The following is a 141,187-nucleotide window of genomic DNA, read 5'->3' as shown; positions in this document are numbered from 1 at the left end:
TGCAGAGTGCTCAAAATGGACACCTCCAAATTGCAACAGAGGGGAATAGTGTAATGCTGCAAGGCATGGAAGGCAAACCTTACATCCTCAATCATGCAAGTGAAACTAATTTTGCTAGTTTACCTGTAAAATATGCATAATTTAGTTATTTGGTTTGTCTTCCCAGTAGAAAATAATATTATGGCTTCCGTGTCTTAGCAGATAGTCTTTTTACTTCTTCGCTCTTCAGTTGTTCTACTGGAAATAGGAAAGAATAGTTGTGTTACCCTAGGCTACAAAACCAGAAAATTGAATCCTTTCCCCAGATCTCCATCACTAAATGTCCTGATTTGATCTCTTAGAGAGCCACAGGTGTGACCTTTATTTAGTCTTCTATTGCACAACACGTAAAGAGACAGGTCTTTGCCACCAGAAATTAATGAAAAGGCATACAAGTTTAGCTGCTACAGACTTCATTTTCTGCAGTCTATTCATCCAGGTTTAGTCTTTGCTTTCAGTAATTCTGTGACCAGCACATTTTAGGAGAAGGAAAATAGATGGAGAAGGAAAATTTTCTACCTGAAGGTCTTTTGAGTAAAAATTCTACTCCAGTGACATCTCTGAAAAAGAAATCTACTTCTCAGAAGAGGCTTCTTTTGGAGCTGATCATCTGAAATTTCCAAACACAACTTGCTAGTTGAAGTTCTGTAAGTGACAGAAGTTGAAGTATTAGTAAATAAAGTGTTTGTTTCCATCACTGACAGCAGTCTATCTTGAGCAGGTTGACTTAGGCCAATGTGGCATTATTTAAAATTCTTATGAGTACATGGAAATTCCTATTTGGTGTACATCTGTCACTGTGGAATGCTGTGTCACCTGTGAACCAAGGGTCCTAAAGAGTAGAAATTTTAACAGAAAGTCTTGGTGTCTGATGTTTCTGTAATCAAAGCAAGAGCAGGTCTGCTTTGCTTTAGTGCAAAAGAATTTCTCTGCTACAGAGCTACCATTTTCACTTTCTGGGTTTTTTTCCTCCTCCCGCTCACTTTTATTGGAAAAATAAAAAACAAAACACCCTCCCAAAGGAACCGGGAATACTGATGACATTGTGCACTTACATTCCAGACAATAGTTTTTAGTCATATTGTTAGAGCCTACAGGTGCCCAATAGGTTTATGAATATGACCATTGGCTGTTGACTGTGGGCCTTTAATTACGTCAAGCCTGTGACATCAAGGGGGATTTGATATGTAGATGCTATGTTCTTTAGGAAGATACCTTCCTAAAACACCTTTTACACTGCATAAGTTGCTTCCAAATTTAAGATTTCTCTAGTGGTGAGAAAAGAAATAGGTGATGATAGGATGGCCATTAGCCATATACTGAAGTCTACAGTGAGAACAAGCAGGACACTGGACTGTGAAACACACACTGAAGTTACTGTTGCTGGAGGAGGAGACTTTGTAGAAAACTATTTGACTTAGGCCAAAAGTACACTGGGAAAACAACAATGGGGAATACATCACACCACTTACTAAAAATTCCTTTGATAATAAAAAAGGTGAAGTCTGAGGCATTTTGCCAAGACTTCAAGGTTGTCATTAATGAGAACACAATTTGAGAATGTATCTGTGCATATACTACCTAGATATGAATTCAGGAGCTGTGACACTTAGAAAATGGTATATATAGATAGTGACATAATGAATTTAACACAAAGCAAGTGCCAGGCCACACAATTTTACATCTTTCATCAGAGACAGGTGCAAACACTTTTAAGTATATTTTTCTATAGGTACATGCACATTTCTATTGGCGTAGCAAGCATATCAGGCATTTTGTGATATCTGAGGGGGCCATAGTCTTACAGATAATGCTTACCTATTTAAAGAATTTTCAGAAAGATATTGTAAAACAATTGTAATTTCATAGATGTTAATGAAAACTACAAGTTGTATATTGATCTTTTTGTGTGTGTGTGTGCAATTTCAATTAAACAAGTTTATTTTAAAGGTGTTTTCTACAAGAGCCTGACTTTTTTGATACCTTACAGCTGAGTACAGCTATAGCTTTCTACTGTCTGAAGGGTATTAGGTTTCACAGGCTACAAGGATTATGAGAAAATCGTAAATCCTGTGGTTAAGAGACCAGAAGCAACTTGGGAATGGTGTGGGAACGGGAGACAAGAGAAAGTGGGCCCAAAGCCTCTCGGCTCGGGCTCCTGACAGGCTGATGGGGAAAGCCAGAGCTGCCCGTGGGGGCGAGGCATTGACCAGAGACACAGGCAGGTGGGCGAGGTACCCAGGTGACAGTGGGGATCGAACCCGGGCTTTTCGGGCCAGCTCAACCTCCCACGCCTCGCCGGACCCGACTCCTGCCTTACGCTGGCTCCGCTCTGCCGCCACACACTCGCCAGCCCACCCTCGTTGCGCAGCAGCCTCACCAGCAGCAGCCTCACCAGCAGCAGCCCCACCAGCAAGCCCCCACCAGCAGCAGCCCCACCAGCCCCCCGCCTCAGCTGCAGCCACGCGCGACCTCCACAGCCCCTCGCCTGCCTCCGCGCTTCTCTCCCCGCTCCTTCCCCTCCGGCAAACTCTTTCTCCTCCTGCTGCTGCCAGGTACCTGCTCCGCGTCTCACAGTGTCATCAACATTTCACACTCGGCTGGTGGCCGCACAGGAGAGAGGCTGAGATGTGTATGAGAGCGTGGCAAGAGTAAGTCTCTTCTCGTGGGCATTGAGTGGCCCATTCCAGTTGGGGGACCCCAGACGCATTGCTACTCTTGGTTCCAATACCCTTCGACTGCTCAAGTAGAACAGGACGTCTCCCCTCACTGCGAAGCCCCCACACGGGCAGCTGTGTGCCGACACACACACACACAGACACACACACAGACACACACAGACACACACACACACACACACAGACACACACACACAGACACACACATACAGATACACACACAAACACACACACACACATACACGCACAGTGACACACAGACATACAGACACACAAAAACACACACATACACAGACACACATACGCACACATACAGACACACACACGAACACACAGAGAGACAGAGACACACACAGACACACACAGACACACACAGACACACGTACACAGACATATACACAGACACATACACAGACACACACACACTGCTGCTCTGCAAAATACCTTCTGCATCTATGGTGCTGTTAGTGTCCATCAGCTGCTGTCTTGAGCGAAACATCCCCAGCGTCTGTCCGGCTGCAGGTACTGCACTGTGTCACAAGGTAACAGCAGGGTTTGGGAGAATTGTTTTAAGGGCTGGGGTGCCGGCCTTCTCTAATCAGTTCAGGGGTGTCCTTTGTTTTTCCTGCTGGGATCTGTCCTTGCAATGAGCTGGGTCCTTTAGTCATGCTTACTTGACCATGACTACACAGTAAACATCAGCTATCAACTAGGCACATATGCACTTATGTATGCATCTCTTCAGAAAGTTCATACCATTTAGAATCATAATCATTCAGATTGGAAAAGACCCTCATCAAAAGATCATCAAACCCAACCATCGAGTCCAACTGCCAGGTCCACCACTAATCTGCATCCGTCAGTGCCACATCTACACAGCTTTTAAATTTCTCTGGGGATGGTGACTCAACCACCCCACTGAGCACTCTGTTCCAGTGAAGAAATTTTCCCTAATATCCACTCGTAACCTCCCTTGGCACAACTTGAAGTCATTTCCTCTTGTCCTAATGCCTGTTACCTTGGAGAAGAGACTCACACCCAAAGCGTTACAACCTCCTTTCAATTAGTTGTAAAGAGTGGTAAGGTTTCCCCTGAGCCTCCTTTTCTCTATATTGAACAATCCCAGTACCTGGTATTCATTACTGGTAAGAGAGGAGAGTTCCTGGAACTAATCTGTGTACTTGGTACTTTGAAAGTGCCAATTTATGAAAGCTTGAGAAAATTTTAAGTGAGATGTGGAAAAAAGGAAGCATAAAGTTCTGCAAAGAAAGACCACAACTTTTAAGACATTTATTAGATCAATAATGAAGATTCAGTAACAAGACAGGTATTGCTGTAAGTTCATCTTTAACAGTAGCAAAGAGAAGAGAAAGGAAATACAATATATGGGAAAAAAATCTAGTCATAAATCATCAGAATTCAAAGGTAGGGAGTAAAAAAATTGTTAAAAGGAAGTTTAAATACCAACAGCTCTTAAGGATAATGTAGCACTAAAAAGACAGATATTTTCAAGTACATTAACAGTGTTATAGGTCCTACATGGTTTTACCCAAATGGTAAAAGGTAAGTATGAAAAAATTAGGAAGCAGGCATAGCAGATAGCATACCACATCTGGTATATATCTGAAGGGAACATAGCAAGGTTCTGTCAAATGAGTGTGATTAAATACTTGCTAATCCGCTAGTCATTAGGGATAATGGTGAATAATATTAAGTAGAAATTAAAACAAACACAGATAACCTGCAGCCAAAAATTCCAAAGAGATCTTGTCTGTTTGATGTGAAATTTTAATAAACCATAAACTCTGAGAGAAACACCAGAAGACTGGAACAGTGCTGCTGTTGTGCTACTATCAGCTTTAGTTTAATTAATTAAACACTGCCATCAGTCAGCACAAGTAAACACCCAGATAAATTTTCAAAAACATTTGCCTGAATGTTACTGAGTGCTTTATGATAAGCTGAAGAACAGTGATTATACTCAGGCTTCCTGTTCCAGTTCTGCCATACTTGTGATGTGATCCTGTAGAATCAGTCTCCTACCTTCTAAAGAATCAGTGGAGCTCAGGGAGTAAAAACAGTCCATCCAAATGGGCTTTTGTGGGAGGTAATGCATTATTTTTAGTGAAGTTTAGACTACCCAATAAAGGATAAATGTGTAAAACTTCATTGTATTTGCCAGCAGAAATGTGTGTTTTTCCCCAAGCAACATTTAATTCAATATGTTTCTAAATCCCTCTTTGAACCTGCCATTATTTAATGTGTCTTTACCAGCACCACAAAATATGCAAAAAATCTGACAGAAAACTGCTTAAAGAGGAGAGGGCGGTTTTAATTTATCTGTAGATACTGAAATATTTGTGTAGCATTAATCCTAATTAGGGAGTTTAAAAGTAAAAAGATGGGAATTCTTTCCCATCAGGATTGTGGATTTGTCATTAACGTGCATTTGCTCCTTTATTCAAGCACCAGAGCATTAGTACATCTTAACAGCAGCATGCACATGGGGAGCTGCTTGGAAAAATTTTCCTATGTGGTCAAACCTTTAGGATTTAAGAGAGAAGTCCCTGTCTTATCTTTCCACTTACACGAATGATAATATGAAAATTCACTTGCTTCCTCATTTGGTCATCCGTGATGTATTTTCTATTTCCCTCATGAGATAAGGTATACCAGCAGTTTTATTTCACTCTCATAATTTCTTTTTTTGTTTGCAGTGTTAGGATAGGGAGTAACTTCACACTGCCAGATGAGATTAGCTGCCACGCAACTAAATTTGCAAAATTTGGCCATGGTAAGTCTCAGACATCTGTTAGAAAGAAACCTGGGCTGCTGCTGGTTGTTTTCAAAACATTCTTACTACAAGAACCAGTTTTGCCTTTTGAGAATTAGACTGGTTTGTGATTTTCATACAATTAATTGTTCACATTCTGAGTGTTACTTTTAATTCATATCCTTTAACCCAAGCCTTTCTGTTGAAGGATATGTTACATAAAATGTACTTGGACAGTGGTTGAATCTGAGATATTTTTCACTGCACCAGTATTTGGGGTCATTGAACTTGTCAGACTAGTTTGGGCCAGTAAGAAAATTTGTCTGAGTCTATTCCTTTTAAGGAGTGCAGCTACAGTGAGTTACTGAGCAATGATGTGCACAAAGTACACAAAGTAGGAAAGAAAATTAAAAAGTCAGCTGAAGTAAAACTTTATCACAGTGTAAAATAGCAAAACAATAGAATAACAAAACAAATAGAAACTAACCAACCACCCTAAAGAGAAAGCCACACATGTCTGTTAGTGCAAAATTAAGTTTATTTTAATCTCCTAATTTTGCAATATGCATAACATTTGGAGTCTGTTTCTCTTTGAATGTCTGTATCTTACATAGCTGTTTGCTCCTAAGAAAAGTGGATATAAACTACTGCCAAATAAAAATCCCGTGTCCATTTTTCACAGGTTAAAATGACCACACTCTGTAATAGCCCAGAAAAAAAAATAAGAGATTTCTCATCTCTTAGTACTTCTTGAGTGAATGACAGCAGGATTTCTTATGCTCTTCTACCACCATTCTCACTCATAGTAGTTAAGAACATATTCTTAGCTAGAAATAGTTAAGAAACTGTCTGTATAATTTGGGAGCGAAACTGCAATATTATTGTTATCAGGTATTCCATCTTGAAGTTATCTTCATCAGCCCCAAAACCACTCTAAGCCATCAAAACCCCCCCAAACATTTAAAAATATAAAAACTGAAGTTACTTCCCCATTGAACCTATGCTGATACATTTTTGCTCATGTTCTTTTCTAAAGCATCATCTACCCCACTCCTGTACTCGTCATGTTTTTTATTCAACCAACTACTTCCATGTAAAGCACATCATAAAGTACAAGGCTATGAAACATCTGAAAGTTTGCTTCCACTTCCTTCCTCTACTCAAACACAAAATATACACTTTCTTCCTGGTTTCTGTAGAGCACAATTTCTTGGTCCTTTTAATTGGTACCCTCCTGATTTGAAGATTATGTTCATCTTTAGGGAGTCACAACAACAGTGAAAACCTGATCAGAGGAAGAGAGGAGTATATGATTCTGTGTGCCTCTGCTCTTGAAGAATAACAAGGTGCAAACAGAAGAAAGAGGGAACTACCTGTAGTTATTTTATGATTTTTTTACAAGATATTAACTGGAAATTACTTTGCTAGGTCAAACATAACTATCACCCAGCTTAACAAAAAGGAGGGATTTAAAACATTTCCCAATTGCATGTAAGCATAGCTTTCTGAGTTAGTTTTCAGCAACATGGGCACATCAGACAATCAGAAGTTTGAGAAGTTGAAGAATTTTCTGTTCCAAGAGGCTGAGATACATTCTGGTAGATCTGCAGAAATAAATGAGAGGAAATTAATCTTGCAATATCAGTGTCTACTCTTTCAGAAATTTGATCTATTAGTGGGTGGAAAGATGTGTGTTTTTGACAGAAAGGAGGAAATCTAGTGAACTTGTACCATATTGTAGAGGTTAGACATACACATTCTTGTCCTTTTTTCCTACTTTTTTTTATTTTTCTTTTCTTTCCCTCTTTTCCCCCCCTTTTTTATTTTATTATAAGTGGTTGAATTAAACTACAGGTTTTGGTGTCACAGACAAGTAAACAAATTTTCCTGAATAGAACCTCCTCAAATAGCTGACATCTTCTTGACATAATCTCTACTCAAAAACACTGGAAAAAGAGGTAATTGGAATCAGAGAACAGACAGACTAGGGGTGTCAGAGAAGTTTGTGAGGATAAAGACTATGCAGAAAATTTCTCAAATATTCATGTCCAATATGAACCAACAGTATTAATGCATTACCTATATGTGAAAATACAACAGCATTGTATGGTTTATTGTGATCTTTCAATAAAATTTACACTTTTTCTCTTTTCCTCTCCTTGTAAAAGCTGAATCCTCTTGAGAAAGAGTATGGTATTATCAAATGAATGACATCTCTCAAGTTTTGCACGTAGGATGAGGAAACTCTGGATGTATGGACCAAGGCAAAAGAGGTGCTGGAGAGCAACCGTACAGAAGAGGACCTGGGGGTCCTGGTCGACAGCAAGTTGAATATGAGTCAGCAGTGCCCTGGCAGCCAGGAGGGACAACCATGTCCGGGGGGCATCAGGCAAAGCATCACCAGCCGGTCAAGGCAGGGGATTGTCCCGCTCTGCTCTGCACTGGGGTGGCCTCACCTTGAATATTGTGTGCAGTTTAGGGCACAACAATGTGGGAAAGATATTAAGCTCTAAGAAAGCATCCAAAGTAGTACAATGAAGATGGTGAAGGGCCTTGAGGAGAAGCCGTATGAGGAGCGACTGAGGTCACTTGGTCTGTTCAGCCTGGAGGAGTCTGCAGTTACAACTTGCTCATGAGGGGAAGAAGAGGGACAGACATTGATCTCTTCTCTGTGGTGACCAGTAACAGGACCCAAGGGAATGGCCTGAAGTTGTGTTGGTGGAGATTTAGGTTGGATTTTAGAAAAATGTTCTTCGCCCAGAGGGTGGTTGGGCACTGGAACAGGTGCCCCAAGGGAGTGGTCACAGCACCAAGCCTGACAGAGTTCAAGGAGCATTTGGATAATACTCTCATGCACACGGTGTGACTCTCAGGCATGGTTCTGTGCAGGGCCAGGATTTGGACAAGATGATCTTCATGGGTCCTTTCCAACTTGTTACATTCTTTCATTCTATGATTCTATCTTTTGTCCATTGCACTTTCAGATAATCTGTTGACTTCTTTACTTCTGATCAGTTCCGTATCAAAGAGGGAATAATTTATAAAAAATATGATAATTTAGCAATGTTGAAATGTAATTAACTGATGTGTAGTCAGATTTACACTTGATATCTCCACATTTTCACTATTGCAGCAACACAGCTGCAGGGTAAAACTAACCTGACTCAAGCAGAATGTCTTGTGAGAATGTTGGTGTTTGTCATTGGTGAATGACAGGAAACAACCTTTTTGTGCTGTTTCAGTACTATTGGAAGTAGTGCTGATTAGACCAGAAAATTATAGAAACCCAGCAGAACTGAGATTTATTAAAGGCAGGCTGAGGAATTGCAGAGTCAAGTGTTATTTCTGAAGCAATAAAACCCTCCAGATTCTCCATAAAGAAGCACAATGAGCAGCCCCATGAGTCCACATAATGAATTAGAGAGACTAGCTGACTAAAAGAAAGGAAAAATGGGCTGGTTTGCCATATAGGTCATATCAAAGACTGAACGAATGGTTCAGAAATCTATTTGATATGTCAGTGCTCAGATTTCTGGGGTTATAAATAATGACATATTGAATGACATGAAATATTTTATAAAATAGGCTCATTTAAACAATTTTGGTGTTACTTCAATAAATATTATAGGCTGTATGTAGCAAAAAAAAAATGTTTTGACAATACTTCAAAAAAAAAGGATTAGTAGTAAGAGTAGATAACTGGTTGACTATGATTAAACAGATGAATATGATTTTACTGTAACAGAGACACCTCATATTTGTATCTACAACGAGGGGAAACACAAATAACAGAGAAGATATTACCTAATTAAATGGTCATCTGAACTGTCATGCTGCCACAGAAAATTTTCTTGAGATTCTGCTACTAATACAGGAATTAAAAAAAGTTCTGAAGGATTGATCTAATTATATAATGCATATCTTATATGTATGCTGGTTGTTATATACTGATTGAGGAAATTTTCCTACTGGAAGAACAAAGCTGAACTGCTTTGACCTCATTGATGTATTCTCCATCACTTTAGGTATTCACTAAAAGATACAGTAACTCATATATAGAAGTAACATATCAAGCTGAAATTATGTGCATCAGCAGTAAAATAATGGCTGTTTTTACCTGTGACAAGAAGTCAGGCCTAGGTAAGTATGTATGCTTTCAGTGGAAATAACTGACACATAAGCAAAGAATTCTACTAGGAAAAAAGCTAACCAAAACAAACAAACAAAACTCCTCCTCAGTATATTTTCATTTTTGTGATTTATTGTACTAATTTCTATGTTAGTTACAATGTGATGACCTCGTTATTCAGAACATAAACATCCCCCATTAGTCCTTATTTATTGTTTCTGAGACATTTTCTCCATGCACACCTACATCCCTGAAAACATGGGAATAGAATTTGCCAAATGCATTTCTTACACAATACAGAATCACTTAGGTTGGAAAAGACCTTTAAGATCCTGAAGTCCAAACTTTAACCCAATACTGTCAAGTCCACCACTAAACAATGTGGGAACAAGCTGAGTTACTTTTCACCTGCATTTAGTAAATCAGAATTAAAAGGGAGGATTAGCCTTGGCTAAGTGCTTTGAGAGAGAGAATGTTATTTCTCAAAGCGGAAAACCACTTTAAACAGCCTGCATGATACGCGTGTGTTTTTCTCTCATGGCTGAACACAGCCACCACATGATGTGAGATCAGGGCATTGGTTTGGGACGATCCTGGGAATTCTGGTTGATTGAAAGAAAAACACTGAGTGCTGTTCACAGGAGAACATGAATAAAAGGGGAATGCCAAAAACTGTCAGTGGACAAGTCCCAAAATCGAACTCTTTGTGTGCAGCCTCATTTTTTGCTTTAGCACCCATAAACAAAGTCCCTAAGTGCTGTGTCTACACACCTTTTAAATACCTCCAGGGATAGTGACTCAACCACTTTCCTGGGCAGCCTGCTCCCTGACCACCCTTTCTGGGAAGAAATTTTTCCCTAATAGCCAATCTAAACCTCCCCTGGTACAACTTAAGGCCATTTTGTCTTATCCTGTCATTTGTTACTTAGGAGAAGAGACCAACCCCTGTCTTGTCACAACCTTCTTTCAAGTCATTGTACAGAGCAATAAGGTCTCCTCTAAGCCTCCTTTTCTCCAGGCTAAACAACCCAGCTCCCTCAGCCACTTCTCATAGGACTTGTGCTCCAGAGGCATCATCAGCTCCATTGTCCTGCTCTGGACAAGCTCCAGAACTTCAATGTCTTTCTTGTTGTGAGGGGCCCAAAACTGATCACAGGATTTGAGGTGTGGCCTCACCAATCAAATCACATACAATTTTTTTTCCAAGCATGGAAATTCAGACCCTCCAAAAGAAGCTTTACCAAAATAATAGCATTATAGGTAACAGCTGGAGATAAAATTTATTCATATATCTAAAAAAAAGGTGTTTTTTTACTTGTGTTATCCATTTGTTGCCTGGCAAAGACTTGTTCTTACTACAAGTAGTATTTGATACTACACTCATTCACCTGGAATTTCTGCATGTTTCTTGGCACTTCACAAAAGATGAGAAAGCTGCTTTTACCTAGGGGGTTTATTGTGTGAAGTGAAAAAAAAATACTCAAGATGGATTTGCTTCTTTTTCATATAATTTTTGATGAAAATAGATTAACAATTGAACCTTTAAGTGTTGCCCTCTAATTGCAGAATTAAATTTGAATTCCAGAGGAGAATAATGTAACAGGTTTTTAAGAGAATAATAGATTTTTATTATTCTATAGAAGATAGAGGTTTCGAATTTATTTGCCAAATGATTTTTCCACTGTCTTTGTTATGCATGGTCAGCTCTTTCTCCCGACTGTAAGTTTTAGTTTTTTGGGTTTGTTTTTTGATGGTTCTTTTATTTTTAATGGAACAAGTATATTCTCCTACTTCTGTGGTATTCAAAACTACTCACCCTTATTATATCATCTGTAATCTTTTCTCTACCTGCACCACGTCATGGAGGAGTAGAAGTCAACTTACAAAAAAAAATTAGCCTGAAGTAAGTCAATTTTGACATAGAGATTTTGAATATAAAAATTTTTTATATATATATATATATATATATATACACATTTTAAATGTAACTTTTTCTGTTCCTACTTATATTGTGTTTAGAGAGATCATGATGTGCTATACTTACCTTAACTGAGAATGATTTCTGAAAACTTGTTTGTTACTTGTATTTCATTAACAAAAGTTTCTGCCAATAAATAACATTAATATGCTTGTGCTGTTTTGCATTTTCCCCTCTTTGTTCCTTTGTTGGGTCTCTAATGATTATAGGTTGTTTAGAACTCTTTCTGTTCTTTCTGTAGAGCAGCAACTGCTCATGTATTTACAATTCTACATATTTCCAAAATGTCGCTTGGGCCAACATCTTGGTGGTGAGACTTACATAAAACTCCAATCTTGCTACAAATTTTCATGATATTTAAACTCCTTTCATGACAAGCCATTGGAAATGCCAAAAGATGTTTGTTGAAATGCAAACTTATTACCAAGTGTTGACAGGATTTAATAACCCTTTTCTAGACTTCTTAGTGCTGGGATACCACAGCAAAATACAAGCCTTCTGAGCCTTGTAGGGCATCTTATGTCATTCAGTTATCCTTTAAAGTGTTTAACCAGAGGGGGAAAAAAAAGGACATTTAAGCATTTTATCAGATGTCAAACTAACTGAAAGAACTAAAGCTATAGACAGAGCAATAGCTAGTGCTATAGATTCAAAGTCCGCTTATTTGCAATAATCCTCAAAAATCCTTCAAGTCAGATTCAACAATTTAAAAAAAAAAAAGAAGTCCTAGTTAGTAGAACTGTTTCTTAAGTACTGGAGGAGCTGTGAATAGAGCTTGGGCACTTACTTAGTTTTCCCATAGCTTGCAGATTTTCAGTTCAGTTGCAATAAATATTTATGTTGACCATGAATGCAACACAGCTTTAGCTTATATCAAAGCCTGACAATCAGTATTCTTTTAAAACTAGATGTAAAACAAACAATCCACTTCCAGTTATAATTCTGTTTTACGATGATATTTTCTAGCATGCTAACCCAAACTTCTAGAAAAGTCATTTACTCAATCATTACAGTAGTCAGGATGAAATAGCTGGCGTTGTTCTGGTCTTACTAATAAATTGTCGCACCCAGTCACAGGAACATACACACATGCACGTGCACTTGAACAAAACACCATGACACTTTTGGTTAAAATGCTGATATTCCTCTGTATAAAAATATACAGGACTTACCTGCAGCCCAGGTTGAAGGACTTTCTGCTGCTTTTAAGGACATTAAACCTTTCAAGTTTAATCCCCTCTTTCACCAAATCCAGGATGAATTATTATATGATATCTCCTAAGATTATCATTACTCATACATCATCATCATGGCTAGGCTTCGCGAACGAAGATTTGGGAAGGCTCTATCCACATTTGTTGCAGGCACGCTGGTGGCTTATGGGGCCAATACGTGACAGATATATCCGATTGCAAACTCCTTAGGTGGTGTATTCTGCAATACACGGTTCTTTCTGCGTTGCCTTTTCTCCTCAAGGGTGATCCTGCATGTGTTCTCAAAGGACGTTCTCCTGTGTTATAGATGGTGTGTCTCCAGACCTCCCGATTGGAGGCCAGAGTAGACCAGTTATGATGATCAATATGGCCAAGGCTGAGATGTTGTTTCAGGGAGTCCTTGTATCTTTTCTTCGGGGCTCCTCTGTTGCGGCAGTCGGCGGTAAGTTCACCATAGAGCAAGATCTTAGGGAGGCGGTGGTCCTTCATCCTGGAGACGTGTCCTGCCCAATGCAGCTGTGTTCTCAGCAACATGGCCTCAATGCTTGTGACTGCTGCTTGTTCTAGAACAGATGTATTGGTCACATAACCTGACCAGTGGATGTTTAGGATTGTACGGAGACAGCGTTGATGGAAGCGTTCTAGGAGACGCAGGTGGTGGCAGTAGATGACCCATGATTCGGAACCATACAAGAGAGTAGACAGCACTATGGCTCTGTAAACAGTGATTTTTGTACTTTTCTTCAAGTGTTTATTATGCCATACTCTTTTGTGGAGTTTTCCAAAAGCACTATATGCTTTTGCTAACCTGTTGTCTATCTCTCCGTCAATCTTACCATACAAGGAAAGTGAAATTTACTGTATCTTGTTTTCACAGAATCACAGAATCAAAGAATATGCCAAGTTGGAAAGGACCCACAAAGATCACCAAGTCCAACTCTTAACCCTGCACAGGACCATCGCTGAGAGTCACACCGTGTGCCTGAGAGTATTATCCAAATACTTCCTGAACTCTGTCAGGCTTGGTGCTGTGACCACTCCCTTGGGGCACCTGTTCCAGTGCCCAACCACCCTCTGGGTGAAAAACATTCTTCTAACATCTAACCTAAATCTCCACCAACACAACTTCAGGCCATTCCCTTGGGTCCTGTCACTGGTCACCACAGAGAAGAGATCAGTGTCTGACCCTCCTCTTCCCCTCACGAGGAAGTTGTAACTGCAATGAGGTCTCCCCCAGACTCCTCTTCTCCAGGCTGAACAGACCAAGTGACCTCAGTCGCTCCTCATACGGCTTCTCCTCAAGGCCCTTCACCATCTTCATTGTACTACTTTGGATGCTTTCTTAGAGCTTAATATCTTTCCCACATTGTTGTGCCCTAAACTGCACACAGTATTCAAGGTGAGGCCACCCCAGTGCAGAGCAGAGTGGGACAATCCCCTGCCTTGACCGGCTGGTGATGCTTTGCCTGATGCCCCCCCGGACATGGTTGGCCCTCCTGGCTGCCAGGGCACTGCTGACTCATATTCAACTTGCTGTCAACCACAACCGCCAGGTCCTCTTCTGTCAGCACTGCTTATGTCATATTATACATCTATAATCTACACCAAAGGCATTTTTTATTAGTAATTCTGTGTTTACAGAGAATGAGAAAGATGTACCCATGGCATTATACTATTATCACTTCATGCTTTAGGTAATTTTTCATTTCATTTTAGGACTTTTCTTTGAATTATGAGTGTCAGACTAGCTGCCAGTGTCAAACTCAATTTGTTATATACTATGAAACTGAATATTAATCGTGATGTCTCATGGCACTTGGCCACATAAGGGGACTAAGGTCTGCAGATGCAGGCACTTATGATATAATTCTTTTCACAAGACCCTGATTACAAAGATGATTTTGCAGCTACAATTACGTTAAATACCCTTGGATACACACAAAGTTTTAGCATGGACTGAAGCCAGAGTCAATCCCAGTCATAATCCTGTGTTGTGCATTTGCATGTCAGTGCCCTTTAGTTTCTCCAGAAGAAGATATCTGTCCTGTGACTTTAGTAAATTCAAAGAAAATGCCAGTACAGAGGTCCTCTATCCTTGCTTCATATACAGTCCCCAAATAAAGTGTAAATCATAGGTGAAGCGCTTCCTACAGTGTTTTAAATCAGCATGAATATTTGCAATAACAGTTACAGAACAGAAAAATTTATTTAATAGACAACACTGCCTGTCTTGTTAACATAGTTTTGCTGTGTAAAATGAAGGTAAAAATGCAATATGGATTACATTATATCTGTAAAGAATCTACAAGAAATACTAATAGGAATGCTTATATCATGATGCATTTTAAAATATTTTACATTGATTAACAATTGCAGGTGCAGCAGTAATTATAATAGTTACATATAAAGCCTTCAGCTACTATTAAAAAGCACAGTTTTAATAAAATCACAATACTTCTAATTTGGTTTTGTGCAACAGAATACCTGTAAAATCAAAAATAATTCCAACAATGGAGAATTTTCCCAGGCATTATGTCTGTACATTAGTCTTCAATATGACAACTCAGAAGAGTAGTATATTCACAATATTTTAGAGACTTACAATATTTTAAGTAAATACGAACTTAGCAAGAAGAAACTACTTTTGAGGTATTAGTCTCTATATTCCATAGTTTTGCAGCTGCCCATAATAACTTGAAGACCCCATAACTATAAAAGGTCTGTTTTCTGACTGATCTTTCTGAGTGTCTAGATTAACAGATCTATCAGTATTAACATTTTTCAGTTCAGACCTTGTCACGACCCATCAATACGGGGTGTGATGTTCATTGTAAATTCTCATCAATCTGAACCAAGGCACCAGACCAGGTGTCAGAGAACTCTTGTGCTTTTATTGTACACTTGCCTTAACTCCAGCAACCAGTCCAGTATTTAGACTCAAAAGTGTTAGCTAGCAAGCCCTTAAATTTTACAACAGACTTCCACAAGTAGTAACTAACAAGCCCTTAATTTTTCACAGTGGTTGGTATGGGGCTGTGCTATGGATTCATGATGAACACAGTGATGATAATAGAGATGGGGTTTTTTATTGTTGAGCAGAGCTTGCACAAAGCCAAGGTCTTTTCTGCTTTTTGTACTCCCACACTGGTGAGGAAATTGAGGGTACATGGGAAAATGGGAGGAGACACAGCTGGGATAGGTGACCCAAACTGACCAAAGGGATATTCCAGACCATATGACGTCGTCCTCAGTATACACAGTGGGGGGAAAGGGCGGACGTTTGGAGTGATGGCATTTGTCTTTGAAAGTAATTGTTATGTGTGATGAGGCCCTGCTCTCCTGGAGATGGTTGAACAGAGTTCACAGAGTTCACAGAACATTCTGTGAACTCAAGTCCAACACTTGCCTGCCCATTGGAAGTGGTGAATGAATTCCTCATTTTGCTTTGCTTGTGCGCACAGCTTTTGCTTTCCCTATTAAACTGGCTTTATCTCAACCCAGAAGTTTTCTGGCTTTTACCCTTCTGATTCTTTCCCTGGTCCTACTGGTGAGGGAGTGAGCGACTGGCTGTGTGGTGCATGCCTCTTATGTAAACTAGCTTTTTTTGCACCATTTTATTCACACATGGACAGCCAGCCCTTCAGAGCCTTCCTCCGAGAAGTGAATTGGTGACAGGGGGATGGACTGAGCAGGAGTCTCAAGGCAGAAAAGGAAGCTGGCTCAGAACAGCGCTGCCCCACCTCCACAGGACCCTCTCTTTTAATCACAGCTTTCCTGTCACAACAGTCAGATTATTTGATACAAAACATGCCTACAGCTGGCACTCAACAGATCCAAGAATTCACTGCTCCAGATTCAAAACAGATCTGTATGCAGCATTACCATTTGTGACTCTCCTAGGTTTCATTAAGAGGTTGGGAAGAAACCTAACTTCATTTTTAAATAGGACCTAAGTTAAAAAGCCTAGATGATATCTACCAATATATTGGAAAAAATGTTGGCAAACTAAATTTACAGTAAACAATTTGTTATATTCCAAACACTAAATAATTTACTACAATATTAAATGAATTTTAGAACAATACTTCTGCAGACCACTAAAGGTATAGCAAACATTAATATATACCCAGTTCAACAGCTACAGAAGAGAACACTTCCAATCATATAATGGTTTGGGTTGGAAGTGACCTTTAAAGATCCTGATGCCTTAAGCCCTTAATGGTTTTTTTATTTTTCTAATATTTGTAAGCCTTATAAGTTTTATAAGTAGATTTTAAAAGCAGCAACCCTCACTCCCTTGTCCCTTTCCCTGTAGCACCCTTAGTTTACACATTCCTTAACCCTCTTACCCCATTCTGTGCACCCCATATCAAACCTACCCCTGAATTCAGTGGCCATGTTTAGTCTCTTGTCAAGGCAAGGCCTATACTGTTTAGAGGACAGTATATCAGGGCCTGAATAACAAAATGGAGTCAAGAATTAGGTAAATATGTATCCTTTGTGCTCTGAAGATGGTGAAGATGATGAAGTAAAAGCCCCCAGACCCATTTCTCAGGGGGTGGACCCGGGGCGGTCCAGAGCAAAGGCCACAGGGTGGACATGTTTGGGATTGGACAGATACTGTTATAAAATGTAACATCTCGGGCACAGGGGCACGCCGTGTAACATCTTTTGCCTTGGCATAATTAAACCCTTTCCTTATCTCACCCCTAATTAACTGCTCTGGAGTATTTTTTTAGCACCAACATTCCATGGCATCAATCCTCTAGTCCACCATGGTAGGTTACCCAGAGCCCCATCCAGCCTGGCCTTGGACACTTCCAGTGACAGGGCATCCACAGCTTCTCCAGGTACCTGTCAGAGACTGAGATAGTTGATGATTTATGCATTCTCAGACTTTTGACACACCTGCTGGGCGATTAGTTACCTCCGATAGCCCATGAAGAGTCGACCTTGCAGGCCTTTGCCTATTGACACCTCTGAGTTACCTCTGATAGCCCATGAAGAGTCGACCTTGCAGGCCTTTGCCTATTGACACCTCTGGGCAATTAGTTACCTCTGATAGCCCATGAAGAGTCGACCTTGCAGGCCTTTGCCTATTGACACCTCTGCTGGGCGATTAGTCACACTGTCCTGAAAACAACAACTGAAAAGACAATGTGCCTCTGGAGGACTAAGCCCAAAAAAAGGGAAGAACAACCCCTTATGCCAGGGAGGCGCCAGAGCATATAAACTGACTGGTGATTTTTGGAATTTGGGAGTTTCTCCTTCTCCCCCACCGCCTGCAAATCAGGACCATCGCTCTCAAGCATCGCTGGATCCAGTGGGCGGTGGCGGTGACTGTATACTCTCAGCCTCTCTTTTCCCCTTACTCCCATCTTGGTTCTTTTCTTTTCTCTTACTCTCCCTGGCTCTTATCCTGCCTTTCTCTCCCCTATGCATTCTTCTCCTCCCCAGAAAGCTTATGACAGCACCCAAAAGTGTTAGTTTACCTATTGATTATGACAGCACCCAAAAATGTTAACCTATCTGTTGATACAAAACTGTTAAAATAAATCTTATTAACTTACCTGTTGATACAAAACTGTTGAAATAAATCTTATATATTTTCATACACCGATTATTTAGCGTCGCTTCGCTTTAATCCACCCCAAAGGAATTTTTGATAAAACCTGAGTTACCCCCCCCCCTCTCTTTTCCTGGGGCGGGTCGTAACATTTTTGGCGTCACGGACAGGATACTTTGGATGTGGTGGAGTAATCGGTGTAGTCTAAAACTGGTACCGAGGGCGAGTCAAAGGGTGACTGTCCCCTCGCAGTAAAATTATAGTAAGAATTTTTCTCCTCTCGGTGTGACCCGGGCACATCAGACCTGTTGAAAGGTTTCCTGGTGTGGCCTGGACCTGTTGAAAGGTTCTCTGGTACCTGGACCTGTTGGAAGGTTTTCCGGGAGAGAGTCAAACCAGCCCTCAGAGGGTTAAGGGGGAGAAAGACATTAACCTAAGCTGGGTTAATGACTAAGGCGAAGGGGATGATGACACCCCGGGTTGAGTTATATGGGGATTATTCCCTCCTGATAGCTATCCTTGGTTTGGAACTGGTTTTTTTGGGTGCTGTCTTAGGCGTATTCCTTAGAGCAGTGCAAAGGCAAAAATTAGCTACTCAAAAATCTGTAAGTGAAGTGACAAAATCTTTCCAAGAGTCAATGAGAACTTTGCAGGACCAACTAGGAAAAGAGGCTATTCAAAAATCTACCGGTGAGGTGATAAGGTCTCTTCAAGAGACAATGAAGGCATTACAGGAGCAATTAGAAAAAGAACGCCTGCAGTTAACTGCTGAACGTCAGGCACTGGAGAAAGAGAGAGAGATTAACTCATTGCTTAGGTCAGCCCTTGAAGATGAGGAGGAGCAAAATGAAAGGCTTAAAAGGATACTGGAAATGAAAAATTGTGAATTGCGAGACATTCATTCAAAATACCCTAAACCGGCAGATGTTAACAAATCCCTGTACCCCTCTGGGGAATTAGAAGAGTTGAAGCAAAGTTACCCGGAGGAGGGGGTAATACATATGCGTCCCCTCATTAAAACTGAAACCACTGGCCTGGGGGCAGATCGGCAAACTACCACACGAACTACCCCGTACACGGGGGAAGCACTGGCCAGAATTCAGGAGAAATACAGCCGTAAGGCCAGCGAATCAGAGACTGAATATGTGTGGAGGGTGTCCCTTACTGGGGGAGACCGAATTTTATTAAGTGAAGATGAGGCCAGAGGATTTTGGGGCCCAGGGGTTTTCCTGACCACAAATGATAACCGAGCCCCGTGGTCCCTGACCCAGAGAGCTGCCTACTGGGCAGGTGGGTTAGACCCTATAGAAAGGGGAGGTCCTTACACGATTAAAACACCCACAATTGGCCACATTGTAAAAAGTGTACAAAAAACCGCATGCCTCCAGTTAATGCATACAAAATTATTAGACCCACAACGAAATTCCCCAATGGAACTCGAGGCAGATCCACAGAGATTTCCAGTTTTAATTCGAGGCCTGCCTGATGCACTAAAAGTTTATGCTAAACAATTACAGGAGCGCACAAAGGCAACCCCCAGACCTAGAGGAAGGGGTGCTCCATCAGGAATAACCTGGTTGGAAATAGCCCAAGAATTAATAGCTACTGGTCAGCAGCTGGGGCTCCCTGGTACCAATGGCCAGAGAACACACTGCAGGAGGGCAGGGAAAGTCCAAAAACCTGCCTCGCCAGGTATTTGTCAACAAAATGTGTCATCTAGCGGGAGAAAGAGATACAGTCTGTGGAGAGAAGGTGTTGCAAAAGGAATTCCTCGAGAAGTGATGGATAAATTACCCACTGCTAATTTAGAATACTTGATAAAGCAGTGGGATAAGATCAAAGAGCACAAGGCACCCCCTAAGGGCAGCCCCTCTAAGGAGTCCAACACTGTGATCCCCTCAACCTCTCCAGAAACCGGACTAACCAGTTTGACCAGTTCTGAGTCAAGGAACTGGACTTACTGCCCTCAAGTAAATAAGCCAAAAAATAGCCAGTGGGTTTATGAGAGAAAGCTTACAGAAAACAACCCGGGAGATTTGGTAATCACTTTTCCTCTTGGCCCTTTTAAATCTTTAGTTACATTCGTGGTAGACACGGGTACACAGGTCTCAGCACTCCAAACTGAAGCTGCTACCCAGTGTGGTATTAAGCCAGACAAAAAGGAAATATGGGTAACTGATGCCTTTGGCAAATCCCAACCCCAATACACTGCTCGAGTGAAATGCTGGTTACCTGGAGATGAGACAGCCCCAGAAACTACCATGATTGTGGGGCCACTACCAGCTAACATCCTGGGGTTAGATTTATTAAAGGGTCGAGCCTGGAAAGATGCCAGAGGGAGAGAATGGGTGTTTGGTCTCCCATCCCTCTCTGTCCGTTTGAGTTTATTTGTTTTTTGGAGAAAACATGTTCCAAACTTCTCTATTATTATTGCCCTAGTAACATTATGCCAGGTAAGAAAAGGAGTTGGATAAATAGATAGTTCCTTCTTTTTGATAATGGGCCTCCAGAGTTTCTGATGCAGTAACCAAAATCAATAGCCGATGGGGAATAAATGGTTGCCCTCGAATTACAGCATTCTGCCCTGAACCTCCCACTATTCTACCGAGGGAGAATAAAAGTAAAGATCCTGTAAAACTACTCCATTATCCAGGCCAACCTGTATTAGTAAATCTACCCTCTGTGGGACAGGTGCCACTCACTTTAAAAACCCCGGTTAACCCTCATACATGGGTAGCCACAGATGCTCACGGGAAGGACCATCGAATAAACACTCGATGGATTCTTCCTTCTTTTTAACAATCGGTCCGTAGTGGGCCAGATTTGTTCTTTTGCAGAAACCTGCCAGCAGATGAGATCAAACTGCATAGAACCAATGGAACCTCAATTACAGCAAGAGGCAGAAGAGATAACTACCCCCACAACTGCTTCTATTATCAACTTACAAGTACTCCATCAGAAAACGAAATAGCAACAAGACTGAAGACTTATACTGTTCTTAATGTTTTTATCTTAATAACTTTGTAATATGCATGCCTATATGTATTTTTGTCTCAAGTCTGCAATATGTAAAAGTTTGCCACAAACATTGTGTTTGTGCTCCCTCTACTCCCAGAATTACTTGTGTTATCAGCTTATTAATAATTGTTAACTTATCTAGGTTTTGTTTTTTTTTTATTATGAACAATTCACTGATAAGATTGTGTAGGACGGGCCATTTTATGTACTGCTAATTTCGTTTTGCCAAGTTTGTTTTATTATTTTGTTGGGGGGCAGGTTAGTTTGGGAGAAGCTTTTGAATGTGAGCAACTTACCGGTAAAATTGTATAAGATGTACTGTTAATTTGATTTTTGTCAAGTTCATTTTGTCCTTTTAAATATCTCTCTCGATTGAGAAACTCAACCAAATATAACCTGGGAGTTAGTACAAGTATTTGTGCATATTTAGAGTTATATGAATATGCATTATATATATTAGCCTTCTGCCTTGAAAGGCATTGAATTTTATATTTGGTTAAATTTAACAAAAACGGAACTAAATTTAGGCCTAAAAGAAAACATAAGAAAGCCTTTTACCAGCTCCCAAGTAACTCAGTGCTTTTTGATGTATAATTTCAAATATTTGTGTGTATGTTTGTAACCTCATTAATGTTAAGAAATTTGATTGTAACCATTGAGATCCTATTACATCCCCTATGACGACCCACAGGGTGGAGAGAGTAACTAATGCAAATTAGCTTACTATGTTATTATAAAATTAGTTTGTTTTTTTGAAGGGGGGGAGAATTGTAATGCATTAGGGCAATCTCTTCCTTTCCTTACGAAAAGCACCGCCCACAAAGAAGATTCACAGAGAACGACAAAAGAAGAAAAACTATTGAATGCATAAATCACTGGGTGGTGTCAGAGACTGAGATAGTTGATGATTTATGCATTCTCAGGTTTTTGACACACCTGGGCGATTAGTTACACTGTACCTCTGATAGCCCATGAAGAGTCGACCTTGCAGGCTTTTGCCTATTGACACCTCTGCTGGGCGATTAGTCACACTGTCCTGAAAACAACAACTGACCTTGGGCTATTGACACCTCTGCTGGGCGATTAGTTAAACAACAACTGAAAAGACAATGTGCCTCTGGAGGACTAAGCCCAAAAAAAGGGAAGAACAACCCCTTATGCCAGGGAGGCGCCAGAGCATATAAACTGACTGGTGACTTTTGGAATTTGGGAGTTTCTCCTTCTCCCCCACCGCCTGCAAATCAGGACCATCGCTCTCAAGCATCGCTGGATCCAGTGGGCGGTGACTGTATACTCTCAGCCTCTCTTTTCCCCTTACTCCCATCTTGGTTCTTTTCTTTTCTCTTACTCTCCCTGGCTCTTATCCTGCCTTTCTCTCCCCTATGCATTTTTCTCCTCCCCAGAAAGCTTATGACAGCACCCAAAAGTGTTAGTTTACCTATTGATTATGACAGCACCCAAAAATGTTAACCTATCTGTTGATACAAAACTGTTAAAATAAATCTTATTAACTTACCTGTTGATACAAAACTGTTGAAATAAATCTTATATATTTTCATACACCGATTATTTAGTGTCGCTTCGCTTTAATCCACCCCAAAGGAATTTTTGATAAAACCTGAGTTACTCCCCCCCCCCTCTCTTTTCCTGGGGCGGGTCGTAACAGTACCCTATCCCAGTGTCTCACCACCTTCATCACAAAAAATTTCTCCCTTATGCCCAAACTAAATCTACCCACTTTCAATGTAAAATGATTGCCCTTTGTCCTTTCTCTACACGCTCAGGTAAGGAGCCTTTCTCTGTCTTCTGGACTCACTCCAACAGGTCCAGGTCTTTCTTGTTCTGGGGATTTCGGAGTTGTATGGAGTACTCTTGAGGTGGATCTCAAGAGAAGAGAGTAAAGGGGGAGAATCACCTCCCTCCACGTGCTGGTCACACTGGTCAGTTGGATGTGGTGGGCTTTCTGGACTGCATGCACATATTTGACAACTCATGTCTAACTTTTCATCCATCAGTATCCCCAAGTCCTTCTCCTCAGGGCTGCTCTCACTCCATCTGTCCCCCAGTCCTTATTGATGTTGGGGTTTGCCCCAGCCCAGGTGCAGGACCTTGCACTTGGTCTTGTTGAACTTCATGAGTTTAAAACATTCAGTTGCAGTCATTTGACTTGAAAATTAAATGTGTTCAAGGATTAAAACTTCTTAGCCAGGAATTCAGGATAGGACAGGAAGGAATGGCTTTAAACTGAAAGAGAGTAGGCTTAGATTAGATAGTAGCAAGAAATTACTGTGTAATTTGTACAACCCCCATCTTCATGAGTGTTCAAGGGCAGGCTGGACGGAGCTCTGAGAAACCAGTTCTAGTGGAATGTTCCCTGCCCAAAGCAGGGAACCCTGCCAATCCAAACTTTTCTATGATTCTATGAATTCAAGAATGCTATGACAGATGGAGGGAATACCATCTCTTAGACTCCTCTAAGCAGCAATTACCCAGCCTAACTACAACAACAAGCAAGATAATGAAGTTAATCACAGAACCATTTAGGTTTGAAAAAAACCTTAAGATCACCAAGTCCAAAGTTAACCAAGTCCTGTGACTAAACCATATCTCATGGTGTCACTTCTTTAAACACTTGGCTTTTAAACACCTCCAAGGATGGTTACTCAACCACTTTCCTGGGCAGCCTCTGCTTTGAGCACCCCTTTTGTGAAGAATTTTTTTCTAATAGCCAATCTAAACCTCCCCTGGTGCAACTTAAGGCCATTTTATCTCATCATTTGTTACAAAAAGAGACCAACCACCTACTCACTACACCCTCATTTCAGGTAGTCATAGAGAGTGATGAGGTCTCTCCTAAGCCTCCTTTTCTCCAGGCTAAACAACCCCAGCTCCCTCAGCCATTCCTGATAGGACTTATGCTCCAGTCCCTTCACCAGCCTTGTTGCTCTTCTCTGGACTCGTTCCAGCCCCTCAATGTCTTTCTTGTCATGAGAGGCCCAAAACTGAATACAGGATTCAAGGTGTGGCCTTATCAGTGCTGAGCAGAGGGGATGATCCCTTCCCTGGTCCTGCTGGCCACACTGTTCTGATACAAGTCAGGATGTCATTGGCCTTCTTGGTCACTTGCACACATTGCTGGCTCATAACGAAGAGATGGTTTCACTCTGATTTTATTATTTACACCCGTGTCTATGATGGCCTGTGCACATCAAATCTTAAGCTGGAGTGATGAAATAAACTAATTTTAGGCTTTCTGAATGTATTGGAACCATAATTTCTCCCAGTTCTGAGGTCAACAGAGCTGGCATATAACTGAGTTTCCCTTGGGGAAAATCATGAAAAACAGCTCTACAAAATATATTGACAACAAGCAGGCAGGTCAAACAGGTCAGTTACATGAAAAGTTTCAGATATAAATAAGAATGCAGATAAGTCTCTCCCCCAGTTTTCAAATAATTTTTAAAAAGCTTGTTTCATGATAGCAGTAAATTTACATTTCTGTTTCTGCGAAGGCTCAGGATTAAATTTCAGCATAAAATATTTAGATTAGGCATTTATGGTAAAATTTGATTTAGAATGGTTACACGCAGGCAATCTGCTCCTCCGTGTCAAACATTATCATTCTTGTTATATGTTTGTCTGCATTTTTCTTAAATAATCATACATTGAAGAAGAAGGATGTCATTTAATAGTCTACTGTCATCTCATTTTCTAAGAGATCAGGCACAATCAAAAATTAGTTTTATTTTTAATTTTGTTAAATCTTCCTTTTACTGTTACTTACAATTGAGAGCTCGACAATGATTTGATACATTACTGGAGAGGAGGAATTTTCTTATTTTTCAGAGAAAACTTTTCTGAGTAAGTGACAACATTTTAAGAATTTTTGATTCTGGAGTCCAAATGTGAGGGATGCTCAGGCAGCAAGGCAAGAGTACATTGATACACTCCCACCAAAGGAAAAGGGAGCAGGAAAGTGCAGTTTAAATAAAGGAAGGCTTGTGCTACAACCATGGTGTAGCATCTCGAATACGCCTTCCACTTTTTGTGTGCTTTGTTAGGATTTTGGATGATTGAATGTTGCCTTCTTGTGGTGGGAAGATAGACTGCAGAGAGGAACACCAGACATTGGATCTTGTGCGTCCTGCTCTCACGGCTCATTTATAGAGACACAGTAATGTCACCCTGGAATTTAAACCCAGTCATGAAAACCACAAGAGTCTTGTGCAACTAAGGAGGGTAAAGTTAAGAATAACTGCATAGTCAGATGAGAAGCTAAATGCATCATCTTTTATATTAAAAATATCTAAATCTGAAGCATTCCTGTCTGCAGCCTTTCACTTTAGTGTGCAGTATTAGCATTGCGGATGAAGAGACAGGGAATAGAGGACTGTGGGTAAACCTTATAGCTAGGACTGATATTTTTGTGTTCAGCTCTTAATCCCTATGTTTATTTTGGCATAACTGCAAAGATTATTCAAATAAAAGTTAAAGGGTTTTATTGTTTTATGCCAGCAACTATTGGGCTAAAGTCATGCACAACTGAATTTCTGTTTAGGTGCTTTTGTGGGAACACTTTGATTGCTGTTTAGTAATTTGTGTTTAAGTCTGAGTGATTAATTTATGATAGCACATTCATCTTGTTTCTGTTAACTTTTTAGTTATTTCACTGACTTTGATATATTGCTGTGTCCTCAGTTGTGCCAACTTGGCAAGATATTCTTGGAGTATGAGTGCCAACTACAGAAATTACTGAGTACCCTTTTGATTTAGGAAATATTCTATTTAGGAAAAATGGCCTACCAAATGATTCAGTATTAAGATTATTATGATTATTAAGAAAGTAGTTGCTGCAGCCTTACTTCTATGGTCCTTTAAGCTTTTGCATTCAATGAGTGCTGTATGTATGTGTTTCCATCCCTTTAAGTCTCCAAAGTTAACACTAACTGAAATTTCTTAATTAACACTTCTCTTGAAATTTCCAGTTCAAGCAGCCCAATTACTGTGTATGCTGAACTATTAGTTTAATTAAAAGTCTTGGATAGCGGGTGATGCTGCATCCTCTTTATTATTTGTAGTAACACAAGTGCTTGTATTGAAATGAAGTTGAATTTCATTTAAAGCTAACTGTAACTCTTTGGAAGAGAGGGCCCTCGTAGATCCACTGAAGTCCTGAAGTATGTTTACAACTTTCAGTTAGCTAAAGCTATTGAAGGGTGCTGGAGACACTGAGGGAAAGAGGACATAGAAAAAAAATAAGTGAAGGGTCACAACAGTAGATAATTCTCCCTGCCATATAATAGAAATAATTAAAAGAAAAATTACGTTCAGTGCAATTGAGAGAAACAAATGTAATTGAAAAAGTCTGCTCTTAGACAAGCTATTGCAATAAGTGGGGTTACTGATTTTCCAAGGGAAAGCATTTTTTTAATTTCAAAATTACAGAATTCACACTAGCATGATCATAGATGTTTTCACATCAAACCACCCCTTTCATCACTAACAAACACCTGACTGCACAGAACCAGAATCCACTCTGGTAACACATGGTCCAATCAGTCCAACTGTGATTGTGTTATTTGTTTGTTTGTTTCCCTGGAAAATGGAATTTTCTAGGCAACACTTCATCCTGGGTGAAATTTGGAGGACTTAACTGTGCAAAATCATAGGAATTTAATACAGAACTAAGATATTTGTAAGAATTTTGATTGGTTTTCATAGCAAGATATGACTACAATGGGTTTTGGATATCCAGATGTTGTAGAGGAGGTTGCAAAAAAATAAAACAGTAGGCAACTAGGGAAAAACATACTAGAAGAACTGCATTACTTGTTTCTTGTTTCTTAACATCCTGCAGTACAAGAATTCCTTCAAATGTCCTTCAAAAATGCTTAAAGTTTGAACTCTAAAGTCCTAAAGCCCTTACAAATCCATTTCTCAAGACATGTTTAAACCATGAAAAGCATACTTTACTTCACTTGCTGAAATATCACAATATCCATGGTAGCTAAAGTAGAGTTTTCAAAGTTTTCAATGCATGAACAACTTCAATAATTTTTCTTTCACTATCTTGAACATTTTCTCGCTTTGGACATTAGGAAATAAATAATAAACTGACTTCCATCACAATGCCCAGGAATTTCAAACAACAACGTCTGAATGTGATGTACTTCAGATCCTTCTTGACATGGACAGACTTTATTATTAGTATTGATGAGTATGCATGCTCTTATCCTTTAGCCGTGTTACTGTAGATTAATATCAGATATTTCAACTGATACATCCTGCTTCGCCTCTCACTGTGAGGTCAGAAGAGCCTTTCATAGAGCAGCAGTCCATGGGTACTCACTACCTCATACAAGAACTAAATAAATTTCTATTATTAAGCCTTACATTGATTCCACATGCCATCATGCCACTCAGAACGGTGTTCCAAAACCCAGCAAATAAAAGGGTATAGAACATGAAGAGTAATGATCAGTCAGTGCATTATTTTAAAATATTATTTTTAAATCTTTCAAAAAAACCTTTCTGATCTCTGGCTGATGTGATTTGTGTATGCTTCTGTCTAGAGAGTGTAGCTGCATATTAATTTTTGTTGTAGAATTGAAGGAAGAAAGAAAGGTCTTATTTGAAACTATCATTAGATACCCCTGGTTTCTGAGTACTTCAGTCTGTTTGTTCTTAAATTTAAAAAATCTAGAAGAGAAAATCATGTATTTTCATCTAATTAGTTAATTTTCAGTTATACAGGTAAGCATTTATCTCACACTATCTTCACAAAGCCTAAAAGTTCTATTTAAACCAGTTGAGTTTTGCTCATTGAAAATGAAAGCAGAATTATGCAATATATTTGGTATGTGGGTTTTCTACAATATCCTTTAAAAAACAAACTTAAGTTACTCAGTTTTACTGAAACTTTGGGTTTTTACTGGAGCATTGTGGACATTCTTAAGTGATTTCTTGCAGTCATTGCATTACCATTAGTCTCAAAATCACAATTTATTAACAAGAAGGAGCACCTTTTTCATCTTTGATCTTAAGAGAAAGATACAGGGGGAACTCGGGGAATATGGCTATTAATCCAACTCTTTATATAGTAAAACCCATAGTATAGTTTTGCATTCATTTTTATAACTTGTTACCTACATAAAAGCTCAAAGTTATAAAAGCAGCCTGAATAACTTTCCTTAACAAATGTTACTGATGCTTAATGTCACCAAAAAGACTATGAAAATTATCATAGATGTATTCTATTACTTAATACAGTATTGTATTCTGCAAGACATATATCAAGCCTCAAGTCATGCCAGGAACAGTTCAGGAACCAGCTGCCCAGAGAGTTGGTGGACTCACCATCCCTGGAAGTGTTCCAAGAAACGACTGGATGTGGCACTTAGTGCTATGGTCTAATTGAAAAGGTGGTGACCAGTCAAAGGTTGCATTCATTTACCTGGGACTTCTTTTCTAACCTAAATGATTCTATGATTCTACGTTGACTCCTACAATCAATAATTGAAAGCATTACAATAATTTAATAGCTATAGAGAAGCTTTGCCCCCTTCTTGGCCAAAGAGAATCCTGCTTACTCTCTGTGTTTTGGAAAACTTAATCTCTCATGGTATTTGACACTATACTACAACAGCGTAGCAACTTATTAATATATGCTGGATAATTTCAATACGTTTTTGTAAAAATTTACTTTGACCTGTAAGGTTTACAATTGAAAAAAGTATACTCCACAAATTTTAGAAAGCAGTGTTGTAATAGCTTTTGTTCCACTAACAGATGAATGAGAAAATGCCAACAAGAGACTATACCTTTATGGTAATTTGATATTTACATATAAAATCAGCTTGTTTAGTTACTGTCCTCATTTTTCTTCCTTAACCCACAGTTTTTAACAAATTACAAAAAATTAAATATTCATGACTCACATATCACTGCCTTTTTGTTCAAGTGCCTTACAATAATATTTCTCAAACAAAAGACATTTAACAAATTTCTCAGCATTCACTGAGAGATCAGCCACAGGTGCCTGCAATAAACTAGGCCTTAAATTCCTCTACACCACTAACATAACTTGCTTTTTGCACTTTGCATTTTGCTGTCATTAAGCTTCATGCGTAGTTTCCCATGGATTAGAGAGCAGTAAAGGCTCTCCTTTAGATGATTTCCAGACCTTTTCCCATCTCCACCCCTCCCTGCCCAAGTACAAATCACTAAAATGTCAGCACCACTAATAGCACAGTCAGTTCTCCTTCACTGGGTCAAACATTCTCAGACAAAATTAATAAAGACATGAGGGCAATCTTACCCATGTAAAATTTGTGGTAGTCACTGGCACTTGATCAGCTAACTTGGCAGCATTGGTAAGGAGACCATTGTAGCAGAACAGCCTGTTAACACAGGCAATTAAGCTCAAAAGATGTGCTGAGGTTCTGTATTCAAATAAATGAAAATGCTATTTTTCTAAGAGAAAACATTATATCAATAGCTTTTACTATTAGCATAAAATAGTAATTTCTGTTCAGCACAGAAAAAACTTAAGTTCTACTGATTTTTCAGCTTGAGTAGTGCTTTTGTGTATTCAGCCAGGTGATAGTTCTCACAGCTCAATTCTGTGAAAAGCACACCCTGACCTTTCACTGCCCATAAAAAATGCTTGCCATTTCACACATTAAACAATACAGATGCCCTTTTTTCCAGCAGCACAGAAAAAGTTGTGTGTCCAGGAGGAAACAGCCTAACATTTGAGTTACCTGCCCTTTCTTTATTGTTGGAACAAGCAATAGAAGCCTGTTCTTACAACGCTTTAATGTTTTCTATGAGGGAAAAGACATTGACCTATAACATTGTGTCCATACTAGAGTGGATGGCAGTACTCCACACTGAGGGAACAGTGTGATACGTCCTGGGATGAGGTACAGGGTACAGTGCCTCAGGTACTTGCTGAAAGAGAAGCAGCCAAGGGAGGGTGACAGAAGGCACAGAATAAAACGGCACATCTTGTGAGAATATTGTTCATGTTCCAAACATGTCATCTCTACACTCCTCTGTAAGATCTGATGTCACGATATGTCCCTCAAACCTGCTGTCCTAAACTAACCATTGCTTCTCAAAAAATAATTCAAAGTCATTTCTTCTCATAAAATCTGTAGATATTGGAGTTTTACTTAAGAACTTCAGCCGCATGAAAAAGACATCAACAGAAATACTCCTTCTAGGGCAGCAGATTTAACAGAAGAAAGCATATGAAATGCCCAAACACTTGAACTGCTTGATAGAGTTTGAGCTCCTTGGGAACTTCTGGAAAAATGGATTTAAACTCTTAGAGGTTTCATATCCTGAGTCAAAATTTGCTGTCTACGTGAATAATGGAAGCCTAGCTTTGCTGGAACACAAGCTTTGCAGGTGGTGAGACAGTTACGGTTTTGCAGGACCCATCAGCACAAGAATGCTTTTCTTTCACACTTCCCAATCAACAATGAAAAACATTCATGAGGGCAGGTACCAAGATGAACTTCTGCACATAGTTTTCAATCTGTTTGATGCACCAAGGAGTGAAAATGCACAAAGATAAAAAAACTTGGAGACATCCAGCAAAAAAAAAAGGGAGGTTTCCCTTTTTGCCTATTAGTGTCCTATCTCATCACGCCTGTTCCAGCAATCACATTTTTTTCAGCCTTTGATGTATCGATCAAGAGGTGATGAGTTAATAAATTCCATGGACATTCTTTCATTCCTCGTAGGAGGAGACTTAAAACAAATTTACTCCTCCCCTGAAGTATTAAAAGAATATTTAGAATTCTTGTTCCAGATTTGCCCTGAAGACAATCAAAACCTCTTTATAAAAAACTTGTGTGTGAAGTTAGTGAGCTTTAGATTCTTGAAGTCACAAAAGCAAAAATTGTGACCAAGATCATATTTGCACAGATCAAATAAAATTTGGCTCCTAGGTGATGGATAGATGTACTTGTGCATACTGGCCAGAAAAAATCCTAAATCCATTTGTAAGAATAATTTTGTGAAATGCTCAAGATAATAAATAGCTAATGGCATATATACAGAATTGTATGTGTAGGGAAAAGAAAAAAAAAAAAAGAATTACGTAAGAATTTGGTTATCCCAAGCACAGACACAGGCTGGGAGGAGAATGTAGTGAGAGCAACTTTGAGAAGGACTTGAAGACGCTGGTGGATGAGAGGTTGGACATGAGCAAGCAATGTGCACTTGCAGTCCAGAAAGCCAATTGTATCCCGGGCTGCACCAAAAGCAGCGTGGCCAGTAAGGTGAGGGAGGTGACTCTGCCCCTCTACTCCACTCTGGTGAGACCCCACCTGGAGCACTGCATCCAGCTCTGGGGTCCCAAATTGAAGAGTGGTCCTACCAGAAATGGGAGATTGTCCAGAGGAAGGCCAGGAAGATGGTCTGAGGCGTGGAGCTGCTCTCCTATGAAGACAGAGTTGGAGAGGTTCAGCCTGGAGAAAAGAAGGCCCAAGGGAGACCTTCTAGCACCTTCCTGCACTTAAAGGGGTACTTCAAAGTAAGAGAGCTGGTAAGGGACTACTAAGGGCATGTAGTGACAGGACAAGGGGGAATCCCTTCAAACTGAAGGAGGGTAGGTTCAGATTAGATTCTAGAGAGAAATTCTTTCCTGTGAGTGTGGTGAGGCAATGGAACAAGTTGGCCAGAGTAGCTGTCAATGCCTCTTCCCTGGAGTTGTTTAAGGCCAGGTTGGATGGGGCTTTAGGCAACCTGGTCTAGTAGATGGTTACCCTGCACACAGCAGGGGGGTTGGAATTAGGTGATCTGTAAGGTGCCTTCCAACACAAAACCAGTCTATGCTTCTATAATTTGACATCATCATCTTTGTTTTTTCAATGCAGCAACAGAAGAAAAAAACCACAACCAACAAAACAATGTTAAAAGAAGCTTATACATGTTAATCCAGTTATTAAAACCTTGTCTTCACAATAAGCCAAAGGGAAATGCTAAAGTCTATAATTCTATTTTCACTGAGATAGCTACAACAGAAGTTTGATCATTAGTTCACAGAGACAGGATTTGACTTGACCTGCAAGATTCTGAGTAATGGTATTACTTGTTAATTAAAGCAGTATATAAAGAAAACAAATAATAATTACATTTCAGTAAAATAAAATTCAGTTTCACTTTATTCAAGATGAAGAAGAGGTTGAGGGGGGAAGGCAGTGTGGAAACCAAGAGAGCCATGCCATGAAAGCCATGCAGTTGAACAAAAAGAGATGCAACAACTAGATTGATGAAAGTTTCAGCAGTTTCTTAAAGGTAGTTCTAACCCTTAGTAAATTGAGAACCCAAGTGACATTTTTCAAATTTATTAAATTTACGTAACAGTAATCTAGAAGAGAAACTGTTCTTCAGCATTTCAGTGAAGGCCATGATAATACTTTAAACACCACAGTGGACAGAACTGAATGCCTACATTTTAATATTTATTGAGATCCCCTTTTGTAATTGCATATACACTTCCAATAAAAATTAATATACCTATTCTGCCTTCTTGAAAAAAATACGCATATTGCAATGAGGAACGAGGCACAGCAGAGTGGACATCTCAAACAACCTGCAGTAATCCAGAAAATTACACAACGGCACAAGTTTGAATACCTTTCTCTTTGCCCTGGGATGATATATCGTTAAAAGAGACAACTGGTGTTTGCTAAGAAATGGTAAAATCCACCCATGACTGTACGGAGAAAGTTTAAGGAAAAAAAACAATTTACTGACTAGAATAGGGAAATACAAAAAACACACTGACTAGAACAGGGAACTATAGAAAATCATGCTGTCATTAAGAGTGGAAACAAAGTGGGAGGAAAGGTCCCACATTGACTTCTGAACATTTCAGCTCTTGTGTTATCAGTGAGCACAGAAGATCAAAATATTTTATACTCTATAAGAAAAATGCAATTTGGGGTGAATTCTTATTTTTTCCAAAACATGAGCTGCTTAACCACAAATATGCATATTTAAAATAAATTTTTCAACATTAATGATTAAATTACTAAAATATTATTGAAGAGCCAGATGAGATTTGAGAATCAGTGTTTGTTGATAAAATAAATGTAAGAAATACTAAAACAGAGACAGAAGAAAATACATAGAATCAGGTAAACTTAAAAGCTACACAAATGGAAACGTACAAAGTACACACAAGAGGTATTGTAAGTGAAAGTTGCAGCAAATACTCTGTAAATGAGATGGAGCTCGCTTTGCCTTGTAAGGCCATCCATCTAAGAGAAGGTCACTAATTAACCCTACATCCCGAGGACCTCACTGCCACCGTCCAAGCTCGCTCGGCCCTGGCAGATGAACCTCAGGATTAAAGGGTGGGCCCAGACACTGTGTCTCACCTAAAAAATCCAATGCACAGGCTTGACTCTGTAAATGTTGGGGATAGGGAAGAGACCACAAACTAATCAAGAAAATAATGAGGCTGTTAACTGAACTATCGTATATAAGATGAAAATAACAGATTATAAACAAATGACAGATAGAGAATGGTACTCAGGGCATTTAAAAACACTACTTATCTAAGGCAAAGTACATAAGTTTGGCATGATAACCTGAGTTCATACTCTTGGTATGTGCTTGGTGTACAAACAAGTGGAGTAACACAATCATTGTAATATTTTGGAATTATCTTATTTTGTTTCAATTTACAGGGAAAATTGCAAGATTACATGTATTTTGTAACCCACTAAATGGTTACTCAACACCAATGGTAAGACTTACAGTACATTAAAGATCTGCAACTATAGGTTAGCATGCTAGTTGTTTAAGATTTTACAATAATGGAACCATTTGGATATCTCAAACTTCAGAATTCTATCCTGTAGCTATAAATATTGTAAACTATTGTTTAGAAATCATACTTTGGCAGCAGGTACTTTCTATACATATCAGATGTTTTGCAGACTTTGATATTGGAATTTATGGAAGCCTTCATGTAACACTGTACTGCTTCATGTACTTTCTATATCAACTGCAGTAAATAGCCATTCAACAACACTATGACTACTACATCTAAGAAACAAATAGAATTTCAGACATTCAAACTATCAAAATTCTGCTGTCTGGGTACAAAACAAAACAGTTTCATTGGGTAAGAAAAGTTGATATAAGCAACTGTGACATATTATATTTATTATTTAATATAAATCTGACTTCATTAGTCACTTGCTTAGCACACAATATTGCGTAATTCAAGGCATTTATTTTTGGTATGCAACAGTGCACTTATAACCCCATCAACTCCTCCTTGATTTGCAAGACTGTAAGTAACTTCTATTTAAAATAATAGGTTTTTATGATTATTTTTTAGTGCAGAGAAATATTAATTCTCCCCATTACACATTTTTGTAAACTGTTATATTTTCTGTGAGTACAGACAGAGGTGCTGCAACATTGCCTTAGCTAGAATATAAAAAAGTTTACACTAAAAGCAGTACTGTGTTGTAAATCAATCATGACCTGGTCCATTCATTTGCAAAAAGAAAATAATATTGTCAAATAAGCAGCCCCTCCTGTGATCACCTAAATTCAACTTCTTTGATCACTAGCCTCCTTCCTATATTTTGAGTTGTAACACTAATGAATAACATTTCCTTTGACAAAGAAATCTGTATTTCAAAACAGCCTCAAGACATAAATTAAGTATTGATTTTCAGAATCAAAACTGAAACATTTGCTCTGAATAGTATCATAAGAATTATTCCAGAGTTCAATTTCAATATCAAATGTTAAGACTAATTCACTTTATGCTGCTTATATAAAAAATTGAAATTTGGAATCTTATCTTAAAAAAAGCTGGAAAACCAAGCCCAAACTTGGCAGAATCTTTTCATCATTAGGTATTTTTTTAACTTAACATCATCTAGTTCTGTGATATAGCCATAGACTGTTGTGACCATAATAAACAATTCAATAAATATTCCTTCCTTCTTGTTTTTGTTTTTGTTGTTGATATTCAAATAGTTCTGCTTTTTAAAGAGGAATTAAAAGGTAGCCGTTCTTCATATCTTGGTGTTTTTCCATTCATTACAATTTTGGTTGATTCTCTCTCACTTCTTCCAGTTTAGAAAGGATCCACTGTGTGAAGAAAAAGAAACAATAAAAGTCTTTCCACGGTAAAAACCAATGAGACGGAAATCTAGAGTAGGACAAAAGGACTGCCATAAGAAGTGTTCATAATATTTTGCAGGAAGATGAGTAGATTATTACAAATCAGAATCAGATTCTACCCCCTCATATTGACAGACCAGTTAGTTGGTTTTGTTAGATTCCTGAGCCTTTCTAGGAAAATACACAAACTAGTATTTTTATGAAAAGTGTACTCAATTTTTTCAGCTTTCTTTTCCTTGCTTAAGACTTATGGCATACATAATATGATGTGCCAATTTGACTTTTAGTCTTGTTCCTGATTTAGCTGAGGCATAGACAGGATTCCCTTCCCAGAAAGACTACTGGACCTCAACACTGCCTGTCCCTGTTCCACCACAGCCAAAAAGAAAAAAAAAACAAACCAAAAAAAGAGAACCTCAGTTCCTCCAAAGATTACAGGCAAGTCAAATTCAACATGAGGCCCCTACCTTTGTGAAGTAAGAGTCAAGTGTTATCATTCAGCTGTGGTTAGAAATTACCTCCAGGAAGAAAAAGGCAACTTAAATTGATGAGAAGGTGCAAAAGTAACTTAAACTAGTGACAGGATGCAACTTCCACAACCTGTTTCTAATCATGATCCCAAGGAACCATGTCCCACTGGAATATATACAAGACTAATTTATGGTTTGTGAAAATTATTAGCTGCACTAATAAAAACAAGGCAGGACCTTCACAACTCATAATTCTGGTAGCAGACCTGAAACACTCCTACTTCTCCATTGTAGTCAAAACTAATGATGTCAAAATGAACAGAAAATATATATAATAATAGCAGCAATATCATATATCAAATAGAGAATTTGTATTTTTATTAAGGATTTTCTTAATTCTTTAACCAAAACTGCATTTTGAGGAACTGAGCAATAACACCCTACCCCTTCCCAACCCCTGGAATAAAACTAAGAGTAATTTACCAAATATTTTTGTTCTATTAAAATGTACTATTTTAATTCACATCCTAGATTGTTTAGTTTCTGTTAGTAGTACTGTTAAATCAGTCTTTAGACAGATAGTTATAATTCCAAAGATTTACGTATGGACAAGTTTGATGTTGAAATTGATTATTTTTGAAATTCAGTACTGAAAAGTTCATTGCTATTTCCATCTCTATAATGCATATGTGGAAATTACTGAATTTTAAATACATATAGCAGTTTCAGGTTAAGAATATTTGTTTCACTTTTTAAGCCAAATTTAGCACAGCATAATTTTAATAGTATTTTGACTTTACCTTAGCATCCTCTGGACTTCTAAAATTAATAATTTTTCCAAATTCTTTGGCATGGAACACTGACTTAACTCGTTCCTAAAAAAGACCCCAAAACAGCAATTCAGAATTGAAGTTAAGTTTCTTCACACTTTAAGGCTTAGAAGTCATTTACTATTAATACAGATATGATGGTTCAGACAGCCATGTGTACCCATTACGCTAACCTGAGTATGTTTGCATTGCATGCACGTACCCTGAGAAACGTAATTTTCTGCATGAAAGCACAGTGGAGTGGAACACTCCAGCAGTAACAGACTTCTCTTTTTATCATGGAGTCCCTGGAGAAGGGACTATCAAGTGCGTAGGAATGGAAGGCAGATAATGGAGTATGTGCGGTAACAAAATCCATTACTCCCTAAGGTTTTAATTTTTCATTCTTTCTAAGTCATTTCTTTAGTGGGCATTCCACCAATACTGACTTGGAAGTGGTGGTCTTAGGTAGTGAAAACAGCAACTTTGGCTGCATAAAGAAAAATATAAGGAGTTATTTGCAAAATACAGTTTTCAACCACAGATTTCAGTAAAGACATACTGCAGACATGTTAATGGATTCTGAAATGACTGCTGTGTAGGGGTAAAGATGGATATGTTATTCAGCATTGTCTGAAATGGCAGAAATGCTAAGAATTATTTCATCCTGTAAAAGTTCACTTGCAGTCAGAAATCCAGTTTGGAGGATTCCAAACCAATATGGCTCTGCCTTTCATGCTCTCTGCAATAGAAACAAATAATCTGAGTGAAAAACTGATTTACTTCGTACACTGTCAAGACTGTCCTGACAACCAATATGTGTAATTACACACGTGAAGCTTATTAAAAACAGAAACAAAACCTGTCAGGTAAATTTATTGATTGAAATTAAATTCAGTTACCATTCAACAAGAATTTAAGAAATATTTTTAAGGAACTGCCTCTGTAAGTACACTCAGTCATTGGTGGTCATCTTTCTCCTTCTGTCTTTTGCAATTCTACCAGGGAAAGAAAGTTTTAGGATTTTTTTTCAAAGGAAAAATTGAAAGTAAGAGCAACATTCTTCAACTTGTATTGAAAGGGATAGATATATGTCACCATGGTTTTTTTTAAGATATGGAAACCTTACTGTATTTTTGAAGAATTTGATTACTAGCAAATGAAAAAAAAAATCTTTGAAGTATAGCACATGCCATGTATTTCTCTGCTCTATTTGCATAGGATTGCAACAAGGTAGAAGTCCACATATTGGCATATTTCCACAGTGTCAGAGAGCATAATAAAAATATTCTGCAATCTTCTGAGCCTTTTGTCATATCACCATTTTCCAAACTATGAATACTTCATGAATTGGTGCATACCAACAAAAAATTCCCAGGGCTCAAGGAATTTCACCTGCAAACAGTAAGTCACCATTCTGCTTAGAAGAGTCAGAAGTTAGTTATCTGTTTGCCCATGCCAAATTTCAACTCCCTTCTCTGAGTGTATCTCAACTACAAAAGAGACCAAGAATTCAAAGGAGAGAGAGTAGAAATTCAATTTTATAAGCAGTTAACACACAAAAAAAATAAAACATGGCAAGGTTAATGTACCTTGGCTTCAATGCGCAATCTTCGACCATCAACAATGAATGGTTCTTTGGTAAATTCATCGTAAGTGTACTGCCATTCACATATCAGCTGTCCAAATGTGCCTTTTGTCACAAATAACACACCACTAGGCAACAGAAAATAAAAGTAATGATTTAAAAATTATTGTAAAAATACTTAAAAGTTATCATGTTACCCTTGCTCTAGTGAATTCATTTGCTGTTGCAAAACAGTTCTCATATAATGATCTATAACAACTATACAGCACACTTTCCAAAAGAGTCAATTTTGAACCTTCCTCTTACTTACTTAAAATGCTCTCTTTCAGAGCAAAACTGTAACACTACTCCAAGCTGTATTTTTACAAAAAGTTGTACATACATTTTTTGAGAAGAATGCCTGATACTCCACTATTAGATGTTGACTCTGCTTTGGTATTATCCTTTTTTCCTGCATTATGCCAATTTATAAGTGAACCCCACAGTTCAGTTGACTTCACCGTAACCAGGTTTATAACAAATCCTTCTCAGCTAAAGAAATCATAAAGCCAACATTCCCTTCTTAAATAGGAGAGAAATAACACTCAGTGCTTTTCTGCAGTACAATGCCACAGCTGAAGATAATTAAGAGTACATTAGGCATGCCTTTCCAATTATTTTATCTACATAAATGATGACAGCGCTGTTACTGATCAGCAATTATCAAGGCATGTACATTTTAATGATTGTTTTAAGTACATATTATTCAAAGTTAAAACTGTTTACCTTTTGGTTACCATTAACAGATCTGTACTGTTGACCATAGCATGTGCAATATATCTGAGTTTTGCAAATCTTCCATTTTCAATTTTCTAGAAGAGATAAAAGTTTTATAGCTTTGAATATGCTAGTAAATTAATGTACTAATTTTGTGCTTAAAATGTATTTATGCTCCAAAAGTATAAATTATAACAAAATGCAATGGACATACTTTTAAAATAAAAGGCTAGTTTCATACAGTCAGAACATAACTAACAGATCTGTGACAGCTACTATTCATAATTATGTAGAATTACATGGTTCCTGTTAATACAGCTATGCAAATAAAAATCAATCCTAACCAAAACTGGCAAAGAAAAATATAATTTCTCCAAACATTTCAGGACTCATTTTTTTACATATTTTTAATATACTCTGAACTTACGACAACTAATACAGTTGTGAGACAACAAATGATAAGGATTCTTTTACTGATTTATGCTAAGTCACTTCCAAATCATTGAGTAATTACCTCCGAGAATAAATCTATGCCTAACTGTATATAAACCTCACCATCATGTAGACAGCAGAACTTATAATAATGCACTTAAGGTAATGCTTAGCATTCCTCCATATTCATTTGTTTTCCTGTGAACTTAACATTTTCCTACAATTGCTGCAAATACTGTAGCAGAATATTTTTTAATGGGTAATAAATTTTAAATATTGATGACAGCAGATTATTTTATAAAAACAGACACTCCCTGTAACTCTAACATGACTTGGCAAACATTGGATTTCTGATTTTCTGAGCTACGAGTGATTAAATTAGTGATTTAATTAATATTGATGCATCTTAATTGGGAATAGCAACATGACTGCTTGCATACTTCCCATCTTTTACAAATTGCAAGCAAAACTAGATTAGTATAAACCAGTATGATTCATTAAAGCCTTAACTACAAGCATATTCCTTCAGATATGTATGCCAAGATTTATAAACATGTAGGTTAGTTATCAAAGCAGTTAAAATAGTAAAACCATTTAATAAGCGTTCATCAACACAGTAAAATAATAAAGACATCTAATTTGGTGTACCCTTCACATTTGGCTGCATGGACAATTCCACTTGCCCAAACACATATTTTGAAAATTATGTCTTCCCCAAACATGCTGTTTCTTTAGTGACTAAAATGCATGAATATTTGAGTAACAGGTTCCCCGGAAGAGAGCTTTCCAGAAAGCTCTTGGAAAGCTCAAATAATTTCTCCTTCCCCAGCTCTGCTGGGCTACAAAAATCATCACTATTGATTATGTGCCTACTTACATAAGTCACCACTTGTCTTTATTTCTACAAGAGTTAATGTTTAGTGCAGGGTGAATCCAGCAAGAAGAATGGCATAAGAAATGAGGAACTAAGGGCTTGGAAAAGTCGTTATTTTTTGTTATGTTTTTGGAAACTTCTTATTCAAGCTTTATCTAGGGGTTGCTATGCCTCTGAACTGAGTCTCTCTCTGCCTTTCATATTTAGGTCCAAGCTTCCACCTTATAACGTAATAATCCTCTCTAAGCAAAAAATCCTCTCTAAGGTAGCCTCTACAACATTCCTGCACACAACACATTGGATGATTAGAAGACAGAGGAGGTTGTATGGACAGACAGCATGAGAAGGATACCTGATCCAGATACCAGGCTACTGGTCTAGGTCTGTGTTCTAATGGATATCGACCACTTGCTAGTGGTCCAGCAAGTTTTTAGTGTCTAGCAATTTTCTAGTGGTCTAGCAACAGGGAAGCAGAGGAGAAAGCTGACAGGAATTTAAAGAAATAATGTGTGTGGAAAGAGCAAGGGTGCTCCAGCAAAGTTGAAAAATACACAGTTGAGTTTAACTGCAAGACACTGTGACAATGACATCAATTTCTCTTACTGACCAAACATACAAATATCGCACAGCATGACCAATATCTCTGTTCTATTAGAAGCAAGTATAGGGGAGAAGCATTTAGCAACTTAGCCTTATTAGGATGGAGGGGATATCCCCTGTTCAAGAAGGTAAATTTCTTGTGCTTTGCATAGCATTGAGGTAAGTCTCTCAATCCAAATACAATTCAAATACTTAGGAGAGGGATGTTACCTCTTTTTGTCTTTTCCGTAGCTTGCTAGGTAATTTTCATCTAATCATGTCAACCTGCTGTAACTTACTTAGCTTACTGAAAATGAACTGAGAATTGTAAAAATTATTTTGGAAGTAGAGTATTTAACTATCACACGGGTGACAATCCCAAGCAAAAGCTATTTAAATGTCCACCAAATTCCACAAAAAGAGTTTCATTCTACTAAGATTCCCAAACACGTGATTTGCGGAGCACAAAAAACATTGTTGGCATGCTAACTAGTCCTCATTATCTATGAGTCAAAGATCATAAGCTCAGTTTATCTGTGTTGTACAGTTTTGTAGACAAAAGAAGTTAATTGGGAAATAAAGCACAAGAAAATATTGCACGGGCTATTTGCAAAGGGAACACTTGTATCCATAGCAATGAAGAGCAGTAACTACTTCTAAATTTTCTGTCTTTGGATTTTTCTACCCTTCACTTACAGTCTTTATCCCTTTAAGCATTAGAGTTATACCTATGCATTGGGAAATGCATCAGAGGGATACATCAAGTTTCTGCTGATAATTCTTATAGCAAGGTCACAACTGCGCTCTGCTACCAAAGTGCCTTATACAGCTCGAACATAAAAGGATATACAATTGATCCCTCAATATAGATGCATAAATAGTTTTTAAAAATCTTATAGTACTTAGCTAATGCCTGGAGAAAGACAGCAACCTGGATCACTGTTTGGTGATGCAAAACTATAAAAGTTAACATTGATCAACTATTAGTTTCACCACTGGAAAAAACCAAACACTGTTTTTTTAAAACAATGTCTGTATTTCAAATTAAAAGCATTTTAATAATCTGATTAAGAGTATATATGAAGCTATTGGGAAAAAAAAAGAGACACTCCAGCAGCTGTTACATGTGAAGTAACACAAGAATAGATCCTCTCCTTTGCAAATTCTTACCTGCAGTACAACTGCTTAGATGTCACTGCAATAATCTAACAGCAAACATAATCATTTATGGATGGATATGCAAATATGTTCAATGTCTTAAGTGGCATCCCTGCATTTGGAGAGATTCCTAATCACACTACATACTCCTAATTTAACAAGAAATAATCACAGATGGCTATGGCAAAGTTAGAAATGAAACAGAGCAGAATGTCAAGTAGCAGAGCCAAAATTTAAAATCTATGATCCTTCTGGTAATAGTTCTAAAAAATACTAGTGTTATGTGTGATACTGAAGTCTGAATGCTTGATATCCTTCTTGAACTCATCTCAACTGAAACAGGATGTACAAAAATAGTGTAAAGGCTGTTACTACTTAAAAGTGATTATAAATCTGCTGTTCTGTATGTTCAGGTTAACCTGAAGGTTTCAACTGAATTATATATTGACAGTGTATTTCCTTATGAACTGGTTACGGTATAAATGTGTGAGTTCTGAAAGCAATTCGCTGTTGTTGCTAGAAACTCCAACCCTGAATGCAACTTTCAGCTCAAATCATAAGGTAACTTCTTCAAAAGCTGTAGAATTACTGATTTCAGCAGGCTAACCTGCCATAATTACACATCCAATCTTTCCCACAGAAACATTTAATAGTTCTAAGCAGTTCCCAGGTGACTTGTTACATGTAGCTTGAATGTATGTGAAAAAAGGGGGAAAACTGTTATAGAAATAAAGAGTAACACGTAAAACATTCTTTTTTCTGCCTTAAAAAATTATCTCCTCATCCTTTATGAATAAGAACTGACATTTACCCTTTATTACCTATTTCCTCATTCCAGTTATCCCAATGTGCAGTGTCATTCTACAAAAAGCAAAGCTTTTGTCCATGATGTGTTAGTGTCTGAATTCAAGATTCCATTCAGCCATGTTGAACAGCAACTCTGAAACCAACATGGTTTTATTAAAATCAACAGAAATTTGCAGTCAAGATTAACATTTAAATCTAAGGCCACAGTATGCAGGACAATAAAAAGTAGGACAGCAGCTTTCTTTCAGTACACAAATTTCCTTCTTCACAGTAGGAATAAAAGTTGCCTAAGCTGACTAGCAGAATCATCTTGGTCAATTTTTGATCCAAATACACAAGAGAATTTCTTTGATAAGCTGAATGGAGAAACCATACTGATCCATACTTTCATTCTGATGACAATATCTAAAGGTTCTATTTCCTACCAATACAATCAAACCTCTTTGATTTGTAGCATTTGAAGCATGATTACTGCATCAGCAGGAAAATGGAAGAATATTGCATTTATGCTTCCATCACAATCAAGCTAAAATGAAACTGAGTCATGCAAGCTTTCATATTCTTCTGAAACAACTGGTGTTAGCTGGTTTCAGGCAGCTTCCCAGAAATATATATGTCTTCTATTTGGGGTTGTGCAATGGCTATGTAATAGTATCCAAATGTTGTGCATTTAGGTGGTGAGGATCCTGCTTCTTCCTTTAAACTAGACAGAGGAGGTTTTCCAAAGGAGGATGGATGACAGCCATGACTCACTTAAGGGAGTAGCAAACTAGATGGCATACATGAATGTCTGGTAAGAGTCAGGACAACATCAAATAAAAATGAAATTACTTTGAACTTTGGAAAGAATTTCTCCCAATAATTTTATGAAGTGAAACCCCAGTTTTAGGGTACTTCATAATATGGATGTTTATGTTTGGATTTGAACCCAAGCTCAAGATGAGTGAGGGAAGGAGAGGAAGGAATAGTATGACACACTTTTCCTACTCCTCAGATGTTCTTCCTGGCAGACTGGAGTCTGAATATTGAGGGACGAATCACTTCAACATTCTACCATCTGATCTGAAGGTCCATGACCAAAAAAGGATCACTAAACCAGAAGCTGAAGACCTCCAATACAATAGGACATGGTATTGAAGCACAGCTTTGAAGGACTGTCTTCTCTACAAGCTTATACAGCAATCTCACACAACACAGTGAAAGTGTCCTCACAAACTCACACACTATAAAAGCAAATTAGAAATATTTTAAATTTATTTTGGTTTTGGGTAGACATTAAGCTGTGACACAGAGAACCACTGATTTCATGGTGCAACAGTTGATGACTTATCTTCATAAGCACAAAACTAGTCTTCCAGCTTTATTCCCTGGCAGAGCAAAGGTCTGGCAGGTCTATAGCTTCTGTAAATGACTAATAATAGCAAACGCATATTAAATGATCACAGAAACTGTCTAAAGTATCCCCTTGCACTCGCTTAAGTCTACAGAGCCTCTTGAAAAAATAAGACCACCACAGAACCCTGAACAAAAGGGATATACTGGATAACATCAGAGCTAAAGCACACAGATTATTCACCTCAGCAAGGAGGAAACATATACATTCCACCTACTGTTATACAAGTCACTAAAAGAGAAAAACTGAACTCCTGAGAAAAGCTGAATTGCTGACTTGTTCTGTTGGCAACAGCAGAGCAGCAGCCAAGAGCAGAAAATTTAGCAATATGAGACAAAAGGATGGCACAGTAATGGACTTCAAACTCAATTCAGCAGTGAAAAAGGGGTGCGTGGGGGAAATCGTGCAGCCAAAAGTTAAATTGTTAAAACACATTAAATTGAATGAAAGAACCAAAATTGAAAAAAAATGTCTCCATTTTTGGTGTTACTTCAAATCCCTAATGAAAATAATCTCTACATGGTTTTTTGGCTGGTTGGTTGGTTTGGCTTTGAGCTGATTTAGCTATTAGTTTTCATAGCTTTTCATTCCATGACCTAGAGAGAAATTAAATACTAATATCCCAGGTTATACGAGTTTTTGTTATCCCAAAGCCCCAAATCCAAATTATTTATTTTTTCAATGTATATTCAGAGAAGTCTAGACTCAAGTGAGAAACAAATAAAATACTTGTACAAAATGAATATTTTTTTTTATTAACATAAAAACTTCAAAACCACAACTATATTCCATCAAAGAGACAGAATAAAGTAAAGAATTGTATTTGCCAACTACACTAGCAATTTTTTCTACTCTTTTGTTGGGTTGTTTTTTGGTTTTTTTTTTGTTAGCATTCTACAACCTTTTGATCTACTGAGTAAAGAAAGGACTCTGCAGTTATATTGCAGTGTAACTTGAATTAGCAATACCTCACCCAGGAGTACTACCATTTGTGCTAAATTTTACTTCCTTGTTCTGCAAAAATTAGTAGAACTTTAAGATAAAAAATTTTTAAAGTTAGGTCAACTTTTAGTCAAAAAAATTATTAAAATAATTACATTTCTAAAACTGTTTTAGAACGAGGAAGAAATATGGTTTTTTATAAAATTGACATGCATTGTCTAGAAAGACTGGTTATTACAGAAGAAAAACAATTTTATAGGTTAAAAAAAAAATCACACTAAAACAGCACAAAAGAGAAGGAAATGTTAGGTAACATTATTCCAAATTCTCAAAATCCAATAAAGTTAATAAAATGTCACAGTAACCTTTCCATAAAGTTTATCTAACAATTTCCTCAACTTTTAGACATGATGTGTCTTTTTTCAGGATTGAAGATCAAAATGATTTCCTATGTTCCTCAAAGAAATATGGAAGATCCAGTTGTACCCGAAGCATTTAAAATCCTTCCCACTATGTTTCAGGCAGTAACACACTGCAATACAGTCTTTCATCTATTTCTGCAAGGCATCCTTTTGAGGTGACAATGTTACCGAACAAATAGAAACACATGGCCTGGAGTATCAGTAATTTCAGCTAAAACCAGCTCTCAAATTTAGTTGTCCCCTCTTTCATCTGTGAGATTAAAGGCAAAGGGTAATTGCCCAAGAGATCACACTGTACAGCACGTTTTGAATGCATAGAGCCAGAATAAGCAGTCTTAATGCTTTTTAATGGTTCTTCCCTCAGCATTTTGATAACTGGAAGCCAACAGACAATGAACAAAATGACATAACTTCGGTAAATATGCAAACATTTCAGAAGCTCTTATTGCTTTAGAGCAATTCTAACTGTTCAGATGTTGGCAGAATTAATTATCACTACAATACTTAATAATACAGAAATATCTGCTGCCAGTTGTCTTTAAAGAGCAACACAAATTTAAATTTAGTAATGAACCACAGAAAAGAACGAGAAATCTGTGCAAGCATTCCAGTGAATACAGAATAAATAATCTTTTAAAGAAACAAGTAACTTATAAAGGTATTTTGTAGAATTCATAATACAGAATTGTAGTGGATGAGTGTTCCCTACCACCTCCCATATCTAGGTAAATAAAAAACTAAATACTTTTGCATGTTAAATATGTTTTCCTACACAAAGTCTTGTAAAAATACTGGTATTTTTTTCCATCTGTCTGATTTTTACATGGTGTTTAGTTCTGGGGTGGATTTTTTACCTTTCTGTTGCTATGAAACCAAAACCAATTTATAGTCAGAAAAAAAAAACAACTAAATAACATTATTTCACACTTTTAAGGATACCACAACATACACAAAATATTTAAAAATTAGGGTAAAACAAATTATAAATGAAAAATTAAAGTTTTATGTTAAATGTTCCTTGCAAAATGTATTTATGTTATCTTTTAAATACCTTCACAAGCCATTTAGTGTTTTTACATTATCTAGTTCCAGGAAACATGAAAAACAATGTTGGAACAGAACAGATGAATCCATTTTAGATATACTTTAGATATGTTTATTTTTAAAAGAAAAGCAGACAATATACTTCTGAAATATTTGAATAAAACAGTCAAAGAGCATTTAAACACCAATAATTCAAACTCAGTAAAGTTTTACTAAACACATTTAAAAGCAATCCAACTACTAAATTATAAATAAACCCTCTCAAACACTTATTTAAATGCAAAACCATTAAACACAGTTGATAGAAATACATCTGGAAATAAACTCTTAAGTCACAGTATCACTTATTTCTTCATATTATTCAATACTGTTTTACCTAATGTACAGTTTTATCTGTAAGACTGTTTTTATTACATTCTTTGCTCCTTTGCCGAGCACTCATCACCATACAGTTTATTATCCCCACATTTTTATTCACAGTTTTAAAAATAAGAATTTAGTAGCACAAAATCCCAACATCTCTGTGGGAATTATAGCAGCAACATTTAAAGGTTAAAGGTCAAAGGAATGTGACAAAGGCCATATATATCTGTAACAATCCACATCCACATTATCCTAACTGTCATCATCATCACTACTACTGTGAGTCATAGTCCACTCTTTGTAGGCCTGTCTTTTCTGAAAGCATGGTAAGGGAAGAAGAAAGCAGAAGTATTAGTTTAGAAGTAATGATTTGTCTGGAAAGTTTGTTAATTAAAGCAAAATAAACCCCCAGAAAACAAAGAAATTCTGAAGTGACATCCTAGTTTAGGACGCAGTATGAGTGCACGAAATAACCTATATCCTATTTCCTTTAATCAGCATATTCAATCTCTAAATTGCTAAAAGAAGTTTTACTCCAACCTAACCCTGTAATCTGTTGAAAAGCTACAATACAGTGACTGAAGTGGGACCAGTCACCAGACCTGTATGCAAAGAAACAATGCAAAAGGGGAGAATAATTATTTTCCCCACAAGAAACTACTACTCTATTCAAACTGTTTCAAATAGGGAACATGCAATCCACTGAGTTCCATGCAAAACAAAGTAACAGCTCTGGAACCACAAACATTAAGAATCAAAAACATTAGTATGCTTGAGAGTTAAATTAAGCTTAAGACACCAAACATCCTATAGCAGAATTTAATGTGTGGGAAAAAACAATACTACTCTCTGATTTGACTGTCTACAGGGAGAATTATAACCCTGCATGGAGCTTTGAAAACATTTCTTCAAGAGCAGCTGGAACGATACTAGTGAAAACTGATATGAAACAATAATTTTTCAAGTTCAGTTATTTTCAAATGGTGGCTGCCATCACAAAATATAAAAGACAACACACAGGGCCGTGCTTTAATGTTTTTGTAAGTTAGATAATGGAAGGTGGTGGTACTGTACTCGACCATACAACACTGAAAAATTAGAATTACGTATTATATTGCAAAATTTTGTAAAGGCTTCTCAGGAAAAAAAACAAAATACAAACATGTACAAATCTAAGAAGGAAAAGCACTGTACAGTAATGAGAGAAGTCTGCACATTAGAGCTGACTCTGTTGTTTGTGAGCCTTTGTTTTAGTGGTACACTTTAAAACAGAAAAGAGGATGCTTTGAAATTTATTTTCCTACCAAAACCAAAAAGATAAGTAACAAATTTATGCTGTTCATCAGTAGTAGCTTCTAACTATCCTCTAGTTAAGGTAAAACTGCTTTATGGCACTAGCTTTAAATTGGAGAGCACAAGTTAAAGCTATCTCCTTAGAAGAAATGCAGAGGCATAATATTATCAAAGACCTTTCATAGTCTGCTGACCTAGATCACCAGTGAACGGTATAGTGAACACAGCTAAGGTGCTACAAATAGGGCAGTCCTCTTCCACCAGAAATGAGAGACAAACTGATGAAATGCAGAAGAAACAAAAACAAGAGTGGAACTTGACATGAAACAAACAGCTATGGCAATACTCAAAGTGAGTCAAAATGCTCTTCCAAACGCTACTTCATTCTTACCTACTTCTCCTAAAAGGTTATTTCTGTATGACATTTTCATGGCACACTGTGAATCCTTTTATGCGTATTTTTAAAATTCTGTTTAGATTCAGGCAATCAATAATTACTGCTTTATTTCTTATGCCTGAACATTTCTAAAAAGCAGGTTTATTTCTAACAGAGGAAAAAACAAACTCTGTAAGCTGTGTGTGTCACAATTGAAATTATTTCTCAAATTTCCTTAAGAGGCAGATGAATCATTAAAGAATAACTGCAGCTTAGCATGCTCTTCATGCAAACAGTATTCCACTTCAGAACTGTTTAGGTTCTTTCATGGCTTTAGTATGACACAAGTACAGCTATTCCCAGGTTCTTTAAAATGTTGTTTTACATAAAATTGAGATTTAAAAGTCACTGTTTAAAATATGTATTGTAAAATTACTGAAAAAGTATCTGTACTTATCATCACTGTTTATAAAAAAATGAAATTTAAAGGCATAAAACTTTTTAACTGCATATTTAAACTTTGTTCTTCTTTCAAAATGCACTATTATCTTGCACAAACTGCTATAGATATACTGATAGACATTATGGTGTCTTCCTCAAGAGTTGTATCACAGCAGCAAGTGTATCATAGTTGTATCCCTAAAGTGGTCATACACCTAAGAAATTAAATGAAACTTCTTGACTATTGAGTTACTGGGTATGGGCAGATTGGGAATTTAGGAAATGGGAAATTCTAAAATATTTATTTTAATGTAAGATGAGTTTAAATGTATGTCAATCTATCTCTCATTTTTCCTTCACCTGTAACATTTGACTTCCAGTTCCATCTCTTAATCTGTAAGGTCTAATAACTCCATCTTCACCAAAGAAGCGAGGTGGGCGCAGACTTATCACATCTTCTGATGAATCTGCAACTCTGACAATAAAACAGATTACTTCAGATATGTATCAATATCTCTACTCAACTATAATATTTAGCTAAGGCTCTAAATTATTTTGTATACAAATTAAATTCAAGTCCTAGTACAGCAACTGTTATTGTCTATATATGTACTTCTGCAAAGAAGTAGACATCCTGTGAAACAGTAACAGACTCAGAAATCTGTTTCAGAGAATCATTATTAGGAAACTAGATGGCACAGGGCAGCACATGCCTGTAATACTTAATTAGTGTCTAAGCATTGTACTTCAAATCTTCAAAATTAAAGACAACTGTAAAATACAGAACTTCCACTCTGATATGTTTCTTGCATTTCTCTTGCATTTCTCTGCTAAAGAGTTTAAAGTGGAAAACAAGAGAGACTGGTAATCTTATGATAGCAAAAGTGATCTAACTCACTAAGAACAGAGCCATTGAACTGCCGTATTCAGACGAAGTTACTAAATGCCTCCTCAAAACTGTTTCCTACTTCTTTATACATCACAGTGTGAGATAATCTTCAGCAATGAATTCATTAAAGTGAGAATACCAAGTATTCAAATGCAGTCTTAACACAGTTCTCAGTCTGAACAACCATGACAGATCCTAGCATAATCTGGTGGTCTTGGAACTCATCTCATACAATAGTAATAATATATAAAGTGACTTTAGATTCATCTGAGAAGTCTTTTTTATCTCCTTATTTTGAGTAGAAGTTAAAAATCAGCAATTGAAGGAAATCCAATCATGAAGGCTTTTAAAACTAGTTTTTTCAGTAATGCAAGAAATACCTGAGATTTGTGGCTATTTTTTAAATGCTGTCAACTGTGTATTTTGTTAAAGAGCCACCTATTTATTATGTAAATAACACAGAAGTGATAGGAAGACACAACGTACTACTGGTACTACTGTCTGTTTCATGCCTTACGTTATCCTGTAGACTTATTTTACTTACTTTTTAATACCCTGAAATGTGCTGCTTGCCATGTCTATGATTCCACCAGTAGGCCTAGCTACTGCTCCCACTAAGCCTTTTCCGACACCTTTGAAAAAACCAGCTGCTCCTTCTTCCTGAGCTCCTAGAAGCATTAAGAGCAATAAATCATTGTAAGACACTGAGTTTTTCTTACAATCGTAGCAAACTTTATTACTATTTAAATACAACTCTTATTTGATACACAACTACACAGTCTCCATCCGAAGTTCATATAAACAACAGGAATATAAAATCAGCAGGAATATAAAATCTGAGTTTTATATCTCAGACTTACAATATCTCATCAAATATGAAGAATTTACCATGATGTGAACAGTTAATGAAACAAGACCCAAACTTACCTCTTATTGGTTTTGTAACTATTCCTGTTATGCCACTGACAAAACCCTACCAAGATAAACAAAACAGACATTACCAAAAGGCTTCCAGGTAATATTTTTCATTTTTAGCATTTTTCTTTCTATTTCATTGAAGAATAGGCTCAAAGTACATGTGTTGGGAGTATTCTAAAATTCACTCCAAGCTAATAGAATTAGAGCACATGCTTCACAATTTCTACCTTCTCTCCTACCCTCTTACATTTTTCTTTAAAACTATGACTCAATTGAGGCTATGTATTTGCAAAACCACAACTAAAACTTAACAAAAACCTAACTAACTAAAAAAAATTCAAAACTAACCACCCTGGTGACTACAACAAGCCCCTTGTTACTTTTGCCTGCATAAAATTAATTGTATTTTTTTTCCTCCTTACAGAAACTAATCCTTTTCCACCACGAGTGATACCCTCTCTCAGACCAGTGGGCTGTTTATTCATAGCTTCTCTCCTTTTTTGCTGGTAATCCTCATCCATGGTTATTGCAGCTACTCCTTTTGCCATAGCACCTGTGATTCTTGAGGCAGCACCTGCTAATCCACCTATTGGAATACAAATCAAATTAAAATTCCAATGCAATTTACAAATACTCAACTCTATTGTTGACTATTAAGCAAACTACCATCACAATGCTGAAACTTACCAACAGCTCCCCCTACTAGTGCCTTAAGTCCTAGTGCCATTCCTTCTATAAATTCCTCAGGACCCTGGATGGCTCCCTATGAGAAAAAAAGTGACATATTTATGATAAGCTTCAAATTGTATGCATTATATATTTTTAAATCTTACTTTTTTATTGGGATTTATATGTAACAAAGAGAACAAGAAGATAAGACTGAGCAATAAAGTGTGAAAGTGCCCACAAAAGCCCCTGTGAGAGAATGACAGACTATTTTAGAATACTAATTAATTCCCTGAATTCTGCTTATTTTAAGGTGAATGGAAAAATGATCAGATTTATTTTAAAGTAAGAACCATAAGGAACAGTCATTTGTGAGTTAAGTTACATGGACTTCCCTCTCTTCATCTCACTTGAGTTTTCCAGGCACTTTCACTTGAAATGTGGAATTCTAAATCTAAATTTAAAACCTGAACAGGTATTAATATAGATTTTCAATACAATTCCTATCTATTTACTTCTACACTACACTTCATAAAAAGGCAGCAGAGATTTTTACCTGGTATGGTTCATAGAAGAATGCTTCTACTCCTTCAGACAAGCCTCTTATGAATCCGAAGGGATTACCCAAGACATCAAGGCCAAGAATAAGAACATACATCTGTTTAATAGCCTAAAATAAAGAGTTTTTAGTTAAATATTTCCTAAGTTACACTGAAACAAAGGCAAACAGTGTAGTTTAGAAAACTATAGATTAGAAACAGTGAAAGAAACATTTGTTTAATATAAAAACCACAAAATTACTTGGAAAAGTAGTAGTTGTACTAAAAAGGTGAGAAAATCAGTCAGTAAACCACACTAAGTCAGCCAAAGAACCAATAATACTTAAAAGCATTTCAGCAGTAACTGTTGTTAAAGTTACTGAGATTTTACAAAGCCAACATATTACATAGACTTCTCTCATACAACAGGACAAACTGTGGTCTCTTTGTATATGCTAAGAAAATTTTGTTGACAGTCGCTGCAAAATGTTGTAACTGCATCTATATGAAGTGTAATTTGTTCTAAAAAAAAAAGGTTACACGTCTCCTAAATGCCAAATTTTCCCTCTGTGAAAAGTAAGGGAAAGAGAACAAGAGATCAATCATTTCCCCAGTCAAAATCCTGTATTGATTTTTTCTCCTTTAAAGATGGACAGAGCACTAAACTAAAATGTCCCAAGAATCCCTTATTATCAATGGTGGATGGATAGAAGATGATGGCTTCTTTCATGCACAAGTGTGTGTGTTGGAGTCTCTCCACTGGATGACAGGACTTCAACAGTATATAAAAGCCAAGAAGGAAGCAAAATTCATATGCTACTAATGTCCAAGAAAAAGCATTAATATTTTCATGCTAATTATGTTCTATCAGAGTTGCATTGTGTTTGCTTCCCCTATCCATTCCAGCAAGCTGCATTGTTGTCCATGTCACTTCTCCCCAGTATAAAGGAAGTAAAATTTAAATAAGTAATTGTTTCATATGTTTTTATTTTACCTTTGTACTTAGATGTAAGTAATTTTACTCAGTTTCACAGAACAAAAACACAGAGTAGCACTTGCAAAATATAAATTTACTGAAATATTCTAACCTGTTTCGAATAATGTTTTACAACTGCTGACTGGAGCTGTTGTGTAGTACAGAAGTGATACCTGAGTTCAAAGAATGACAACCTAAAAAAACAGGAAAGAGAAAAAGTAAATCCTTATTATGCAGAGTAAAATAAAATCTAACATATGTAATATTGGTATAATCTTTGGGAGTGATCTTTACAATCACATTTTTAACCTACTTAAAAACAATATCTTGTACATCTGTGAGGGTGGCCCCTATACTCTTCAGCAGGAGATTCAAGGACTGAAGTGGTATCAGTTCATTCTTTCCTTCTTCTTTATTACTATCTTCTCCACCCGTACTGAGTGAAAAGCTTAAGTGTAACTAAAGGATAAAAATGAGATGGGGAAATAACAAGGTTCATTATTAAAAATATTATATTTCTACCTTTATAATATTTTAGATTATTTAAAAATTGAGTTAAGACATTCCTGGTCTTGACTGAAAGCAGTAACTTTGTAACAGAGTACATAAATACACCATGAGGCCAAAAAACCCCCACTGACAAAAAGTCAAACTGAGTAATTCAAACTACCTTTAAGAAAACAGGAAATGGAAACTGCTTATTCATGTTTTCAGAGAAGGTCTCCAGATTTTTTTAGCTTTAATTTAGGTTTTTAGCTTGTTTTCAAAATATTAGGTTTCTGTAAGTTATACCCAAAATCAAAGCAGACAGAAAATGATAACATAGCATGATGTCCAAGCAAGAGTGTAAAACAAAAGCCTGAAAACAAATAATTACTAACACAAGTTTTACAGGTGCTAAATAAAAACTGGAATATGCATACAAGAAAAATCCCACCTGTGCACACCTGAAATAATCAAATTATTTGTTTCACAGAAATTAAGACAGTCTCAAAAAAAAAACATTCAGGAAAATTGCTCAAATGGCTCTATAGTGCACAAATGTATTCAGCAGTGTTCAAATCAGATTAAAAGAAGTTATGTCTGTTGCTGATTCTCTGAAGACAATATTATGTGCCACTCATTAATTTATGTTATAACAGAGCTTAACTATAGCTCATTTCAATGATACACAGCTCATCTTGGAGAATTATTGTCATTTAATTTTTAATCATTAAAGACTAATCCTTTATTAGAACCTGAAGCCCATTTATTCCATCCTATTTGCTCTATGCAATTTTTCTTGTCCAATATAATTTCTAAGATCTCACCAGATACTGCAAAGAGGTGAAACTAAAATATTTCTTTTATTTATTTCCTATGAGATGGAGATGAGATTCTCTTAAGTACTGCTATAGAGCCTATAAGATACTATCACAGCTTTAACAGTGTTTGTTACCCTGGCTGTACATGTTATTCAGAAATTACTTAAATCTCCAATCCACAACACACTGTCTGCACACAAACTAGAGAATTTTGCAGGGAAATCTTACATAATAAAAAGAAAAATCATTACCCATTATAAAGGAAGTAATGGATAGGAATGAAATACTAAGGTAGTGGTAACAATGAAAGCACTTTCCTGGGACTTTTTGTTTTGATCACCTCTATATGTCTTCATTTCCAGTGCCTATTATCCTGCAGGAGACAAATCTTCAGAGAGCGAACACACATTGTAATGTGAAAAAGGACTACCTTAATTGGAGAGATATGAAAGTATTCATACAAGCTGATTTGTGATGTATCCATTGATGACACACTCATCAGTTCTTCTTGAAGACATTCAACATCCTTTTTGAAATGTTGTATCTGTAAATGCATTTCAAATGAATATTACTTCAAAAGTTGGAATATAGAAAACTAGCATGCATTTGTCACTGAGACACAATACATTGACTAATACTGCTTATACTCTCCTTTGTTCAAATTCCTCTCATTTACCCTGTATTGTAAGGTTTTGAAGCCTTCTTTCCATAGCATTGAAGATGAAGATAAAGGAAAGAGCTTACTATGTCTCAGGCAACAGTAATTAAAAAACTCACAGCTTCATATCAGTCCTAGACACATAGCGATTAACCATTGTTATGGACACAGAAAACCTTTTTTTTTTTTAATACAATTTGACTAATTACAACTTTAAAATCTATTTCTCTTCAAACAACAAAAGGTCTCTACCTCTGGGTCACTTGGCAAATCGGTCTGTGTAAACAACGCAACAAGTGCATACAGGAAGCCAAGATCTAATCTGAGATCCATCTCTTGAATCAGGACCTTAAAATACCTATAAATAAAAAAAAATATTAAGGATTCTACAAAAATGTGTAACACTTAATACAGGATATTTAGGTCACTTATGTATTAATTTCAGGTATAGGTTTTATGGTGGCTTTTTCTGGTGTGGGGCTTTTTTGTAGTATTTTGTTGTTGTTGTTCTCTTTTTTGTTTTGGTTTGGGTTTTTTTGAGGGATTCATCATTACTGGTGAAAAGAAGGCCTCCTACAGAGGTGTAAGATAAACACATTTCTGGTAAACAGAACCATCTTAATCACGTAGTGGCATTTAACACTCTACATACCACCACTAAACATATTTTTTTTCTAAATTAAAGAAGACTAAAATCTGCATTAAAAAGACACCTAAAAATCCTTGCTTTGCTCTGCAATTATGGGGATAGCAAAAGGCATTGAGCTTTCATCTTTCTTAAAGTGCTCTGATCTTTCCAAGAATGAGTTGGTGCTAAAATTACCGTTCATTATGTTTGCCTCTATAAAATTTTAATTTTAAAGCTTGATTAAACATAATCAATAGCAGAAGAGATGGAACATGTCAAAATACTTACTTAATATGAGATATTTGTGAATGTCCTGCAGTTCTCATGACAATACTGACATCAGTAAATGGTTTTGGTGCTATGAAGTTGTAAAATAAAAAGAGATCAGCACAGACTGTCATATGTTATACATAACTTTATAGTTTTAATATGAAAATGTCATATACATTCAGAGTTTTTTCAATCCTGTAAAGTAGGATTACATAATGGATATGACTGGCAAACAACTAAGTCAGGGAAAAGAGCAGGAACAAAAAGGAATGGGAAGGCAAAGATGAAATGGAACATCAAAATGCTATTTCACTGACCTCTTAAAATGCACCATTTTCATTTAAAAGCAAATTAATACTGATATAATCTTAGATTTATATCATTTCCTTCGTTATGGAATAAGATTTTCCAATTGCTGATACAAAGACACACACTAAACGACTACAAAAAAAACCAACCAAAAACCAAAACAGAAGAAAAAAAAAAACAAAACCAAAAACCCCAAACAAACAAAAAAAACCAAAACCGAACAAAAAATTCTGCAGATTTATGCACTGTAGCTTGAAACCGATCATATTGAGAATGAATACCTGACATCCTATTAGCTTCTGCAAAAAATTAAAGCATTATTTTTTGTCTCAATCCACAATCCCTTTTGATATTCCTCAGATCTTTCAAGTGAATTTGGTATGAAAAATTTAATGAAAGACTTCAGTTCATCACATAGTAGAGAGACACTGCAAGCAATGTCACTATGCTCCAAGCAATGGAGAAGTCGGAAGGCTAAATACAAAACAGACAAAATATAATTTTCCATCTACAGAGTTTATAAATAATTTTGAGTTTAGACATTTCTTTTCATATTAGTTAAGGTTATTTCAGATAGGTCACTAGGTCATGTACTGCATGATTAAGATATTGAAGCAGTAGGGAAATAATGGAAGACTAAAGATTCACTAAAGTCAATCCTCAATGCCCCACAACTCCAAATGCAAGCAAGACAGAAACAGTGCACCAGATTCGCTATTATCAACATTAACAAGAAATCTATCTTTTCTTATTTTCAGCAGACAACTCTTTTCATATATTAGTCAGCATTAAGTTTTAGCTGTGGTCTGAATGCAACTACCAAAACCTCATTTTAAGCCTGATTCGAGCATAACTTTCATGCTTATGCTCCCCAAAAGCAATGAATTAGCATGCCAAAAAATGTGCTTAAGAGCTAAGATACTGATGGATAAAGGAAATTTTCTTTTCTTCTGACTGTTAACTGTTGAAATGGTTTTCTGTGTATCTTCTTTGTAGACACAACTGCTTCCTTATCTCCAACATTAGTATTTGTACTGTTATCTGTAGTCAGAAGGCTCAGACAGACTTCATCTGATAGAAGTGACATGGTTAACTTCAGTACAAATAAGTTATTTTGTCTTTTTAAATGGAAGGATTATGTTAAACTAGAACAACAAACCTGAATCCAAGGTGATGGACTTTGGAGGTTTAATAGGATAGAACACAAAGGGAAATATGGCTCCAGGAATCTGGTTTTGTATCTATTAGAGGGGTAAGGACAGGACAAGGTGCAGCACGTTAGCTTTTCAATAGTGAAATACTTTAAAATCAGGACAAACAAAAGAATTATGAACATTACCTGCAGCCTTCCACCAAACTGAAAACAGAAAGAAAGCTACTATTGCGCTTACAAATATATCTATTTTAAAAATTTAATAATCCAATTCAAATAGTTTAGAAAAGCTTCTTTAAGTTGGCGGTCCACAAAATTAAGTACATGGTCCAAAAAATTTTTACAAAGGATTTGTTTTTAAAAACTTGAGCATAACGAGAAAAGAAATCGCACATATCTTTTTGCTGGTTACAAAGAAAAGCTCCAAGAAAAAGCACGGAAGATGAATGGCAAATGTTTTTTTCTGAACAGTCATAGTTATCTTTTTTCTTTTCCCTAGAGGCATTTAAGTAGTATTCCACAGATTGAGAATCGCTGATGTAAAAGCCAATGATTACAAATAAATTGAAAACATGAGAAATTCAAACAATTCTAAAAATGAATCCAAGTTTCTATAAAAGTTGTTTTTCCTGAATAAGTAATTCACTACTTTCTGACAAGACTCACCTGTATCCTGTAAATTTGAATTCTGAAAGACTTCTGATGTGCAGACGAACTGTATTCCACTTTTAAAGCTGGCAGATAATTCCTTCTGATAGGAATTTCATTTGGTTGTTGAATTTTCATGTCCATTCCATTAGGAGTTAAACATACCTATTGTAATATTACAGAAAATTTGGTATGCTGTTTTAAAATACTGCTTTTTATAATATACTTAGAAATTTTGTCACAAATTTCAATAGAAATAAAATTACAAAATACTGCATTATTTGGGAGTTACTAGCATTTAATACGCATCTTTCTAGAGGAAAAGCTGAGTAGTATAATGGTCTATGACTGAGATAAAAATTGGTTTTACTTATGCAATGTTTATTTTCCGATAACACATTTCTGAGGAGCATCTAAGAATTTTTCTATAGAAGAGGACTGAGCATTTGGAGTATAATGTGCTTCAACGTTCCAGAATAATTTCTGAAATTATTTTTCAATTATATGTGGTTGAATGACAGTTGAATTATCCCATAATAAGCCATCTTAAAAATAGAAGATTTTATGCTAAAACAAACAAACTAATCCCAAACTAATACATTTACTGGTATAATACATAAACCAAATGCAAAGCTTCCTTACTGTAGTTTTATGAATATTTAGTATCAAGACCTGCAAAAATGTTATACCTCAATTTCAAAGTTAGAGGCTAACAACAAAAAGGAAGCTTTCAAATGTTTGTGGATTTCCTTCCAAATTTTTTTAAAGACAGAGATGAAGAAGGATATTCAAATGAATTGCGTAAATTGATATATCTTAAATTTCACTGGAAGTCAGCCAAATTGATACATGATCTTTTTCTAGTGTATACATACAAACAAAAGAATTAGAGAACTATCAGTAATACCAAAACATTCGATTCCAACTCAACAATCTTATTTTCTGAAGGACTCAGCTCACTGTAGTCTTTGAATTCTTGTTCTAGTTTTTCAATTTGCTTAACACTCATTGGTCTCCACCTTGACTTCTTCTTTGGTTTTGTCTCCCAAACCACATCAGAACTTTGAAAACAAAACAAAGGACCAAAAGAGATGTATTAGCGATTTCAAAACAAGTTTTAGCTACTGTAGCATGACTTTTAATAGGTTGTAACTGGGGAATGAAAAACAATATCATAAAGCACTACTGTAGTAAATAAAAGGGACTCAAATCACCCACTGCCTTCTTGGTACTAAGCAGAAGCCAGTCTCTCCAATATGATACAAAAAAGAAAAGTTAATGAGTCAGTATAATTCCATACTTCGATGAAGAGAGGTATGTAATGATATTTAAGGAAGCTCAATTGCAACAGCACTGCCATCCATTATTGTACAATCTCAATGTATTTTTCTGCTTATACTCCTGCATGTATTTTGGCATTTTAAATTTACAACAAATCGAGAAGTTTAAGTCAAGACAAAACACCTCTTGAACTGTCTCTTATTTTTGATAGCTTGTTTCTTCACTCATTCCATCTAAACCAATTGATGGTGACTTTGGTTTACATGTTTCCTCTACCGATTTTATGGTGGGGGTTTGGTTTTGTTGCTTGTTTGGTTTTTTTTTTTTTAAAAAGTTATCTCTAAATCAATTTTTTTCTTTTGTCTCTGAGTTTTATTAATACAAATAATTAACCAACTTTAAAGGCCATTGGACTCTTTTCCACTGCTTCTATGAGAAACTATTGTGTCTAATTTCATCTCACAGTCACTCAATCACAGAATCAGCCGGGTTGGAAAGGACCTCCGAGATTAAGTCTGGCATAAAACAGGGGAGAAATCAACACCGTCAGGCAGGTGCAGGATGTTTCCTCTTTCCACGGATATGCAGTTTTTGAGACAGTCCACTAAACCCTTTTAGCTACATCTGTGTCTGTGTTCAGACACATCAATGGCAGAACCATCAAAATAAAAAAGTGAGCTAAAACACAAAACAACAGCTACAAAACAGAGTAATGCCTTGAAGTTGCTGGGAGTTTTCCCCCCTTTTTTTTGTTCCTTGTCTTTTTTTTTCTTTCTGTTCCTCCTAAAAAAGGAAGCTCAATTTCAGTACTGCCATCCATTTTCGCGGAGCTTGATATCCATTCAGGATTTGACAAGAAAACAATACCAACTATACGCATTGTTAGACCACTGACTATGGATGACTTCTTCCAAAAACACCAACACCAAAAAAATCTCAACACTACTATGAATCTAGACAATCAGATGTCACTTCTAATGGAGTGTTTCCACTATTTAGATATCAGAGCACAGTTTCTCAGGTGAGGGCACAGACTGGAATTTTCTTTGTAAATGACAGACGTGACTGTGTGAAGTATATGTATATAAGAAGTTTTTGCTTGTTTATTTTACAGTGCAGTGCAAAAAATTAATCAAGAAAAAACAACCCTCACTCTTGCACCCTCATGGCTGTGAATATACAGAAATGTGTAGATTATGGCAGTGATATGTAAGTGTCCCTTAACATTCTAAAGAGCCCCTGTTTGAATATATGATAGCACACATTTCTTAAACATTATATAATTTCTTTTCTGCTTCCTTCTGAAATGTTTTCATAGGAAATCTAAGTATTAGTGCTCTGGATCACCATAATTTATCAATCAAAACTAAAGAGACCTATAAGCTGCTATTGCATCAAAATTTCCAACACAGAATTCAACAACTGTTCCTGTAGTGAAGATAGAAAAATCCACTGACACAAACTAACCACAGACCTTACAGCTTGAAATTCTATTATCACTTGCCAAACTACATGAACAGGAAATACTTCTGTTCAGCGTATTGGGAAGTTTGCCACACAGAGTTACAAATATATATTCCAAAAATACAGAGATACAGAAAGTATATGCATTAACATAAAACAGTGAAAACATTTCTCTTGACCAGGAAAACAGAGTGATTTAGTTCTAAATACTCTTAACCTAAATCTCTTGTTCCTCTTCCATCACAACCCAAAATAAAACTCACAGAGTGAAAATACCCAAAGTTAAACATTTTAAACCACTGCACACAAAGTAAGTTACCTTGTAATTCCAATGTAGGACACCTCTTGTTTTAAGTAATTATCAACCAATGAAATTCCAACATCTTGCAAAGACAGAATAATTTCTTGTTCTGCTAGTTCTGCTTTTACACTTTCATATGTCAATTTAAACACATTCTCATCTTCAGTGATCAGGACAATACGCTGCAAACCTTCATAAAATGACATTAAATAGACAGCTTTTCTGCAATCCACTCTGAGTATTTCCATTTTGTCCTACAAACAAGAAAGGAAATGTTTTTAGAACTCTATTCATCATTTTACTCCACAAACGAATGCATACATCTTGGCAACATAAAAAATAATAGAAGACATTTTTAAGGTGCAGGAAAAAATTAACTATGACATTTTACAAGAGGCTAACACAAACACACACTTTTCAACTGAAGACAATGCTTACTGGCACAAGCTCTGGTAAATACAGTGTTGGTACTTGTTCTGTGTCTGAAACTCATATATGAGACTCCTAATCATACTCATTAAATATGAAGTTTCATACATACACTGATGAACAGGACAATAAATTAGACGCCACTAAAAGGAGATTTCAATAATAAGCATACCTCTTTTGGAGAAATTTCCTCGGTTCTATTTCCACATTTCCATGTCAATTTCCTAGATCCTGCTGGGTCTGCCCAAGTATACAGTACTGCCTTATTGGGCTGAAGGCAGTCTTCCAATTCACTAAGGGAGCTAGAACAAAGTAATTTTAAATTCAAATGTCAACGAATATTATGTGTTAATGACCTTCGCATTCTAGCATTTCAACAAGAACATTTTATTTATATTTTCAAATAATGAAAATGAAAACTAAAAATAGCATTACACATGAAAAAACATGAACAAAACCATGCTCAGGACAGTTATAAAAACACGCATTTATACTTCGAAATACATACATATATTTTAAAAATATACACAGTAGACTTTAAATACTCATTTTCTTTCCCACTTGTGATTAACGGGGAAAAATAAAGTAGAAAAAAATTCCAGACAGCAGAGCTTAAACACTGAAAGAAAAACTCAGGATTTGTGTCGCCCACCATTAATATTTCAAGATAAGAAATGTGGGTTCAAAATTCATTGTTTAGGAAAGGTTTCCCCCTATGATTTGCTGAAGAGAAAGAAGTGCAGTGTTTAGTATCTGGATATTTTTGTGCAAACATATTTTAAAATCCATTTCTCCTCAGATACAGTTAAAAACTGGCAGACTTGTCTTCTACTGATGTCTAAAAGGGAGCTACCCCAGGAGAGGTAGTGGAAAGGTGCTGATCTCTTCTTGCTGGGATCCAGTGATTGAACACATGGGAATGGTTCAAAGCTGTGCCACGGGAGGTTTAGACTAGACATTAGGAAGCTTTTCTTTACTGTAAGAATGGTAAAATGCATAAGAACAGGCTTCCTTTAGAGTCAATGCCCCAAGCCCATCATTCAGCAAAGCCCTTAATAACATGCTTTTACTTTTGGTCAGCCCAGAATGATCAGGCAGTTGGACCATGATCGCGGCAGGCCCCTTCCAACTGAAATATGCTACTCTATTCTCATTAAATTTATGATAAGGATGCCCAAAATTCAGCTAGAAAGATAAAAATTTCTACTCTTTACAGATAAAAGCCAAAGCAAACAATTGTATTTTTCAGACAAACACGAAACAAACAGGATTTGACCAGCAGGTCTTCCACTTTTCAAGTAAAAATCTTTAAACAACACTGCCCTGACTGACTGAAAGGGAAAAAAGCTAGAGACTGTTTGGCTTTTAAAAAGAAACAGTTGAAGAATCCTGTAGGTATGCTTACTCTTGTCAGCACTGCATTCATAGCTCACTTTTTACTTAATCTGCACAGTCAGCACCAACACAGGTCCAGAAAAGCCAAACGCAATTCTTTGCCCTCACCAGGAATGTAGAAAGCAAGGCCACAAAATTCAAGAAGACATCAGAGAGCTTCTTTAGCTCACAAAATAGGTTATTTACTCGCACAACTACCTAGCACAACATAACACTGCTAACAATACATTACCTTCAACTTACCAAGCAAGAGATTTTTGGGTGCTCTGACAAAATTAGACAGCCATTTTTTAAAAAAATAGGTTTCTTAAGAGATAAAAACAAGTTTCTTAAGTGATGGGCATGCTTACAATACATGAAGTTACAATTCACATGTCTCTATGCAGACATCTATACTAAAACTCTTCATACATACCTTTGTCCATACTCAATAATTTCGTCGTTAGTATGGTTTATCAACAGAAATGGAGCTGCGCCATCATGGTAATCAGAAAAGGTAATCACTGTAGAATGTTCAGTCAGGTTAACATCCACTGTAATTCCTCCAAGCTATCAGTTGTAAAAATTACTAGGTAAGTAACAATGGAATGGATTTCCAGGAAACCAAATGTAATTTAAATGTTTTGAAAAACTTTTACTCTCGTAAGATAAAACCATCAAATAGTAAAACAAACAAACCATTTTACCTTATCTTCAAAATATTTCCTTGATCTAACTACTAGTTAACAAGTATTTCACTTAGTAATCAAAACTGCACAAGTTCCGTACTGTGAAAATTCAGGCTAGTAGTAGAGGAACCTTCCTTATACAATCATATGCATTAGTGCCCTCAAAAACATTCTACTACTAAAATCACTCACATATTTAAAAACTACTACTAGATGAGACTACCTGCAACATAAAAGTAAATTTAGTGGAGTCAGTTACTTTTCAGAGTAACTTATACAATACTTCTAGAGTGACAATACTTGCAAAACAATCTGTGTTTCAGCTTCTATAGAACTGCTTCCCAGAGAAGCACTTAAACAGAAAACCTGTTTATATCTGTGTGTACACACACAGGAAAGAGAGCATAAGAATACATTTACATAAACATAATCTTTTTCTCAGATAAGGTTTTGCAATACTTGATTGTATGGGAAAACAAAGTTTTGAGAATGGAAATGAAACAGTGATTTATACTGTTTTACCTAATTTGCAAAGGCAACCATTTTTACCTTGTTGTCTAAATGCAGTAGGAGACAGTTTTCTTGCTGATCAAAATTTATCTTCTTTGGGGGGAGATCAGAATTTTCAACTCTAACAAGCAGTTTGTTGGCATCATTTTCAGGCCAAAAAGGAATGCACTAGAAAAAAACCCAGAAATTTTAAAGTGAGAAAACAAATTACATGTTAAATGGCATTCACTTTAGCCCGAAGTTCATCTACTAAAATTTTACCCAAAAGTGTATTGATTTGGATCAGAAACTATACTAAAACCCCTAAAAGTAATTACTTATCTGAACACAATAAATTAAAAGGAAGTCAAGAAATAATTCAAACTACAGTGAAGAAAGTGATGAGTTAAGGAGCTAAAAGTGGAAACAGTAAGACTTCATAATCACATGAAGAAGTACATTTAAAATGGACAGAGTATATAAAATCCAGAGTATAAAATAGCTACAACAGTGCAAATACCAAGCTCATCTGAAAAAAAAAAAAAGACAAAACTGTAAAACTGTTTGTCCATTAACAGACCTGTTTCCAAATAAGTATAAATTACAAATCAATCTTCCAGTGACAATGAATGACAAAAAGGGCTATAAATACTCTCCCCAGGACATCAGCTAACTAGCAGTTCTTTTAAAAAGCTTCACATATATTTAAAAGTGCATATACACACATATATATGTGGGTATACAATATGTATAAATAAAATATGAAGAATTAAGTAGCTAAATCAGAGAGCATGTTTTGCTATTCACATTCACAACTGAAATCGCTGCAATTATGGATTTAACAATCTCACAGATAATCTCTCTTCAATAGTTTACTCACTAAATGGAGATGACCATGAGACAGAGAACACAAAAGTTCTAATTATAACTAATGCAAAGTTTCCAACTAATTAACAGAGTCGTGCCAAGGGAAGAAGACATGACTAACACTAACTCTCAACTGGCAAGAGCCAAAGTCTGTTTAGATAGACCAGTTTTCCTGTATTTCAAACTGTTGACGTGCAGCATCCAAAATTTCAGAAGCATCTTTCTCCAACGTAGCTTAGGAAATGAGATGTTCATATTCAACTGCATCTGAATCCTAGACCTAAATCTTCAGTGGTGAAAGACTAGTTCACCAACTTACCATGCCACTAAGTTCCCTTTCCCATTGTTTCTCACACCACAGGAAGCAGAAAGACAAAGGAAAAAATATAGTTAAATGGTAAGATCAATGGTGTTTTATTTATATCAATATGTATCCCACAGACAAAGGAAATTTAAATTGTGTTGTAAACCTAGCATAAAACACAGCAAGTAAGTCTCAACATGAAATTAAGGAAGCTCAGAGGAAATCCAAGGAGAATCCACCAAAAGCAAATAAAAGTTTAAAATCAAAACCAAAATACATATAAAGGATTGGCTAAACAAGATGTTACAGAATCAACCACAGAGAATTGAAAAATTAATTAGCTACAGAACATGACACAATGATATTGTTTTCAAGCCTTTTACCACACACGTGATAAGTGCTCCTCTAGACATTATATTTATTCAACAATCTCAATTTTGCATCAGGATCTTTATATTTAGTAATGGTGTTATGACAGTCTTCAGCAATGTCTTCTTTCTTTCTTTAAGGATATATGCTTATCAATTGTCTTGCATTATTCCTAATTCAAAGGATGGTCCTTGGCAAGCCATTGCACACTAATCGCTGTCCAACAAATTCTACTGCAATTTTTGAAGAACAAATGGATTTTTCTGAAAATAATGACTGAAGTTTTAGATAGATTTACTGTTTTCCAGACAGGGAACATGTCCCAGAGGAGACTGGTTCTACAAAAGGATTGCTTTTTCCTCTGAGAAGACAGGTAATCTGTCACTAAGAAAGACGAGTGTACAAAAAAAGAAAAGCAGCACGAAGGACTCTGCTTAACTTAAAATGACAAAAAATAGAATAGGGGGAGCAAGAACAAGAGCAAACCAAAATATGAATTAACATTTCAACAAGTTGCTTGGTTTTTTGAAGATCAACCTAGCGTAAAAGAGTAATGTGAGAAATACTCAAACAAATCACAGGCATTAGTTAAAAGAATAATTCAGGTTAGCAAAATTGCAGTGTTTCCTATCTCAGGATCAGATGGAAACCTGTTCCTAGAAATCTGTTCTGGATGCCCAAAGATAGAGCAATAATGGCTTGATGCTACCTAGATTTAGAAGAAATAAGAGACATTGGATTGAGCAACTGAGTTACAAATGAACAACCCTGGCAGACCTATTTGTTACAACATGGACTTCTAGAGACTACCTATCAAAGGGAAAAATATCAACACAATATGAAAAGAGGATTTAGAAGGGAATACAGATTCTTCTATTGACCTCTACTGCTCCATTAGGTAAACTGCCACATCTAATCTTTCAAAAGTTATTAGGAGTGATCCTAAAATTGACAGCCTATCCTTGATACTTTATAACAGAAAAGAGATTATGATTAATTAGTACATTTACGAAACACCTGAGAAACAGTGAGATTTGTGAGACAAACTAGAAAATCCTATAGGCATATGAATAAAAGGGTCGACACGAGAAACACACAGGTTATGTAAGTAGCAATGTATTTCAACTTTCAAAACTATTACCTTTGAATAGTATTTGCAGAAATTTCAAAAGTTCCTATAAATAATTCAGCTTAATCAAATAACAACTCTATATCAACTATAAACCACAAAACACCAAGAAATAATACCATCTGACTATATTTTCTAAGAGTAAAAAATATAAGTAAGAATATAGTGGCATGTTGCCCATGCCACTACACATGAACCTACTGCAATTTCAGAGCTCTGTCAATGAACTAGATGAGGAATCATGCACGTAAAAAACACAAAAACTATGTAAGGCCAAACAAACACTTGGCTCAGAGGAACATAAGAATATTAAGAAATAGAAAAAATGGCTTATGGCAAACAGTCTATTCTTGAGTAAGAGCATTATTTTTGAAAAAAATAATGATAAATGATAAATGTTATGGGAAGTTGAATGGTCTTCAACATTTAAAGATCTAAACATCTTTATGTACATTCAACAAAAATCACAATAGAACAATGTAACAAATTCATTAACTGAAATACTGATATTTAAATGGTACATCTCTAAGGACCATGTCATCAAAGATAAGAGGCATACTTAAGGAGTGTGTGTTGAAGGTACCAAAAATGTAACAAAAAATCTGCTTAAGATTTTGATTGAAAATGCTCTTTTAACTTCTGCATTTTGGTTTGCAAACATTTTTAGTAACCACCTGGAGTATTTGCAATGGTGACATTGAGGTGCTTGAGCGTGTCCAAAGAAGGGCAATGGATCTGGTGAAGGGTCTGGAACACCAATCCTTTAAGAAACAGATGAGGGAGCTCGGATTGTTTAGTCTGGAGAAAAGGAGGCTCAGAGGGGACCTTATCACTCTCTTCAACTAGGAGGTTGTAGCAAGGCGGGGGTTGGTCTCCAAGCAACAGGACCAGAGGAATCAGTCTCAAAATTACACTAGGGGAGGTTTATATCAGATATCAGGAAAAATTTCTTCACTGAAAGGGTGGTTTGGCACTGGAACAGGTTGCTCAGGAAGTGGTGGAATCACCATCACAGGAAGTGCTGTGGGTGTGGCACTTGAGGACATAGTTTAGTGGTGAACATGGTGGTGCTGGGAAGAAGGGAGAGGTCACTCTTTTCCAGAAAGCAGTACTGATCACTTTCAGCTTTCAGAGACCTCCAACGCTACCCCAAACAGGTAGTGCCTTTCCTACACATTCTGGAGGAAGGTATGATGGCTCCAAGACTCAACACACATACAAAACATAATTGTGTGATACTGTAGTGCAAACAGCCAAGCTGCACACCCAGTCTGCTTCAGTCTATACCTCATTTTCATGACACTTGGCCTTGAGGCCAGGGATCCCTCTCTAGAGGGATCTACGTACTGAGCACTAAAAACCATCAGTGAGACTAGTTCCAGAAGAAGAATTTTGAGCTATCTGAACTAATTCACGTGAGGGAATTTCTTCCCATATAAAGTTGCTTGATGTATACCAGATCAGCTAAAATACTCTACCACATACCACTGCTAAACTGAACAGAGGTTTCAGTGCCACTGCAGAGATATAATACAGTAACAGTACTGTTTTTTTTCTGACATTGTTTATGATGCAAGGTGACAGAGAAAAAATTCCAATTACAATGCAAACCAGGTTTACAGTATGTCCCAATGCAAGACTAAGAAATGGTAATAGAACAAGGATAATTTATTGAAAAAAGCATGATATATTCAGCCATTATCACTGAACGCATAATAGCTCATGTTTTTTATCAGTGAGTGTTCAAACCAACTTTTTTTCCTTAGAGACAAAATTGGGAATAGCTTCCCTTATAAGTTTACCTGTTGCAAAACAAGGGGAATCCACTTTTCCTTGCCTTCTTCAGCTACTTCCAAAGTATATTTACTTCTATTTGAGATCATAAAAAATGGAGTGAAAGTTACAATTCTAGTAATATTAAAACTGCTGTTGTTTATGGTGACACCAACCTGTGGAAAGAAAGACACTGTTAGAAGAAGTACACTAGTCTTTTCTTACTTCATTCATATCTCCTGGAAATAATGAATTTGAAAGATAAATATAACATACTTGATATTCCTTCTTATGACTCTTGCATTTCACAGAACCATGACTTCCAACAGTGTCCAGTGAAAAATGATCAGACAGTTCACTGTCCGTTACCCTAAGCTGCACCTGTGAAGAAGCACCCTGAATTTATTTTCAATTTACAGTCACTGAAACATTTAAAATTATATATAAAGTATGGATAAACATAAATATAAGTGCATACTGGAAATACTGGTGTTTATATAGATAAGTCAAGACATAAGTGCCAGTATCATCTCACAAATGTATTTTCTACCATGCTTAGTTATAAGTCATGTGGAATAAGCATTATAAGTGTACAGCATTCCAGTGAAAGCAACCACATAAGGATCCTTTCCAAAACTTATCACAACTAAAACTTCAAAGGTAAATCAACACACTCTTGTAATCTCTCTCATATCATTCATCCATCAGTGATCTTCAGCATCAGAAAATTCACAGCAAGTGCAAATAGTGAATGAATCTTAACCTCAGCATTCTACAAACCCAGAACTAATCTACCTACCACCACTGCAAACATTGATTTTTCAAGTACCACACCGTTACACTTCCTACTCAAGGCCTATGTCTTATTTGGAATAAGGACTTTACTGATGCAGTTTAAATGGAATAAAAGAAATTCTTTTATTTAGGAAACACTTCTCAGTGAATTTTATTTCTCTCAAAGATGTAAACTTCTTAACCATATCTGACAAGACACTCATTTAAAATACTCTCTTTAGACAGAAGTATCATGTAGGTTTCATGCCCTCTACAGAGCACAGCATAGTGTAGATAAATTTCAAAGTATAAAAATACTTTCATACAACAACATGAGGTAGTACAGAGCTGCCAGGTTTTGCAAAACACAATACCTTGTTATTTTGGAGGAAGTTCTTAGGCTGGAAAGAAAAAAGGAGTGGCTTTTTGTAATCTGGAGGATGCTTGCGGTGAATACCATCAGCTTTGTATTGCAACATTCGACCAGTTTTATTAACCATCCAGTATGGACTGTGAATTGCTATAACCATCTGCCCAGTTCTGTAGGTCACATGAACAGCAATATCCAGTTCAGTCTTATCCAGCTCCGTGATGCAGTAAAATGTCGTGAAGCTGATATCAGGCAGATCGCTTTTTATATGGTACTCGCTCTTCCAATTTTGATCAAGATAGTTAAGCAACTGCAAATCTAGTTTTGTTTGATCCAAGACTGCATTATGAATCTGTGCTGAACTTCCTTCTTGTAGAGTGTCATATTTGTTCCCATTACCCTTTAAAAATAAAGAAACTGAGCAATGGAGCAATGTACACTTAAAGAAATCACATGTAAAATTCATATCAACTTCTATTTTCTAGCTAGCTTTAAAAATTCAGATACAAGTTATTTAGGCACAATTTTAAAATACTTTTTATGCTATTTAACTGTGTTACTTTCTTAAACAACTACCTTAATACAACACTTTGCAAAGGGAACCCCAGTACATCATGGTCATTATATTTAACACCATCTGTCATTAAATTCAAACACACAAATATGCCTAAATGACAGTTTCCTCAACACAGTATTTCCTTCACTAAATTTAAAGTTTTAAGAGACATTCAAATAAGAGCCTGTTACTTCCATACATTTGGAATAGGGTAAAGTCTCTAGTTCTAGTAATGGTGTATTTGTGACAAAAGTTTTATTATTAGTTTCTATTATTTGAGTCCAAATACTAAATATTAATACCATCTGAAAAAAATCTGTCTCCCAACAATATTTCTATTACCCTGATCAGTAAGGAGTGGGACATAGTCATAGCAGATCCACAAAATGAAATGTTTAGTGCTGAGGAATCAATGTCTACACTGCATGTTTTAAGTATTTTACTCGAGACTGGCTCTCATCTGGCACTGGAATGAATGCCTACTAGTCACCTAACTGTTCAATTTCATCTAGAAAGAATTTAAAGTATGGCATTAGCCAAAACCTGGCAAAAAGGCAGGGGTGTGAGACATTGTTAAAAGCACGCTACTGCTGAAAGTCAGTGACACCACATAAAATGCTACCAATAGGCTGATCCACTTATGTCACTTGAGGCAGTCAGAATTCACAGGAAGAACTACACTGTTTAATTAGGCTTAAGTTGCACTTGCGCAACAGTGTGAGTCTCTCACAGACCCAAACCTATACAGTGTTAAGTTTTACTTTGCATATATAACTGAAGTATGACTTAATACCACCACATTTCACACTCCTGTAATATTTCCTTTCTGCAGAAAGGCTTGCCCATATAAGATCTCTGAACTTGGTTCACAAATACTCTAACAGAATCCCTCTCTTTTAATCTCCATTTCACCCAGCTGGTAAACTTTCATATCATAGGTGGGAAACATCACAAAAAATTCAAGCATTAAATAATTACCTCTACAGAAAAAGTTATTAGATAAGGAAGAAGATTGTGGAGAAGAACAGAAGGCCATAAATGAACAACATATGGAAAATCCCATTGATCTTCTGCACATGAAGATGTCAATGAATCTTTTACAGGAACAATACTGATGATAAGAGAGTGGTTAGTTGACCCCACAGACTGGCATTTCCTTTGTAACAAACTGTCAACGTTTTTTATGATGTCATCAAACGTAATTCCTTCACACATATCATATTCTCCATTCACTGCATTTTCATTGGCTAGTGGTTGCAAACTCAATATGGATCTGTAAATGAAAACATTTTTAGATACTCAATATGAGATTGAATTTTTCAATTATAAAAAAGTACTATGAAACAGGAACATTTTAGTATTATTTGGACAATTTCTAGCAGTAATTCTTTCCCTGCCTTTATCTTGATTAAAGGAGGAATCAAAAGGTGGACTGGATCGCAAAAGTTCATGTTATTGTAACACTACGGGTTTTTTGTTCCATACAACCAAATTCTTCCTTTACAAAGAAAGGCATGTTGGAGATTCTTATGAAGAAGCTACTGAATATCCTTACAAGTGCTTCTCTATTCCTGTTCCAAGCAAAAGGTCTGGATAAACAACTTACTCTTATAACAGATGTGCAGAAAGTGCCTTTCTTTTCAGTCACATAAAGCATCAAGTTTATGGATTATTTACACACATGGCTTTTTTAAGGCAACAGCTTTAATCTAATACAGCTGCTCCTTGACTGAAGATTTTTTGTTAGGACACATTTTCTTACTGCCTAGTGGAATTCATCTGTGCAATGAATCAGAATGTCACTAAAACTTATTAAAAGAAATATAGTTAGAAATATTAACAAATCAATGAATCTAAGTAAAGTGTAACTTAAGTACTGAAAAATATACATGGCTTTAGTTGTGAAAAAAATAAGGAGAATATGTGCAGGAAAACAGAAGGGAAAAGTCTCTGTTATCATAAAAAAAATCTGCATCAAAGTAAACCTACCTACCTAAAACTTGGTGACAGTTCAGTTAAAATGTAAATGAAAACTCACTGTTGTTTTATGTTGTTAATGGATGTGCTAATAGTATAGCTATGCTGTAAGCCACGTTTTTCTAAGATTGACAAATATCTACATCTTTAATAGAGTTTAAGTGTATTAGTTTCAATATTTTACTTCAGAATCAAAAAATCAAAAGAAGACTTTTCAGAAAAACAAACAAAAAAAGCTGTACTACTTCATTAGACATCACCTGACTAAGAAGAAAATCTGTACTGTGTGGATAACAATCACAAAATTATTAAATCCAGAAGCACCTGAGCTCAGATTTTTAAAGTAACTTAGCTAATTTAACTTGTTCAGAAAAATGGATTTCAAAATATTTCCAATTCAACAATGAAATAATATTCTGGTTAACTCAGACTAGATGCCCTGAGAAGATCCTACCCAATAATGATAGCACAGTATTATTCCAGTATTAGGTAGCAAAGAGAAAAATTTTTTTAGCATAATTCTATGGATTCAATAATTCACAATGTATAAACATATTTGCCGATAAAGGAACAATGCAATAAGGTACCTGTAAGAGGAAAAGGGTATGTTGAATTCATTTCCTGGTGAAGCAGTCCCTAAGCATCTTCCTTCCTCAAAAACATTTAAGGGGATTGAAAAATGATTCCTTATCTGTGTGAAATAAAAATCCAGCAACATATATTAGGAAAGATGCAGTATTTTGAGAGCTCTCTCATTTTTTCATCTTACCCATCTACCATTCGAGGTCACATTTCAGAAGAACTGTCTCTGAAAACAGCAAATCTTTTTAAATTATCTAATTGTGCATTTTAATGCTATCTTTTATTTATTAAATAAATATATTAAGTGTAAAATGCTTTTCAAGGAGAAACATAAGACCCTGAAAAACCAAAGACAAGTAAATCTGGACTCTATGATAAGTTTCCAAAGAACAGTCTCCTAAAAATGTAATAGATACAAAGGTATGTGGGTTAAAAAAATCCATATGGCAGAAAACACATGGGAAGGCAAATGTTTAAGGTTAAATCATCAATGTCAATTATCATTTGAGGGCATGTAATTCTCTTCTTTGCAAACATTATTATTTATTTATTTCAGAGTTAATTTAATGACATTATTAGCTCTTGGAAAAAAAATTAGGGAAGAATCAAACAGTGAATCTGGTCATGAATTAAGCTGTAAACCACTTCAAGCAAAAAAAGCAACTGAAATATAACAGGAACACCATCGCTATAGAACACTAATATCTGAATCATCCCTGTATCTGTAAGCCATATAATGTCTATCAAAAAATACTATTCAATATGCTCAGAGATCTTGCTTTTCAGCTGACAACATACTAAATTTAAAATTAATGTATCAATGGTACAGGATGAAGAAAACAAAATAATCTGATTGAAGGATAAGCTTGTGGAACCACAATAAGGCTAAAAGAAGTTGATCACTTATACAAGACTGAAATTAGTGCCAGTATTAGGAAACGTTACTGATTAATTACCCTGATCGAAAATCTGTTCGATTTCCACCCCCATTCAACCCCTGTCTGTCACTTTGAAAAAGCTTTTCTCCTTGAAAATCTCTTCTAAACTACTTTATAATACACAAACCAAAGTTATATGAACCATCCAGGTACATTTTTAAAACAGCTTCTGCTAATTTTTATTTAAAGACTACAGGGTCATTTTCATTCATTAAAAAAATTAAAGTAAGTGTGAATTTAAAATGTATGGATATATAACAACCTGAATAGGAGAACGTATAGTTATCATCTTGCTTCCTTCAACAGTGTCAATTTGGCAGACAATGGACCTTTCAACACCTGATTCCTCGTGTCTCACTCTGTAAATACATCGACCCACTTTTGTCAATGGAATCTTTTCCACAGTAGAATGATTATGCGGACCTAGGATTTACAAGATAAGACATGAAACACTCAAAATGAGCATAAAAATACACTTGAAGGACAAAAATGTGCATTCAACAGAATTCTCTGTGTCATTTGATCTAACAAGAAAAAAATCAGATGAAAAAGGAAAATCACCACTCTTAATATGCTGATCTTGCAGTGTTACTACAGAAACAGCAAAGATTCTTTTTTTTACAACAGGAGAAGGAGTAAATGACTCCATCACTCGAATATTTAAGTAGGTTTTGCTACTGCAAATAAAGCTAATGCTTCATAAGAAATGTTTACAAGATGTAATGGCTTATTACAAAGGTACAGCTCTTATATTGCAAAAACAATTCAACTAACACATTGTATGGTCAAGTTTGAAAAATTGTTAATTGTTAAAATAAATCAATTTAAATTGTTAACACATACACCATTAAAAATAGTTAAATTTTAATTTTAGCTTTAACTCTGGTTTGCTTAAAACTATTTAAAACAATCTTTTCTTAAGAACATCGCCCTTAAGAGTAACTTCTATAAGCACGTAAATATACAGGGCTCAGAATTCTACAAAAAAAAAAATAAATTATTTTGAGCAGCTTAATTCTGCAATAATAAATAAATGCAAACAAAAATATTTGATTGCAATAAAGGTTAGTGTGGTAGTTTGGCCTAGGCCTTCCTTGGTGACCAGTTTGTAACCAAGGAAGTGCCCAGATTTACCCAGTATTCCCTATGATTTTTACGTAAGCCAGATTATAAGAAGAAAGGAGGAGAGGCCTTCACTCTCTTTCCTTCCAGCGGCTTGGAGGTGCAGGTTCCCTGCTGTTGAGTCTGCCGTGTTGGGGAGCGAGGCCTGGTAAGGCCTTGTCGACCTTGGGAGACAGAGGTTCCCGGCGATCGTTCCAGAGAGACTCTCGCTTGTCCCAAGGAGAGTAGTGAGCTATTTCTTTGCTAACTCTTTTAGTTGTTAGATAGTGGGCTACTAATCGGGATATATATATATTTTATTTTGGTTTTGTTCCTTATTCCCTTCCCCCTTCCCTTTCCCTTGTGAAATTGTATATATTTCAATCGTATATAACTGTAACATAAGCGTAAATATATTTATACATATTTATATATATCACTTTAGCTGTCTCTCTCTCGTTTCGGGTTTTCTTGGTTGTTTTCTCCCTCTTCTCCCTGAGGTTTGGGGGGGCAGGGGGGGACTTCTTGTGGTAGGATTTGGAGACTTGGCAGGGAGCCAGCTTCAAACTATATCACTTACTTACCTAAATAATTTATCATGGTAGAAAACTTATGCTGCAAAAATTAATGAGCATGATACATATAACTTCTAGCCTCAAAGACTAAAGTGAGATTTCAAATACTGCCACACATCTAGAACCCAAAGAAACACTGCTTTCACATTATGGAGTCCTCCAATATTTATTGACCTGTATAAGACACAGTATTACGCATGATGTAGTGTTTACAAAAACAGAAGATGTATGAACTTTGTAACTTACAGATTTGAATGTAAAATCTCTTGCTACTCAGTGTTGTCATCGCTGTGAACTGGTCACTTTCATTCTTAGTTCTAACAAATTCCATATTTAAATTCTCTCCATCTTTTAAATGAAATATTTTTGCTCCAAATTCAACATCAAGGACACTAAAGGCATCACTAGGCAAGACCATTATGGGAAGTCCTAAAGAATTTATTATTACAAACGGTGCTCGGTCTTTTTTGAAGATGTCTGAAGTTTGACTAGCTGCTTCAGCAAATGCCTAGGAAGCAAAAAAGAAATACAAAACATAAACGCACTGAATAAGACTTCATCAAGATGATCTCTGAAAACATTCATTTAGCAATTCTAACATGGCATAGTTAAGAAATCTTTCTTACCGTGCCCAAGTTACTCAACATTTGCAGTCCACACTTGGATAGTGTAATGTTGAGCTGGTCTTTTGAGGAAACATTTATTACAGTTTTATATTCTGGAACTTTGTAGTTTTCTTCATCTTCATCATCTGATTCAAGCAGCACTTTTTTTGCCTTTTTCATCTGAAAGGATATTTTTAAATAATTCTTATCTAACCACTCATTCTATATAAGCAAGTTTCACGTCAAGTCTCTCTATCTCTCCCTTTCCCATTACTATGTCCTGCCACGGTTCTCTCTCTTTTTTTTTTTGTTCATATTTTTATTTGTAAATAAAAGCAAAAGAGGGGGAGAATAAATAAGACAAGAGACAAAAGATATATTCTGGATGTCAATGAAATTTCAGTAATAGTAGCTACATTTATGATTATTCAAAATTAAAGAAAATACACTTAAATACTAACTACTAATGTATCCAGTAAATACTGTGTGATAACATTCAACTTAACATATCGAATAACACAGTGTAAAACCTTACACAATTTATTTCCTCATCTTAAAACAATAACTCCAAATTTAGTCTTTATATGTTCCCAAATCAAATACTTATTTTGTATGTTTTCATTTGGTTGAAGGAAAAAATAAAAATCTAATGGAATACATTTTTCTAGCCTTCAACGTTTTTGGAAATTATGTGTTTTCAAATGTTATATTTCACATCTGGGCAAGAAGACATGAGGTTTGAGTCACTAGCTTCTACCTTTCTCCTGCACTAGGTCTCATATCTTCCTGGAAAATTCTTGGGAATATTTTTAATAGCAATTTCTTAACTGCAACATCTCAGTCCATAACCTTTATCCTTCTGAGGCCATTACTGTAGAAATTTGTTTGATGATGACAGTCCTAGGAAAAGGGTGGGTTTTCCATCCTAGGCAATCTCTCAGGTTAAAAATACTTGAAAGGTTTTGAAAAAAATCAGAAAGCAATGAAATAAAACAGTTAAGACAGAAGGAAGAAAAACAAAAGATACCTTCTGTCCTTAGATAAAGTCTTATTTATTTTGAATCCAGAAACTATTTCCATGAAAGACGAAAATGAAGTGGTAAGTGCACTACTCCTATAATACACTTTGTGCTAGTCAACAGGTATCAATTCCTCAAATACATTTCTGCTACACATACTACTGTGAAACAAGAGGAATAGTTTGTCTTTCCAAGGTCCCTGAATGCACCATTTGCATATGGCCTAGCAGACAAACCAGCCATTATGATTATCTAGTGCAACTGGAATCAGATCTCACCACCTGAAAGACAATATTTAACAGATATGTGAGTCTGGATCTTCCTTTGTACAAGAGCTGGTTTTATTCACCAATCAGGAAAAAAAGTCTAAGTAACCAACAAGAAGGAATAAAATTGTTAGATTAGTCTCAGCAATGAAAGGCACAGAGCATTTGTTTTTTCTAAGGGATTGAAATGGAAGATTCAAGTTCAGCTTTGGAAACTATACCTTGATTTCAAGAATCCATGGCTTGAATAAATCAGTCTTCTCAACTTCTAACGGTTCAAGCAAAGGTTCCCACACCCCAAACATCTCATTAAAATAGTGTACCTATCAAAATGCAGAAGTCAATTAGGAATTTACATACAACTGTTTAATCAAAAATTCTCATTTAGAAGTATATTAATTATTTTGGTAACATACAAGATTCATAATCAGAGTGCACTTTCAGCTCCCACCATAAGCTGAAACAAATGCATTAGAGAAATAAATGAGGCAGATAAGTCTCTACTGCAAAAACCCAGTTCCAAATAAAAGGTGCATCACTTTCAGTATAATGCTGGCCTAAACTGTAGGCACTGGAAGTCAAAAGCACTGTAAATAAGGAAGAATCTACCTACAACAATCACTGGACTTTACGTCACTAATTTCCAAATATGAGCCAGTTTGGATGTTTTATGAAGAATACTGGTACCACTATAGAAACTACATAAGAATATATTCTACTGTAATCTTAAGTGAAGATTATCAGAGAATTTTAGCCAGTTGTTACTCCAACATTTAGTACTGATGCAACAGATTTTTGAGAACTTGTAAAAACTGTAAATGCGAGATGGTATAACACCACTTACTGTGCCATTAATGCATTACAGCTAATATATTAGATTTTCATTTTAATTTAACTGTCTTAAAATGTCATTCCCATCATGGTCCCACAACACTTATCTGCAGGAATTTAGTCATTAAATATATGGGTTATTTTACTTTTCTTGTCTAAATAACATGTATATAGCATTTAGATAATAGGGCTAGCATGTTCAGAAAACTTTTTTTTATTGTAGAATTCCTCACCTCTAGCTCAAGACAAGAACGTAGGTTGATTAGAGTACTCCAGTTCTTGACTTCTCCAACAAATGAGGATTTGGCAAGAAGCATTGGTACAGTTCTGTGCCCAACTCCAGCTTCAAGTGTTAGAAAAACAGATTCTATTTTAATTTTCAATGACTCTCCTGTGGGAACTAGTTCAGTGGTTGTGTTTTTATCTTCATTTTCATTTGTCTCTTCAAGAAACCACATGTTTAGATTTTTTATATCTTTCTTATTCCACAAGTCTGGAGGAATTTGACTAATCTCTTCTTCTGTTGTTTCTGCAGTTTGATAAAGGGCTGATGTAATAGTAATTACTGTGTTTATGATTATTGGTGAAACCTACAAAAAAATTGGAATAATTGGAAATGAGAAGCTAGTACAGAAACAGCTGCTTCCAGACACAAAAGTATAACGAATATGTTACACTAACAAAACACTTCTATTTTCTACATGACTCTTGTTTGAAAATGCATTCCCTTCCACAAGCTATAGTTCAATCTGTTCAGATTGTCAACCCCTGCCTTCTTTCCAGATGGAAGCTTTCTAAACTGCGTCATCCAATGATCTATCTGAACACTTCAAAACTTGTATCTCCACATCAGGTCATTTTATAAAACACAGATTCCAGCTGCGAAGCACAGTGACACAATTATTCAATTTCAATTTTATTTGTTTTGGCATGCTAAACAGGTAGGTGACCTGATGAAGAACAGAAATAATTCCCCACATCAGGCATTCCAGATTTTATTTTTTTTAAGAAACATGTGCCAAAAGCAACTTCATAGGCTGCTGAGCAGGAAATAGCAGAAAAGTAAAATCACAATTAAGGTCTACCTACTTTTAACGTTAGAGATTTAATCATTAGATCAGCTCTCTGTGGATTAGTACCTGACTGTTTCATTTCAAAGAAGAAGTCACAAGGCTGTAATACCTATACAAAAGAGTAAAAACACATGTTAAATAGTGAAAAAAAAAATCTGAAAAAACATATACTTTAAAGTAATACATATAAGTACCGAAAGGAAAAGTTACCATTATTTGGTTCTTCAAAATTAAGAGCAATCTGAACACTAACAATATGAAGAAAAAAAAAAGAAGTATCCAGAAGCATCACCTCAGCCATTCTCAATCATTAAAGATTCAAATGTCAGCTACAGTAAAAAGCATTACACTTCAGTAACTCTACTCCTTAGGTAAAGTCTGCAGATGTCTTCAAATACACTGCACCATCATGCCTTTGAGTTTTGAGGAGAACCACATTTTCAGTTAAGAGCAACACATCAACAACACAGATACAGTATTCCTGGATAAACATATAACTGTTTGAATCCCAATTCCAGCTTTATTTTGCAATCAGTCCCTGCATGCTTTTACTTGCCGAATTTTACCAAATCTAAGGTAACTCTATAAGCAAAATCACAGTGCTATGTGATTAACAGAGCACTTAGATATAGTTAGACTCTACTGACACTGTATTGACATGAAAATTTGCTCTCAAATCCCTACCTGAGAAGGTAAGTCTTTCAAAAACTGTAATTTCAAACCATACTGATTTTTGCAGTCTTCTGTGACATCAGCCTGTATCTGAATCAGGCACCGGTGGCGTAGAAACACCCTGAATCAGTTCTACCACACTTTTCCCAAGTGAGTTTGAGCTAACAGAATTTGTTGTCCATAATATTATTTTATACTCTCTTGCTCGAATTACGTTTTTTAATTACATTTTTTCTTATTCTTTGTTACAGACAGGAATGAAAAATAACATATTCCTCTTTAAAGCAATGCACATGTAAGAAATGCATAGAAACAATCTCATCACTTGTGCTATTCTATATCCAAAAGCTAGTTTCCTGTCTGTCTGGGGAAACCTATTTGGCATCTGGATGTGGCACTAAGGGATATGGTTTAAGGGTGACTGTGGTGGTGCTTGGTTGATGGTTGGACTAGATAATCTTGAAGGTCTCTTCCAACCTTGATGATTCTGTTATCAGAAGGATGAACTCATCCAATCTGATGTTTTCCTTAAGTATAGGCAATATAAAATCTTACTATCAACACCACCCTTCAGCAATCTTGTAATCTTCACATAACCTGATATCACTTAGTTTCTTTCCTTTCTTGACCAAAGGCAGCCATGGAATCTCTAATCCTCTGATTACTTTCCCAGACTGGATTGTTTACAGAAAGCCTGAGTTCATAAGTTGGCTTACATGCATGTTTTCAAAACAGTGGTTATGTGGCTACCTGCAGTGAAAGTTTTTGGTTTTTTTTTTAAGTATTCCACTCAAGAACATTCTGAATCTTTCAAGGAAGGTACTGTTTAAGTATTTAAACTAGTGTCCTCTGAAGTTTTTTCCCTATCTATAGCACAAGCATCCTGTCAGATACAGGTCTTTTTCTCTGTTTCTACAGTCTGAGATGAGGTTCTGGAAGAAGATATTCCTGTAAGAGGGAAAGCTTGGTGTGAAGCCTTCCAATTGCTTTGTACAAAGAAAGCCATATTTATGCCACATTTGCCAGCTACGGAAATGGAAATCAAGTGATGTGGCATTGTGTTGTTGCTATCAATGGAAGTGCATCTCTTTCTCAATGACTAGATTAACATATCAGTGCAACTAAAGACTTCTACCTAGGGAGTTAACTCAGCTGCTACGACTCTACCTGAAAATGAGTCCCAGTCCTCTGTACTTATAGCTTTAGTCTTTTCAGTGTTAACTCCATAAGTAAGCAAGCATTAACAGAGAGCTGAAAAAGACTCACAAATTCATCAGTGGTCTGAGTAATGGCTAACAGTTGGATATACTGTCAATTTTAATTTTTTCTCTGATGCAACAATATCATCACAGAGTTAACTGAGGTACATTCCGCTGTACAGGCAGAAAAGCTGTAAGAAGCTCCAGGAGTCAATGCAATTCCACCTGGTCAGTAACTAACAAGTCTGATTCTGTTGCTAAAATGTAAACACGCAGCTTCAATTATAACAGATAATTCCTTAATACAAAGGAATTTATGAACAGCATATCACAATTAAACTATTTCATAATATGTACTTCCCATTCTCTCTGTGACCCTGTCATTCTCTTTCATAACTACTTGATGCAAACTTTCAGACTGAAAGACTGAAAGTATTCCAGATTTACTATACTGCATTTGAAATAGTGCAAACTTATAAAATTCTATTTATTTGGCTTACACAGGATATGAGATATAATTAACATTTTACTCCTTGAGGCTCTTCAATTTAGCTTGTCATACAAAGCAAACATCAACACCACAAGACAAAGATGATGTTTTAGGCATATCAGAAAAAAACAGAATAAAATCAACAAAATGTTAGCCACAAAATTTTACTCATCTATCTGTGGTATACATTTTAACAACGAAGGTTTCAGAAATAACTTGTATTTTAGCTTGTATAAGTTACACAGCATCTTTTAGATACACACTGGATGTTTGTAAACTCACCGTAGTAATGTTCCCATTCCTTTTTTCTGGAATAAATGGGCATGCTTTCATTTGTATGTCTTTAACAGCAGCTGTCATGTTGTACTTTTCAGGGCTATTTTTAATGAAGACTTCACACTGTGTTGTAGCCACCAATGCAGGAGCATCACTTCTTGTTAAATCAGCCACAAACACAATCTCTGGATTTTTAATAACAATGTTCATCTCCATTGTAGATACAGGCTGCACAGGTGCTTCAAAAACATAAATTACATTAGTTTAATTGTTCAAAGATTAAATTTTAATCATTTGCATCTCTTTTTAACTTATGTGGAAGTTTTAAAGATTTAGTGATAAGATCTAACATAACTGGTGTCAGCAAATCTGTAGATCCCTGCAACTGGCTGGGATTTCTAAGATCTTTGCTGGAGGCACAAAACCATTAAATATCTAGTTACTTTCAGATACAAAAAAAGACTCCACAAAACGTCTTTGTTAAAATCAAAAGGACTTTAACAGTATCAGCACTGTTAAAGTCTCTGACAATAATCAGCTGACAATTAGCTGATATTGAATATCAGTTTTATTCAATACCTACATCAGCCAACTACGAAAGTGTTGGGCACATTTTTTACTCTCTGGAGTAGGAAAACCACATTTTCCATGGGATAATAATGCAGCACTTACTGATGCTTGATGTAACCATTTGCAATAACAATATACTTTCATATAAAACTTCCTTACCTGTTTAGATTTTCATCATCATCAAATAATCACAACAGACCTGGCTGAGATGGACACAACCAAGATACTTAGGGCACAGTAAAGCAAAACCAAAATAAACAGGGACTTGCTTGGCCCACCTGCTGCAAACTACCTGAGGCCTGGAAGCATAAAAAAGCCTACTTCCTCCTCTTATGCTCTAATTTTTGATATCAGATACTCAACCTAAAAGCCTGTCTTCTGATGTAGGGAGAAATGCGCATCAGTGGACAAGTGAAATGACATTTCTAGGCAGCAGTATCAGGCAGGCTGATTTCATGTGTAAGCCTAATATAATATGGTCCATCACTCTTCAGAAGGATGAAAATGATGACAGTGATAATCATCCTTATAAACAAAAGAAAACAAGCCTAAAGAATGCCAGCTGTAACTGTCCTTTTCCATTTTATTTTATTTCATTTTAAACATGCATCTTTAAGTATTCCTTTGTCTGGTAAGACAAGGTTTCATTTGGAAATAAAGACCAAAGGTCAGGAACCTATTTCCATGAGGCAAAGAAAGCAACACAGTTACAAGAAGCTGTTCAATACACATAAACACAGGAAATAACATAAAAGGAGTATTGTATTTTTTTAAATAGTATTACAATGCCAAAATTACGTGGATATTTAAATTCAGATTTTAAACTATTCCCAGTATATACCTTGGTCCTTTAAAGGTAATGTCTGTTTGAGATTTCTCTGTGCAGCAGCACTTTCTGCATTAGCCTTTAGAAATATATCTGCTACAGTAAGTAGAAACTCCATGCTTGCACAAAGGTATATCTCTTGAACAATCACATCAAGAACAGTGCCATCTCTCCCCTGTTTGTAGCTTATATCCACCATAACTTTCTTTTCAAATCCATGTTTCATTTCCACCATTCTGAAAGACAATTAAGGTGGTATTTAATGAGATAATAAAAAACCAGCCACAAATACTGAAAAACATGCAAGATTCTCATCTAGCTGCAATACATTAACAAGAGTGAATTTAAAAAGTAATACCAATAATTTTAAAACATGACCAATAAAAGCATTAACATAAATTTTATATAACTTTAAAACTAACTGGACTCTCATACACTGATAACTAAGGGTGTTGATAGCTTTAGCAAATCAAATCATCATAATTCCTTGTTCACATATCAAAAGTACTACACTGACATTTGTTACTACTCAAGAAAAATAATCCTAGTCTTAAAAGTTCATTAAAGCAGAAAGCAAAAATTTTTCAATGTATATTTATTAATTTCATATTGACAGTTTGATTTATTTCATTTATTCATTTATTAGCATTTATATTGGTCTCTCACAAAGATATGTGGAACAAAAACCAAGTAAGACATGTAAGTCTACAGTAACAGGTACGCTAAAACAACAGCAGTTTTAACAGAATACTAATAAAATGGAACATTTTTAACTATTTGTCAAACTCCAGTAAACAGTAATCCATGTCAAATCACAGACCTTGGTGTAGCCTTCTGGATTGACTGTCTTTTATCATCTAATGTACAATTTGTCAGTTTGACTGAAGCATTCATTGAGCCATCTGATAACATTTTCAGAGCAGCTGACATCAAAACTAATTTAAGCTCTGCAAGCTTCAAAAGGTCATCTCTCTGATCCAAACTGGTAACCTGTTTAAATCAAATGTTTGTAGACTTCATTACAGGTAGGGAAAATAATATACTGGTGTGATATACAGTTTTATTCTAATAAAATTTCCAAAAATAATATATTAAATGAGTCCACTACTCATTCAAAAGACAACCACAACAAATAAAATACAGAGAAAACTTAAAGAAAGCTTTATCCTTCTATCATCTTTCTAAAGCGAGCTTACATCAGTGAGAGAGAGACAATGTTTACAAGAAAGTAATGCAATTTTGGTTTATTTGTATGTAAGAACACATAGTATATGCAAAGATGTCAATTAAGAATTAAATTTTGTCTCTTATGACTATGCAGTGTTTAACCAGACACTGGAAAATGTTCATAATCTAAAATAATATCCAATAAGTCTACAATAAAATATTACCTTTTGTCAGAAATCTGCTGTAAATTTAAACCAAGATGAATATAAATGCATTCCTACTGTAAATACAAATTCAAAATCTCTCTCCACAAAAAAACCAAAAATTATTTGTGTGTCTGTGTATGTGTAACTAATGTATAGGCTGTGTTCCTCTGCATTTTTTTCTTCCCAAACTGTATTTTAAACTAAGATAAATTTCCATCAGATTTTTATTCAGATCACAGAAGATGACAGATATTATGTCGGTTATTCTCTTTCCTGTAGTATCTGCGAAGTGATTTAGCTAAAATAGCTGTTTATCATTTCCATCACATTTGTTACTATTGCTAGAAAACACTTTCTCTCCTCATAAATTAAACTATTCTTGTTCAGAATTTCCAGGACTCCAAGCAACCTTAAAGCTGTTGCTTTCTCTTAGTAACCAAAATAATATTTACCTGTTTTGAATTTGGACTATACAACACTAAAGTCAGAGAGTCGAATTTGAAGTCCAGTTTTAGTGTTGTTTTTATTTGTACAGGTGAATGCAATTCCACAACAGCTGATGTCACAACAGTTACACCTTTCAGAAATCAGAAAAACAGTTAACACTAAAGAAAATTACCTGGCTGCAAACAAGGAAAAAAACAAAACAAAACAAAACATCCTCACTAATGACCATGAAGACAACAATTTCCCTTTTCTTCCACATGTAAATCCATCCTCACTTAGGATTTGTTTATCATGCTTTCTGTAATTACTTTTCACAAAATCACACAACATTTGAGAATATAAAACACTCCCCTTATATATTCTACATGTGATTTTTACCATCTTTAAGACATAAATATACAATGTCCCTTAGTGTAGTATGGTACTCCTTGCCAGAATGTTACAAAGAATACAAACTTACTTTCATCTTCATTTGTTCATCTGCCACATTTTTGCTGTTTTTCACATTTAATACAGGAATTCAACGAAAGCTGCTTTTCTTAACTTTGCCTTTTTATTTAGTATGTGCTGAAAATCTATGTGTAATGACATGTATTGAACTTTTAGGGGTGCCATAACTATGACAAGACAAATAGATCTAAATCTGAACAGCAATGGAACCAGCACACATAAGAAAAAGAGTACCATGGCAGCTTTTTAAAGTTGGGATGTTACCACATTCAACCAACAGACTTGTAAGTGCTGCCTCACATTATGGCCAGGTGATGGAGAGCTGCATTCTGGAGGCCATCTCTGTCTGCATGAACGACAGGGAAGTGATTAGGAGTTGTCAGCATGGATTCACTGAAGGGAAATCATACTTGACCAACCTGACTGCCTTCTATGATAAAACAACTACCTTGGTGGATGAGGGGAGAGCAATGGATATTGTCTACCTCAACTTTAGCAAGGCCTTTGACCCTGTCTCACGACATTCTCACAGGTAAACTCAGGAAGTGAGGCCTAGATGAGTGGACAGTGAGGTGGATTGAGAACTGGGTGAACAGCAGATCCCAGAGGGTCATAATCAGTGGCACAGGATCTAGTTGGAGGCCTGTCACTAGTGGTGTTCTCCAAGGTTCAATACTGGGCCCAGTATTGTTCAACTTCTCCATCAGTGACCTGGAGGGGCAGATGCCTCCTCAGTGAGTTCACTGGCGACACAAAGCTGTGAAGAGTGGTTGATACCCCAGAGTGCTATGCAGTCCTTAAGGAGAACCTCAACAGGCTGAATAAATGGGAGAGAACTGCCTGAAGTTCAGTAAAGACAAGTGCAGGGTCCTGCTCCTGGGGAACAACCGCAGGCACCAGTACAGGTTGGGGGCCAACATGCTGGAAAGCAGCTCTGTGGAGAAGGACATGGGGATCCTGGTGGACTGTGAGCTGCCTATGAGCCAGCAGTGTGCCCTGGTGGTCATAAATGCCATGGTATCCTCAGATATGAAATTATATCCAGTTGGTGGCCGGTCACCAGTGGAGTTCCCCAGGGCTCAGTATTAGGACCAGTTCTCTTCAACATCTTTACTGATGATTTGGACAAGGTGATCAAGTCAGTTCACAGATGACACTAAGTTGGGTGGGACTTGATGATCTGCTAGAGAGTAGGAAGGCTCTCCAGAAGGATCTGGATAGCTGAATTGATTAATCAAGGCCAACAGCATGAGGTTCAACAAACCCACGTGGTGGGTCCTGACCCTGGGTCACAGCAACCACATGACACGCTACAGGTTGGGGGGAAGAGTGACTGGAAAGCTGCCCAGTGGAAAAGGATGTGGGAGTGCTGGTGGACAGCGGCTGAACATAAGCCAGCAGTGTGTCCATGAAGGCCAGTGGCATCCTGGCTTTGATCAAAAATACTACAGTCAGCAGGACCAGGGAAGTGATACTCAGCCAGCACTTGAGGAGAGGCTGTACTTTGAATCCTGCATTGAGTTCCGGCCCTTAACAACAAGAAAGACATTGAGGTGCCCCAGCATGTCCAGAGAAGGGCAACAGACTTGGTGAAGGAAGGGTCTGGAGCGCAAGTCTTATGAGAAGCAGCTGAGATAGCTGGGGTTGTTTAATCTGGAGAAAAGGAAACTCAGGGGTTTTGTCACTCCCTACAACTACTTGAAAGGAAGTTGTAGCAAGGGTTGGTCTCTTTTGACAGACAACTAGTGATAGGACAAGACGACACAGGCCTCAAGTTGAGCCAGGGGAGGTTCAGGTTGGACATCAGTAAGAATTTCTGCTCACTGGAAGGTGGTGGAATCACTGTTCCTGGAAGTGTTCAAGAAATGACATGGATCTGGCACTTAGTGCTGAGGTTTAGTTGATGTGGTGGTGTTCACTCAAAGGTTGGATTCGATGATCTTGGAGGTCTTTTCCAACTTTAATGACTCTGTGATTCTACAGTATTGTTAAACGCAACTGAATCTGCCATCCTTTTATAAATGCAATTCCAACAAAAGTAATAGACTGATAATAATACCTAAAAATGCCAGACTATGTCATTTTAGAAAATATTACCTGCAGAGTGCTGTGAAGTACTATGCATATCACTACTATATCTAGTTGATTCTTTTGCTTCTGGAAAAGATGTTGATGTACCAGCGCTTTCCCCTGTGTTTTCATTTAGTGTCCTCAGTATTGTGGTAATATCTTCCTGACTGAGAATTAGCTTTAAAAACAATTGGAATTAAAATCACAATTACAACTCAGTTCACGTAGCTTTCCATAACTAAAATGTGAGTTTACAAGTAAACAGATAAATTAAATTAATCTCATATGAGTCTCTGTTTAGGAGACAAAAGACCAAGTAAAATATTTTTCTCAAATTCACAAAACCTTTACGGTAATTTCTAGAAATTAGAAGTCAGTCGCACATTATTTTGTTTTCATCCAAAAAATTTCTTTACCAACTTACAGTTTAGAAGCTAGAACATTAGATGTACACATGCAGTTGGACTTCCAGTCACCCAAAACTGTTATGTGCATTTAGTCACAAGGTAGTTTACATTAATAGTTATGAGTTCTATTTCAAAATCTGGCAAAATGGCTTTCCTCATACACCTGACAACCTTTATATTTTTTCATGTTAAATTTAAATGAACACATGCACTAACTCATATTCAGGTTTGTCATGGGTATGAATTCATGCTGCTATAAAACAAACCAATAAACCCCAACTTTTTCCAATCCTTCTTTGAAAGATACTGAAGGTAAAAGAAGGCTATAACAGCATAAATATGTTTTAACTAATAACAGTAACTTATAGTACAAAGTCTCCCTGCAGTATCACAGATGAAACACAGAACTCAGATTAGAAAAGAAAGCTATCCGCTTCCTTTTCCCCTATCAAGCAACAAAATCCAGTCTACATCTATGTCTTGAAATCAAACAACAACCTAACAAATGAGCTTGGACTTTAATGGAGAGAAAAATAAATCCAATTTCCTCAAACATTATAACAGTTGACTTCAGAAATGAGTGCTTACATTCATAGGCTTGAGTCGGCCAGATATTTCAATATCAGGAACTTCATTATACCACGCGGCAGCTAAATTTCGTTCAACAGCTACTTCCAGATTGATTGGCTGCAGCAACTGTACTTCTGTTTGCAAAGAACCTTGCTCATAGCAGGATCTGTGAACAGAAACAAAATACTCCCTGCTTTACATATTTTGCTTACACATTCTAACAAACACATTTCTGTACTTCCTTAATGTTTTTAAACAGTGCTGTGAAACTGTCTTTATACCACTCTTAGTAGCTCTAGTTAAAATCTTACTCCACCAGCTAGGTATCTTTCTTTGTCAAGAAGAAGACATCAGGTACCTACCAGGCACACACCATATAAACTCTTGCAAGTTAGGACATCTTACCTGATCTCCAGTGGAGAGCAATTTCTTCTTTCTTCAGTACTCTCCAACCGTGTTTGAAAAGCCCCTTCCCCCTTCCCTCTCCACTCACCAATCCCTGCACCAATAACCATTTTCAAACAGATTTTTACTGCTATCTGACTTAGTACCTTTCCTGCTGTGCACAGCTTGAAAATCCCATTGAAATAGCCAGTTACAAATGGGTATAACCTGTCCCAAAGTAATGAATGATATATAAGTCTATGCTACTAAACATCATATCATGGCTAGGCTTCACGAACGAAGATTTAGGAAGGCTCTATCCACATTGCTACTAAACAATTTTGCCTATAAAAACATTTGCTTCTATTTAAAGATATGTAGATTGCCGTTCTTCCTAAACCATACAATTTTACCGCTTTTAAAAGATATTAGTTTGCCGTTATATTTCAAGATAATAGTGTATCTGTCAACCACCAACCTTTAACTATTTAGCAACTCCTCAAAGCTCTCTATCTGAAGAAGAATCCCAGAAGCATTTAACGAATTTTAAAAATATTGACATTACATTACCTGTATAACTTTAGTTCACTCAATTTCACTGTCATAGAGTCAATAACAGGTGGAAGATTATAACACATTCTTGTTTTAGCGATAAAGAATCGGTTCTTCACGGTGATTAGACCAAGATCAGCCACCAGAACATTCTCAGACATTGCTGATTGTGGAATTATTACAACAGGCGCTTTAATGTTAATATCTAGTGCCAAACGGGAACTACGCTCTTTTACACCTGTAGCTGCTTTCTCTGCTGCTTGAACAGTTGCTTCAGTAAGAGCTTCCTTCGCAGCTTGAAAGTTATTTATAAAAGCCTGGGAAAAGAATACAGATCTTGGAAATTAATTACTAAGAACTGCACTACTTCAAAAACACTAAGAATCATAGTTATTCTTAAGAGACTGTTTTTCCTACACACTTTTTCCAAATCCTTTAATAGGATAATCTTTCCTCAAATATGATAAACTATGCATATATATATATAAATTTACATACTAAATATTTGGAAAATTATAATTATATTCAGTAAGAGCAATGATCACTCCATACAGAATCCTTTTCTGGTTCTGACAATGTTACTTGAATGCTAAGAAACAGTATCTGGGAAATTTAACTTACCAAAATAGATGAAACAAACTTGTTGACAAAAAGTACTTGAATACACCCAACAGTTAGATAAACACGATTATCAACAACATCCATATTTGAATATGCAACGCCATCTGTAGCATTCACATATGATATCATTCTGAAGTTGAAGACTTCTTTTTCTGTGATGTACAGAGCCTTAGGAAGACAAAAATACAGTATCTCTACTCTAAAAACTTACATGCTGAAGAAACTTAACTCTGAAATAAACATAATACCTCACACTCCTATGACATTTTTACCTCAAATATCTCAACAAGAAATGAAAAAAAAAATCAAATTTAAAAAATCCATTGAAATAGCTGAAAATATTCAGTTGGAATCTCAGCTTGAATAATTCTGTTCATTAAAGTCAGCAGAACAAGAGATGTAATGAGCGGTTGGGTATTACTGGGTATCACAGTTGCACAAATTAATGTCAGCCTAATAATTACTGGTTGTGGGAGCAAAATCAATGTGTCTATAGAGAATGCTGCTCCCACCAAATACATGTTACAGCAGAGAGTTGAGTCCATAAGTAAGTTCAATTTAGCATCAATATTCCACTCAAAAAAGTCAATAATAAATGCAAATGCATACCTTTTTATACAATGCTGTCTCATCAGAATCCAAAATAACAATGTTCTTTAATTTTGCAGTCACTTCGGTTGCTGTTTTCCTCATGATCACTTGGCTATCCAGACCTCAAAAAACAAGATATACAAAATCTATAGACTGTCCTGGTTACAAAGTGCTGCATCCTCGTGACGAAAGTTTTTCTCCTACCTTCAATGTGAATTTCAGCTATTCTATGTTTTTTCTCTCTAATAAAGATACTCAAACACGATAAATCTGCACAGATATTGAGGTCAATAACATCTTCATACTTTGATTTTTTTGACGCTGTGGGAAACACAAAATAATAAAAGTTACAGTTTTTCCAAGAGGAGATTTAATATTTTAGTGTCCCTTTGAACTGCACAGTAAGCAAAAGAGGAGACTGATGCTCCTCAAGTATAAGGTAATAACTGTAAATAACTGTAAATAACTGTAAATAACTGTAAATAACTGTAAATAACTGTAAATAACTGTAAATAACTGTAAATAACTGTAAATAACTGTAATGCCATCAAAAGCCTTAATTCATACCAGGAAAAAAAATTTTAAAATGACAATTTATGAATTTTTTATTTGCATCTACTCAGTGCCTCGAATACACAGCAAAGGTACGTCTCAATCTCTGTGTCAGAAAACTACACATGGATAAGCATATAAATCTCAAGCAAAATTTCTCATATCAAGTCACTAACAGGTTTACTAAACTAGAAAATACATTCATTTTCTTCTTGCTTAAGTGAAGAGAAAGGAATGAAAAGAGGAAAAATATAATAAAGAAACTTACTTAATTTCTTAAGAACATCCTTCTTCTCCTCTATTTTTTCAGGGACTTCTGCAACTTTAGTTTCTTGTTTGGGTAGAAGATTATTCAGATAGTTCATAGCATTCAGCAGAGCTTCAGTATGCAAATGAACATCTAAAGATGAAAAGTTCACCTAGAAGAATAACTTTTGTTTATTCAATATGCCTGTCTCCCCACTCTGAGAAAACTATGTTAAAAAAAGACATCATACCTTTATGTTTTGTAGAACATTCTGATAGGTAGTTTTGAGTTCTGGTCCGTTAATATCAGTCTATTCCATCAAAAGCGCACACAAAACAAATAAAGAAAACAGGAGAAGTTTGGAAATTTCATTAGAGAGAACTTATATTCAAAACCACTACAACTTAAGATGTACAAGTTATTCTGTTTAGGAAGCAGACAAACTTTGCACATGACACTCAAGATGCTAAAGGCATAAATAAGTGAGAAGAACCTTCAACAATTACTCCATAATATTGTACTACTTATGATAGGTTTACAATACAAAAGCAAAGTCTGCTGTTTTCTCACCTTTATGTACTCTAGAGTGAGAAGATCATCTTCTACATTATCCAATGTAGTAATTATGTAAACTGGCTTGTCGTTATCATCTTAAAAAAAAAAAAAACAAAACAAAACCACAAAATAATAAGATTACTTTTTTAAAAAGAAAAAAAATCTACAACTTTCTTAATCTATATACTACAAACTAGGCTACTAACTGTCATTACTGTTTAATCACAAAACCTCTTTTGCAGACCTAAACTACTTAGATGTCTCTCAAATCATCAGCACCAGAACGTATTTACCAAAGCACTAATAAGAGAATGAGCTCCTACTTCCCCCCCCCATATTTAATTTAGAAAGCAAATCTTCCTGAGTTGACAAAAGTCCTACAAGACTTTTTGAAGACAAATTCAAAGTGTTATTTGTGAGTAATTTTTTGATCAGACTATAAACACTTACCCATATACTCTGGGCACAGCAGACAAACTTCACGAAGGAAAGCATTTGCAGTCATGTCGAATGTTCTTAATTTAAGTTCTGTGCCTAAGCCCAAAATATCAAGCTGCAGCACAGGTATCTCAGTATTATCAGTACAACGGCATAATTTAACTAAGACCTAAAAAAAACACACACCCCCAAAACCAGTAGGGGATTCTCTTAGTTTTTATATAGGATAAAATATTTACATACATTCTAGCAGTTAATGTGTATTTGTGTATTGACCATTTAACACATTAATACATTAATACATACAGTAAACACCTTGGAAAAAATAAACAATTCATCAAGTAACATTGCTCAATTTGTTTGCCGCTATTTTAACAAAAACTTCAAACACGCACACATGTAATACCAAAGTAACAGTTACACAAACTAAATAATTTAGTTACACAAACTAAATTCTGTCCAGCACTTAGTAACGTTGAACACAGTCAATACTAGATTTTCAGTCAGCATACAGTGTTTACTGCTTCCATTGGAATTTCTCTGAACACTCCTGGTAATTTAGATTCCCAAGATTAATGTTAGGCAGGAGGATTTACTACTTTTGCACCCATGCATGATAACAATGTTATTAAATAAATACCTAGCTCAACTGTTGTATCTGAACTTCACAACCAAAGCAAAACAAAGATATGTACACTTCCTTTCCATATAATGCTGTCTACAAATAAGGAAAATCAAAACCTAACCCAGTAAACTGTGAAGCCAACAAATGGAGAGGTGATTTCTAAGAGATTCCCAACCGTCCTTTTTCTTACAGATTGTAAGATAATTTCCATTAGAGAACAGTGTAAAATACAGCATCTATCTTTAGACTAGTAATTCTTAAACAAGGCCTTGTCATCACACAAAGAACAGCTCATTTCAGTTTTATTTGTGGCAAAGTTTTAGTATATAGTATGTTGCAAGCTAGCTATGATGTGTTGAAGACATTCTGCAATCCCTTGTAAAGTTAACTGAATTTGTATGATTTATTTGTATAATAAGTGTAAAGTAAAATACAGTGATTAGCAGCAATAACACTAATGGTCTAATGATAAAGGTAATGATGGTGTTAAGATGCCACCTTTTTTACTAGACCAGCTGATATAGTCAGAAATAGTTGTCTTGCATTTGGATAAAATACTCTTTTTTCCCCCCTGTGTCTGAAGCAGCAAGAACACCACAGAAAACTCAGCATAATGAAGATGTTATAGATTTAGGTATGCAGACAACAGGATCTGGGAAAAACTGGAGCAGAAAAATATGGGGTTTGTTACAAGAGGAAACATTAATGAAGTTTTCCCAGTGAACACAGCAGTATCTAGAAACAACATGTCAAAAACCAAATATTTACCTAAAACAAATACATAATGTGATTTTTGAGTGATAGGTAAAGAAAATTCAGTGATAAAACTGGATAAAGCAAAGTATTTCAGTGATGAAAATTATGTAGAAGCACAACTGTGGCTTGGAAAAAACTCTGCAGAATAGTTTTGGCAAAAAAATGGGGAATGAATACTTCTGCAGGCATGGATTTACGAACACAACAAATAGGGGAAATTACAGTCCTGATGTGCTTCAGAGAAATTTTTAAAAAAACAAGTAACTTTACCTCAGCAACTTCAAACCTGAGCTGGAATTCTGTCATATTTTTCAAAGATTCTTGTTTACGTAGTCTTTTTTGCCTTGCACTACTGCCAGCTTGCTTGAGGGAACCAGATGGGGCTTCAAAAAATGTCACTTCTTCCGTAGGACTGCTTAGTGCATCATAAAATTCTTCTTCTGATTCTATGGATTAATTCACAACAACATTACGTACACAGTTTAGACAGCTAAAATTTTTGTATTACTATGACTTAGAATTTTTATGCCTACATCTATAAAAGCTTAAATATCCAAGTATCTAGCTCATAATTAGCAACCAATGAAGTCTGTTTCTATAATTACCTCCACTCCTGCCTTCACAACTTTACACCACACCTACAGCTATCATGTCATCTTAAATTTCAGTTCTCATTAGCTAATTCCCTTATCAACATTCTCTCACTATTGGATGTGTAAAAGACAGCACAAACTGTGGCTCATCTTGCCTTTGGTGCATATTAATAGATTATCTCTCCTGCTGGCCTGACTGCTGCTGAGGGCTGCAGCCTCTGCTTCAACATCAGGGGCACTACTTTGGATCTCTCCCTGCTATAGATCTCCCATTTCAGGAGAGACTCCTAAGGACTATCAAGCTTTAAATCCACTTGACATTACTATGGAAATATAAACAAAACAAATAAATTGCACTGTTTTGTAAAGCTCTTGTCAGTCACCTAAAAATCATGAAGACTGAAGTTTAAGGTAACTGTGGAAAAAGTATCCTTCTCAAGAAATTATATGAAGAGCTATTTTCTAAGGCTTGAAAGCATCCCTGAGTTTGGAGGGTGAAGATCAAGAAATAACATGAATCACTTAAAAAGATCGTACAGCTGTATGTACAGTATAGATTAAAAATCAGACTTTATTCAATCTAAATCTAGTTATTACTTTCTCAAATTACTTGTTGCCAGCATTCATCCTCCTTTCATCCTCATTTTTAAGAGTTGAAAGACACTTCCTTTGGACACAAAGGAACTCATACAAAAAATAAATGAAGATGCACAAATACATATTTCAATATATACTGCACATACACTGAGTTTAAAGCTATGAAGTAGATATAAAAATTAACTTTGCTAATAATTTCGCTAGTGTTTGCAAACCACATATATCATTACCTTGAGAAAGGAGAAGAAGTACTGTTCTCTTTTCTCCAGCTGAGTGTTTTGGCATCACAAAAAAAATTGATACTGAAATAATACTGATATATTTGCTTATTTCCAAATGTAACTACTAGATGAAATGTTAGGATCTAGCTAAGCTCTTTGAACAGCAAAACAGTACTAAATACAAGTGGTTTCTCCACAGCCAATCTTCTATTTTGAATTGAAAAATTAATTCAAAATGCTTGCTTATTAAAACACAGTAGTTTCTAACAATCATCATTTCAGGATTTTATAATTTAAATAAATCCAACTAAATAGGAGATAACTCCTTCATAAGAAGAAAATAATCTGAACTGTCATCACAGGACTAAGTACATACTAAATGTCATAAATATTACTTCAGGTGCTCTGAACAGACTTGCAACAACATATGCTAATACAAAAACATACAAACCATACCAAACAAATGTTACCGTTTTACCTTCAGAAAGAAAATGACAAAAACAAGCATACAAAATTTTACTGCTATGAGAAAATACACAAATAGTTTGTACAGTGTGAATTATAATAAGCTACACACAACATAACATTATTCAACCCTCAAGAATTTGAAAAAAAGTCAAAAGTGGTTGTTTATAGTAAGAGTAATAAATTCATTCAGTGAGTTCCAAAACTTCTTGACTTGACCTATTTCTTAAGCAAAACTTTAAATTAGATTATATTACCTGACTCAGGAAATGAATGAAGATCCAGAGCAGGAAACATGCCTTGTGGTAAATGTGGTGCTGAAAGCACAGGGGATATTCCAGCCTGAAACAGGAGGTACCATAAAATTTTTTGCTTGAATTTATTGGTCATGCTATTGCATGCACATATGCTCTGTGAAAGTTTTACTTCTTAGGGAAACTTGTCTAAGTTTAAATGCAAATCATTACAGTTAAACACTTACATTACTGAAATTACCAACATGGGGAGAAATGAGACCTAAATTAATTAGACAGAAGCAGCAGGTATTGCACTGTCATCTAGTTACAGAGAGAACACAGGAAAGACAGTGAAGAGGTTCAAACATACAACTTCACAGATCAAAAGAGGGACAGAAATGGCACATCATATGAAAAATCAGGAGAAAAGAAAACCTGTTCTCTGAGAGGACTACAGTATGGCAACTTCAGAGAACAATAAAGATCAAGAGCTTTTTTATAAAAATCACAAAATACAAGTGCCAGGTGGAAAAAAAAAGAAAAAAAGAGCTAGACGAAACATTAGAGCAGACAAAACTCTTTCTTGATTTCACAGAATCGTAGATACATTTAGGTTGGAAAAGACCCTTCAAGATCACCAAGTCCAACTAGCATTAAACCTAGCACTGCCAGGGACATGGTTTAGTGGCAGAATTAAGTGCCACATCTACAAGTCTTTTAAATAGCTCAGGAGTGGTGACTCATCCACATCCCTGGGCAGGTTGTTCCAATGTTTGACAATACTTTTGGTAAAGAAACTTCTCCTAATATCCAACCTAAGCCTCCCCTGGAGCAACTTAAGTCTACTTACTCTTGTCCCATCGCTTTTTCCTTGGGAGGAAAGGCAGACATCAGTCTTTCTTTCTGGGAGTGAGGGACCCAAAACTGAACACAGGATTCTAGGTGTGGCCTCACCAGTGCCAAGGACAGGTGGAAGATCACTGCCCTGGTCCTGCTGGTCACACTATTTCTGATATAGGCCAGGATGCCACCTGGGCACACTGCTGGCTCACGTTCAGTTGCTGTTGATCAGCACCCCCAGGTCCTTTTCTGATGGACAACTTTCCAGTCAGTCTGCCCCAAGTACGGGGTTGTTATGGCCAAACTTAGGACCCAGTATTTTGCCGTCTTTAATCTCACTTCTTCACACATCTGAAAAATCAAACACTAGTAGAGAAACTGAGGGGAGATCTCACGGCAGTCTACAACTTCCTCACAAAGGGAAGCAGAGGGGCAACCACTGATCTCTTTTCTCTGGTGACCAGTGACAGGACCCAAGGGAACAGCCTTAAGCTGTGTCAGAGGAAGTTTAGGTTGGGTATTATCATCCAGAGGGTGGTTGGGTATTGAAGCAGGCTTCTCAGGGAAGTAGTCACAGCACTAAGTCTGACAGAGTTCAAGAAGTTCAAGAGTTCGAGCATTTGGACAATGCTCTCAGGCACACGGGTGACTCTTGGGGTGTTCCTATGCAGGGCGAGGAGTTGGACTTTGATGATCCTTGTGGGTTCTTTCCAACTCAGCATATTCTATGATTCTAAGAGTCTTGAATTGTGAGATGCAGTTATGCATAACCCAGCGAAGCAACTGACAATATGTGAAATGCCACTAGAGTGCACAAAAGTACAGGAATCCTCCACTCCACCTGGTTTCATATATGATAGAATTAAGTTCTCTTAGTAAAGGTAACTAAATGGTTTATTCACCATCAAGTCTCGGGAAGTAGTCTTGGTGATCTGAGTTCATAAAGCATTCTCATCTGCAAGTTCCAGCTGCATATGTAGTGTACATGTGCCTTGCACACAATACTAAAGTAAGAAGAGAGCTGTGCACTGTCTATGTGCCCTTTTTCTGGAGTGCCTTTGGCTCTGGACTGCACAGTCAACAGCTCTTTCCCTGCACTATCACCCTCCCTCCACCCTTGTTACTGCACCTTTCAAAGCTTAGTGTCAGACAACTATTCACAGAATTACAGTATCTTACAGAAATATAAACATTATGGCAACAAGAAACATTAATCTTTGAACACTTCCCAAGGCTACATTTTTCATCTCCCTCATAACATTTCAACAGCCTCATTCATAGTCTCCAACCTACTTAATTTGACCTTTCTGAATATACCCATGTCCACAAACAATAAATATATCAACTATATAAGTCTTGTAACTTGTGAAAGCTGCTCATCTGTAACACTTCCACATTCTAAGAAGACAAGAAGAAAATGTAACATTTGACTTCATAATACCAAAAAATGAAAAATAAAGTCTTCCATGTTGGTCTTATGCTAAAGTACAAGTGCAGAATGCAAAAATGTAGAAGGAGCTGTTTCAAAAAGTCTTCTGTTGTCACAGTCCAAGAACACTTCCACCACTAATTCAAAATGTAAAGAACAAAGTTCACATGCAGCACTCTAAAGAAGGACAGCACATCCTTTTCAGTTCAGAAGTGGTGTGATGCTAACAAAGTTCAGAAGAATTTCAACTGTAGGGATGAAAGCTACCACCAAAGCAGAAAATCCACTCAATTCAACCGAACTTAATACCATCAATTAAAGTCTGCCAAGCTCTGTGGTAGATGGAAGATTGAGCAGACATATTTAAGCACAGAGGGAGCTTCGCCTGCGTGGTCTGTGCCCTCGCAGGAGATAAGAGGGGGAGCCTCCAAGCACACAGAGGAGAAGGACAACTCTAAACCCAGGCAGATGGAGCTCGTCAGCCCTGTAAGGCCATCCATCTAAGAGAAGGTCACTCTAAACAAACCTACGTCCTGAGGACCTCGCTGCCACCGTCCGAGCTCGCTCGGCCCTGGCAGACGAGCCTCAGGATTAAAGGGTGGGCTCAGTTCAGCGCACACTGTGTCTCACCTAAAAAATCCACTGCGCAGGCTCGAAGGCCTTACCCGCATTTCCAAAGCTGACAATGACTGACATATAATGCAAATATATTCATACTTGCTCCACAGTCTTTCCTCACCTCATCTTGTAAATCACAACTAATGTACAGGTAATACTAACCACATCAAGATCACTTAAAATGTTTCAGATCTAATAGTTGAATTCTATAATTAAATTCAATATAGTAAATGTTATAAAGCAAAAGATAATCATCTTATATGTGTAGATTCTGTCTATGTATAAAAATTATGTAAATTCCCATTACTAACCTCAAACAAAGTTTGTCTGTGATTAGTTGCACAAAACAACAGAGACTAGGGCAGCTTTTGGCTGAGTATACTAGTAGTATATGAAGAGTGAAAGAGCAGGTCAGAATTAGCTAAAATTTTAACGGTACCACTGAAAAGATGGCAAGAACCACATGTCGAAGTGAAACAGTCTTCACTGTATATATACTTTCAATAGGTATGCATGTCTAGTTGTTATGTTTACAGTTACCGAATATTATGCTAACATAACCCATAGAAAATGCCAATCTGCATCAACTGCCTTCATGAACAGGGCAGAATAACTTTTACAAAGATGGAAAGACAAATTATCAAATAATCTTAAAAAAAAGCCAACACAAAGATGACCAGTAGTCGTTTAGAATCAAATAAACAGAAGATTAAATAACAGAATGTTGGAAATATCTACAAATGACAAAAAAATGGACAGCCAAATTTTGTCTTTGACCTTGAGATTTGACATATTTTCTAATGATAGAACTGCTTTAAACATACATAGAATATAACCGGATCACACAGACTAGATTTATGATAAAAATTAGGAACTGGAAGTTCATTTCCTAGTTTTGCTAAAAACAGCTCAAAAGGTAAAACATACTTTTCAGGAATAATATGAAAGGGGTAAACTTCTGTTCTGAAGAAAGCATAAAACAGTGACCCAAATCATTTTCACTAAGGGAAAGGGGTTGGGAAGGAAGGAGAGAACACACTCCAAACTCTTAAACATTACAAATGCAAGGCAGAACTTCTACCCACTAAGTTATGTTGTGTAACTGAAAAAAAAAGAAAGATGAGAAAAGCACTGAAGTCAGCTGAAAAAAAGCTGCCACTTTTGCTAGGCAGACACTGTTTATAAAACAGTGCCTGCCTAGCCTCAGATAGTGAATATTTTGTTTGTTTGTTTTTGAAACTTAAACTCTCATCTATTACTTGAACTTTTAAAAATTCTGACATGTCAACATTTTCTTTGCTGAACCCAAACTCTGCGGCACTCTGATACACGTGTAAATTTGAAGGTACCATTAAGCTAATCCTCAGCAAAAGTGAGCACATTTGTTAATCAAGATTAATATGAACTACAAATTAATTCCCACAGCAGTAAAACGCTGGGAGGGTTTATTTCAAATCCAGCCACTGGACAGCTATTTCATAGTTACTGGCTAAAGAATGAGCTAACTTTTCCAAGAGGCACTAAGCAAATGCTTGTTCTTCACTTTCCTGTGCTCCTTTCAAAATTGCAATGCTAATAGCAAGAAGGTGTTTTGCTAATCATTTTTTATGAAATATCTTTTAAAAACCTTACCTCAGCTGGTTTTGGAGGAGAACTGGTAGCAGGCACACTTTTTGGCTTAGGAATGCTATCAATTAGCTCCAAGATACTTGTCAGCTTCTGATCTGATACTTGGATAGAAAGTAATGGCATCTGTCCAGAGAGTTTGAACCTGTTTTGTAAAGAATCAAAGTCAAAACTTTCAAAGTTAAAACAATCAATCTTAAATCTATTTCATTCAAACTTCATGTTAATTTTCTTCTGAGAAACACAAAAGTCTTCCTGGTCAGAAAATCACTCATCTAACCATTGTACATAATAAATACATACATATATATATATATATACACATACACATAAATAGTACTAATAACCACTTGTGATTTGGCTACATAAGCATATTTCCCTCACAATCTGAAATTTTTGCCTCTTGTTTATGTATTTAATCTAAGCACTTGCAATAAATTACATTACTGAGCCTTTACACAGTATTTTATAGAAGAGAAGGTTGAGGAGTTTTTTTGCATATGAATGTTTAGGGCCCAAATGTCAAAAAAAGTGACTTCCCAGAAGAAATGTATATTTAAGCTGACTCTAGCAGTAGCCTAAATGGCAGAGCAAAGTAGGATATAAAAGAATAAAGTAAGTCTTTAAAAATGAAAACAGTAAAACAAATTTTAAGCCCATTTGAATAGGCTTTTGGTCAAAAAGAATCACCTCAAACACAGACACTAACTTTTTAAAGACCTAAAGCCCAATTCAGTTTCTCATACAAGTGAGTGTAACAGAAAGCAGAGAAATGGCTCAAATAATATTCTTATGCTTCTATTACAACTTCTAGTTAGAAGAGATAAAGAGGTTGGTTTAACAGATCAACTTTCTCCCACCACAGGTAGCAGCAGGGGTGTAAGGAATACCTCCCACTTTTGATGTGCTTAACTCATAACTCTGTCTTCAAAGGGACATATAATATATGACTGGTGAAGATGTGAGGACAAAAAAACCCCACATTTTCAATCATCCTCAGCTAATTTTGGGACTATGAGAGTAACTGAAAAAACAGCTCCTGATACTTGAGCAAGCAAAGCACAAACTTGTACACGTTAAACTGCGACAGTAAGTAAATAGTTTTCTCCAATTTATGAATTTCTTCACATCCTTAAATTCTTACAGGATTAATTCTCAACTAGTTTTGACTTTTATTCTTAATTCCAATTCTGTCAGAGAAATTTATCCTTTTTTTTTATAATAAGAGAAGATTGGGGTAAATGAGTAGCTACCATGTTTGAAATGACCTCTCCATCTACTGCTCAAGTGCTCCAGCAACTGAGGACACTTAGTAATTCTCACCTATATTACACTTAAATCTCCCTACAAAAATTCATGTATATTGTGCAGGCATTTTGACAAAGTTTTGCATTTCGACAGCCCATGCAGTTACACAGAATGTACCTAGCAGATACCAGGCAGATAATTGCAAATAATCCCAATTCACTACACTGCTCTTGAAACAAAAGCTTTTAAGGCTCAGAAAACATCCATAATTGGAATAAAATTATTCCCCATCTTTAGAGACTAAGGCATGGAGGAGGTAAGTGTTTCAATTGATGAGGAAATCTGAGAAACTTCTTTCCAGTTCAGTGTGGTTGTATTTAGAGAGAAGGAAATCTTAATGCCACTGCCAAACCTGCAAATAGGTACATTCCTTCACATTGGAATTTTTATTGTGTTTTTAATGAATCCTATTATATGAAAGGATGCTCTTAATAGTGCTATCGCAATACTGGCTTCATATGCCTTCCAACTATATGACAGACTCTCAGACTTTAGAAAACAGGGGAAACATATGACACGATAAAAAGAACATAAAAAAAATTAAGCCTGACACAGACTAGAAAACCACAGAATCATATTGGTGCTTCCAAATGTGAAGTGACAGATACTATAAGGAAATTACTTCTGGTAATTTCTATTACCAGAAATTAAATAAAGTCAGATATTCATATCCAACCAAAGAGTGAAAGTCCATTTTAAGGATCAGAAAACACGAGTAGATGAAAACACAGGTTAACAGCGAAAGGCCCTTGATACAGTGGTCATTACTAAATTAAAATTACCTAAATTAATATTCTCTTCAAGGCAGCAATATAGAAATGTGCCTTCCTAAAGAAAGCCAGCACAAAGCACCAGTAAATTCATTACTGTTTTAAACAGTAACATCACAAAAAATTCAACTAAATTCAATGGTCACCCAAGGATGTGCAAACATTAAAGAATAAAAAAATACAGCTACCCAATCACCTTCTTTTTAGATAACTAAATGTAAAACAGGTGCCCTCCAAACTAAGAGACTCATTCATAAAAATCTACGACATTAAACAAAATAATTCTGGTACTAGTTTTTTTTGTAGAACTAATATCTTTCCACTCACTTTTCTCAACAGAACTATGCTGTTCTATGCAGATAGTTCCAAATATCAATAAAAAAGCTCTGGAAAAATATAATCCTCGCTTTATAAGAGAGTATACTTGTAAAAATTGAAATATAAAGGAATAGCTACATGTATACTAAAAATACATTTATATATACATAATTGATGTGAGCAATACTGATGCATAATACTTTATTCAATTACAAATACTAAAAACAAGAGCTATCAGTTAACTTTTATTATTTGTGCACAATGTCGTTTAGAGATCACATGGGCTAAGCCATAGAATCATAAATATCATAAGTATCTGTACATAAACAGTCACCAACAGAACTTTCTTAAAAACAAAAAGAGATTATGCAGTGATAAAAAGAGATCTGGCATTTGAAGTTACGCAGATACTGATAAGTTTGAGGGGGGTTGAGTAGTCAAAGCTAGACCAAAAAATGGAACATTTCTAGTTTTAATTGATCTGGGAGACATAAAAAAGGTCTAATTCCCACCATCAGGTAAAAAGCTGCATATCATTTCAAGACTGATGGATTACTCTGCAGTATTTTAATACCATCTGCAGAACACATTCTGAAAGCATTTGGAGACTAGGTACAAAATGTTCTGCTATTGTTGAGTCATGGTATCAACATGCTAGATTTGAAATGGCTACTTGCTCTTGGTGTAAGTTAAAGCATTATTTTTTATTACTAACTCACTGTGGTATACTTATCTAGTACCAAACTGCTATTTGTAGCATTCCTAGCAGTTGTGGAGAGTACAGGAAGAAGAACAGCTTATCTCCAAGAAATAGAACTATCCCAGGGGAAGAAAAATCTGTAATTTCTAGATACAAGTAGAAACTATTTACTGTTAATTGAATGGCTGCATGAGAGTTTGGAATACAGAAATAATATCCACCAGGGAAGAATTTCCCAGAATCTGTATAGACACAGGAACTGCCAAAAGGAGCAGCACACCTGGTAGCCAAGACAGACAGGTAGTATTACAGTATGGCAACAAGTGTTCTTATTAAGGGCAGACACTCCTTAATCCAGGTTACACTGGCATAACTTTGATAGATGTCGATTACAAACCTACATTAAAATTAAAATAAAGCCATTCTGTTATGACTATAGAAACGAAATCTAATTTTCTAACATAAAAAGATTTCTGTGAATTGCATTTCCCTTATTTGAGTTTCTTCACCAAACAGACAAAAAGTAAGGAGGGAAAGTATAAGATATCTTTTGTAAAGTCAAGCATCAAAACTGTGGCCTCCCAGGTTTCCAGAAGATGGCACCATTACATGACGCAATCATTGACCATTATTAAGAGTACTATACATTTTCTTCCAATTGAGTACATTTCCATAACCAACAGAATTTTGCTAAGTAAGTTTAAGTGCAAACTCAGTGCATTAAGAGCTGTTTCCCTGAGAAGTGATCCCTAGTATGTAAACAAACAAGAGGAATAATCCAAGTCAAAGACAGGGAGTATGACAGCATTATTTTTCAAAATATTTTTTGATGTTTATAAAAGAGACTCTAAGTTTGGATTTTTAGCTCCTCAGTATTTCCAATGAGAACTGAAATGTAGCTCTTAGAAAGACTCAACTAGAACAAGTAATACTATCTTTAATAAAAATCTTTAAATGTATTATTCGTATCACTTTTATAATAATATAGCATTCTATGACCTTTTCAACATATGAAAATGTCTTCATTTTATTATCATTTTTCTACATACATGTATTTTACTTCCAAGAGTCACACCTAGCCAATTTTAAATAGCACAGGTAAAACTACATTGTTACTTGTCCCTCCCCCACCTCCCCCCAAAAAAGTAATTTACTATAAAATTTCAAAATTGGGAAAAACACATACTTGGGCATTCTTGCATCTGTAACAACCATAGCCCTGCTAAATTCCATATTTACATCCAAGGGCTGTAAGATACATTGAGATGAATTTTTTAGCTTCCGAGCTTCTTGCCAGTTCTCATCTACAAGAACACAGAAAACCTACACTTTAAACATTGGAAGAGATCTTCTCATTACACATATCACAGAATTAAAGTATCTAATATTAGTATATATTGCTAAAAATTCAGGTGACATGATCTCTTTTACAGGTCTATATATCAACAGATATATATTATAGAAGCTCTGAATTCAGACACAGAACACTACTGAATAATTTCTCCCATTCACATCTAAACAGTTACTCCATCTATGCTGCAGGCATCTAAGAGTCTGATTCTTAACATGCATGGTACTGAGAGCTGAGGCTCCGGAACCAAACGATTAAGAATTAAACGCTTATGACTTCTCTGATTATAACTGACTCTATATTGCTAGTTGCCAAACTAGTAGTCAAAGTTTCCTTCAACACATGATCAAAGTAAATTGATTCTGATTCTTTCTTTACCTTTACAAAATGATCAAACCTACAACTACTTGTGGATTCTGCTCTAAATTTAGAGAAGAAAAGGTATCGAAGGAAAATACCATAGACAAACTAATTAGTCCTATATTTATTATGCAACAAATAAATTAGATGTCTTCAAATATAAAGGATTTTATTATAAGTCTGTTTATTTAGCAAAAGCTAAGATTGTAATCGAGTCCCTAAAGGTATGTTTTGGAAATTCGTAACACATTCATAGTATTGAGTTTAGAACATATTGGAAGACATATGTTCTAAAGATTCTCCACTGCTTCAGTTAAAAATATAAGAGGCTCAACAACAACCATAAAATTCATATAAAGAAAGATTACTTTCATGAATACTTACCATGTTTGCTGTACAGTAAGTGTATACTGCTGAGCTGGATGTCAAAACTGTCATAAGCTCTTGACATTATATCTTCAATAGTGCTTTGTCCTACTTTGAGTTCTGACAAATCAGAACGATTTTTGCTTGTCATCTTAAGACAGTCACAAAAAAAAGAATAAATCAATTTCAAAAATATTCAAAGCACTAATTCTAAAACCACTTGTTCCTACCATGATAAAAGATTAAATTTAATTCCTCACTACAAGGGTACAGACTCTTAACAACTATCACAGCACAGGAGAACTAGAATTAGTAGTTCTAATTCTGCATCAAAATGAAAAATGGAGAGGATAAAACCCTATCTCTTCTTCAAGGAAAGAAACAAAATAAAAAGTGAATTAAAATATGTGAAGCTTTAGACAATATATTTTGCATTAAATCATTTTCTTTAACAAGTGACTCATACTCCAAAGCGTAAAGTCTCAAACCCTCTGTAATCAGTAGAATAATCGTTCAGTATTTTTATATATAAAAATATTACTGCATTAATCAATTCCGAAATATGAAATCGATTTCTGAGTTCTGTTGAATTCAGTTGTGGCATACTAGTTAAACAGAAAAAAAGGGCATTTGGACTGTTCATCATCAGTCTTGCCTTTATTATCAATCAATATTCCTTTGACTCAGCATAGGGATGCCCATACTTCCTGGGTATTTCACACTTGTATGTGCCCTCTCTGCTGTTCATCTCTGATGGTTGTCCTCAGCCTCAAATGTCTAATGATTTTGGATTCATACTTGGTTCTGTCAGACTCAGGTAATATTCAAGAGAACTGAAACAGGTTTAAATACTAGCATCTAGGACATAGCATTTTTTTCCAGTGCTGCTGAACTATGACTACTTTTACACTAAAAATAATTTGCAGATTGAAAATTCAGAATTACTAGATTAATAATCTTACGTATCTGCATTAAGAAACAGTTTTAATTTTATATGCCATTTCCCCCTGGGCTTGATTTCATCCAGTACACAACTGAAGGGAAAAGACTGTTGGCTTTGTATGAGACATAATCAACAAATGACCCACATCTCACTTAAGCATATGTCACTCATAGTGAATACGTAATTACTAATCATATCCTGAGAGGTAATTAAATTTTCTCTTATGGTATTGCCAAATTCCCTCATCTTGCTTTCTAATTTCTATTAAAGGAGAGGAGCCAATCCAGGAGTCACATTCACTACAAAAGTTACTCATCTATTTCAGAAAAAAAATCTCAGACACACTTACTGAAGTCCTATTTTGAAACATGTTCTTCTGTGTGTTATTCAAAGAGTAGTTTCTATGGGTGGAATAGGAGGTGGACTATTAGATCTAGGGGGTTGTCTCAAGCAGCCAGGCAACTACAAAGTGCCACCTCTACAAAGTGCCTACAAATGACCAGCATTCAGAAGAGCTGGTAAAATTATAAATCACTGAAATAACTTGGATTTACAACCAGACCACTTACTTTTAGTATGTACACAGCAATGTTTTTTGCTAATTCCACTTTCTGAAGCAGTTCTTTCTAAACACGGCCTACTGCAAGGTCCTGAACTTGGGTTGGAGTGACCCCTGGTATCAATGCATGGCATCACCATGACAGCTGCAGGATGACCAGGCAGAGCTCCAGTGGGAACATGCTGCCTCACAGGTGCCAGCCTCCAGGATGTGCCGACTCTTACACCAACACCAGACAGCAGCAGTGAGCACACCTGTGGGAGCTGTGCCCAAGTAGAGGAACTCCTCTGCTTAGTGACATAGCTGCAGGAGGAGGTGAGTAGGTGGAGCTGGTCAGAAGCGATCTGAATATGAGCCAGCAGTGTGCCCAGGTAGCCAAGAAAGTCAGTGGCATGTATGTGGCTATGTCAGTGGCTTGTATCAGAAATAGCATGGCCAGCAGGACTAGAAAAGGGATCATCATCTTACACTCAGCACTAGTGAGGTCGCACCTTGAACACTATGTTCAATTTTGGGCTCCTTATGGCAAGAAAGACATTGAAGGGCTGAAGCGTGTTCAGAGAGGGGCAGTAGAGCTGGGGAAGGTCTGGAGCACAAGTCCTATGAGAAGTGGCTGAGGCAGGTGGGGGTGTTCAGTCTGAAGAAAAGGAGGCTGAGCGAACACCTTAGCCCTAAAACTACCTGAAAGGAGAGTGTAGCCAGGTGGGGGTCAGCCTCTTTTCCCAAGTAATAAGTGACTGAACATGTGGAAACAGCCTCGAGTTGTGCTGGGGGAGGTTTAGGAAAAATTTCTTCATTGAAAGGGTTGCAAGCATTGCAAGAGGCTGCCCAGGGATGTGGCTGAGTCACCATCCCTGGAAGTATTTCAAAGCCACAAAGACATGGCACTTAGGGACACGGATTAGTGGTGGACTTGGCAATGCTGGGCTAATGGTTGGACTCAAGGATCTTAAAGGTCTTTTCCAACCTAAGTGATTCTATAGTTCTATAGAATGCAGGCTAGTGATGATGGGATCAAGAGTTGCCCTGCTGTACTCATGGATGAAAAGCTCAACATGACTCAGCAATGTGCACTTGCAGCCCAGAAAGCCAATCACATCCTGGGCTGCATCAAAAGAAGCATGGGCAGCAGGATGAGGGAGGTGATTCTGCCCCTCTACTCTGCTCTTGTGAGCCCCAGCCTGTGTACTGCAACCTGCAGAAGCAGGTCCAGAGAAGGACTACAAAAATGATCAGAGGGACAGAATACCTCTCCTGTGAAAAAAAGGCTGAAAGAGCTGTGGTTTTTCAGCCTGAGGAAGAGAAGGTTCTGATGAGACCCTACAGCAGCCTTTCAGTAGTCAAAGTAGGCCTATAAGAAAGATGTGGACACACTTTTTAGCAGAACCTGTTCTGATAGGACGAGGGGTAACACTTTAAAACTAAAAGAGGGAACATTTAGGCTAGCTGTAAGGAAGGATTTTCTTACAATGAGAGTGATGATACACTGCCACAAGTTGGCCAGAGAGGTGGTGGATGCCCCATCTCTGGGCACATTCAAGGTCAGACTGGACAGGGCTCTGAGGAACCCAATCTATGGGTCGATGTCCCTGCTCACTGCAGGGTGGTTGGAGTAGATGACTTTTAAAAGTCCCTTCCAACCCAAATGATTTTATGACTAAGTGAAACCACATGCTCCGAAAGTCAGTCTGTTGAAAAGACAGAGCCAATTTACTCTCTTTAGCAAGATTTTAAGATTTGAAACAAATTCTTACTTAAGCAGCAGATAAGGCAATACAAGCAGGTACTAAGTAGCAGAATCAATCTTACCCAGACTACAAGTAAAAAAAAAGGAAATTGCCCGCATACATACAATATCATTTATCTTGAAAGAACACAAATTCAGCAGTGAGAAGATTGCTAAAAATACAGTTATAGTGATAAATTCTACATAAATCATTAGCTTTTTGACTTTTCGCTTGCATGAAATCTCAAACGTACCTCTAATTTTACTCAAATTATTTTAAAAATTTTCAGTATATTTACTTTTCTCATTTTAAAGTAAACTCAATGACCAAAGGTAAATAATAATAACAATAATTTAATAAGAATACCATTTAATCATGTAAGTAAGAAGTTCACTATTTTATATTCTAAGGCAAAAAAAATGTTAGATATTTTCCATGTAACAGTTCAAAGCATCAGCAGTAGTTTCATATTACAGGATGATCACTTTCTAACAATTCTTTTGCGTTGAAAGAATGCACTGAAGAGAGTTCAGTAATTTCTGCCTTGCCTGGAAAGCAGTTTAAAATAAATAACTAATACATAAACAGCAAGTGGCACTTTTACTTAATCGGTACCATAAAATACAAATGTAAAAGCTGAATTATAATTTTCAGTAAATTATCGCATTAGGTAAATACATACTTTAACACTACCAAGATCCAGAAGTAGTAAATTTGATGTATTATCATAGAATCCTCTCTGTGGAACAATGATGTATGAAGCCATGAGGTTAATTTTGAGGTCAAGAACTTTCTGGGTTTCAATAATATACATCAAACCTGAAAAACAGTATGATTAGTAAACATAAAAAAAGTAATCCATACAGAAGTTATAGCATTTAAAAAAGCTATAAAAAGCAAATCAAGTCTAACTTGAAATTAATCATGAATGCTAGATAACTAAGGTACAGATGATCTTCAGATTTCTTCTGAACCAATAATTACAGGCAGTCCTTAAACAAGCACCAAGTAAATGAAACGGTTAGCAAACAATGCTAACTGACAAGTATAGAAAGCAACATAACATACGCAAATCCAAAAAAATTCCATAATCAGCAGAGATGAAATAAGAATTGGAATGTGAACTGTAACTCTGTAATTACTGAGTTAACCCACTGTGCTCTGTAGATTCAGAAATTTTATTGTTCTAGAAATTCTTACTGGGAGTATCCAGTTGCACTGGTCAAACTCCTAGTGTTGTTACTATCGACATACAGAAGTTAACACTATGATGACAAGCATCTTCAGACACTGAAGATCAGCAAATACATTATCTTCCAAAAATTATGCTTAAAAATCATGCAATTAGTTGGGAAATTCAGACTGTCAGAACATTTGAGATCAAATTCTGCTTTTCTGCTTGTCTGTAAAGGAATGAATGGTCTTGCTTCAAGTTAGTACTGAAAACTGCCTTATGATGCAGCCACAACCCATTAAATATTTACCATGTGCAACAAGCTGATAATCGCAGTAAAGATAATAAATTATGAAGATAACAACATGACACTCAGCACATCCACTGGTAAGAAAACAATTAAAACTGTTACATTATCAAAGGTCATCTTGCTACAGGAGATTTAGGTTAATCAATGAAGAACTGGGTGACAACCACATTTCAGGATTTGCAAAACAACTTGGGATACTGCCTAACTGGATTTGAGTGACGTAGAAAGTTCAAGCAAATACTTTCTTTTTTCCTTCACTTGGGAAGACAATATAGTGGAGTCCATATATTGACCTCTGGTAAACCAAACTTTTGTAATATCTTTTAATGTTGAAAATCATAACTACTTTGGCGTAGCAAGTTCCTTCACTTCTGTAGTTCACAGTTCCCCCGTATTTTTCAGCTACCTTCTACCACTCAAAGAAAAGTGTTAAAAATTAATTCCTGAGGATTGCAAGTCTGACCATATTAATTATGTTGATACATTCCCATTCTTCTTATTCTACCTCTGCAACTAGTGTAGTCTACCCCACAACAGAAGATTCTGCAGATCAAATCTTCGTGCCCTGGAAATTTTTTAAGTCTCAGACAAGATTTTACAAGAAATGTGACACATATTTTTAGACATTCCATCAAATTTCTTGTTTTTGACTGGATGAAACCTTTAAATTACCACAGGCAAATCAGCATTCTTGTGAGGATGTGAACAGTATTTGGTATACCTCTAAAGTAATGATATGCTGAAACTGTAATAAACACAGAGCATGATTCCATATTTCCACAAAAAAATTCATTATGATCAACACCAGTGTATTTGGTGGTAATGAGCAGAGAATCAAGCATATTAAATCCAGCAAATTTACAAATTCATCTCAGGAAAGAGCAATGCATTGTGGTATCATTATATTTAGTATTGTTGGAGAAGTTTCTGAAAGAAAAGTAAGTTGATCCACAAAACTTTGACTGGTTAATCCAATATTAGTCCTTAATTAAACAGTTCAGTTAAAGAAGAGCTAATGAATAAAAATACAACTGACACCTAATTTCCTTCCCAACATCAGCTTGATAAAAGTAATCAATTAAATATACATTATGTTTGAATTTTCTGTAAATTCTTTATCACTTGACTACTCAGATTTTTTTAAACTTACAATTCAAATATTAATACATTACAAATTTAAATGAGGTTTTAAAAAAAGCATTTGTTGCTTGGCCTTTTTGCTTTTAAAAAATAATTTATATATGAAATCTTCCCTTAGCATCCACTCCCATCCACACAGATAGGACACTGCTGGACATATCTCTGATCTAGAAAGCCTCACACATCCTTACTGGAACACATTAATTCTACACATCTCAGTGTTAGTTTCCAAAGTATTCAACTTTTTAATTAATGTGTTAAAATGTAAATTCTCCAGAGATAAAATGAAAACTATGGGGATGGCTTTAATGCCGAGCAACTGGAAAGCAGATAAATATAGTTTATGTGACTTGAACTGAGTTAGTCCAAATCAAAATCAATATTCATCAAGGAATACAGAAAATGGAAAACAACCATATAAAGGCAGATAGTGTCCTGAAAAGCAAGAACTCTGAAAATGATTTAGGGGTTACTTTAGAGGACTAATATCTTAGTATCAGTTTTTAAGGAGTAGGAAATAATTAAGGACATTTAGATATCAGATGAACAAAACTGAAGAAGTAACAAACTGTGTATGGACTACAAATACTGAAATACTGTCTTATGGGCATGCAGCATATCTTACAAAGTAGAAACAGTTGAATTTAAAATAAGATACACACAAAATATCCAATACCTAGAATAAATGCATTGCAATGTGATTGAATAATTCAACTTATTTAGGTGTCGTGTTAGAAAGCTATAACTTGGGTACATGCATCTCCATAGGGAAGGATACAATGTTGTCTTACTCCTAGAACGAAAAATTTGTCTGAGTGTGTCACTAGAAAGCGTGTAGCACTTGCCTGTTGATGTTTTTTCACGGAACTCTTCAAGTTTCGTCAGAGTTGCTGATGTCAGTTGCTCTAAAGTTACATCTTTTGGAGGCCTGAAGAAATCCACTAAGTTATTTACTGTCATCTGTTAAAATAAAGGAAAAATAAATCATGGCAAGTTTACTATTAAGATTTTCCAAGATTTATACCTTATTCCAATATTTACTTACTGCATCATACACTATTTCCAGTGGCTGTGATTCTATTCTAAGCTTCTGATCTGCTTTCTCATCCAAAGGATTAGTCTCAAACATTATGCTTAAAAGTGAGGTACTCTCATCCGAATAGGCCGTTCGAGAAGATAGGAGACAGGGCGTACACTTTTCTCGGGACATGCCTGTAACTTCAAGTGAGGTAATTTTTGATTCAAATCTGTAAAGAAAGGTAAACAGACTGTTTAGATGTAATATCCATCTGGCTAGGCACAATTAGGTAGTAAGAGTATAGGAAATGAGCTTGAAAAAAACCCAGTACAATACATCTCTACCCGAACTTCAACACAAATAGTTTAAGGAGTAAACACACATCTGTGTGTTAACTGTTTTCCATTTAATTATCTTTTTTGTCTGATAGCCTTGATTAAACAAGAAATGAGGTCCAAGTTATTCCCTTCATACACTTTTCATGAGGACAGGTGTCAGGGCAGGAAGGAGACAGGCAAATGGGAATTCTGCAGTACGAGCTCAAGAATTACATGGTATAATTGCTACTAAAAAACAGATATACATCAGAACCGAAAGAGTTCTAGTGCAGAGAAATAGAAGAAACAAAGATAAATAGTCTCATCACTCTCAAGAAGTATATTTTAGATCTTGGATTTTTTTATTTTTTCAATACCTTGTCCACCTCATTAATAGCTCTCAGTTGAAGATGTTTATCTCCAAACATTCAAAGAAAAATGTTTCACTGTAAAAATGTAATATTTTCTTCCTTTTTCTTAGTATAATAACTTTATTTGGGCCATTTAGATGCACAAGAGTAAAAACAGAAAAGCCACATGCAAAACTTATAAAAAAAATCAATAGTATCTTAATATTATACATACATTATACTAATATGCCTCAAAGTAGAGGGCACAAGATTTAAAACAGGAAGGCTACTTTCCCCCAGAGTATTTAAGTCATTACATTTGAAATGAAATTAAAATATTTCAGTAGATACGTTTCATCTGCCAGTGTGAGAACACAAAACAAAGCAAAAATCATCAGTTACAGCTTTCTTCTAAAATCTAATCTGAAAGTGAATTGAGAATTCAAGAACTTTTCAGTAATGTTAAATGCCCACACTCAAGCATTTGCAAGATCACCCTGCTCAGATTAAGTTTCAAAAGGAGTAACAGTTGCTTTTAAAAGCAAGTAACAAGTTGGCACCTGGATTGTTTGCACATAACAAAATGAAAAAACAGGAGTAAATCCATATTGGCACAAAAACCTCTCAAGATGCAGAGAACTCATCATGGAAACAGTATCCATGATTCATCCATCAATTGTAAAATTATTCCACTCCCAAACTGCACAAGAAATTACAGTGAAAAATGGAGCTTAAATACTGTAACAGCCTAAAAATGCTTATTAGCCATCATCAGCATTTCATGAGGAACAAATACAGTTTGACAGAAAGCTCACCTTACTGCTTGTGCACCTGGTCGTTGGGTAAATAGTGTACTCAAGCCAGTTAATGCAAATTCTACCAGCTCAGGAGTTTGCCTGTTTTCTCTTATGGATATAGACATGCTTAGTAACTTCACAGAGAACTTCATGGCTTCATACTATATATGCCAAAAAACAATATAGGATTACAAAATACATTAATACACATTTCGATAGAGTTATGAAGAGATGAAAGCTACAAATAACAGTTCAAAACTATTTTTCTCATGCTATGAATAGTCTGTATCATAGTTGGTGTAAAAGTCATTCCCTAACAGTTACTAGGAAGAGGTAGGGCTAGAGTAACAAGTAGACTTACAAAGGTATGTCTGATGTCTCTACACAACATTTTGTGATAAACACTCTCTGATGTAGAGCCAAAAACCAGTCAATTGTATTGTCCTTGGTATCCCACATTAAGATGACATCAGACTATTTCTGAAAGATTCAAAATGTTGCTATTGCCCATTACAGTCCTTGAATCACCTCTTTCTTTATATAATCATTTATTCTGCCTCTTCTACTATCACTCATATTTTAGATTCCAGTGTATTTTCTTATCCCTTACTAAGATCCCTTAGCACATTCTGTGAAGAAGCTTCTGAATATTTAAAGGCGATCTATAAAGCACTTCAGTATTTAAAGAACAATACACTACATACATGATTTTATTGTTCTTTATGTAGCTAGGGCAAGCAAAATTTAACTGTGAAGTATTTCAGAATATCCAAAGTAAGCTATACAAGTAGTATCCTGAAACTGCACCTAATGATGCTGTCTTCTGCATAAAGCCAGCATGCAGCAACTTAATTAAAAAGTATCAGAAGAGTATTTAAATGTAGAGACAGAGCTTCAAGTAATTTGAAAAGTGATTTCCTACGTTTAGATTTTTATTAGTAGATAAAACTACCAACTGTTTGGCATCATAGTCAATCACGACTTACTGATTTTGGAAGAGTTGGATCCACAGCTGTTTCACTATATCCAATTGCTGCATAAAGTTTAGCCTTTTCTTCCTGTGTCATCAGTTCTTCAAGACCTGTCACATTTCAAGAGGTTAGTTAAACTCAGTACAGGTATCTAAAAAATGCAAATACTGTTATGCACTTTACAGGCCTTGGCAGCTCTACAATGTACAGTAGATATTGTCAACATTGTCCTGAATTAGTAAAAGCAAATATACTGAGGTTTAAAGCCAAGTCTTGAGTATCCTAAAGCATGCTTTAAAATGCTTTTATTCTGACCTGTTCTATTTACTAAGTTGCTAACAACAGAAGTAACCTTTCTGATTTACTTTTCATGTTCCATAACCATTACTAGGAGCCCTACACTTAAGTAAATCAAAGTCTAATACATTGCATGAAATAGACAAATTTTAAAATTAATGGAAGCAAAAAAATTTTTATTCCATTAATTTGTACTATTTTCTAGTACTTTCTTCAAATACCCATACACATACATTGTGCATGCAAATACAAAAACTGTGGCAGAAGAAATCACATATTGAAGACAGTTCAGAAAGAATTATTGAAGGAATTGTACGATACCTCTGTTACATGCAATTAACAACTTCATCAGCAAAAAAAAAGGCTAAGAGAAAATGTAAATGGCAATAATTTGATAATAAAAACAAAGTTCTATTCCACTGCTAGGGATCTATTATTCTAATAAATCATTTCTAACAACAGAAAAAATACAAATAAATTATCATACTTGAACCCTTGATTTCTTGCTTTTTTTCATCCTTTTTTTCACCTGACCAGTTCCATATCCAACTAAACCAGCCACCAGAATTTTCATCAGCTTGTTTTACTCCTGGTCTGTAGATTTTTAATCCAGCCTTAGTTGCCTTAAATTTAAAAAATACTCAGGTAAGTCATTTTCTTCATGCTTTTTTCTTCATTTTCTTAAAGAAAATATAGACCCAAGACATCTCTTACACATCAAAACATCATTAGACAACAATTAAAAAGGCAACATGTTATTCCTTAGTTTTCCTTCTAGTAACTTTTTCAAGCATACACTGCAATATCAGACCAATTCTATTTTGCATAATAACAAACACCTTTAAGAATGAAAAGGGTATGTAAAAGGTCAATAAATGTTTCTTACATAGCAGATCTTCTCTCTAGCTTTCACCATAAAAAAAATCCACAACATTATACAGCGCTTTACATTACAATAATGGTATTATAAACAATCATTTAAAATACATATGTAAGCAACTAAATAGCCAGCACAGGCCAAAATTTAAATCAGCCCTATATTTTTCATTTCAAGATAGATGTGCAAAGCAATTAAAAAAAATTACTCTTGTAATACAGCATTTACTCTAAGAAAAATAGAAAACTATTCCTGGATCTGATACATACAAGTATAACAGTAAGGAAGATCTCCATTCTCCCATATTCAATATTTCCGTAACTAGGGGATGCCCTGTCTGATACCAGCAATGATTCTAATACTGGTCCTCACAGAAAGTGCAGACTACATCCACTGAAAGTTTGGCATGGGAATGGCAAACAACTATCAAGTGATCTAAGAGACAGAGGGGTTCTCAGAACTGTAGTGGACCACACAAACTAACTTTCTTCATGACTAATACAATCCAAAAAGATACAAACAGTTGCAGATAAGCCCTAAATTTAGAGGTACTCTATTGAAAGCAATACCTAAAGTGAGTGAGACAGGGATCTCTTCTCAGCATTCAAAACCCCAAGATCTGTGCAACACAATTAGGGAAAACAGCCGACTATAAATCAGAACTATGTAGGGACTTGTCACATCTATACACCTACAGGCCAATAGAAAGTAGGACTCACCACAAAAACACAGAGGCTTCTCAATTGATACTACTGATTCACCTCAGAGAGATGATGCAGAATGTCAGTTAAACATCAAGTCTCAAAAAGTTTGAACAAAGTCCTCAAAAATCCTCTTTGTAAAGGTCACCAAGTTATCAAGTAGGTGTTACAGAGTGAACAGTCCAAGGAAAAACTGAAAAGAGCCTTAGGCTGTTGAACCTGTGAAATTACAGGTTTCTGGGACATCAAGGGGTTGGTATTGAAGGGCAACTGCCACAGTGAAGAAGAAATGATGTTTAAAGCTGTGATGCTCCACATAGCAGGCAGCAGCAGGCACTGGAGTCCAGGGTAAGCAAGACTACAGGCAGAAGCCAGGGGAACTGTATTTCTGCAAAGATGAAGAAAAAAATCTGTGCAGTATGGGAACTACACAGATTTGCTGAAGAACTCCTTTTGGATTTTCCCCACTGTCCATTTACAATGGTTTAGTAATGAATGCAGTCACAGATTGTGGCAAGCTTAATCAGCAAGGTAAACTTGAGAACGATCTGAAAGGAGGGTGTAGCCAGGTGGGGGTCAGTCTCTTCTCCCAAGTAACAAGTGATGAACATGCGGAAAGAGCCTCAAGTTGTGCCAGGGGAGATTCAGAACATGCGGAAAGAGCCTTAAGCTGTGCCAGGGGAGATTCAGATTGGATATTATGAAAAATTTCTTCACTGAAAGGGTTCCCAAGGACAGGAACAGGAACAGATGGCTGAGTCACCATCTCTGGAGGTATTTGAAAGACACGCAGATGTGGTGCTTAGGCACATGGTTTACTGGTGGACTTGGCAGTGCGTGGTTAACAGTTGAAGGTCTTTTCCAACCTAAATGATTCCATGATTCTATCCTGTATTCTCATTTAGGTGAATAACCTACAAAGTTTTCCCTAGACTGAAAGCATAAAATATCTCAAGCTACCTAATACAGAGACTTGACGCTTGGCTCACTGAAGCAAGCACTGGTGTGCTAGTGTCTGATACTTAGCACACTAGTGCTAAGAACAAAAAGTGGCTTGAGGTTTGCAATATAAAGTTCTTGCTACAAAGTTGCCAGAAAATCAGATAGCATTGTGATCACGAATATGATTTATGGTGAGCTTGATTTCAAGATCTAGGTGAAAATAAGCCCTTGAAATTCAACTTTTAGGTATGGTTTTAAAAAACAGAAAAGCTTCACAAACAGCAAGATCATTTATCTGGCTTTACTCGACCCACATCTAAAGGGTGCTCCTTGAAATACTTAGCAGACTCAAGGCGACCTGTCAGGATACCTAGCTAATAGTAGATTTTCCTCTTTTAAGTACTTCGAATCCTTTTTCAGAGGTATGACCTGATAATAGTAACACAAATGGGTGCTGACAGATAGGTGAAGACAGAACACAGTAGAATCACCATGACCTGATTTTCAAAACTTTCAAATATATTTAGATAACCAGCTAGCAGATCTTTTAAGATGCTCTTTAACGCTTCTCGAATGCAATCCTTAAAGCCCAAACAACCGAAAATTCATTCACTTGCAATCTACTTCTAAGCATTACAGAAACCTATCTTAAATCTCAGGATTTGAAGGTAGTCGGGAATGCGATATGACATAACCTTTCGTAAGCAGCATAGTCACACTGGGGAAAAGAAGAATAAAACTAGATAGGAAATACTTCAGGATTTCCCTCACCTTGCAAAAGGTTTGAGGAGAGAGATAAACCAAAAGAAACTATAAAGTACAGGATAAAAATATTCCAAAATCAAATGAGAACTACAAGAAGACAAAAACACCCTCCTTGTGAAAAGCAGTCCAATTCAGTCAAACAACTGAAGGAGAGGGTCATGAATATGTCTTCTGTAAAAGTCTGGATAATGATGACACCAGGAGGAAAAATCACATGTACAGATTCGTCTTCAGAGTTTTGGGTTAGAAGTGCAATATCTATTACTGCAGCAATTGCATTCACACCATATTTAATATACTCCATATCCCTCAAAAAAAAAATCAAATTGCTTTCAAGCACTGCCATAAGCAGTCACTGAAATTCGTGAAGTTTAATTATTATTACTTTCAGATTGAAAACTTCATAGTCTACTTACTTTTAGTTATCTTGATTATTAATGTAGAAAGATTTCAGAAAATTTATAAAGATTTCACTTCAGTGTCCTAGAATGATACTCAGCCTCTACTGAAAACTAGGCAGTATGTTAACCTAGGAAAACTGAGGCTAACAAATTAAGTGTAACTACTCAAGTCACATTATCTTGCCTAATTGTAATAATCTACTTAAACGTTTTCTGCATTTGTGGTATTCTGAATAGTAACACTGCAAAGAGTCAACACACAACAGATGTTCCGTCTACATAATAAGGTATCATGAAGGAAAGGAATAAACTAGTAGTCTACTGTTGGGGGATGGAGGGACCATGGAGCTTTGGATATAATTGCTTCCAACTTGACCTCTGTCACATTTTGACCATATTTTCCACAGCAGATCTTCCTCATCACATGTGGAAAGAAATTTATCTCAGTTCAGTCACTCTGAAGAAGCAGTATATGGAGTTACTTAATTTTTGCATAATTACAAGCAGAAAGTAACTATGCCTTATAGTAGAAACCATGAAATATTAGGAAAATTGAAAGACTGTATGATACACAATTCAATTACTAGATCTAAAATCCATCTGCTGGAAATCTCCACAATCTCATGTTTCAGTTACTCTTGGACTAATTTAAATTATGGAATTTTACCTCAACTTCTGCTTGTTGCCTTGCTAGAGTGATGTTAAAAATATCCAAGGCCTTTTCTAATTCCTGGAAAAGAGGTGAAAAATTATTTTTTGACAATTTCCTTTTGTTACATGTCACAGCTCAGTTTTACAGTGAACTATTCAATTTATGCAACCTAAGTTATTTTGCTTAATCTGAAAACTTAAACCTGGAAAAGAAAAGCACATCACTTCAAGTTTTTCTTTCCCAAAGTTTCTAATTTAAAAAATTACCTCCTATGTTTGTTAACACCACTAACAGAAAAATGTAGTGATATAGGTACAAGTATGGCCACTGAAAATTTTATTCTGAATTAGAACTGACTTAAAAATATGTAAACATTTAACTCTAAATAAATATCAAGATGAACACTATTAAATCCTTCAATAGAAAATTACTAACCTCCAACAATTTCAAGATTTCTTCATCAGGTTTTCTTGATGTTATCTTTGTTTTATACATCTCTTTATAGTTTTTCACTTGCTTCCTGTGGTGTCGAATATGTTCCCATGACCACATTTGGAGCTTAGGTTGAACATTTACTTCAAGGATGCCATAAATAACATACTGCCACCTGACAGCAAAGACAAATGAAGTATAGCTTACATTTCTTTGAGTATACAGAAAAGACTTCCAAAACTTTGCAGACTATTAATGAATACAACTCCAAGATGTGAAGAGTGGAATCTCATGTCTAATATTGCACTTCTGATCAGTGGAGGAACTTAAGGATTTTACAGGTTGCTGTTTTCTAAAATTAAAAGGTAACTGTGTATGAAAAATACTCATAAATCTATGCATGTATGTGTGAAAATAATAAAAATATATTTGTAAGGAATCTTCTGAAATCAAATTTTTGTCATCTAGGTTGAAAAAGTTGGCCTATTTTTACGTATATTTTCTTGTAATAGTACCTAACATATAATGGGGGGGCATTCATTAAAATAGTGTTACGGTATAAAATACTGTAAGACGCAAGTTCCTGATAACAGCCTTTAAGTTAGCAACCATAGGCTTTCAAGTATTGTGTCCTCAGCTTTGGTTTGAGGTCCTCATCAATTTTTTATAGTACTAGCTTAAGAAAAACAAGTGAAAACAAAAGTGAAGACTTCCTTTTGAAGACTTCATTTCAGAAGGAAATTACTTCTAACCCTCTTAAGTAAGAAAAAATTCTTTGGTAATAATTTCAAATTAATAACTAACAAATTATTTTCAAAGTCTGAGACTGCATACCATGTCTTGGCGTTGTTGTGCAATGGAACATCAGGTCTGTATTTTCTGTATGGCAGATTTCGAGTCATCATATCAATAGACTCAAGGAGCTCCATAACACTGAAGTACTAAGCAAACAAATTCAAACTGAGAGTTATTATCTTTATGAGAACAACATGTATCAAGATTCCCTTTCAAGAGCAAATCAGTTACAAAGAAAAACAAGACTAAGAAGTTAATAGGTTCTGTATGTCCACTGTAAAATTTCAGACTGCTTTTCTTATTCTCACAAACTAACTTCTTTACCATACTACATAAAACTTCAGAAAAATAGTTTATACCTGTGGCTTGTTGAATTCAACAGTTATATCCTGTAAGTTTACATCTAAATCCATTTTTGGTGATGAAAAGTCAACATCAGATCGAGGATTCATAAGGAGTTTGGCTCTAGCTGAAATTGGGCGGAATACTAAGAAATACAAGTTGAGATAAAAAGTGCAATTAAATTATTTAAAATCATCATAAATTATACATATCTTAAATTATGCCAGATTATTAATTGTAAAATGCCAGACTTCAAAACGTGAAGGACTCCAAAACAACTTAAAATATAATACAATTTAGACTCATTTTTCAGTTTCACTCTGGCAACATTTGTGAAACAAATGTTTACAAAACATTACCACAAATTTTTCTGTATGCAGTATTACATGCAGATGTTTCAATTACTAGTTTATATTTGTAAAAAAACTAATTTTTTTGGCTATGATATATTTATAGTACAAGACAGTTTCAAACATAGCATTTATTTCACTATATATAACTCATATTCTGTAAGAATTATTTTTTTTGTGTACTAATGATTTTCTGTTTGATAAATTATACTCACAATAGTGGATAAAACCAAACATTCCATATTTCTAAATCCAAGCCTAAATAAGCATGGAAAAAATCAATATGGATCCTACACAAAATAAGACATCACAGTATTAAAATATTCAGAGCAGAACTGTTTTATCGGTTCCACATTTTGGCAATATCAGCCATTCAAAGCCATGTTTATTTCAATATTTTCATCTGTTTCAGCAATTGATCCAACAATAAGAATGTGCATATTACTTGCATTTGTATAAATCATATTTTTATCAAACAGAATTCTTTGTTTTCAACAGAGATAATGATAGGCTATCTACATAACAAATATTCCAAATTCCCTGAAAGGTTCATACAATTCAAAGATGCATTTTTGCAAGATGAAACCATATTTACACCAATTTACCTTTGCTTTTTTAAAATCCTGGATTATCCTACTTTTATCTAAACACTGTGTGTGGTAGCATTTCTACTAATTTTCTTTCTGTATTTTGCTCCCTAAACTTCATTTTTTATGCTTCTTATAGGTAAGTATTATGTTTGCTTTTATATCAAGTGACAGAATCAGACTTGGTGATCATTATCTCTCTATAAAAGTCTCAAACTAAAGAGTTGTCCTAAAAGAGGTAGAATTGCCATTCACCACAGTTTCAAACTTGTGTGATTACCATATTCACCTCTCATGAAAAAAGATACTTTGTATAAAGCAGGTGACCTCAAAAACATACTCAAACCAATCTGATTCACAAAACTTACATGGTATACATATTATTGCTAAACTTCTTAAGTAAAGGAATTAATCAATGGAAGGTTTTTGTATGACATTCCACTTGAATAATACATAACTCAAGACTCATTTTTATCAAGGCCTTTTTAAGGCTACAGATATGGTACAGTATTCACTGTCAGAAAGACTGTTACCCTTACAGGACTAAACTGAACTCTTTACTAAGGTTTTTGAGTAACAGCCAAAGTAGCAACCTCTGAGAGGCACTAAAAATTAGAATTAGGCACCTGTATCACAAATAAAATACCACTTACCAAAATCATAACCTTCTGGAATCACACTGTGGCTGGAAACTCCCTGTTTTAAGTTAACCTACACACACAATGGAGTTAAAAATAAGTTGCATTTTTATTTCCAGATAAAGTTTTAAAATATAAAGTGTTAGCAATTTATTACAGGTCTCAGATAATCCCTCCAACAAACCATAAAGTTCAAAATACGTATCTATGTTTTAAACAGAATGTCTAATTTCAGTTAACAAAAATCTCTGAGTAGTAGTAAGATGACCATAAGTTATGTAAATTTTGTAACTGGTGAAAGACTTCCTCTTTTTAAACTTCCTCAGATAGGTGTTATACTTCCATCACATAAAAGCCTTAGCATGTACTACCCTAAAAATGCTTCTACTTACAAACAATACTGACAAATGGAAGCAGAGCTAAATGTGAAGCATGTCCTGTGTTTCCCAGATTCAACTAGAATACCAGATACACTATCTCATGCTTTACTTACCAATGATTCATCAAAACCACCATGGTAAAACATCTCTGATTGCACATTCCAGTAAGCGAAAAGGTTATCCAGTCGTACAAGCTGAAAATACAACAGGACATATGTATTAACACCTACAAATTCTTGATTAGCAATTTGGATTTCACAAAGTCTGGATGAATAAAAATATTCAGAACGTTACTTTTATTTTAGAGTCTATACAGTTACATGTTTTCTTGGTCTGACATTCTGTGGAAGAAACTCCAATGCAGCTAGTTTTATAAACATTTCTTTCTTTAGCATACAGTTCATACTATACCTTGTAGAACAACTTGGCAGTTTCATCATGTAAACATGGATTCCAATTCTTATCTGAGGTCTGAAATGCAATATACAAAGTTACTCCAATATCTATAATTCACCAACATCTTATCATAACTGAAACAAACCATCATCATAATTAAACCGCATGGAAAATAATGGGACACCATCGTCTGATTTAAGGTGATTCATCCATTATTTTAAGTGTAAACTTTGTAAGGCTACTTCCCCTAAAAAATACATATGTGCATGTGCAGGCTGCACACAAGAACCGAAGATACGATAAAATTCTGTCTTCAGTACTTCAAACTGTTTTCCTTTACACCAATATCATTTTTAGGCATGCTCTTTGGACAGAGCTAAACAAGGGATTGAATGCCTTTATAATTCTGGAAGTAATTAATTTTAGCTTGAGCCCAAAGAAAACCCTTAAATGTGCTAGGAACAAGCATTCACGAGACAACCATTGTTTACTTAGACACATTTTCTTTAAGATTATCAGTTACTCAGCAAAAACTACTGAATGAGAGCAACTCAGGACAACTAGCATACTGCTTCCACTACATAATCTTCCAGAAAAAAAAATTTATACGGTCCGTGATGACTATTCTTAGCATTTCAAAGTGGAGCTTGCAGTTTGAAAATTGAGCTCCAGTTTGAAAAAAAGATGTCATACTTTTTTTTTTCTTTTTTCCCCTGCTCCCTGTTATCAAGAATTAACTTCCTTTCTTGAAGCTCAAGGTAGTTTCAGTAAAATATTCATAGATTCCAAATAGCCCAAATCCAACAAAGTGGATTGGCAACCACGAAGTGTAGCAGGCAGAAGAATTTCCTCCTGAACATCTATTGTAATGATAGCACTTTATCTTTAATGGCACCCCTTCCACAATATTTATGTTGAATTTAATAAGCCAAGTAGTTACCATTGTGTATTGCTGATGATTATAGGTATACTTTCATTAGACAGCATGTTACCAGAAAGCATAACACACAAAAATGTAACTTAATCTACTAGTATATATCGACATGCTTTTTAGATAAACAATGAAAAATAAAATTACCTGCAAACTTAGATTCTGAAGTGAAATCCCAAATGACAAAGGGTTATTCCGATTTGTGATCTAATAGAGCGGGGGGAAAATACAAAAAAAGGATTATTTCATAGTCTATAAGATACAGTTGACTAATAATTTAAGTATCTTTATGTTTTGGTATGAGCTTTTTATCAGTTTTTCTTTTTCTTTTTCTTTTTTTTTAGACTATGAAAATGCCACAGCTTTACTAGGATTCTCTCAACATGGAAAACAACTAGGAGAAAAGAAATCAGACAGGTTCCTAATTTCATGTTACAATGCACAACCCTTTATGCTAAGATATACAAAAGTACTTACATCATCTTCATAGCGAATATGGATGTTGGAAATTTTCAGCTGAAGATTTTTGATGACCTGAGTAACTAGTTTCTCTACAAAAGTGTCTTGTGTCTCCTCTTTTACTTTATCTAAAAGAAAATAATTTGATATTTTATTTACATTATTTTTAAAACTAGACAAAACAATAACATATTAAAGTTTGCATGATAAATGTCTGATTTTCTATTCCATTGTACTCTAGTTGTATCAAAACATGTTCGCTCAGTATAATCTGAAATATTTATATCCTCAGACTAAAAGGTTTCACACCTTTATTACTTGCTGCATGAAGAACCAGGTAGTTCAAAAGTATGACGTGCACCCACCAATATTCAAGCTGACCAATAAAAATTTCTTAAAAGTACCAAGAGTCAAATTTAAAGAGCAGACTTATCAATAAAAATTTCTTAAAAGTACCAAGAGTCAAATTTAAAGAGCAGACTTATCAAAAAACAAAATAAACAGAATGTTTAAAAGGTTGTAATTGTAACAATTTTTGCTACTGGAAACAAAGTTAAATTGTTTCTTATGAAAGAAGAGGAAACAAAATGTCAGGCAACATCTGACACAAATAAGCAGCATTCCAAAAGCTCTACTTAGACCTTGTCAATACCGGAACCCTTTTATTTTCAGGATCCCAGTTCTGCAGTAATAATGGCAGCTTAACTGTAACTAACAAGTTTTTAAGTATCCAAACAGGAATCTAGAAGACTTCAACAAAGTCTGCATCTTTCTGGATTAAAATAAGGAAAGAAATAGCATCACTTTCTTAACTTTTCCCACTCTTACCTTGGTTAGCTATCTTCTGCTTTGCTTCCTCTATCCTTTGCAATTCCCTTTGTCTTGCTTCCAAGAATTGCCTGGCTTCTTTTTCAGCATCATATTTTATGCCTAAATGCACAATGTAAAAAAGTATAATACCAAAAAAACCTAACACATTTTCTTAAAGATGGTGTTTCAAAAGCAGTAATTTTTACATTTTCGTAACAGTTACATAACAGCAAAAAATTAGGTGATGAAATGCAAATTCATTAAAGGCATCCATTCCACTATCTGATTGGATTTGCTAGAAGTATCTACTAGGAATCAAGCTCATTCAAATATCATCAACCTATTCCAGATACTTATGAAATCCCAGCAATCTATATCCACTTCTTTCTCTACATTAACTTACTGGCTGTGGGCACAATAAGCAAATAAACTCCATCAAGAACTGCTTCAACAGGTTGAGTATAAAGGTTTTGCCATGGAATCTGTAGGTTAAGTTTACCTAAAAACACAGAAGAAAAAGGTTGAGGTATACAGTTAAATAGTTGACTGGGAAAAAAATTAGAAATATAATTGACATTAAACACAAAATCTTTGAACAATTATTACACTGGACAGAAAAAGAAACAGTGCATCTGAGGCAAATGTCCTTCGGGTTGTATTATTTTTTACACAACACACAAATAAACATGAGACAAGTTTTTCCAGGAGCAGAACTCTCAAGTCTCTAGATCCTCTCCTTACTCACAAGAATTATACTCCCTCTTCATAACAGCAACCGGTCTCTCCTTGCAAATCCACTGCACCACCCTCAGGAACAAGAAAAGCACATGGGCAGATCATAGATCATCAGTCAGTTAAATACTGTGTTTTGTGAACACAGGGATCCTGAGGTTACAATGTCTCTCATTCTTCATCCAAGCACCAATTTTAATAAAATATTAAATCAGTCACTGGGAAATACATATTGTCAGGATAGATTTGAAGGAAGTATAATGGCTTCACACTTAGTTTGCTTTAAGGAACCACTAACTTTTACAAGACAATCAACTTGCGATGAGAAAACTTTTCATTTTAGCAAAAACAAGGAAGGAGGGTGGAAAGGGAAGTGAAAGGCAAAAATCAGTTGTGGAGTCTTGCTAAGACAAGGAATGAGATCCAGTCCTGCCCAATTGCTAATTTTTGCTGTGTTGGGCTCTTTTCTCACTAACATTGAAGTGATTAAACAAGACTCCAGTATATTTTAACTTTACCATCTCAGAAAAGGAGCCATCGAACAGGGTTTTTTTCCAGAAGAGACAAACTTCAGAGCACACAAAGTATGCAATTCAAGGAAAGTTAGGAAATTACTTGCTTAAGATGCCTGAGTGACTTGCAAGGAAAAGCAGTATGTTTAGAAACTCCCGCATGGGTACATGATAAAATGTAACTTACCAATATGTCCTACTTTAACTTTAAATGGCACATCCATCTGACTCTGAAAGAAAATAGTTCAGAAAATTTAAGCTCAATTCAGCAACTTGTGAAATGTTGTCATGTAGGAAAAGACATTATGATAACCTTAACAACAAATTTAACCTTTCGACTACTGAAAAAAAAATTCAACATAATAGATAAGCAAACATCAGGCTACCCATTTAGACTATTGAGCCATGCTAGGCTAAACACATTCCCAAGAGCAAGTTTCTAGGTTCACAAGCTATAGGAAAAAAATCTTTCAGTATTCCTTTTGACCTAAACATATTCTTTTAGCAATTGCAGAGAGTTCTCTCATGTAAAAAAAAAAAAAGGCATATACTTTCACCTTTAAATTTAATCTAAAATTAATCAGATAATCCACACAGGTGTACAGAAAACAAACCAGTAAGCTTCCACTTAAAAGACAGTGTATCCTAAAATAAGAACTAAAAAATGCCCACCAAACCCAAAACATTGTTCATGAATAATTTTTTCATGTTATATTTTTATTTTCACTAGCTTACCAAGGCATTTTCTTTTATTTCCAGATTGTTCAGTGCTACAGCTCCTAAAAGAAAAGAAGCCCATAAGTAAAACTGCAATAAGAAAAATAGTAGTGGTGCATACTAAACATCCCAAAGTCTGAATCAGTGGGTTACAGAAGTCCAGAAAATATGGGGGCTAATGTGTATGTCTTAAACATCAATAGCCAGATAGCCGTGGAGCCAATCAGGAATTGTTGGTAAGAACATACCATGAGAAAAAACAGGATGTGAAAGGAAAAGGGGGCCATACAGAGGTAAGGCAGAACTCTTCTGGGATAAAGGTCCATGTTCTGGCTCCTGGAGATGAGCACAACACAGTACAGCACAAGTGTAGGAATGAGGTCAAGAAGTGGGCATGGACTGCTGGCCAAAGATCAATACGTAGGGACCACCAAAGATCCCCAAAGCCCTCTGATCCATTCTAGAAAGGTCTGGAAGAACATACTGCACATGGTAACTCATTTGCATAGAAAACAAGAAACCTAACTCAAGGGTGAGGAAACCTTTACTATAAAATGGTACTCCCCCAAAGCTCAGGCACACATGTGCCCCAGGGCCCTGGACATCACATCAGCCGCAGTGACACTGGAGCCAGGACTAGTGATCTTTCTCCCTTCTTTCTCTTACCCTCTCTTTTAATCTTTGTTCTCTTTCACCCTATCCCTTACTAAAAATATACCATCATGTGTTTATATTATAAAGGACTAACTTATAACAATTTCCATGCTGTGTGTATAGTTTAATAATAAAACTTTGTAAGTTTTTACAGACACTGACTTCTGTTGCTCTTTTTTGACCATAGGCAACTACGAACCTTGGGTGTTCCCTTCCCCTTTATGGTGGGGTGCCACAGTGGTCCACAACCTGTGGTCTCAGACTCTTTGCTGTGGAAGATATCCATAACCTACACCTCAAATATTCATGAAAGATGATTAAGACTAGACTGTTCATTTATGCTACAAAATAATACCTGAGATTTTCTCATGGAGCTTGTACACCCATGAAAAAGAACCTGAGATTCTGCAAAGTAAAAATGTTGGAAATTTAACATTTTTGTAAGGACCCATCTTGAAATTAAAAGTTTGCTTCTTTTTCCTCAACCATCTGCTTCCCATGCTTGTAGAAATCCAGCAAAATTAACTGTCAGTGAATTTTTAGCTCTCAAAAATTTTACATTTGCAAGTTTTATTTATAAGCTTACAAAAGTTCACAGGAAGCATTTCAGTAATCTAACATTTAAATGTCTTAGGACAAAAATTAACTTCAGTACACTGTGAATGAAGAAAATTTTAATTGCAAGATCAGTTTTTACCATATACTTCACATCAGACATTTGCCATAACAAAGAAACACTGGAAGGGACCTGAAAACTCACAATTTAAAAAACATGTATGTAATCTGAAGCAATGTCGTCTTCAAATTCTACAAGATGGATGGAGCTTCTGAAACAGTTACTTTAAATTCAATTGTATAGTGTTAATGCATGCCCATGGAACAGACACCTGATATAACTGAGCAGGGACATCAATGAGATTCAGTAAACCAGAAGCAGATTACAGGTCTGGAAAGGAATACAATTTGAGATTACAAATAAAGATTTAATTGACCTAAAATGTTTTTCTTTTGGGATGCATGTTAGAAATGGCAAAACATAGGGGGAAACGGGAGGTCTAACTGCAAGAAATATTCTTGCAGTTATGTAGTACTAATGGCATTAAACAACTGCTCAAAGTACCACCAATTTTGAGAAATCGGACCCAAATCTCAAAAATTAATACATTAGAAGAGTTGGGTCAAGCTGTTGAACAGTTCCAGAGGAGTTGATCAGGTAAACTAAACCATCCATCTTGTAGCATTCACAAAACACTATGAATTTTTTAATGTTTTAAATTTTTTCATTGCAATGATTTATAATCACTTTCCAGTAGAATTCTATACATCTGACATATCATTGAATCACAAAACAAGCTGAGTTGGAAGGGACCCATGTGCTGGTTTAAAAGTTAACCAGCAGGGGAAATGAACTCAACTCAAAAGAGAGATTATAAGTCAGAATAACAATTTAATAAAATAATACAGTAAGTACGATTATACGGACAAACAATTGGTCTTAACCCACAAAACCCAAATGTATAACCCAGCACCCTGGGGCATGAACAGAGTGGTGTTCCTTGCCCCCCCCCCCAAATCCAAAGTAAAGGGAGAGGGGAAAAACCAGCTGGTGGGAGAGCTGTTGCAGTCTGGTCAATAGTGGTGATTGCAGTCCAGTTGAGGGTGGTGGTCTCAGTCTGGTTGAGAGTGGTGAGCTGCAGTCTTCCTCTGGATCCCACGAGTGGTAAAAAGGTTCCAAAACTCCAAGTTTATATATTCTCCAGTTCAGGCAGGAATGCTCAATCGATCCCTCAGAGCAGGGAATTCCATAAAAGGGTGTGAGGACAGGAACATCTTCCTATCTCAGAGGCCTCTTAGCACCTAGTTTATAGCCTGAGGAGTCAGGCTGCTCTGGGCAGAGGGTGTAAATGCTCTATTGATAACAGTTTCTGGGAAATGGCATGGAAGGCTATAGAATACACAGTTTTGGGTTACACCCATCCAGTGATGAATTGGTCTCAGCTGTTCTAACTAGGACAATCCATCAGGATCATCAAGTCCAACTCCTGACCCTACACAGGAACATGCCCAAGAATCACATCACGTGCCTGAAAGTTTCATCCAAATGCTTCTTGACCTTTGTCTAGCTTGGTGCTGTGACCACTTCCATGGGGAGCCTGTTCCAGTGCCCAGCCATCCTCTGAGTGAAGAACATTTTTCTAGTATCCAATCTAAACCTCCACTGACACAACTTCAGGCCATTCCCTCGAGTCCTGTCACTGGCCACCACAGATAAGAGATCAGTGCCTGCCCCTCCTCTTCCCCTCATGAGGAAGTTCTAGACTGCCATGAGGTTTCCCTTCAGTGTCCTCCTCTCCAGGCTGAACACACCAGGTGACCTCAGCTGCTTCTCATACAGCTTCTCCTCAAGGCCCTTCACCATCTTCGTTGCCCTCCTTTGGACACTCTCTAAGAGCTTAATATCTTTCCCATGTTGTGGTGCCCAAAGCTGCACACAGTATTCAAGGTGAGGCCACCTCAGCGCAGAGCAGAGCCGAACAATCCCCTCCCTTGACCAGCTGGTGATGCTTTGCCTGATGCCCCCCAGGTCACAGTTGGCCCTCCTGGCTGCCAGGGCACTGCTGACTCATATCCAACTTGCTGTCGACCAGGACCCCCAGGTCCCTTTCCACAGCACTGCTTTTCAGCATCTCATTCCCTAGTCTATACAAACATTCAGGGTTGCCTCAAGTGCAGAATCTGGCACTTGCCCTTGTTGAACTTCATATGGTTGGTGATTGCCCAGTACTCTCATTTGTCGAGGTCTCTCTGCAGGCCCTCCCTGCCTTGAAGGGAGTCAACAGCTCCTCCCACTTTTGTGTCATCTGCAGACTTACTTAGCAACCGTTCTAGTCCTGCATTCTATCATTTATGAAGATGTTTGAAGAGCACAGGGCCCAGGATGGAGCCCTGTGGAACCCCACTAGTGACAGGTTACCAGTCTGATGTCACCCCATTCACTGTAACCCTCTGTGCTTGATCCATGAGCCCACTGTTCACCCACCACATGATGTGTTTACCCAGTTGTGTGCTGGACCTTTTGTCCAGCAGAATCTTGTGAGAGACATTATTGAAAGCTTTAATGAAATCCAAAAAGATTACATCAACTGGCTTCCCTTGATCAAGTAGGTGGGTTATATAAAAGGAAATCAGGTTGGATAAGCAGGACTTCCCTCTCATGAAGCTATGCTGGCTGTGACCAATGACCAAGGCTAACATCAGCCTTTCCAGAGAAATACTACATGCAGAATGATGTTTTTTGATATCTGGTGACTCTGATTTTAAGCCTTACGATACATACATCTTGCCAGGAAGAACAGAAAAGAGAAAAAAAATATACAGGCAAAGACTGCATTCCCAACAATAGTCTTTAACTACTCTAGTAACTATAACTACATAGTCTTTGTGGATAACAATAAGGTGACAGTTTTATATATCACTGGGTTCAATTCTATTCTAAACTTATTCCCTGATAAAGCTTACTCTGCAGAGACTATTTTAACACTAAAAAAACCCTATTTGCTTCTCCAAGAAGACATTATATTCATAGCAAGTAATCTTAATGGTATCCAGAGCAAAGGTTCAGGTTTGTAACCAAATTACCAGGCGCAACAGGCCACAACATGCAATTTTTGCATGTCGGTTGAGCCATGTTAAAAACACTGACATGGAAACCTTAAGACTATACAACACATGAAGCAGTTTAACTAGGTTGAGTTTCTTCACTGATTGCTGAGTCAACATGCCCTCTCATTTATCAAGGGTCTGACACATGACACATTTCAGCTGAGGCACAATTACTTAAGTTAAAATAATTTGGGGGCCCTGATGCTTCCAAAACCAAAGTACTGCAAAGTAAGGATTATCTTAAGCAATTTACAAACAATACTTTGTGATGGCATAATTATTTCTCATTTTACCTGAGCACATCATAATGGCAGAGAATAAACATGGTATCGGTAATGTTTCAAACACAAAGACTTTGACAATTCGACATCAAATGCTAGGATTTGGAAGTGTGGTACATAATTCTTCACTGTTTTTCCTATACTTATGATTTTACAGTTAAAAAGTTTAAGGTTTTAGTTAAAATCATTAGAAAAGATAGCTATTAGTAAAACTCAAAATATCTCACTTTTAGTACAAAATTAATGAAACACATTTATTAAAATATAACAGTTTACTTACAAAAACCTTGATTGAGGGTCTGACCACAGTGAATGGACTATCAAAGCAAAGAAAAGGCTAACAAAAGAGGCGCTGTGTTTTGTATATTTAGGCAACTTTTCTTTTTCCTACACTTGAGAAAGAACATAAGAGATTGACTAAACATTCCTATTTCCAAAGCCACCACACCTTGGAAAGCTTGCACTCACACTCACAACCTAAAATGCAGCTACTGACCCTGTCAGTATTCTCTTTGATTGCCAAAATTTAGTCTTTATCACACTCAGCCATTTCACTTGCAATGAAACATAGATTCGAGCGCAACTGTACTGAATCCTGACTGCTCTGTTGGGGGTAGGAGGCAAAAAAACCAAAAGCCCTCATATACAGAAACAGAAAAATCAAGGAGGCTTGTTACAGGACATAACACAGCTAATGAATTTACTATCTTGGAGCACTGACAATAGACTCTAATTGCAAGAATACAAAAATACATCAGGATTTGATTGTTTGTTTCTGTTGTTGGTTGGTTGGGGTTTTTTTGGTAGGGGTGGTGTACCCCTGTTGGGAGCAATTGGATGTTTCGATGACAGAAATGCATCCAGAGCATGGTTAAAAATTACTCAATTAAGCAACCTTGAAAACTGTATATACAAATAGTTGGAGTTGTATAAATATCTAGGTTTAAACAAGCAGATTAGCAGCCAAAACAATAATAAAAGTCAGAACATCTATAAATACTTATAGCACAGTCTGGGATTTACTTAGGCTATACTATAAAGCAAATTCTTACGTTTACTGATCTCTAGACATTGTAAACAATTCAACAATAGCAAACAGTTGTCAAAATACTGGAATAAATAGGTTTACAGTTTTAATTTTAGATACGCAAAATAACTTCATGGATTTGAGTGCATGAACCAATTGTCTACTACCAAGGATTTAGCTTGCAAGAAGTAACACTCAGTTAACACAGTAAACCATTTCACCAAAGAGGCCTAACTGAAATTTTGTTATGGTTGTAAACAGAAGTTAAAGAGGGCAAAGAAAATTAATCCACATAAAAATCCGCAGATTTTACCTAATTAATCTGTGCTGTCTTGTAAATAAGGGGTGGGGGAAGGGAAGGCAGATGAGAGAAACAGAGATGAAAGATCAGAAACCGAAAACACCTCAGCTGGAATCTGATCAATAGCCAACACTCCTGCTCACATATTTCAACAGCATTTCTACTTTTACCAACAGCACTGTCAGCTTGTGAACCCTCCTGACCACTTCATACTGCCTTTGCCAGGCTTTTCCTACTTATGTTTATGCTGATAATTATTCCTGTTTAAACAGGTCATTAAAGGCAGCAAAAACTATTAGATACTATTCATCCCCCAAGTGAATTCAAATTACCATTATGCAAGGAGAGGGAGGGAGGTTGCATCTGCTATATGCTTGCACCTCCTATACCTAGACAAGGTAAGGTATGCAAAACTAGTTATCCTTTACTATAACAGTAGCTGTAATCAAAAGAAAAAGTAAAAAATGTTTTTACAAATGTTACAAATGTGTCAATTATGTGCCTATATCATCTTAATAACAGAGCTGCCCTGACAAGAGATACCAGATATTCAAATAAAAAGTGAAGAAAAATATGCTTGAGACATTACCTAATAAGCAGGTGTTCCAAGTCAATAGAGAATTAAGTATTTTAAAGGGCAGTACAGAGGGTCTGGCCACGACACTGAATGAAAAGTTACTTAGACACAGTCAAAAGAAAACAGTTGCATCGTGAACGCGGATGAAAGTGTTTGATCTCTGCACTGTTTGGAAACCTCACTGGCACTTCCTGTATACTATAACTGTATACATCTCACATTGCTGCAAGCATTTTTTCAGGTATTGAAGTGTAACTTTACTAGGTCTAGAGCATTCAAAAATACCTAACTTACCTAAATACTTACCTAACCTTTTATCTACAAAGTAGTCTTTTACCCTGATTCATACTAATGGAGTTATTTAGGAATACGATTTCCTTCCCTGTTATGTTCTTTTCTGAATCTTGGCCTTTCCAATACTGGCCTTATATGTTCAAATTACATTTGTTTTCACTTGTATAGCTTGTCCTTCCTTCTCCTTTCTGCACTGCCTTTTATATTTCAGGTCATTCATTTCTTACAACAACCTGAGCCATGAGTGTTTCCACATATCACATCTTCCTTTAGTATTGAGACAGTCTACATTTTTACCATTCAATCTGAGAGCTTTTTAACAAGAAAAAAATTTCTGTAATTATTTCTGTGTTCATGTATTTTGTTTGAGCAGCATCATCACACAACTTTACTACACAGATTGAATCTGGATAGCTTTAATATGATATGATGAATTCTCTCGTTAATGAAAAACCAAAGTTAATGTTAAGCATGCTCATTAAAAACTCATTAATTAAGCTCTCAAATTTACAGAAGCTGAAACCTCTGTAAAATTAGGCGTTATACATATATTAAGAGTCTATCAACAGGTTATCAGTCTTAATTTAAGCAGGCCAGCTATAAAATACCACAAGATCACAACTTGCTCCCTACAGCATTTAAAAAAAAAAATAAATTCCCTTGGGTATTAAATCATTCAGAGGCAAAAAAATGTATGCTTTTAAAAATTTAAGATACAGATATATAGCACTTGTGCAATGCTCTAGCACTCAAAAAGCAGTGGCCATTTGTTAGAAGGAAAAAACAAACAAACAAACAAACCAAAAACCCCAAACACACAACTTGCCTTTTTTTTTTTAATCACTACTAGAACATTTAATAGGAAAATTTAATTTCAATACTACATGATTTATGTAAAATTTAACAGTTTTATCATGACACACAAAGACAAACACTGCATGGAAACACATAGCTGTAATGGAAGTGCTTTGGGAGCATGCAAGTAAACACAAAAAACTATTAAGTTTACACAAAATATGAAGACAAAAAATAAGGGTGATTTTTTTAAAAAGACCTAAGTTCCAGAATTTTAGTAAACAGCTAGCCAAAAAAATTATCAGTAGACTTCAGATACACTGTGAGTGTTAGAATCTGCTAATCAATGAAGCACTCCATATAAAAACAGTACTCTACTGCTATTACTACTAATAGTTACTGCCTTTTGGCTAGCAGAATGCAATTTCTAGGTCCTTTGAGATATTCAGAATGAAAGAAATGTTGCAGATGCACAGACCATTTAACACAGTTTAAACTGCAAAAAAGCATAATGCAGTAGACCAGGAAAAAAACAAACTCCTAAGACGATGCTTCACCAATGCTACACAGCAGTTCTGGGCCTCTTAGAGCAAGACACAGGTAGTTTTACATACCCATTTTCACAATAAGCAAGTAAACAGGCTGTGTAGAGAAAAAAATTGTTTTGCTGTAGTACACAAGCACTGCTCTGAGAAATGAGAAATTTCATTTGAATAAAAATATACTAAAGCCTCTAAAAAATAAGAACTACTTGAAAAGGAAATAATAAAAACAAAATCAAGTTACATGTACATTAAAAAAAAACAACAACTGAATATCAAAACTCCAGAGTAAAATTTATTGAGATTTAATTAAAAAAAAAACAAGCAAGACAGTTAAAGTGCATCTAAACTCATAAGAGTTGCCTCATAGAGGCATAAACTGCCATGAGTAACCACCAGCAATCTACAGAGCAAGAAAAATAAACTTTTCCTTTTTTGTAATGTATAAATATTGCCCAAAAGATTCACGTATTGTTCCACATCTTACATTAAATATTCTACCTGCCTTCCCTCAACTGAAAGAAACTATGACAACTTCAGAACTTCAGTACACAAATCAAATAATTAGGATGACACGGTTTTGCTGAAAGATACGCTAACTCAAACCTTTCAAATAAGACTCACTTAATCAGTAATGGATATGCTATATTGAGCCTTACTGCTATAGATCAAGGACTACTACCTTCTCTCCAGCACTTACCTGTCATGTTGCAGTGTTAAGACTCCATATAGAGACTGAACTTTATGAAGATGCTACAAATGCCTTGACTAACTGACAGAAAATTACTGCAGATACGAAACCAAATAAGGATGACATTTCGGAAAACAGAAGCATGAAAACAAAAATGTCCACGATGCAAAAAGCTCCAGGAGAAGCTTACAAAATCTGATTAATGTCTATGAGTACCTAAGAATAGATTTGCACGTAGGGAATACCTTGAGGGTGCTTCACACCTACAGATGTATGAACATACCTGTAAAAAAACCCTGAACCTCTGTGTTTGCTTTTGCTGACGCTACAGACACCTGGAATGCACCCTGAAGTGGTCGCTTCGTCGCTGCACACGTCTGTGCCTGACAGACTTTTGATACTGTTTTCTTGTTCCTACTAAAGGGACCTCAAGAAAGTACATTCAAACAGAACACTCCTGCCTTCACAACTGGCACGTTAATTTAATTCTATAAACCACTGCCTACCTCGCCTAGTACAGCTGGTCATCACCTCTGCAAACTTCAAGGCAGGCTTTACACCTGGGTTTTTAAGGCTAAAAGTGACAAATATTCTAGACCTACAGCACCAATATTCTAGATAGCACCAAGAAGAGACGGGACGTCAGTGCCGTTCGCAGAGAGGCCACTCACTCCCGCGAGCACGACCCTGACACTCGAATACCATCCAAACCCCTGGCGTTTATGCTCAGTTCATTTCCGGGCGGGGAAACCGCCCGTACGCCAGTTTCACATTCCCGCAGAGCCGGGTCAGGCTCCCAGCCCCAAGCTGCCCGCCCAGTCCTTCCAAACTTTACGCGACCGTCAGAAGCACCGCGGCCAGCGAAGGTCCGCCCCATCAGCAGAGACCACGGGCTGCCCATGACTCCCTAGCACTTCGCCTGGGTTTCTCTTTGCCCCCCGCCAGATGTTTCCCCACAGCTCCTCCCGCCCGGCCGCTCCCTGCTGTCGCAGGCGGCGGTCCCGCGCCCGCCGCGGACACCGCTTGTCCAAGCCCACGCCGCCCCATCGGCTATTTTTAAGCTGCAGGCAGGTGGATGCGGGGCTAAGTTGTCGGGCCAGGCGGTCCAGGCAGGCTCAGCACGTGTCGAGCACGGCCCTTGCTTGGCCGGCAGGCCCGGCCCAGGCCCGCCCGGCCTTCGGCTCGGCAGCCGCGCCGGGGACACTCGCCCGGGGACACCGCCACACCCAGCTCTATTTCCCTACTGCGGGCGGCAGGGCGAAGCCCGGACGGGCAGGAAGGGACGCAGCGGCAGCAAGGGAAGGCAGACAGGCCCATACCTCCCCAAATGCCCAGCTTCAGCTGGGAGCTGTCCAAGTTCACCACGTAGTCGCCGAGGAAACGGTTCAGAACGTCCACGACCAGCGATTCAAACACCATCCTGCCTGCCGCCCTGCACCAGCAGCAGCGGCCGCCGCCCCGGCTCCTGCAGCTGCGCGGCCGATCTGCACCGCCCCGCGGCCGGGTGGGCGGCTGCCGCCGTCTGCTCTGCCCCGCCCCTCCGCCTCCCCTGCGCGCCGGGGAGGAAGAGGCGCGGCTTGGCCCAGGCTACGGGAGCCGGTGGGGGCTCCGCAGTTCGGCCTGCTTCAGCCCGATCTTTCCCGTGGCCTCTCCGTACGTACAGAGATTCTGAGGGGAAATGCAGGGGTTTCGCGCTAGCTACTCTTGTTTGCTTGTAAGGTGTGAGTTAACACAGAATTTGTCAGGTTGGAAGGGACCATCAGAGAAGTCATCTGGTCCAACCTCCCTGCTCAAGCAAGGTCGTCCTAGAGCACGTGGCACTGGATTGCGTCCAAACGGTTCTTGAATATCTCCAGTTAGGGAGACTCCACAACCTCTGCGGACAGTCTGTTCCAGTGCACAGTCACCCACGCAGTAAGGAAGTTCTTCCTGTTCAGGTGGAACTTCTTGTGTGTCAGTTTCTGCGTGTGGCCTCTTGTCCTATTTCTCAGCACCACTGAAAAGAGCCTGGCTCCACCCTCCTGACAGCCTCCCTTCAGATACTTACAGACACTGATGAAGTTCCCTTTCAGTCGTCTCTTCTCCGAGCTGAACAGTCCCAGCTTTCTCAGCCTTTCTTCATGAGAGAGATACTCCAGTCCCTCAGTCATCTTTTTGTCTTCGGCTGGACCCCTCAGCTTGTCCAAGGGATTTAAATGTGAGATAGCTATAAAGATTTTTTGGATACTTTTCTCCCTCAGGCTAGGCAAGTGTAGAAATTACTGAGCTGTTAAAAATGGCTGAACTATTACTGGCATAATGGCTAAAGCAAGTTGAACTGAATTTCTTTCTCCAAAGAGCTTGACTCTCAGGCTGTTTTTCAGCTTGGGTAATGCTGAATCACACTGGGCCATATTTACCCTGAGTGGTTGTACCAAAGCCCTCTGTGCTCAGGTTTGTTCAGGAAACTTCCTGGTCTGACCATTCACAAGACTCCTTGGCAGACCCCACACCAGAGACCTTCACTGCTGGGACTGAAGGCCCTTCCCAGCAGACAGCTCTCGCTTGACTCTCTATACACGTATACTCACACAGTCAGACCAGTTTTCCCTAGGGATTTGACCCCAGGTTTCCCATACCAGATGTCCCGTTCCACAAACCAATTTGTTCCCCATGCAGTAACACAGAAACAGCTTGAGCTGAGTGCCTCTAAGGAGAGACTCCCAGCCAAGGAACCCCTGGGCTTTTATACCCTCACAGTCCAAGCTGCACACAAGTCTTCCTCCTAAGTCTTTAGCTCCTGCTGTGTCTCCCAGTGTCCATCCACCTGGCTGGCAACACTCGACTTCATGCCCTTTGTTAACCCAGGTGTTGACAGTTCACTGCCTCTTGCCTCAGGCTCCCACCCAGAGATCAATCTGCAGCTTGCTAACTGAGCTACCTGTACCAGATGTATTTCTCCACAGGTTCCTCTGCCACACTGCCGCAAGGCTTTCTTTGCTGATAGCAGGAAGAATAGAATTACTCTCCAACTTGTTCCTGGAACTGCAATAATTAGGTTTGAAATTAACATTAAGTATTTTATATTTTATTATTTTCTATAGCACGGGGCATTAGATTTCCATGGCAGGTTTGTGGGGATGGAGGGCTACCTCCCTAAGAGACAAAGGGCTGCCCTGTGCTGGGCACAGCCAGTTCTGTCTGCTTCAAACTGAGCCACAACAGGGCACAGCTGAACTCTTCAACAGTAATTCAGTCACCTCTTGAGACCCTATTTAAAAAAGGGTAAAACAGGCTGTAGAGCAGCTGTGAAAGAAGTGAGAACAATGTGGGAGAAACAGCACGAGATTCTCCTGGAGCCCGAGAAGACCATGCTGGAGCAGGCTGTTCCTCTGCAGCCTATGGATGACCACAGTGGAACAGATACTCACCTGCAGCCTGAGGAAGACCCCACACCACAGCAAGGGGCTGTGCCCTGAAGGAGGCTGCAGCCCATGGAATACCCACACAGGAGCAGCTTTTGTGTCATGATCTGTGGCCCACGGGGAACCCACACTGGAACACTGAAAATTCTTATTCTTGTTTCTTCCGTGTGGCAGACAGTGCTTTCAAAATGCCTTTGACTCAAAAGAATGAAGTACAGTAAATAAAGCAGAATGAACTCATTAATATGTCCCCCAAAACCAAAATTATATCAATCTTATAGGTCTATCAAATTTTTTGAATTATTTCTTGGAGTATTTGAGAATATAACTGCAGCAAAACACACAGTGCAGGGATGCCTTATTTCTAAATCTTTCAGAGACACACGGTTTTTAATTTCCTTCAGAATCGGCTGAATCATGGTGAAATGTTTGCTCACACAAATTTTTCCTCAGGACAAGGTGAAATATGTGTAAGTGCTAAACTACTTCAATTATACATGAAGCAGTGTAGTAACTGGTCAAAAGTGTAGAAATCCTAGTAAGTCCATAGTACTGAGCCTGAACTGCTTAAACATTTTGAAACCCAAAGACAAAACCACTCCAGAATTTTCCATCCGTTCTTGCTGTGCAATAAAAAGTCTGAGGTCTTCTTATCAATGAAACATTTCAACTAAACTTGAAAGACAGTTCTTGTAGTTGAAGGTACAAACTAGAGAATAATTATATTCTTCCTGCCATTGTCAAAGAAATGCATTCAGTAGTTTGGCAAAACAGAAATTTTAGGAGTCCAACAGCCACCTGAACACTTTCAACTGAGAAGACCCTGATCTTCAAATTCTATTCAAAATTGTAGTCTAACATATCAGTAGATTTGTATATTGACAGTAGATCAGTATATTGACAGATCTTCTAGTTTTTTAAAAGAAGTTAGGAAGTACTATGCTTAACATTATAAATACTTCATTTATACTTTGTATCTATAAATATAATTTACACCAGATTTATGAATTTGCATTTCATTTTAAATTTGTTAAGTCACTCATAAGCACTGAAAAACAACAT

General features: G+C 36.4%; 1 protein-coding gene across 7 annotated transcripts; it reads right to left on the bottom strand.

Annotated features, from left to right (window-relative positions):
* Window positions 1-32,320: 32,320 nt before the first annotated feature.
* On the bottom strand, window positions 32,321-138,179 carry VPS13A (vacuolar protein sorting 13 homolog A). 7 transcript variants are annotated; one of them, XM_029962919.1, is made up of 73 exons: window positions 138,041-138,179; window positions 127,915-127,958; window positions 127,367-127,409; window positions 126,339-126,434; window positions 125,954-126,055; window positions 125,144-125,253; window positions 124,814-124,873; window positions 123,751-123,810; window positions 123,453-123,533; window positions 122,975-123,032; window positions 121,402-121,529; window positions 121,082-121,188; window positions 120,251-120,422; window positions 119,831-119,893; window positions 115,965-116,100; window positions 115,196-115,290; window positions 114,228-114,370; window positions 112,773-112,974; window positions 112,573-112,687; window positions 109,786-109,922; window positions 105,893-106,025; window positions 104,984-105,101; window positions 100,708-100,846; window positions 96,210-96,294; window positions 94,347-94,522; window positions 92,708-92,864; window positions 92,273-92,352; window positions 91,953-92,012; window positions 91,724-91,874; window positions 91,108-91,224; window positions 90,922-91,025; window positions 90,313-90,480; window positions 89,710-90,008; window positions 88,774-88,921; window positions 87,806-87,956; window positions 85,264-85,388; window positions 84,259-84,428; window positions 83,454-83,674; window positions 82,049-82,281; window positions 79,422-79,514; window positions 78,566-78,922; window positions 77,723-77,824; window positions 76,238-76,396; window positions 75,858-76,119; window positions 74,198-74,358; window positions 73,003-73,106; window positions 71,417-71,711; window positions 69,887-70,282; window positions 69,015-69,119; window positions 68,768-68,914; window positions 65,483-65,521; window positions 64,357-64,485; window positions 63,555-63,688; window positions 61,917-62,046; window positions 61,334-61,569; window positions 59,177-59,330; window positions 58,288-58,434; window positions 57,628-57,709; window positions 56,178-56,247; window positions 55,514-55,619; window positions 55,034-55,147; window positions 53,613-53,758; window positions 53,412-53,493; window positions 52,341-52,454; window positions 51,806-51,881; window positions 51,541-51,704; window positions 51,128-51,173; window positions 50,745-50,868; window positions 49,672-49,786; window positions 39,197-39,282; window positions 38,436-38,559; window positions 36,835-36,909; window positions 32,321-35,531 (listed from the first exon to the last, which is right to left on the bottom strand). In XM_029962919.1, exons 1-73 carry the CDS (start codon window positions 138,138-138,140, stop codon window positions 35,481-35,483), a joined length of 9,612 nt encoding a protein of 3,203 aa, XP_029818779.1. In that variant the 5' UTR covers window positions 138,141-138,179; the 3' UTR covers window positions 32,321-35,480. The 7 variants fall into 7 exon arrangements, 6 of the variants coding, with proteins under 6 accessions (XP_029818779.1, XP_029818780.1, XP_029818781.1 ...); XM_029962920.1 differs by lacking the exon at window positions 65,483-65,521; XM_029962921.1 differs by lacking the exons at window positions 32,321-35,531; window positions 36,835-36,909; window positions 38,436-38,559 and adding an exon at window positions 43,052-43,170 and having other exon boundaries at window positions 39,214-39,282.
* Window positions 138,180-141,187: the final 3,008 nt, after the last annotated feature.

Source organism: Manacus vitellinus, unplaced genomic scaffold (genome assembly GCF_001715985.3).
Source record: "Manacus vitellinus isolate BGI_N305 unplaced genomic scaffold, ASM171598v3 scaffold_50_pilon, whole genome shotgun sequence".
In the NCBI taxonomy this organism is placed as follows: domain Eukaryota; kingdom Metazoa; phylum Chordata; class Aves; order Passeriformes; family Pipridae; genus Manacus; species Manacus vitellinus.
The sequence above is the reverse complement of the archived record's forward strand: the minus strand, read 5'-3'. Positions and strand labels throughout refer to the sequence as shown.

Bases quoted from the DNA above. Each gene is read 5' to 3' on its own strand.
- VPS13A (XM_029962919.1), bottom strand. From the start codon at position 138,140: ATGGTGTTTGAATCGCTGGTCGTGGACGTTCTGAACCGTTTCCTCGGC. The intron at 92,013-92,272 runs GTGAGAAAACAG...TTGATGGAATAG, and splicing joins TCACTCTAGAGTACATAAAG to ACTGATATTAACGGACCAGA. The intron at 82,282-83,453 runs GTATATACTGGG...ATGTTTTTGAAG, and splicing joins ATTACCTTTAAAGGACCAAG to CACCTGTGCAGCCTGTATCT.